The sequence below is a fragment of the Erinaceus europaeus genome, chromosome 23, assembly GCF_950295315.1.
Source record: "Erinaceus europaeus chromosome 23, mEriEur2.1, whole genome shotgun sequence".
In the NCBI taxonomy this organism is placed as follows: domain Eukaryota; kingdom Metazoa; phylum Chordata; class Mammalia; order Eulipotyphla; family Erinaceidae; genus Erinaceus; species Erinaceus europaeus.
Genome location: NC_080184.1, coordinates 168,283 through 289,150, shown reverse-complemented (window position 1 = coordinate 289,150; position 120,868 = coordinate 168,283). Strand labels below are relative to the sequence as shown.

The 120,868-nt window shown below is 62.3% G+C and overlaps 10 protein-coding genes across 17 annotated transcripts in view; 3 read left to right on the top strand and 7 right to left on the bottom strand.

The window, feature by feature from the left end:
- Window positions 1-13,329: 13,329 nt before the first annotated feature.
- MISP (mitotic spindle positioning) lies at window positions 13,330-22,803 on the bottom strand. Of its 3 annotated transcripts, XM_060181439.1 has the most exons (5): window positions 22,779-22,803; window positions 18,279-19,787; window positions 14,635-14,762; window positions 14,343-14,381; window positions 13,330-13,960 (listed from the first exon to the last, which is right to left on the bottom strand). In XM_060181439.1, exons 2-5 carry the CDS (start codon window positions 19,732-19,734, stop codon window positions 13,775-13,777), a joined length of 1,809 nt encoding a protein of 602 aa, XP_060037422.1. In that variant the 5' UTR covers window positions 19,735-19,787; window positions 22,779-22,803; the 3' UTR covers window positions 13,330-13,774. The 3 variants fall into 3 exon arrangements, with proteins under 3 accessions (XP_060037422.1, XP_060037423.1, XP_060037424.1); XM_060181440.1 differs by lacking the exon at window positions 22,779-22,803 and having other exon boundaries at window positions 13,330-13,864; window positions 18,279-19,786; XM_060181441.1 differs by lacking the exons at window positions 13,330-13,960; window positions 14,343-14,381; window positions 22,779-22,803 and having other exon boundaries at window positions 14,681-14,819; window positions 18,279-19,789.
- A 1,211-nt stretch (window positions 22,804-24,014) lies between these two features.
- PALM (paralemmin) lies at window positions 24,015-43,896 on the bottom strand. 2 transcript variants are annotated; one of them, XM_016188965.2, is made up of 9 exons: window positions 43,645-43,895; window positions 35,698-35,749; window positions 35,433-35,513; window positions 34,620-34,747; window positions 32,123-32,237; window positions 31,670-31,691; window positions 29,846-29,908; window positions 28,232-28,363; window positions 24,015-25,083 (listed from the first exon to the last, which is right to left on the bottom strand). In XM_016188965.2, exons 1-9 carry the CDS (start codon window positions 43,647-43,649, stop codon window positions 24,614-24,616), a joined length of 1,068 nt encoding a protein of 355 aa, XP_016044451.1. In that variant the 5' UTR covers window positions 43,650-43,895; the 3' UTR covers window positions 24,015-24,613. The 2 variants fall into 2 exon arrangements, with proteins under 2 accessions (XP_016044451.1, XP_060037417.1); XM_060181434.1 differs by lacking the exon at window positions 28,232-28,363 and having other exon boundaries at window positions 43,645-43,896.
- A 426-nt stretch (window positions 43,897-44,322) lies between these two features.
- Window positions 44,323-47,651, top strand: PRSS57 (serine protease 57). Its single transcript, XM_016188903.2, has 5 exons — window positions 44,323-44,878; window positions 45,091-45,244; window positions 45,679-45,823; window positions 46,204-46,464; window positions 47,347-47,651. Exons 1-5 carry the CDS (start codon window positions 44,602-44,604, stop codon window positions 47,539-47,541), a joined length of 1,032 nt encoding a protein of 343 aa, XP_016044389.2. The 5' UTR covers window positions 44,323-44,601; the 3' UTR covers window positions 47,542-47,651.
- Window positions 47,652-48,297: 646 nt separating this feature from the next.
- Window positions 48,298-57,878, bottom strand: FSTL3 (follistatin like 3). Its single transcript, XM_007524789.3, has 6 exons — window positions 57,710-57,878; window positions 56,152-56,337; window positions 49,863-50,078; window positions 49,155-49,382; window positions 49,023-49,068; window positions 48,298-48,739 (listed from the first exon to the last, which is right to left on the bottom strand). The coding sequence occupies exons 1-6, from the start codon at window positions 57,813-57,815 to the stop codon at window positions 48,610-48,612; spliced, it is 912 nt and encodes a 303-aa protein (XP_007524851.2). The 5' UTR covers window positions 57,816-57,878; the 3' UTR covers window positions 48,298-48,609.
- A 3,753-nt stretch (window positions 57,879-61,631) lies between these two features.
- Window positions 61,632-64,807, top strand: RNF126 (ring finger protein 126). 3 transcript variants are annotated; one of them, XM_060181436.1, is made up of 9 exons: window positions 61,632-61,793; window positions 62,666-62,724; window positions 62,809-62,875; window positions 62,956-63,200; window positions 63,453-63,521; window positions 63,612-63,681; window positions 63,798-63,887; window positions 64,037-64,152; window positions 64,223-64,807. In XM_060181436.1, the coding sequence occupies exons 1-9, from the start codon at window positions 61,719-61,721 to the stop codon at window positions 64,290-64,292; spliced, it is 861 nt and encodes a 286-aa protein (XP_060037419.1). In that variant the 5' UTR covers window positions 61,632-61,718; the 3' UTR covers window positions 64,293-64,807. The 3 variants fall into 3 exon arrangements, with proteins under 3 accessions (XP_060037419.1, XP_060037420.1, XP_060037418.1); XM_060181435.1 differs by having other exon boundaries at window positions 61,634-61,793; window positions 63,798-63,891; XM_060181437.1 differs by lacking the exon at window positions 63,612-63,681 and having other exon boundaries at window positions 61,633-61,793; window positions 63,798-63,891.
- Window positions 64,808-64,954: 147 nt separating this feature from the next.
- Window positions 64,955-67,807, bottom strand: FGF22 (fibroblast growth factor 22). The gene is made up of 3 exons (XM_007524786.3): window positions 67,607-67,807; window positions 65,700-65,803; window positions 64,955-65,581 (listed from the first exon to the last, which is right to left on the bottom strand). Exons 1-3 carry the CDS (start codon window positions 67,782-67,784, stop codon window positions 65,387-65,389), a joined length of 477 nt encoding a protein of 158 aa, XP_007524848.1. The 5' UTR covers window positions 67,785-67,807; the 3' UTR covers window positions 64,955-65,386.
- Window positions 67,808-72,090: 4,283 nt separating this feature from the next.
- Window positions 72,091-81,046, top strand: POLRMT (RNA polymerase mitochondrial). Its single transcript, XM_060181432.1, has 21 exons — window positions 72,091-72,233; window positions 72,566-72,664; window positions 75,229-75,746; window positions 75,867-75,997; window positions 76,202-76,394; window positions 76,942-77,091; window positions 77,183-77,347; window positions 77,426-77,596; window positions 77,687-77,911; window positions 77,989-78,777; window positions 78,929-79,051; window positions 79,127-79,249; window positions 79,339-79,518; window positions 79,631-79,717; window positions 79,848-79,961; window positions 80,031-80,083; window positions 80,172-80,270; window positions 80,406-80,478; window positions 80,548-80,639; window positions 80,753-80,826; window positions 80,919-81,046. The coding sequence occupies exons 1-21, from the start codon at window positions 72,146-72,148 to the stop codon at window positions 80,966-80,968; spliced, it is 3,597 nt and encodes a 1,198-aa protein (XP_060037415.1). The 5' UTR covers window positions 72,091-72,145; the 3' UTR covers window positions 80,969-81,046.
- Window positions 81,047-81,170: 124 nt separating this feature from the next.
- HCN2 (hyperpolarization activated cyclic nucleotide gated potassium and sodium channel 2) lies at window positions 81,171-95,382 on the bottom strand. The gene is made up of 8 exons (XM_060181433.1): window positions 94,511-95,382; window positions 88,077-88,500; window positions 86,990-87,151; window positions 84,858-85,076; window positions 83,792-83,938; window positions 82,362-82,602; window positions 82,025-82,189; window positions 81,171-81,920 (listed from the first exon to the last, which is right to left on the bottom strand). The coding sequence occupies exons 1-8, from the start codon at window positions 95,131-95,133 to the stop codon at window positions 81,307-81,309; spliced, it is 2,595 nt and encodes an 864-aa protein (XP_060037416.1). The 5' UTR covers window positions 95,134-95,382; the 3' UTR covers window positions 81,171-81,306.
- Window positions 95,383-102,289: 6,907 nt separating this feature from the next.
- Window positions 102,290-105,506, bottom strand: BSG (basigin (Ok blood group)). 2 transcript variants are annotated; one of them, XM_016188963.2, is made up of 8 exons: window positions 105,352-105,506; window positions 103,940-104,096; window positions 103,769-103,857; window positions 103,550-103,686; window positions 102,981-103,260; window positions 102,822-102,846; window positions 102,668-102,744; window positions 102,290-102,584 (listed from the first exon to the last, which is right to left on the bottom strand). In XM_016188963.2, exons 1-7 carry the CDS (start codon window positions 105,401-105,403, stop codon window positions 102,687-102,689), a joined length of 798 nt encoding a protein of 265 aa, XP_016044449.1. In that variant the 5' UTR covers window positions 105,404-105,506; the 3' UTR covers window positions 102,290-102,584; window positions 102,668-102,686. The 2 variants fall into 2 exon arrangements, 1 of the variants encoding a protein (XP_016044449.1); XR_009547298.1 differs by lacking the exon at window positions 102,822-102,846.
- A 12,324-nt stretch (window positions 105,507-117,830) lies between these two features.
- The window catches only part of CDC34 (cell division cycle 34, ubiqiutin conjugating enzyme), a 3,166-nt gene continuing 128 nt past the window's right edge, over window positions 117,831-120,868 (bottom strand). The window contains exons 1-5 of one of the 2 annotated variants that reach the window (XM_007524784.3): window positions 120,239-120,868; window positions 119,119-119,205; window positions 118,946-119,043; window positions 118,747-118,881; window positions 117,831-118,267 (exon numbers count right to left, since the gene is read on the bottom strand). The exon at window positions 120,239-120,868 is cut by the window's right edge and continues 119 nt beyond it. In XM_007524784.3, the coding sequence (XP_007524846.3) occupies window positions 118,060-118,267; window positions 118,747-118,881; window positions 118,946-119,043; window positions 119,119-119,205; window positions 120,239-120,415 (705 nt within the window). In that variant the 5' untranslated portion in view covers window positions 120,416-120,868 and the 3' untranslated portion in view covers window positions 117,831-118,059. The remainder of the gene's footprint in view (window positions 118,268-118,746; window positions 118,882-118,945; window positions 119,044-119,118; window positions 119,206-120,238) is intronic. The other variant, XM_060181431.1, reaches the window with a different exon arrangement.

The following is a 120,868-nucleotide window of genomic DNA, read 5'->3' as shown; positions in this document are numbered from 1 at the left end:
AAAATAAGGAGCTTTCTGTTTGCTGCCGCTAGGGCTGCAGGCCTGCGAGTGGCTCTGCTCCTCGGGCTTCTCAGTTTCTCCCAGAGGTAGGAGAGTGAGCAGAGTTGCTCGGGCTTGGCAAGCTCCCCCCCACCCCAGAGCCCAGTTGTCCACCCAGACCTACAGGGAAGCTTCTGGAAGGGGTGGTGGTTAGCTGTGGGTCTGCAGAAGGCCCAGCTCTCCGCCTCCTGGGGGCCTTCTGGCCCCACCAGCCACCTGCTCTGCTCTGCTCTGTGCCTGTCCCCTCAGAGGCCACCTGCCGCTCATGAAAGATACATGGACTCACCTGGCGGTGAAACTGATGCTGGGGGGGGGGGGCTGGGCCTGTCTCAGTGTCCTCTCTCGCCCCGTCCCAGGAAAGGCAGGGCCGCCCCCCTGGGAACAGTGGATTTCCAGTGCCGTCTGTGGCTTGGCTGACTCAGGCTGTGATCATAAATGGGGGCAGGACCCGCCCCGCAGGGTCTGTGTGGCCGAGGAGGGTGGAAGTGCCCCTGTGGGTGCCACCCTCTCCCCGGCAAGGCCTGCAAGCGACCTCCACCCACCCAGAACTGGGTCTGTCTCCCCAGCCCACCGCAGGGCCAGCCCCCACCCTGCCCCACCCTGCCCCACCGTGCCTCCCCAAGCTCCTGCTTTAACCCTTTCCTGGGGGATGAACCCCCCCTTCCTCCTCCTGCCTGTCCCCTCAAAGTGGGAGAGGGGCACGGGGTCCCTCCCCGGGAGCCCCAGAGGAGGAAGGACTCAGGGACCGCCCAGCCCCTTGCCAACGGGGAGGGTCAAGACCCCAGGGCTGGAACCACCAGGGGTGAGCTGGGGGTCTGTGCAGCCCACAGGGGCTCCCTGGGACCTCTCGGTCTCTCTCTGATGCAGCAAGAATGCTGAGGACCCCTGAGGCGGCTGTGGACTGGGAAGCCCTGCCGGCTGGGAGCAAACATCAGCCCCCCTCAGTCAGGCCCTGGCGGCCACTGTTTACCCAGAAACAATCCACAGGGCCAGCAGGCGTCTCCATGGCAGCCCTTCAGCCAGAGTCAAGCCAGGGCTTGGCCGCAGCCCAGAGCAGTCACCTGGGGGGGGGGGGGGAGGGGAGGCTCTGGAATACTACACAGCTGTGAAAAGGGCCCGCCGCACAGCAGCCGCCCACTCAGTGATGAAAGGGCTCCCAGAGTTCGGGTCCAGAGTAGCTTCACAAGCAGCACCTGGTACCACCCAGGCCGATCAGAATTGACCCCGGATTGGACCCGGCTTCACCCTGCACCAGGGCTGTGCTCATCTCCACTCCAAGATGAAAGCTAAAATATTGTAAATGCTGGGGGCCGGGGAGAGCGCTCAGCCTGTCAGCGCCCAGGACGTGCCTGGCCGAGGCCTCAGGGCCCCTGTACCCCCGAGCTGTGCAGGGCTCTGGGGCCTGAGTCTCTGTGTCTGTCTCTCTTAACTAAATAAATGTGTCTTTAAAGAGGTTTGGAGGTGGCATCCAGGTTCTGAAGTGGTCAGAGCACTGGGCTCTCCGGCCCCAACATCACAGGTGCCTGAGCAGTGGGACGTCCTGAATCCTTCTCTCTCTCCCCTTCTCTCTCTCCCCGTCTCTTTCAAACATTTTTTAAAAGATCTTATTTATTTATTAACGAGAAAGATCGAAGGAGAGAGAGAGAGAGAGAGAACCAGATGTCACTTTGGTCCATGTGCTGCCGGGGACTGAACTCAGGACCTCATGCTTGAGAGTCTAGTGCCTTAGCCACTGCGCCACCTCCCAGACCACTTCTTTTAAACATTTTTATTATCGTTATTTATCTACCTATTAAATAGGGACAGAAATCAAGAGGGAGAAGGGTAAATAGGGAGAGAGAGAGATGCCTGCAGCCCTGCGTCACCACTCATGAAGCTTCCCCCCACAGGTGGGGACCAGGGGCTTGAACCTGGGTCCTTGTGCCCTGTGATGTCTGCGCTTAACCAGGTGTCCCACCACCCACCCCCTCCATCTCTCTCCCTCTGTCCCTCTCTCTTTCTCCCTCTCCCTCTGCTTCTCCTCCCTCTATCTCTCTCTTTTTAATTGTACTCTCTTTTATTTATTTATTGGATAGAGACGGCCAGAAATTGAGAGGAGAGGGAGATAGAGAGGCAGAGAGACAGACAGCCGCAGTCCTGCTTCACCACTCGCAAAGCTTTCCCCCTGCAGGTGAGGACGGGGCTCAGACCCAAAGCCTTGCACATTGTACCGTGTGCTCAGCTGGCCCTGGGTCTCTCTTGCTTTCCTTCTTAATTTTGCTATCTTTCATTTATTTATTTATTAGATAGAGACGGCCAGAAATTGAGAGGAAGGGGGAGATAGAGAGGGTCTCTCTTCCTCTCTCCCTCTGTCATGAAACAAACATCAAATCAAGGGCCCCGATGCCAGTGGCCTTGGCTGGTCCGGTCCCCGTGGGGTCTCTGAGCGGCCCCCCAACTGGGTGCAGACAGGATGCCCCCCAGGGTGGGGTGAGGCCTGGCTGAGCCCTGAGGAGTGGAGTCGCCTGGGGTTCAGGTGTCACTCGCTCTATAAACTATTGATGGACTGTCAGTGTCCCCAGCGGGCTCATCTGCTCTCTCCTGGGAAACAGAGGATCCTTTCCTCTGTCTGACGCTGATGGGGGCGGGGGCGGGGGTGCAGAATCCGCCAGCGCCAGACTCCGGGCAGACTTGACTTTTTTTCATTTTTATTGCCACCAGGGTTACCCCTGGGGCTCCGTGCTGGACTCTAGGAATCCATCACCCCGGCAGACAGCCTGTTGGATAGAGACAGAGAGAAACTGAGAAGCGTGCGGGAGACAGACAACTGCTCCTGTGGCTTCCCCTCTGCCCATGGGGGCTGGCACTGGCAGCTGGATCCTTGTGCATGTAACATGCACTCTACTGGGTTCACCACTGCCAGGCCCCTGGCTTGCAGGCATTCTGATATCACAAGAATACATTTCCAGGGTGGGGAAGATAGCATAGTGGTTATGCAAACAGTCCTGCCCGAGGCTCCAGGTTTAATCCCCAGCATCACCGGCAGCCAGAGCTGAGCAGGGCTCTGGTCTCTATTTATATGTCTCTCATTAAGATAATTAAAAAATTTAAGGGGATTGGATGGTAGTGCAGTGGGTTAAGCGTACATAGCGTGAAGCACAAGGACCCGGCGTAAGGATCCCGGTTTGAGCCCCCAGCTTCCCACCTGCGGGGGAGTCACTTCACAGGCGGTGAAGCAGGTCTGCAGGTGTCTGTCTTTCTCTCCCCCTCCTCTCTCCATTTCTCTCTGTCCTAGCCAATGAAGATGACATCAATAACAACAACAATAAAACAAAGGCAACAAAAGGGGAAATAAATAATTAAAAATCATAAAAATAAAAATTTTAGAAAGAAACAAAAAGGGCTGAGGAGACTGTATAATGATTTTGCAAAAGCCTCTCCTGGCTGAGGCTCTGAGGCCCCTGGTTCAATTTCCAGCACCACCAGGGCTGAGCAGGACTCTGGGAAAAAGAAGAAAAAAAAATTCACATCTACCGAGAACTAGCACCTTCACAAGCATCTATTTGTATTTAATATGAACCAGAAACAGAGCGAGCTCAACAGGGTGCCCGGAGGCGGCAGGAGAGACGGCACAGCACGCTACAGCACTCCGGAAACTTATGGCCAGAGGCTCGAACTCGGGGCCTAGTGTGGAAAAGTGTGTGCACTGCCAGGGAGCCCTCTCCCACCCCCGGGTTGCCTCCTGCTGGGGTCTCCAGTGTGGCCTGGGGAGCCGGGAGCTGTCACCCATCCCCAACTGATATTGGGGGGTCCCTGGCCTTCATTTCAGAGTGTGTGTGAGTCTTTGGTGCACAGGGCACCTTTGGGATGTTTGGCTCTGACTCTGCCAGCAGCCGGGCCCCAGCCTCTCCCAGAAGACGGAGGCTGGGAGGGAGAGGCCTCCAGAGACACCCCGCCTGCACCCTCCCCGCCAACCCTGGCGATGGGTTTCAGGGCTCATGTTTCTTCGGTGCAGACATTTCCTGTCAGTCATCAATTTTGCAAAACTTGGAGCCAGGCTGGCCCAACAGACCCCCAGGCCCTGTCCCTCACCCCTCTACCCCGGCCCTGGATGCCCGGACTGGACAGGCCTGCAGTGGGGCTCCTCCCGCTATGTTGGGGTCCCTCCTTTCTCACAGTCAGTCACCTCCTGTTTTACCTCTCATGGGCAGCAGCTGCTGCTGTTATTATTATTATTATTATTACTATTATTATTATTATTGGAGGACACTGCTCAGCTCTGGCTTATGGTGGTGACCGGGACTTTAGGGCCTCAGGCATGAAAGTCTCTGCACAACCACTGTGCTGTCTACGTCCACACTCCAGGGCTTTTTCACTCTGAGAGAGACAGAGAGTGAGAGGACATCCCCCCCCAGAGCTTCCTCCAGCTCCCCAGGGCCTCCCAGGAGGTATTGGGGTTACAGGCAGATCCCCTACCTGGGAGGTCTCTGCAGCCCTCCATCACCTTTTTTTTTTTTTTTTTTTAAGATAGAGAGATAGAGGGCGTGGGGCAGGGGCTTAGATAGCACAGTGGTTCTGCAAAAGACTCTCCTACTTGAGGCTCTGAGGTTGTGGGTTCAGTCCCCAGCTCCACCATTGCCAAAGCTCAGCAGGGCTGTTGTGGGGGGGGAGAGGGGAGAGAGGAGGCTGGTTACGTAGTGTAGTGTAGTGAGCGGCTCTGCAGAAAGGCCAGAAAGTGCCAGAGACAACAGAGGTTCCGCTTCAAACCCACGTGAAAGAGACCCCAGCCTCGAACTCTCCAGTGCAGTGAGGGCCAGACTTGGACCCAGGCTAAAGACACGGCGAGGCCACACACCATCCTAAGGAGCTGTTTGGCCTGCCCTAGTTCTTTCTTTTTGAAATAGCTTATGTGCTTAAATGAAAGAGTCAGAGAGCCCAGAGCCCTGCTGAGCTCTGGCTGATGGTGGTGCTGGGGATGGAACCCTGGACCTCAGAGCCTCAGGCAGAGAGTCTTCCGCAGAACCACTGTGCCATCTCCCCAGCCCTCGTGTTTTATTTCTGGAAAGGGAGAGATGCCCCAGCCGGATCCACCAGCCATGGAGCTCCCTGGGTGGCAGCCACAGCACTCCCATGTGGTGCTTGGGCTCGTACCCGGGGCTCTGGCTCTGAGGGGCAGCCTTGTCCCCCAGTGAGCTCACAGTTCCTCAACTCAGCCAAAAAAAAAAAAAAAAAAAGGTTGTCCTTGGAGCAAACTGGCTCAACCCCGGAAGAACAAAAATAAAACGTGGGAAGTGCCCCTCCCGCCCTCCCAGAGCCGCTCCCAGGCTGCCAGCCGGGCTGCCACGCCCGCCTGCCTGAGGTGCTGCTGAGCTGGGGGGGACAGACAGACAGACAGACAGATGGAGCCCTGGGAGCTGGCCGTACTTCTCCCTCTTGTTCTTTCCTTCCTTGCTTCTCTCTCTCTCTCTCTCTCTCTCCATGTCTTCCCCCCATCTTGCCTTCTCCTTTCTCTTTACAGTCCTCCTCCTTTGTTCTTTTTTTAAATTTTTTTAAATTTTATTTATTGAATAGAGACAGAGAAATTGAGAGAGAGAGAAGGAGAGAGACGCCTGCAGCCCTGCCTCACCACTCCTGAAGCTTTCTCCCTGCAGGTGGGGACCAGGGGCTCGAACCCGGTCCTTGTGCACTGTGATGTGTGCGCTCAACCAGGTGCGTCATCACCCAGTCCTCAGGTCTTTGTTCCTCAAAGATCCCTTCCTTCCTTCCTTCTGGTGGTGCTGGGGCTTGAACCCGGCCCTCGGGGCTTCTGGCAGGCCAGCTCTTTGTGTAGTGGCGCTGCCGTCTTCCCTCCAGCGGCCTCTGCTACCCCACCAGGTTCTCTCTCGGTCTGAGGCTGTGGCTCCCGGCTCCCAGGAGACATTGTCCCCCTTTTCTTTTCTCTCTTTCTTTCTCCCTCCTCGTCCTTCTCCTTTTCCTCTTTGGATAGAGACAGAACAGAAGAAAGGGGTGTCAGCTCGGAGCCTTCAGTGCAGTGAGGGCTGGGCTTAAACCTGGGTCATCACACAACAAAGCCAAAGCCAGACAACGTCCAGGTGAGCTTAATGCTCCAGCCTTTCATCCTGCCTGCCTGCGTCCCTGCCTGCCTGCCTGCCTGCGTGCCTGCCTGCCTGCCTGCGTCCCTGCCTGCCTGCCTGCCTGCCTGCCTGCGTCCCTGCCTGCCTGCCTGCCTGCGTCCCTGCCTGCCTGCCTGCCTGCCTGCGTCCCTGCCTGCCTGCCTGCCTGCGTCCCTGCCTGCCTGCCTGCCTGCCTCCCTCCCTGCCTGCCTGCCTGCGTCCCTGCCTGCCTGCCTCCCTCCCTGCCTGCCTCCCTCCCTGCCTGCCTGCCTGCGTCCCTGCCTGCCTGCCTGCCTGCCTCCCTCCCTGCCTGCCTGCCGCTCTGCCTGCCTGCCGCCCTGCCTGCCTGCGTCCCTCCCTCCCTGCCTGCCTGCCTCCCTCCCTGCCTGCCTGCCTCCCTCCCTGCCTGCCTCCCTCCCTGCCTGCCTCCCTCCCTGCCTGCCTCCCTGCCTGCCTCCCTGCCTGCCTCCCTGCCTGCCTGCCTCCCTCCCTGCCTCCCTCCCTCCCTGCCTCCCTGCCTGCCTCCCTCCCTGCCTCCCTCCCTGCCTGCCTGCCTCCCTCCCTGCCTGCTTCCCTCCCTGCCTCCCTCCCTCCCTGCCTGCCTGCCTGCCTGCCTCCCTCCCTGCCTGCCTCCCTCCCTGCCTGCCTGCCTCCCTCCCTGCCTGCCTCCCTGCCTCCCTCCCTGCCTGCCTCCCTCCCTGCCTGCCTCCCTCCCTGCCTGCCTGCCTCCCTCCCTCCCTGCCTCCCTCCCTGCCTGCCTGCCTCCCTCCCTCCCTGCCTCCCTCCCTGCCTGCCTGCCTCCCTCCCTGCCTGCCTCCCTGCCTCCCTCCCTCCCTGCCTGCCTCCCTCCCTCCCTGCCTGCCTCCCTGCCTGCCTGCCTCCCTCCCTGCCTGCCTCCCTGCCTCCCTCCCTGCCTGCCTGCCTCTCTCCCTGCCTCCCTCCCTCCCTGCCTCCCTCCCTGCCTGCCTGCCTCCCTCCCTGCCTGCCTCCCTCCCTGCCTGCCTCCCTGCCTGCCTGCCTGCCTCCCTGCCTGCCTCCCTCCCTCCCTGCCTGCCTCCCTGCCTCCCTCCCTGCCTCCCTCCCTGCCTGCCTGCCTCTCTCCCTGCCTGCCTCCCTCCCTGCCTCCCTCCCTGCCTGCCTGCCTCCCTCCCTGCCTGCCTCCCTCCCTGCCTGCCTCCCTGCCTGCCTCCCTGCCTGCCTGCCTGCCTCCCTGCCTGCCTCCCTCCCTGCCTGCCTGCCTCCCTCCCTGCCTGCCTCCCTCCTTTTCTCCCTCACTTTTTTTATTTCTTTATATTGATTTATTGGATAGAGACAGCCAGAAATTGAGAGGGAAGGGGGAGATAGAGAGGGAGAGAGACAGAGACCCCTGCAGCCCTGCTTCACCACTTGGAAAGCTTTCCCCCTGCAGGTGGGGACCAGGGGCTTGAACCCGGGTCCTTGCGCCCTGTAGCGTGTGCTCTCAGCCCTTTTCTTTTCTCCTTTCTTTCTTGATGGAGGGAGAGAGGACAGACCTGTAGCTTAGGGACTGGGGGACTTGAGCCCTGCCTCAAACATGGTTTCTTGTTCTGTCTGCCAGTCCTCTTTCTCTCTATTTCTTTCTTCTTTTCCCACAGAGACACAGGTAGAGACCCGAGTGTGACCCGGTGCGCAGTGCTGGGAATCGAATGGGGCCGTTGTCTCTGAGGACCTTGTCCTGCCAGCGGGGGGGGGGGGGGGGGGGGGGGCCTCGCCCCTCTCCGAGCCTCCTCCTTCCCGGTCTGTCTGCCCTTTATTTCATTTTTCTCCTTTGGGTGCTGCCAGGGCCTCAAGCATGTCCCGCTTCTCTGCACCCAGTCAGGCTGCTTTTGCTCTCAGAGACAGAGACACCACAGCACGGAGCTTCCCCCAGTGCCGTGGGTGTCCCAGGTGGTGCTCAGGCTGGGATCCCGGTCGCCAGCCGGGGAGTGAGCTTGGGCCCCACGGTGCCTTTGCAGCTGTGTCCTCTGGCCACAGGCTCACACTCCCGGGAAGACCCCCCCTTCCCCATCCAGGAAGCCTCCCAGCTGGCACACGTGTGATTCCAGCAGCCCTGCAGACAGCCCGCCCAGGACACCCGCTCACCCTGCCTTGCCGGGTCTGAGGATGTGTTGCGGTGACTGGGGGAACTCCGGGCTGCAGTGCCTCTCCCTCTCTTTCCCAGAAAACTAAAAGGGGGCCAGGAAATGGCCCACCTGGCAAAGCGCACATGTCACCATGCTCGAGGATCCTAGTTCAAGGCCTCAACTGCCACATGTCCAGGGGGAGCATTACGGTCAAGTTCTGGCAGCAAAAAGAAAACAACAAACGCCCCAAACAAACATAAGCAGAAAAGAAAGAGAAAGAGGAAACAGAGCAGCGGGCCCCACCAGACAGACAGGCCGCCGGGGCACTGGGCTGCGCTCTGCTCCCTGGAACCTCCCGGTCACTTCCTGCAGGGCCCTGCACTGGGCTGTGCTCCGCTCCCTGGAACCTCCCGGTCACTTCCTGCAGGGCCCTGCACTGGGCTGCGCTCTGCTCCCTGGAACCTCCCGGTCACTTCCTGCAGGGCCCTGCACTGGGCTGTGCTCCGCTCCCTGGAACCTCCCGGTCACTTCCTGCAGGGCCCTGCACTGGGCTGTGCTCCGCTCCCTGGAACCTCCCGGTCACTTCCTGCAGGGCCCTGCACTGGGCTGTGCTCCGCTCCCTGGAACCTCCCGGTCACTTCCTGCAGGGCCCTGCACTGGGCTGTGCTCCGCTCCCTGGAACCTCCCGGTCACTTCCTGCAGGGCCCTGCACTGGGCTGTGCTCCGCTCCCTGGAACCTCCCGGTCACTTCCTGCAGGGCCCTGCACTGGGCTGTGCTCCGCTCCCTGGAACCTCCTGGTCACTTCCTGCAGGGCCCTGCACTGGGCTGTGCTCCGCTCCCTGGAACCTCCCGGTCACTTCCTGCAGGGCCCTGCAGTGTGCTCCGCTCCCTGGAACCTCCCGGTCACTTCCTGCAGGGCCCTGCACTGGGCTGTGCTCCGCTCCCTGGAACCTCCTGGTCAGTTCCTGCAGGGCCCTGCACTGGGCTGCGCTCCGCTCCCTGGAACCTCCCGGTCACTTCCTGCAGGGCTCTGCACTCTGTGGTCTCGTGATCACAAAGTGCCTGCCTGGTCTGCTGCTCCCACATGGTCCCGAGGCTCGAACCCTGAAACCCGTCCTTCCCAGGCTCCTCTCAGCCCCCACATCACCAGGGCTTCCCAGCTTGGGAGCGATTTTTCAGGTAGAGATAAACAGATAATGTGCCACAGCCCCCAAACCTCCTTATTCCAATATGACAGGAGCCGGGCTCGAACCTGGGTCCATGCACAGGGCAAAGCAGTGCACTTGCCAGACCATATTTTCTCTCTCTCTCTTTTTTTTTTTTTTGCCAGAGCACTTTTCAGCTCTGGCTTATGGTGGTGCAGGAGATTGAACCTGGGACTTAAGAGCCTCAGGCAGGAGAATCTCTTTGCATAACCATTATGCTATCTACCCCCTGCCTATTTCTCTTTAATATTTATTTACTTATTTTTTCCTCCAGAGCCCTACTTAGCTCTGACTGATGGTAGTGCTGGGGATGGAACCTGGGACCTGAGCCTCAGGCAGGATCACCTTTTGCAGAACCACTGTGCTATTTCCCCAGCCTTTTTTTTTTTTAAGTGTTACATTTGTTTTGATGAGATACAGAGCGAGCGAGCGAGCAACCGTGCTCAGCTCTGGTTGACAATGGTGCTGGGGATTGAAACAGGGACCTCGGGCTCAGGTAGGAGAGTCTCTTTGCATAACTACTAAGCTATCTTCTTTTCAAGATCTGATTATTGACGCTCGGGGCTGAAGGAGAGAGAAGCAGTGGATCAGGGACAAGGCTGGAGCCCAGCGCTCTCCCCTTTCCAGCCTCCTAGGCTGCAGGGCTCTGTTTTCTTGGAGGCTTTTGGTTCTGGGGCCTCATGTCTGTGGGTCCTCACCACTATGGCCGCATTTTGAGCAGCGAGAGGAGGAGGAGGAGAGGTCAGAATGCTAGAGCTTCCCCTGGTGCCGCCCAGTTCCCATGTGGTGCTGGGGCTCGAACCCAGACAGTGTCGAGTCAAGCAGGCCAAGTCATGCAGGGCTTCCTCCAGGCGGCCTAGACTCCTCTCATTTGGCAGGGACCTGGGGAAGCAGACAAGTCGGGGCAACTCCAGTGGGCGGTGGAACTCAGGCTTGAAAAACCCGCCAGTGCTGCTTGGAGCCCCGCTTCTGGCCGGAGTGCCCACCCTGGGTGTACACACTGAGCCGCCCCCCCCCCCCCCGCCTCTTTGCAGAACTTTCTCTTTTGTGCAGCCTTGGTCCTGTACTCCACCACTGTGGGCACCTGTTGATCCAAACACAGAGACCCCCAGGGTGTGGAGTTTCCCTTAGTGTCAGAGAGCCGCCCATGAGGTGCCAGGGCTCGAGGCTGGGGGCTGACCGTGGCCAGGCAGCTGCCCACCCAGCGGACCTATCTCACCAACCCTCTTGACTATCACTTCACAAAGAAATTTTTTTTTTAGAATTAAAAAAAAAAATTATTTAATTTTTAAAAATATCTATTCCCTTTTGTTGCCCTGGTTGTTTTATTGTTGTAGTTATTACTGATGTTATTTGTTATCATTGTTGGATAGGACGGAGAGAAATGGAGAGAGGAGGGGAAGACAGAGAGAGGGGGAGAGAAAGACACCTGCAGACCTGCTTCACCGCCTGTGAAGGGACTCCCCTGCAGGTGGGGAGCCGGGGGCTCGAACTGGGATCCTTACGCCGGTCCCTGCGCTCTGCACCACATGCGCTTAACCCGCTGTGCCACCGCCCGACTCCCCAAAGAGATTTCTTTTTCCCCCCGGGCAGGAAGGGACTGATGTACCAGAGTGAACAACGGGGACCTGGGTTCGAGCCCTCCCACCACCACATGGGGCACCTTGCAAAGCCCCCACCCCCCATGTTTGGTGCACCCAGGCATTGAAAAGCGCCCACCAGGTGTGCCCCAGCAGCTGTCAGCAGGACCCCCAAGCACCTCTCATCCGCCTGTGCAAAGGTGCTGTGCTGGGCACGACCCCGCGCGGGTGTGAGGCCCTGGGCCCTGCATGGGGCCCTGCTGTGTGCGAGCCGTGCTCAGCGCGCCCTCTGCTGGTGTCGGAGGGAGTGGACGGCAGCGGTGCCCTCCCAGGGTGCGGTGTCCGTGGGGACACCGCCGCAGGTGGCCACGCGGCTCAGCTCCGGGCTCCTTTGGCTCCCTCCCTTTCTTGCATGTCAAAGTTTCACATAAAATAAATAAAGTCAAATATATTTTTAAAGACAGGCTAATTATTTTTTAAATATATTTAATATTGGCTAGAAGACAGAAGTTGAGAGAGAGACGCACCTGCAGCCCTGTTCCACCACTCGTGAAGCTTGAACCCAGGTCCTTGCACATTGTAGTGTGCGCTTAACCAGGTGTGCCACCGCCTGACCCCCAGATTAAATCTTAAGGAAAAAAAATTAGGGGCCGGACGGTGGTGCAAGGACCTGCTCAAGTATCTGGGTTCAAGTCTCCACTCCCACCTGCAGGGGGAAGCTTCACAAGCAGTGAGGCAGGTCTGCAGGTGTCTGTCTCTCTCCTTCTCTGTCCTATACACTAAAACGGGAAAAATGGCCGCCAGGAGCAGTGGGTTCATGGTGCCGTCACAAGCCCCAGAGATAACCTTGGGGACAACAAATATATAAATAAAATTTATATTTTGCCTCCAGGGTGCCAGCACTGCTCCTAAAGGCTATTTTTCCCCTTTCTTGCCCTTGTTGTTTATCATTGTTATTATTGTTGTTATTGGATAGGATAGAGAGAAATGGAGAGAGGAGGGAAGACAGAGAGGGGGAGAGAGAGACAGACACCTGCAGACCTGCTTCACCTCTTGTGAAGCGACTCCCCTGCAGGTGTGGAGCTGGGGGCTCGAACCGGGGTCCTTGCGCCGGTCCTTGTGCTTTGTGCCATGTGTGCTTAATCCACTGCACTACCACCTGGCCCTCTATAAATTATATATATATATTTTTTTTCTTTTTTTACCAGAGCACTGCTTAGCCCTGGCTTATGATGGTGTGGGTGCCTGAACCTGGGACTTTGGGGCCTGAGGCACGAGAGTCTGTTTGCATAACCATTGTGCTATCTACCCTCCGCCCAATATTTTTTCAATATTTATCTATTTATCCCCTTTTGTTGCCCTTGTTGTTTTAGTATAATTATTGTTGTTATTTCTGTCATTGTTGCTGGATAGGACAGAGAAAAATGGAGAGAGGAGGGGAAGACAGAGGGGGAGAGAAAGAGACATCTGCAGACCTGCTTTACCACCTGTGAAGCGACTCTGTTGCAGGTGGGAAGCCGGGGGCTCAAACCAGGATCCTTCCACCAGTCCTTGTGCTTCGTGCTATGTGCGCTTAACCCGACTCCCTATAAATTATATATGTGTGTGTGTGTGTGTGTGTGTGATTTTTTAAAGATTTTATTTACTTATGAGAAATACAGGAGGAGAGAGAAAGAACCAGACATCACTCTGGCACATGTGCTGCCGGGGAGCAAACTCAGGACCTCAAGCTTGAGAGTCCAAAGCTTTACCACTGCACCACCTCCCGGACCACTATAAATAATATTTTTAAAAATATTCCTGCTCAGCCCTGGCTGATGGTGCTGGGGATTGAACCCAGAGCCTCAGAGCCTCAGGCAGAAGAGTCTTTTGCAGAACTCGTGCTGTCTCCCCAGCCCTCATTTTTTCTCACTGCTCAGCTCTGGCTTCTGGTGGTGTGGGAGGTTGAACCTGGGACTGTGGACCCTCAAGCATGAGAGTCTGTTTGCATAAACACTATGCTATTTACCCCTGGCCCCTCAATTCTTTTTTTTTTTTTTTAACAAACATTTAATTTATTTTAATGAAAGATGCAGAGAGAGGAAAGAGAGACCTGCTCAGCTCTGGTTTACGGTGGGGCTGGGGATTAAACCTGGGGCCTTGGAGCCTCAGGCATGAAAGTCTTTTTGCATAACCATTATGCTGTCTCCCAGCCCCTCCCTCAATTCCTTTTAAGAAAGCTTTATTTAATGTGGATGAAATGGCCTCTCAGCTGTGAGGTCCCATGTTCCACCCCATGTATTCTGCTTCTCTCTCTAGCAAACACATGCAAAGTATTTTTTTTATCCTCTGTGAACATGATATTCTCAATTTTATTTATCAATTTTATCTTGACAGGACAGAGAGAGGAAAGACAGACAGACTCCTGCAGCCCTGTTCCACTGCTCTTGAAGCTTCCCACCCTGCAGAAGGAACCGGGGGCTTCAGCCTGGGTCCTCCTGCATCGTGACATGTGCGTGCTCAGCCGGGTCCCCCAAATAAATGTTTGAGAAGTAAGCGGATATAGAGAATCTTCCAGAGTCAAGAGGACAGAAGCCAGGGCCCAGAGTGGTGACTGGGGGGCAGGAGGAAGCAGGACTAGGGGGCGAGCACCCCCCAGGCCCCAGCAGCCAGGTTCTGGGGGGGAGGAATCTCTTGGCCATGAACACAGGGGAGCCGCTCTGCCCGCAGGGGGCAGTCCGGGGCCTGCGTCCTGGTCCTGTGGGGTGGGGGGCACCCTGTCCTGTCCCGTCTCAGCTCAGTCCTCATCCTCGCTGGCGTAGAGCCGGGCCTCCCAGCGCTGGGCCAGGGCATTCTTGTGGCGGGTCACCCGGGTGGCCTCCAGGACCTGAGGGTGGGGGTGGAGGCAGCCAGAGCCCCTGACGTCTGTGTCCACTGCCAGCTGACCCCCTCCTCTCCTGACGCTGTGCTCCTTGTGACAGAACTAGTGGGTTGGCGGGGAGTCGGGCGGTAGGTAGTGAAGCGGGCTAAGCGCACGTGGCGCAAAGCGTAGCATCCGGTGTGAGGATCCCGGTTCTGAGTCCCCGGCTCCCCACCTGCAGGGGAGTCGCTTCACAGGCGGTGAAGCAGGTCTGCAGGTGTCTGTCTTTCTCTCCCCCTCTCTGTGTTCCCCTCCTCTCTCCATTTCTCTCTGTCCTATCCAACCACAACGACATCAATAACAACAAGAATAATAACTACAACAATAAAACAACAAGGGCAACAAAAGGGAATAAATAAATAAAATAAATATTAAACAAGAAAAGAACTCGTGGGTCGGTGTGCGCACAGGACTCCCCACAACACACACAGACGGAGGCTCTCACCTGAGAGTTGACGTGGTCCGAGGGGCTGATGCCGGCATACTGGGTGGGGGGAACATAGCTGTCAGTGACCCCAAACCCCCACCACCTCTTCCAGGCAGAACTCTGGGCTTGGCTCTGGGCACAGTCTGCTGCTGAGCTGTTCTGTGTCCTGGGGACACTGAGGCGGGTGGGGTAGAGGGCCTTCCCCCCATCAGCCACCCCCTGCCCCTGGACTGGGCCAGGCCCAGCTTGCCCCCTGCTCCTTCCCTCAGCCACCCCCTGCCCCCGGACTGCCCAGGCCCAGCCTGCTCACCCCCTGCTCCTTCCTCCTCTGCACAGGGGCAGCTCCATCTGGGGCATCCTCTCTCCACGCCAGGGCCGAGAGCTGCCGGGTGGGGCTGCAGGCGGGAGACTCCGTCACCCAGTAGCTGCCCAATGTGCCTGCAGAGGAGGTAGGAGCCCATCACACCCGGCCAGGGACACAGGACAGACAGTCAGCTGGGAAGGGATGGGACAGACAGATGGGGGTGGAAGGGGAACCAGAACGGAGGCACGAGGCACCGGCCTCTCATTGCACTCACTCACTCACTCAGTCACCAGGGCCTCCACTACTCCCAGCAGTCTATGCCTGTGAGAAGGGTGAGGGACAGACAAGGAGAGGCAGCATGGCCCCTCTTGTGAGGCCTCCCGGGGCAGTGCTCCCAAGGGATGGCTGTGGCCTTGAACCTGGGCTCACCCAGAAATCTGGTAACCTGTGCTCAGCAGTCTCTCTCCCTCCCCTTCTTGTTAATTAAGAAATACTGGGAGCCGGGCGGTAGCACAGCGGGTTAAGCGCACGTGGCGCAAAGCGCAAGGACTGGCGTAAGGATCCTGGTTCGAGCCCCCGGTTCCCCATCTACAGGGGAGTCACTTCACAAGCGGTGAAGCAAGTTGCAGGTGTCTGTCTGTCTGTCTTTCTCTCCTCCTCTCTTGACTTCTCTCTGTCCCATCCAACAATGACAGTAATAAGAACAAGGGCAACAAAAAGGGAAAAAAATGGCCTCCAGGAGCAGTGGATTCATAGTGTAGGCGCTGAGCCCCAGCAGAGACCCTGGAGGCAAAATAAATAAATAAAAATAAAGACACACTTTCTCCTTCCAGAGCCCTGCTGAGCTCTGGCTGATGGTGGTTCTGGGGCCTGAACCCGGGACCCCAGAGCCTCAGGCAGGAGAGTCTTTTTATAAAACCCTTGTGCTGTCTCCCTAGCCCCATTATTATTATCGTCATTTATTTTTTTCCCCAGAGCCCTCTGAGCTCTGGCTGATGGTAGTGCTAGGGGCTGATCCCAGGACCCCAGAGCCTCATTTGCAGAACCCTGTGCTGTAGCCCTAGCCTTGAATCAATACAGTCTTAGGAAGGAAGGAAGGAAGGGAGGGAGCCTGGGAGGTGGTACAATGGATCAAGTGGTGACTGAAGCCCGCAGCCCTTCCCAAGTTCAGTCTCCAGCACCCACTGTGCTATAGGAATGTGTTCTCCTCTCCCTCTGTCTCTGTCAATATGAATAAATGTAAACGAGAAAGGAAGAATGGAAAAGGGGGCACGGAGATAGAAGGGTGTAGGGCCATACACTTCATGCACAGCTGAGCCTCGGAGCAAGAACAGAGCAAAAGCACACAGGTAGGGCAGGGCCGAGAGCAACATCAAAGAGGCTGTCTGAGCCCCGAGGCCCCAGCTTCAGTCCCTGGCACCACAGCTGGCCAGAGCCAAGCATGACAAACAGAAAGAAAGAGGCAAAGAGAGGAGAGAAGAGAGGCGGGGGGGGGGGGGGGGGGGGAGGGGAGGGAAGAAAGAACTTTAGGGGCTGTAGGCTGGAGAGGCAGCAGGGCAGTTCTGCAAAAGACTATCATGTGTGAGGCTCTGAGGCCCTGGGTTCAATCCCCAGCACCTTTATAAGACAGTGCTGAGCAGGGCTCTGGGCTGGCTCTCTCTCTTTCCTATATATCTATCCATCCATCCATCCATCCATCCAGCATCTATCTCTCTCATTAAGTAAATAGTACATTACTAAGAAAGAGACTCTCCTGCCTGAGGCTCTGAGGTCCCAGGTTCAATCCCTAGCACTACCATCAGGCAGAGCTCAGCAGGATTCTGGTCTCTCTCTCTCTATCTATCTCTATCTCTCCCTCTCTCTCCTCTCTCATTTCTCTGCTCCCACTCTTGTCTCCTTCTCCATCTCTCTCTTTTTTTAAAAAATATTTATTTTATTTATTTATTCCCTTTTGTTGCCCTTGTTGTTTTATTGTTGTAGTTATTATTGTTGTCGTTGTTGGATGGGACAGAGAGAAATGGAGAGAGGAGGGGAAGACAGAGAGGGGGGAGAGAAAGACAGACACCTGCAGACCTGCTTCACCGCCTGGGAAGCGACTCCCCTGCAGGTGGGGAGCCGGGGTTCCAGCCGGGTCCCTGCGCTCTGCGCCACCTGCGCTTAACCCGACTCCCTCTCCATCTCTCTCTTGTCTCTCTCATCCCAGTCTCCTGTTTTTCCTCTTTCTTTCTCCCTGTCCCTGCCTCACCTCACCTCTCCTTATCTTTTTTTTTTACTTGCGGAGTTATTGTGGGGACTCAGTGCATGTATTATGAATGCACTGCTCCTGGAGGCTGTTTTCTCCCTTTTGTTACCCTTGTTTTTATCGTTGTTGTTGGATAGGACAGAGACAAGTGCAGAGAGGGGGAGAGAAAGATAGACACCTACAGACCTCGACCCCTGCAGGTGGGGAGCCAGGGGCCTGAACGATGGTCATGGGTTAACCCACTGCGCTACCACCTAGCTCCCTTTTAAAACTTTTTATTGTCTTTATTTATTTATTTATTAGATTATTATTTTTTTTATTAGGAAGATAGGAGGAGAGGGAGAGAGAAAGAACCAGACATGTGCTGCCAGGGACTGATCTCAGGACCTCATGCTTGAGATCGAGAGTCCAGTGCGCTAGCCACTGTGCAACCTCCCAGACCACTCTATCTGGAGGACAGAGACAGCCATGAATGGAAAGAGGGTGTGGGTAGAGAGGAAGGAAGAGAGACAGAGAGACACCTGCCGCCCTCCTTCACCAGTCGTGAAACGTCCCCCCTGCAGGAGGGGGGCCAGGGGCTTGAACCCAGGACCTTGTGCACTGGAACATATTCACTCAGCCAGGTGCATCGCCGTCCGTCCGGCCCCTCTCTCTCTCTCTCTCTCTCTCTCTCTCTCATCTTTCTCTTGCCTTCCCTCTCTCCCATCTCTCTCCCGGGTCTCCTGACTCCCCCTCCCCTCCCCTCCCCTCCCCTCCTCTCCTCCCTCCCCTCACCTCCCCTCCTCCCTCCATTCTCTCTGTAAAGCAGACCTCCCCCTCCCCTCCCCTCCCCTCCTCCCTCCCCTCCCCCCTCCATTCTCTCTCTGTAAAGCAGACCTCCCCTCCCCTCCCCTCCTCCCTCCCCTCCTCTCCTCCCTCCATTCTCTCTCTGTAAAGCAGACCTCCCCTCCCCTCCCCTCCTCCCTCCCCTCCATTCTCTCTCTGTAAAGCAGACCTCCCCTCCCCTCCCCCCTCCATTCTCTCTCTGTAAAGCAGACCTCCCCTCCCCTCCCCTCCCCTCCCCTCCCCTCCTCTCCTCCCTCCATTCTCTCTCTGTAAAGCAGACCTCCCCTCCCCTCCCCTCCCCTCCTCTCCCCCCTCCATTCTCTCTCTGTAAAGCAGACCTCCCCTCCCCTCCCCTCCCCTCCCCTCCCCTCCCCTCCTCTCCTCCCTCCATTCTCTCTCTGTAAAGCAGACCTCCCCTCCCCTCCCCTCCCCTCCTCTCCTCCCTCCATTCTCTCTCTGTAAAGCAGACCTCCCCTCCCCTCCTCCCTCCCCTCCTCTCCTCCCTCCATTCTCTCTCTGTAAAGCAGACAAGCCCGCCCAGGGGCTCGGGCGAGTGTGCAGGGAGGACGGGCCGCCCGCTCACCGGAGGCGCGGGAGGAGCAGCGGGAGGAGTCGCCGTCGTCGCCGCCGTCGCCGTCGCCGTCGTCGTCGGGGAAGAGCTCGGGGAAGAGCGCGCTGCGCCTCTCGGCCGCCACCTGGCGCTCCCGGCGCAGCACCTGCTCGACCTCGCGCTGCAGCAGGTCGGAGGAGCGTGTGCGCGGCAGCCGCCAGGCCGGGGGCTCGGCGGGCTCGGCGGGCTCGGGGGGCTCGGGGGGCTGGGCGGCGCCCTCCCGCACCCCGAAGCGCAGGGGCCGCAGCAGGAAGAGCGCGCGGCGCAGCAGGCCGCCCGGTGGGCTGTCCCGCGGGGGCTCCCAGCGCAGTCCGGGGGGCTTGGCGGAGGCGGCGGGCTCCGAGCGAGGCCGGGGGGGCTTGGCGGGCGCGGGTCCCGGGGGCTCCCAGCGCAGTCCGGGGGGCTTGGCGGAGGCGGCGGGCTCCGAGCGAGGCCGGGGGGGCTTGGCGGGCGCGGGTCCCGGGGGCTCCCAGCGCAGTCCGGGGGACTTGGCGGAGGCGGCGGGCTCCGAGCGAGGCCGGGGGGGCTTGGCGGGTGGCTCCGAGCGCGGCTCGGGGGCCTCCGCGGGCCCAGGGGCGGCCGGCCGGGGCGGGGTGCGGGGCTCGGGCCCCAGGAGGGCGTCGGAGCTGAGCGCCCGGCGCAGCCCATTCCCGCGCGGCCCGTCGGGGGAGGCGGCCCCGGCCCCGCGCCGCCGCCCCCGCGCCAGGTCCCGCTGCACGCACAGCGACGGGCGGGCGCGGCGCGGGGGTGCGGGCAGCCCGGGCCCGGCCAGCAGCGGCCTAGCGGGGATGCGCACCAGCTCCTGCCCGCGCGCCGCCCGCGCCAAACCCCGCTGGGCCCGCAGCGCCGCCTCCCGCTCCTGCGCCCGGCGGATCTCGCGCTCGATGGGCGTCTCCCCGGGGCGCTCGGGCTCTGGCCCCCACGCCGGCTCCGCCGCCTCCCGCTCGCCGGCCGGGCTCGGGTCGCCCTCCGTCTCGGGGGTCTCGGAGGGCCCGCGGGCCGGGGCAGGCGCCACCCTGGCCGGGGGGCTCCGCGGAAATCGCGGGCTCGCCTGCTCCAGGCTGAGGAATTGCCGCCGGGCCGCCAGGAAGTCGATCTGCTCCGTGTCCACCGCCTGGTCCGCGGGCGCGGCGGCGGGCAGCGGCCGGCTGGGGGCGCCGGGGTCTGCGGCCACCGTGTCGCTCCTTCTCACCGCCTGGCCCTGGATGAGCGCCCGGCGCTCCTGCTCCAGGCCCGGGGCCCCGCGGAGGGCCCACAGGGCCGCCCCCTGCTGCCCTGCCTCAGGGGCCGCCGCCCCGCTCCAAGCGTCGGCCTCGGGCCCCACGCCCACCAGCTCGAATCTGTAGGAGGCATCCCCCGCCAGGGCCAACCCGCTGAGCCGGGGCGGGTAGGACAGGCTGAGGATGGGGTAGCGCGTCACCCGGTCCATGTTCGGGGGTGTCTGCACGCTGCAGGTTCCGGGGTGCAGAAGGTCTGGGCCGGCTGGGAGGAGAACACAGACAACCCCGTCAGAGCGCTGGGGTAGGCCCCACCTGTCTCGCCCAGGCCTGGGACAGGGGCCCCGCTACCCTCCTGTCACCGGCTGCCTTGTTTGATTTTTTTGTTTTCTTTTTAACTTTTGACCACATCTCGGGATCGAACCCAGGACCTCCCGGCTGCAGGGCCTGTGCTCTACTGCTCGCCGGCGCTCCATCTCCTGGCCTCTGCCATTGGCTCTGCTCTGGGCAAGGTGCCCGGTCTCTCCAATCAGAACATTCCTCCCTCTTGACTGGGAAAGGAGCCCAGTTTCTCCAATCAGAACACTCCATCCCCTGACTGCTGTGATTGGTTCGGCTCTGGGAAAGGCGCCCAGTGCCCCCAATCAGAGCGTTTCATAACTAGTCTTGCTGATTGGCTCCGGACTGGGAAAAAGAGTCCAGCCTCTCCAATCAGAGCACTCCATCTCTTGCGGTGATTGGCTCAGGGATGAGCTTGTGACTCAGCTCGGCCAATGAGATGAAATCCTCAGATTTTACAATTCCTGCAAATCTGGACCCTTTTTCCTGGGCTTGTCGGGCTGGGGAGGAGGCGGCAGGAGCAGCTGGGACCTTCTTCTAGGGAGCTGCTGAGGGACAGGCTCCCCTGCAGGGCGGACACTGACAGCGCTTCCCCCTGCGCCCTGCACGCTGCTCCCTGCACCGAGCCTGCAAGAGGGGCCAGGACCACCTGACTGCTGAGACCATCACATGCCCAGGAATGCAGATGTGCGCACCTGGGGACGGTGGCTGGACTCAGTCTCCTCAGGGTCCCACTTTAGCAGCACCCATCTCTCTCTCTCTCCCCTAAAACGTGCATTTTCCTCTCTTCTCTATCCCTGCTCGTCTCCCTGAAACATGTCTATCTCCCGTGTGATTCTTCTTTTATTTATTTTTTTTATTTTCCCTTTCGTTGCCCTTGTTTTATTGTTGTAGTTATTGATGTCGTCGTTGTTGGATAGGACAGAGAGAAATGGAGAGAGGAGGGGAAGACAGACAGGGGGAGAGAAAGACAGACACCTGCAGACCTGCTTCACCGCCTGGGAAGCGACGTCCCTGCAGGCGGGGAGCCGGGGGCTCGAACCGGGATCCTCACGCCGGTCCTTGGGCTTCGCACCACGTGTGCTTAACCCGCTGCGCTACCGCCCGACTCCCCTTCTTTCAATTTAAAAATATATATATTTTTTAATTTACCAGGGCACTGCTCAGCTCTGGCTTTATGGTAGTCTGGGGGATTGAACCTGGGACTTTGGAGCCTCAAGCATAAAAGTCTCTCTGCATAACCATTATGCTATCTCCCCCATGTAGATGTCAGTCTAGAACCCGACTGGTGGAACTTAGAAGAGCACTTCGTAACCTTTGCCCTGTTCCCTCTAGCTGCCCCCGCCCAACATCTCTGTGCCCCCTCATGCAACAGGTCACCACCACCCCAGCACAGTGCCTTCACATTGAGTTCCTGGATCGAGCCCTTCCTGAGCTCCACGCCTCCCAAGACCTAGTGGATAGCTCGCCCCTGGTGCGCCTGACCCCTGCAGGACCTGCTCGCTTCATCCCGGACACTGTGCGGCCCCTGTGCTCTCTCTGACCTCTCCTCTGCACCCATCGCCCTATCCCACACGAGCCCAGCCCACCTGGACCGTGTCCCACTGCACCTGCCCGGTGACACCCTGACCCACTGCTCCCGGCGTCCCGGCCCATCCCAAGCGTCCGTTCCTGTAACGCTGGCACCAAGGCCCCTGCCACAAGTCTCTCCAAGACCCAGGCTCTGTGGCCTCTGCGCCCCTGAGCTCCGCAGGTGCCTCACACCACACATGCTCCTCCTGCTGCCCAGCCCTCTGTGCTTCCAGGACAATCATTTCTGCCTCTGCAGCCCCCAGGGCCCCTCCTCCAGGGAGCCAGCCCCAAGGTCACCTTCTGGGGGTGACCTCCCCAGCACCCACTCTGCTCCCACCTGGTGGGCCCAGCTCCCTGGAGTCTGGGTGTCCACTCAGAGCCGCCCTTTCCACCCGCACTCACCCTCATACCTGGGAGCAGGTGCGGCTGTGCGCAGGTGTATTTGTCACCTGAGCCTCAGACAAGGGTGAGGACCTGCTGGCTGCCTACAGGGTGACTCAGAGGCCGGCAGGGTGGGGTCCCTGCAGAGTGACTGCAGGGCCAGCTCTCCGCTCAGGGTTGCAGACCCACCTGGGGATGCCCGCAACTGTCATGCTGGTGCCACCCGCAGGGCAGGGGGGGGGGCCCTGAAGGTCTGCAGTGACAGTCCCAAAGCCTGGGGGGCTCACAGGGAGAAGCAGACCCAGAGAGCTAAGGAGGGCACTCACCTGGACTGAGCCCCGGAAGCTGCAACCCTGGCTGAGGCCACCTCCTCCAGGAAGCCGCCCTGGGTGGCTCCCCAGCCCCACCCCATGTCCTTATATCACAGTGAAACTTGGTTTATAGCCCCTGGGGCCACACACCTATTTCCTTGTCACCTCTCCAGACACCCCCCCAACCATTGGGGCAAAGGCCCTGTGGGGGGGCCAGCAAAGTGAACCCCTTTGAGAAGCGACCTGCACTATACACACTCACAGAGCACCCATGGCATCCTGCGTGCGGCCCTGGGCCCTGGGGTGCCACCTGCTTTGCCCGCCCCAGCACGGGCCCTCCAGCACAGCTCTACCCCCTCCCAGTTCTGCCTACCCCCACTGATTCGTAGCTCCCCAGCAGGGTCCTCAGATCCTAGGTCCTCTGCCTCGGGGTTAAAATCAGGCCCCTCTCAGGGAAGGCTGGGCTCCCCACATCCCAGCGGAAAGGAGGCTCTGCTCCCCTAGTTGGGGGACACCCTAAGCCTCACAGCCAGCCTGGGGGTGTGGAGATGGGGCTGAGTCCCCTCACAGTGGAGAAGGACCGGCTGCCGCCTCCCAGAGCAGACCCCTGGCACGAGCCCCCTCAGCCCAGCCCGCCCCTCGCCCGGCCTCACCTGTGGCTCCGTCCTCTCTGAGCTGTGGCCCTGGGCCAAGGCTGAGGCTCTGGCACCGCCCTGCCTGCTAGTTGCCAGGGGGACCCCCCCCCCGCAGGTGCTGGGCCCCACCTGGGCATGGGCAACAAAGTCCAGGAGGCGTGGAAACGGGACACCTGGAGCTGCAGGGCGCGGCCTCCTGGGAACTTGGCCCGCCCACTGGGGGTCGCCTCCAAACCTCCCGCAGGGCAGGCCTGACAACCACTCCCCGGAGCCCCCTATCTGGGACCAGCTGGCCCTGGGTATGAGCCTCCCGTGTGCCCTCCCCTGGAGGAATCAGGCTCCTCCGATGCCCAGCACCCAGGAGAATGGGCCCACCTTGGGGACGCGGGGCCCAGGTGCACGGGGCCACTCAGAATCTCAGCCTCCTCTGAATGCAGGGGCCTCCCCGCCCTCTGCTCCTGAGATGGGGAGACTGAGGCAGGGCAAGTTGGGGGACTAGCCACAGTTTGACCCCTCCCCCAACCCAGGAGTGGAAACTGAGGCCCAGGGATCAAAGACTGAGTCAGCCCATGGGGTGGGGGTCTGCCCCCAGGCTGGGTGAGGGCGCCCTGCAGCCAGGAAGCACATGGGGAACAGGTGAGCTCGAGGAGCTGAGCGGCTGGATGCCGTCCACTGCGTGAGCCACTGTGGAGACAGTGGGGTCAGGCCTGCGCCCCCCAGAGGTCTGGGCTCGAGCTGGGGGGCAGCTGGAGGTGGGCAGGGAGCTGGGTCTCCGTGCTTGGGGTGAGCGCTCATAGGTATGAATAAAGGGGAGCTTTGAAATATGCAAGGGGGTGGGTGGGGCAGCAGCTCTGCTCCCAGGCTCGGGGGCCCTGGAATCAGGATTATGTGTGGAAACTGAGGCAGAAGTGGGGGTCTGCCCCCCAGATTGGAAAGTGGAGGGGGTCAGATGGGGAAACTGAGGCAGAGGTGGGGGTCTGCTGCCAGGCTGGGGGCTTGGGGATGCTGGAGCCAGGAACAGAAGGAGAAACTGGGTCAGGACGGAGGTTTCTCCCAGAGTGCCCACCCAGCAACCCCTGGCCTAGCTCCGTCCCTGGCTGCTCGCCGCCCACGTTAGCCAGCAGAGTCTGGGGCGTCTCCGCCCCCCAGCCCGGGGCTGTGAGCAGCCCCTCACCGCACCCTCCCTGCCTAGGTGTGTGAGGGCAGCGGGCCCCTGCTGACTCCCCATTCATTCAGCTTCTCAACAACAGAAGGTGCGGTTCACACGTTTATTTGCTCCTCTGAGGACACGGAGGACAGGGCCTTGGTCACACTGCAAGCGGGGCCTCCCGTGGGGACCGGGGTACATGGGGCCGCCGCCCACACAGGGCAGGGGCACCTTTGCGGCTGGCCGGCCAGGTGGTGGGGAGGGGCGGCCAAAGAAGTGGGCGCCTGGAGGGTATAGCCCGAGGGACCCTCGCCCCCCCCCCAGACGGTGGTAGGCCATCTTTCCTGGGGGGGCTCCAACCCTGGGCCCACACTACCCGCCTTGAACCCGGGGGGGGGGGGTGGCTGTCTGTGGGTGTGGGGGCCGGGCCCTGGTCCGAGCAAAATGGGGGGTCCACGCAGCCCCCTCAGGGTCTCCGAATTAGCACCAGGAGGAAGTCCAGCCCCAGGGGTGGGGGGGGGTCTGAGCTCAGAAGACCCCACTACGGCCCCCGCCAGAAGCCAGAACTCAGGGCGGCCCCTCCCAGGCTCAGCCGAGGGTCAGAGGGGCCCCGCAGCGGGCGAGGTGGGGGCGCGCAGAGCAGACCCCTGGGGTGCCCGGGCCCTGCGTCTCCCCCCCCCCCCCCCCCCGCAGTCAGTGGCGGGGGTCACATGACGGAGCAGCACTTGCACGGCTGCTTCTTGGGGTCGCTGTCCGGGGCCTCGGTGGGCGCGGGGGGCTGCTCGTCGGGGGGCGCAGCGGCGGGGGGCTCGGCCGCGCTGCCGTTGGGGGGCGCGGGCGACTTGGGCGCATCCCCAATGACCACGAGCTCGGCGGTCACCGTGTCTTGCAGCCCCAGCACCTTCTTGGTCTCGGCCTCGTCCTCCACGCTCTGGTAGCCCATGAAGATCATGGTGACTGGGGGCTCCTGGCCGGCGTGGGCGTCTGGGGGCGCCTGGTCTGGCTCTGCGCACAGCCCGGTGATCTCCCTCCGGGCCGGTGGGGTCCTCGCCGTGGGTGCCGTCTCCTCCGCGGGCCTGGCCGCTGCCTCCTCCGCCTTGTGGATGAGCTCGGCCACCTCGGAGGAGCTGAGCGGCTGGACGCCGTTCTCGGCCGCACCATCCACTGCGTGAACCACTGCGGAGACAGAGGGGCCTTAAGAGGGGGACAGACCTGCGCCCCCCAGAGGTCTGGGCCAGAGCTGGGGGACAGCTGGAGGTGGGCAGAGAGCTGGGTCTCCCTGCTGGGGGTGAGCGCTCATAGGTATGAATAAAGGGGAGCTTTGAAATATGCACAAGGCCCCGGGGTTCAAGGCCCCGGTCTCCATCTGCAGGGAAGAATCCTCAGGAGCACTGGTGGGGCAGGGCTGCAGGGGTCCCTGTCTACCTCCCTTTGCTCTCTTACCTTGTCTCTATAATAAAACAAAGCCAAAAATGGCTTATTTTAAAGTTAAAAGTCTTGGGGCCAGGCGGTAGCACACCTGATTGAGTGCTCACATCACAGTGCACATGGACCCGGGTTCAAGCCCCCTGGTCCCCACCTGAGGACTGAAGCTTCACCAGCAGAGAAGCAGGGCTGCAGGTTTCTCCCCTTCCTCTCTATCCAGTATAGGATAAGTAAATTTTTTTAAAAAGAAGAGGATGGGGGTATATAGTATAGTGGTTATGCAAAGAGACTGCCATGCCCGAGGCTCCAAAGTCCCAGGTTCAATCCCCTGCACCACCATAAGCCAAAGCTGAGCAGTGCTCTGGTGTTTCTCTCTTTTTCTCTCTGCATCTCTTTCAAAAATAAAATAAATAAAATACCCTAAAAAAGGAAGAAGAAGAAAGGAAGTGAAGTCAGGACCTTTGAAGAAATGGACAAAAAAATTTTTTTTAAAGTCTTAATATCCAGTGGCCAAGGAGGGGCACAGTGCCAGGCTCTACAGCGTTAGGCTGAATTCCAGATCCTGCATTGCAAGTGACAGACTGTCTCTCTGCTTCTTTCTGATGAGTAAATTATATATATATATATATATATATATATATATATATATATTATATATAATATATATATAATATATATATTATATATATATTATATATATAATATAATATATATATAATATATATAATATATATTATATTTATATTATATATACATATATATATAATTTATATTATATATATACATATATATATAATTTCCCCAGAGCCCTGCTGGGGATTGAACCTGGCATCTCAGGGCCTCAGGCAGAGGAATCCTTTGCAGAACCACTGTGTTGTCTCCTCAGCCCACAGATCTTTCTGCTTACTTGCTTATTTATTTTGCCAGGGGCTAGGAGGTGGCTCACCTGGGAAAGTGCACAAGACCCTGGGTTCGAGCCTCCAGCCACCTTATGAGCACTATCTGCAGGCTGTGGTGTCTCTCCTGTCTGCCTGTCAGGGCAGGAGTCTTAAATACCTGAAGCCCCATAGGTCCTGGGTTCAAGCCTGGGCACCACCTTATGCTGAGCTGAGCAGGGCTCCAGTTTTTGAGTAGGGCAGGTGATCGCCCCTGATTTTGCTGCAGGGACTTCCCTTCCCGGTCTGTCACCGGCAGGCCTCTGGGGACAGGTCAGCAGACCCAGCCCTGCAGCTGGGAGTGGGGAGGGGATGGTGGCCCTGCCTCCCCAGGCTGAAGGTTGGGCTCCTGGGCAGCACCCGCTGGAGAAAGCAATCTCTTTCATTCTGTTTCCATAAGCCCAGGGGACAGGGCGGATGGGTTTCAAGGTGGGATGACTGGGGGGCAGGGAACCTGAGTCTCCCTGTTACCACGGAAACACTGCCTTCCCATGCAAGTGGCCCAGGTCCGGTCTGACAGGTCCTGGGTCCCAGGGGCGTTGGGGGAGGGTCCCCCACCTGGAGGGCCTGTCCTAGGCTGGGCAGCTGGGCCTGGCTTCACATGGGAGGAATCCCTGGTAGGCATGGCCACTGCATCCCAAAGGCTAAACATGGGACCTCCACAAGTCCCAAAACTCCCTCCTGGGTGTTTGTGCAAAAGGGGTGATGTCACATGCACACACACACTCTTGTCTCTCTCTCTCTTCTGTGCTGTCCATTTGATACACAGAGCGCAAGATTCAGCAGGCAGGGCACACATCTTGCTGTGTGTAAAGCCTTGGGTTTGAGCCCCGACACCACACGAGAGCTTTATGGATGGTGAAGTGGGGTCGGGGTGTCTCTGCCTCTCTGTCTCTCAAGACCTAAAGGGACCCCGTAGGCCACGGAGGCTGCCCAGTGGTGACATGTCACAGAAGACCCTGTGGGCACCGCCGGACACCCCGCCAAGGACAGAGACGGGAACCCTTCCACTTGGAGCCCGAGTGGCCATCCCGCCCCAATGATTTCACCCTTGTTTTTAGAGAGAGAAAGACAGCACAGCACCACCCCACCATCCAGGGAGCTTCCCTCGGTGCTGGCTACGGTGCTCCCCTGTGGCATCAGGGCTAGAACACAGGGCCTCAGGCCCAGCAAGTGGTGAGCACCACCGACTCTGGTTTTGAGAGTGGACTTTAGGACACTCCAGTAACAGCAGAGACCTTGGGGGTTTCTACCCTTAAGTCACCTGTGAGTCCCGGGGTCCCCTCCCCACTTTGGGGCACAGGCTAGTCCATTCCTCTCCTTGTGGCCAAAGGGGACCCCCAATACCAAGCCACAGCTCCACTCCTCCCCAAAATGTTCCCACCAACTCTTGCCCGCCACTGAGTCCTTTGCATGGCTGCACTGTCCCCTGCCACCTGCATCCAGGGGGCTGCCAGCTGGGGCCTCAGCCTTCCCCAGGACACCACCCCCTCCTGTCTCTGGGCACCAACTTTGTCAGAACAGAACAGAACGCAGTGAGTGGCCAGGAGTCAGCTGAGCCAAGCCTGGGCGCTCACCTGCAGGTGCAGGGGCGGGGCTTCTTAGAGGGCGGGGCTAGTTGTGGGTGTGGCTTGACCGACGCGGGACTTCCAATTGGGCTGGGTTTGGGTGGGGAGCTGGCGGTGGGCGTGGCTTTATGGGAGGAGCTTTCAGAGGGCGGGGCTCTCCGTGGGTCTGGGTGGGCGTGGCTTCACATCTGTACTTCATTGTGATGGACAAGACTTCACCCAATGGGCGGGGCTCTCACAGGAGGTGCCTCTGTGTGGGCGTGGCCTCGTCGAGGGCGTCCCTGTCTTTGTGTGGGCGCGGCTGCGCTGGGTGGGGACAGAGCCAGAACCGCGGAGACCAGCCCTGGGCGGGGTTCGGTGTTTCCCTGGACGGGACTGCAGGGCACTGGCGCCTACCTTTGGTCTCGTCCTCGTAGACCTTCACGCCCTGGGGGAGCGGCTGCTGGGGGCTCCGCGTGGAGCTGGACAGCACCCGCGTCTCCCCCGTGACCTTGTCCTTCTCCACGGTGATTTCCACCGAGTACATGGCTGCCACGACAGGCACCGGTTACCGGGGTCCCTGCCCGCCCCAGCCCCCAGGGCTGCAGCCAAGCAGAGCCAAGCGGGAGGAGGTGGCAGGCGCCTGGCAGCCCTTCCCTGCTCCACAGCCTCTGTAGCTCCCCGGTGCTCCCCGGCACCCCACCCGCAGCCCCACCCGCAGCCCCACCCGCAGCCTCTGTGTCCCGCGGGGTGGACGGTGGGACCAAGCAGAGAAGCCGCAGTCCTCTCTGTGTGCACCCCGGAACACTCCTGGCCCCCGTTCCTCGGCACGAGGCGACATCATTCTCCAGAACTCGACCACCAACCCCCTGCACCCCCGGAGCCTGCCTGCTCTCCAGACTCTACCTCCCTGCCTGCCCCCTACCCACCCCCGGTCTGGTCTCGCCGTCAGGACGGGGTGACTCACCCCTCTTTTTTTTTTTTTTGGAGCTTTTTTCCCCCCTCTTGTTTCCGTTGTTGTTTTATTGCTGTAATTATTATTGTTGTGGTTATTATTGCTGTCGTCGTTGTTGGACAGGACAGAGAGAAGTGGAGAGAGGAGGGGAAGACAGAGAGGGGGAGAGAAAGACAGACACCTGCAGACCTGCTTCACCGCCTGGGAAGCGACCCCCTGCAGGTGGGGAGCCGGGGGCTCGAACCGGGACCCTCACGCCGGTCCTGGCGCTTTGTGCCATGTGCGCTTAACCCGCTGCGCTACCGCCCGACCCCTGACTCGCCCCTCTTTACTATAGTACTAGATCCTCCCCCGCGCTGTGACCCCTCCAGGGCTCCCCCCCAGGTCCTGTTCGTCAGTCCTCTCTCCCCTTGGCTCCCTTGGTTCCAGTCCCAAGGTCCTCTGCTGTCTCTCCTGCCCAGGTGGAAGACCTGACCCCAGGGCCTTTGCACGGGCCATGCCCTCTGCCCGACAGCCCCTCCCCAGCTGCCCACCACCCTGTCATCACTTCCTGTGAGTCTTGCTAAAGTGTCACCTCTTGGCCAAGCTGTCCCCTGTGGTCCCCCAAGCTACAGGCTTCACAGCTCTCCTCTCCCCCAAAATGTGCCCCTTGTTTCCTGGCGTGCAGCCCACCTGGGAGCCCCTCCTTCCTGTGGGGATGGGGCACAGCCCCCACCTGGCTGTCTAGGTTTCTGCTTCCCACTTCAGTGAGACTCCCCCTCCTTCCACCCGGGTGACCAGCTGGGGCGCTGCTGACGACGGCTGGGGCGAGCGCTGACCCCGACGGCCCTTTCTGAAGCTCAGGGACTCGAGGGCCAGTGTGGTCACCCTGGGGGGCAACAGAGGATGGGCAGGGTGGCAGTGAGGCGAGCGGAGGCTGTGCTGTGCGGGGAGCCGCGCACACACACACACACACACACACACACACACACACACCCGCCCCGACTTCCGGGAGGCCAGCCTACGCCGGGGTGCCAAGCAGAGGGTGCCCGGCCCCCTCTCCACACACCCCTGCTGCCTAGGCCCCAACCACCCACCTGCTTTCATCCGGGTAGCCCCGTCTGTCATCCTCACCGGCGTGTTGGACACACGTGTCTCTGCTGGGGAGGGGACACAGACAGAGAGAGGGGTCAAGGCATGTGGGCCTGGACACACAGACCCCCACAGACACACCTGGCCCACACTCTGAGCAGTCTCTTCCCCCCCCCTTTTCCTCCATGTCTCTAGTACGACAAAACAAAATCAAAACACCAGAAGTGATGAAGCCAAGTACAGGCACTGAGTCCCACCCATTAACCCCATGGGGAAAAATTTAAAATGATGATGAGAGCAGCCCAGAAAGGGGCACAGTGGCAGGAAGGCTGGACTCCCAGGTGTGAGGTCCCGAGTTCTATCACAGGTACCACATATGCCAGAGGGATGCTCTACTTCTCTCTCATTAATAAAGTAAATACATCTTTTTAAAAAATATATTTCATTTTACTTTTAAGAGAGATGCAGAGAGGAAGAGACAGAGAAACACCAGAGCACTGCTCAGCTCTGGCTTATGGTGGTGTAGGGGATTGAACCTGGGACTTTGGAACCTCAGGCATGAGAGTCTCTTTGCATAACCATTATGCTATCTAGCCCTGCCCAATAAACACATCTTTAAAATAAAAAATAACAGGCAGTCGGGCGGTAGCACAGCGGGTTAAGAGCATGTGCCGCAAAGCACAAGGACCAGCGTTAAGGTTCCCGGTTTGAGCTCCAGGCTCCCCAACTGCAGGGGAGTCGCTTCACCAGTGGTGAAGCAGTTCTGCAGGTGTCTGTCTTTCTCTCCCCCTGTCTTCCCCTCCTCTCTCCATTTCTCTGTCCTACCCAACAACGATGACATCAATAAAAATAATAACTACAATAAAAAACAAGGGCAACAAAATGGAATAAATAAATATTTTTTAAATAAATAATAAACACACAGAGAGAGAGAGATCTACTGGGACCTGAGACGGGGACCTGAGAATCCTGCAGGGTTCAGCTTCCATGCAGTCCAGGCAAAGGAAGGAAGGAGGAAGGACGAGAGGAAGAGACATACACAGATATAAAGGGGGGCATGCCTGGTGCCCAAGTTGCTGGGACTTGCACGCCCCTACCCCATTTTGCAGACATGAATGCTAAGCTCAGCTGACAGGATGGGGTGGGGTGTCCTGGGCGCCCTGCGTGGAGCAGGGAGGGACCCTGCACAGACATGCCATCCCCCCAGCAGAGCCTCAATGTCCTCGTCTGTACAGGGTGGGGTGGGGTGGGGTGATAACTTCCTGGTCCTGCGGCCAGGTGGTGCTCACAGACACTACAGTGTTCAAGGTCCGGGGTTCAAGGCCCTGTCAAGGGGGGCTGTTCAAGGGGGGCTCATGAGTTGTGAAGCAGGGCTGCAGTTGTCTGTCTCCCTCTTCCTCACCCTCCTTTCTCAATTTCCTCTCTGTCTCTGTCTAATTAATTTTTTAATTTTTTATATGTATTTACTCTCTTTTGTTGCCCTAGTTGTTTTATTGTTGTAGATATTATTGGATAGGACAGAGAGAAATGGAAATGGAGAGAGGAGGGGAAGACAGAGAGGGGGAGAGAAAGACAGACACCTGCAGACCTGCTTCACCGCCTGGGAAGCGACTCCCCTGCAGGTGGGGAGCCGGGGGCTCGAACCGGGATCCTTGTGCCGGTCCTTGTGCTTTGCGCCAAGTTTAACCTGCTGCGCTACCGCCCGACTCCCCTTGTCTAATTAATTAAAACCTTACTGGGTTGCCAGAACCCCTCACAGCTCCTGCCCGCCGCTCCCCCTGTGGCCACCAGGGGGCGCCCTGGCCACGTGTTCCCTCCGGAAGCCTTACCTTTGGGGGTGCCCACTGGCGTCTGCAAGGAAGCAGGAGAGAATCAGGGGGGGGGCCCTCCTGACCAGCCCACTGCCCAGGAGGCAACAGCAGGGAGCCCCCACCTTGCCAGGCTCAGGTGCCTCCTGGGTCCACCCAGGCAGCCCCAAACCCTCCCAGGGGACCCCAGGTCAGTGAACCCTGGCCCCCCTTCCCCCTCCCACACCATCTCTGGAGGAGCCCTCTGCCTGGAAGGCACCCAGGGTTTCTCCTTGGCTAACCCACCTACCCCCACACCCCCGGGCCGACATCCCTGCTCCACTGCCCCCCCCCCCCCAAAAGCCTCTAGTCTGGGCCTCTGGTCTGAGTAGAACTCTTCTTCAACCTGTAAAGCCACCTCCTCCAGGCTGCCCATGGGGGGCCCAGAGGACTCCAGGTAGGCCCCGCCCCAGGGGCTGGGCGATGGGGACTCACCTGCTGGGAGTTGACCATCACCTCTGCCTTGGAGCCCTCCGGGGTTGGGCTGGGGACAGCTGCGGGGGCCAGAGACACATCTCCATTCTCCAGGGCTTCAATCTCCGTCTCCAGCCTGGGCAGGGGGCAGGCTGGCTTTATTGCGGTCGGGAGTGGGGGGACTCAGGCGCCGGACAGCTTCCCAGCACCTGCCTGCCATGCCCTCTGGTTTCTTTTTCTTGCTTTTAAAAAATGTCTTTTTTTTTTTTTTTTTTTTTAGAAAAAATGTTGAATTTATTTTGTTTTGTTTTCTTTCTCACAGCACTGCTGAGCCCTGGCTTGATGGTGGTGCTGGGGGTTGAACCTGGGGACTCGGAGCCTCAAGCCGGAGAATCTTTTGCAGACCTGTTATGCTATCACCCCAGTATTACTATTATTATCACTATTGATTTCTTATTTCCTCCAGAGCCCTGCTTTGCTCTGGCTGATAGTTTTGCTGGGCCCTGAACCTGGGGGGTCTCAGAGCCTTTGGCACAAAAGCCTTTTCACATCACCATGCCTATCTCCCCAGCCCTTAAAAGATTTATTAAAGGCGGAGGGCAGACAGCATCATGGTTATGCAAACAGACTCTCATGCCTGAGGCTCCAAAGTCCCAGGTTCAATCCCCCGTACCACCATAAGCCAGAGCTTATGGTGGTGCTCTGGTAAAAAAAAAAAAAAAAAAAAAAAAAAAAAGATTTATTACGGAAAGAGAGAGGGACTGCGTGGTGGTGCACCCAGTTGAGCGCACATCTTACAGTGTGCAAGGACCCGGGTTCAAGGCCCCCCTCCCTACCTGCAGGGGAAAAGCTTTGTGATTGGTGAAGAAGGGCTTCAGGTGTCTGTCTCTCTCCATCTCTATCTCCCCCTTGCTCGCAATTTCTAGCTCTTTCCTTCCAATAAATCAAAGAGTAAAAAGAAAAAAAAAAATGGGTGGTCTGGGAAGTGGCGCAGTGGTAAAGCTTTGGACTCTCAAGCATGAGGTCCCGAGTTTGATCCCCGGCAGCACAGGTGCTGGAGTGATGTCTGATTCTTTCTCTGTCCTCCTGTATTTCTCATAAGTAAATAAAATATTAAAAAATATATGTGCATTTAAAAACAAAAAGGAAAAAAAGAAGAGAGAAGCAGTGCCTCTCTCTGGTACATACGCCAGGGATGTAACTCAGGGCCTCACGCCTTAGTACCCAGTGCTCTAACCACTGCCCTAACCCCTTTGGCTACAAGAGTTTGTTTTCCAGGGGTGGGGGTGGGGTGGCAGGAGAGGCTAGGACACTGTCCCTAGATGGGAAAACATAATTAAATCCACAGTCAGGGGTGGGTGGGGTAATGGAAAAAGCATAATGGTGATACAAAGACTCTCCTTCCTGAGGCTCTGAGGGCCCAGGTCCAGTTCCCAGCACCACCATCAGCCGGAGCTCAGCAGGGCTCTGGGGGAAAAGCTGACAGTGTCCCAGAGCCACCGCTCAGCTGGGTGTGGGTGAGGCGGCAGGGTGGGGGGTGTTCAGCCCTGTGGGAGACGGCCCTAGGGATACTGAGGCCCCTCACTGAGGGGCCAGGATGGCAAGCTGCAGGCAACTAAAACACTCCCTACAGGGCTTCCTGGAGGAGGTGTGCTGGGGGAAGCACAAGCCCCCAAAGCACCCACAGGTGCCAGACACACAGGGTGGGGGGTGCAGAGGTGGGTCCCCTGCTGGTGCGGCCCCAGTGGTCACTGCACCCAGCAGGTGGGGGCTCAGCCTCTGAGGGACCTGCACCTTCCCCATACTTTCTTTAGATTAAAATTGTTTTTTTTTATTATTATTATTATTATTATTATTTAAGACTTTATTTATGAGAAAGATAGGAGGAGAGAGAAAGAACCGGACATCACTCTGGCACATGTGCTGCCAGGGATCGAACTCGGGACCTCATGCTTGTGAGTCCAAAGCTTTACCACTGCACCACCTCCCAGACCACCCTGTTTTATTATTTTTACTAACTGGATAGAGACTGAAGTTGAGGGGGAAGAGGGAGAGAGAAAGGGAGAGAGACAGACACCTGCAGCCCTGCTCCACCCCTGCAAAGCTTTTCCCCTGCAGGTGGGCCTGGGTGTTTGAACCCAAGTCCTTGTGCATTTTAATGTGTGTTCAGCCAGGTACGACAGCACCCGGACCTGCTTTTGCTGTTGGTGCTGTCGGTGTTGTTGCTGGGGATTCACCACTCTGGGCTGTCTTTTCCGGTCAGAGACAGACAGAGGCAGATAGGGAGAGACACACCAGCCCTGAAGCCCTCCCAGTGAGAGCAGCACAGGGCCCGGGGAGCGGGGAGCAGACTCCTGCCTCTCCGAGGGGGGCCGGCCCGGGGACACCCCTGCTCCCCACTGAGGGACCAGTCCTACTTCCTGGGGTCACTTTCCCCTGTGCCAGCCTTTTGTCCCGTGGGGTCACGTCCCAGGCAGGCAGGCCCCCCAGAGCCCGGAGAGACAGAGCGGCCACCCACCTGGCGATGGAGGCCTCCAGCAGCCGCGCCCTCTGCTTGTCCTCCTGCATCTGCTGCTGCAGGGCCTCATCCCCCTCGGTGGCCGGTGGAGTCCCCTCTAGCAGCCAGCGCTCCCTGAGCGCCTTGGACTGGACAGGGAAGGGTCAGCACACCTGCTCCCGCCCTGGACACCTCGTGTCCCCCTGTCCCTGCTCTGTCCCCGCTGTGCCCAACATGTCCCATCCCACAGCTGGGGACACAGACCCCCCGCTTATCCCCCATCCTATCCCCCACCCTGTCCCCCGTGCCCCGGCCTGTCCCTTTCCCTGTCCCATCCCCTGCCCTGTTCCTGTCCCTATCCCCCCACCCCGGCCCTGTTCCCCAGCCCTGTCCGCATCCCGACCCTGTCCCCCATCCTCCACCCTGTCCCTCTCCCCTGTCCCCCCATCCCCTGCCCTGTCCCTCTCCCCTGCCCCCCATCCCCTACCCTGTCCCTCTCCCCTGTCCCTTGCCCTGTCCCCCCCGCCCCGTCCCACATTCCCTACCCTGTCCCTGTCCCCTGCCCCACCTGTTTCCCATTCCCCACCCTGTCCCCAGCCTTGTCCCTGCCCCCTATCCCCCAAGCCCCGCTCCCCATCCCCCACCCTGTCCCCAGCCCCGTCCCTGTCCCCTGTCCCTGTCCCCAGCCCTGTCCCTGTCTCCTATCCCTGTCCCCATCCCTGTCCCTGTCCCCGTCCCTGTCCCCAGCCCTGTCCCTGTCCCCTGTCCCTGTCCCTGTCCCCAGCCCTGTCCCCTGTCCCTGTCCCCTGTCCCTGTGCCCCACCCTGTCACCACCTTCAGGTGCTGCAACTGCCTCCGGTCCTCTTCCAGCTGCCGCCTCTTGCCCTCAATCTCCTCCTGCCGCCTCCTCTTCTCCTGGGATGCAGGGACGTCAGCCTCACCCCAGACCAAGCGCCAAGGATAAGCCCCCCCACCTGCCCACACCAGGCACAAAGCTGTGGTGGTCTGTAGACCGCAGGAGGGAGGAGCGTGAGGGTCTGGGTGCCGTGTCTCTCCCGTCTCTCCCGTCTGCAGGGGTGTGGGGGGCGAGGGTACTCACCGAGATGGCCTGTAGCCGCTCCTGCTGGGCCGAGGTTTCTGCTGCCAGGACCCTGCAGTACGGGGTGGGGTGTCAGCCTGGGGTGCATGTTCCCCAACCTCAGCCATAACAGGGCTCCACCAGGATTGGCCCTGCTGCCGCTGGTGGGGGGGGGGGGTTGGGGGCACCGGGCCGGGCTCTGTCCTGACACCCAGGGAGGCTGAGGCCGGCAGGAGCCATGGAGGCTGGGCCAACGAGCAGAGTGGGCAGAAGAGGGGCTCAGGAAGGAGGGGCTCTTCACCCCACAGGGGCCCAGGCCAGCTCCTTCCTCAGCCCTGCCTGGGGGCCTCCTCCCTCTGGCCTGCACTGGACACTTCTGGGCGTCTGGAGGCCGAGAGGCTACCGGCTGCCCAAGAACACACAGCAAAGAGGCCCAAAGCCCCTGCTCACTGGCCCACGTCTGGGGGTGCAGCCCATAGAGGGCTGCTCAGTGCCAGAGGCCTCCAGAGTGACAGGGTTTGGATGTGGAGGAATGGGTGGGGGCAGCCATCCCTGACCCCAGCCCCAGCAGAGACCCCTTCCCTAACTGCCACCGGGCTGGTCCTGCTTCCCTACTCTGCTGCCCCCACCGCCAGCCAGGGCCCCAGACCCACTCCAAGACAGAGAGAGCAGCTTCCTTCTCACCCCCAGAAGCTGCTGGCCGCAGATGCTCAGTTAACACTGGGACCCAGGCAGCTGCCCCCTGCCCACCTCCCCAAGATTCAGGCTTTCCCGGGGTTGAGGTGGGGGGGGCAGATTCTCCACCCTGAATTCCTGCTGGAGGGAGGTGTCCTGAGCCAGGGAGCCCTTATCTCTCAGGGACTGAAATTATAGCTGAGCCTTTGGTCCTACTGCCCCTGTCCCCATTCCTGGCCCCCTCCAGTGTCAGCACCCAGAACCCTCAGGGTGGGGTCTCCAAAACATTTCGCCACCCCTCCTGCCTCAGTTTTCCCCTCTGAACAACCACTGGCGTGCATCCCCCAGCCCTGTGGTTCTGCAGGGAACAGAGGCCCCAGGTCAGGGGGTGCTGGCTACACCCCAAGTCACACCCCTGGCTCTGGCCCAGATCTGTCCTCAGGCTGGGCTGGGCCCATCCCCACACTCTCTTCTCAGGCCCGGTTTCCTGGCCTCTCTGAAGGTCGGGCTGGCAACCAGCCCCCAAGCCCTGCTGGATGACCCCACCACACCCCACCCCGCCACTGCTGTCCTTCCTGAGCTTCCCGGCATCACCAGCCCCACCCCCAGAGGCTGGGTTCTACTGGTGGAGTTCAGGAAAGGCTTGACCCAGGACTAGGTTGTGGAGACCCTTCTAGAAGGACCATTGGGACGGACACATAGGGTGTCTCACTGCCTCCCACTCCTTGCTCTCCAACTGCCGCACAGGGCTAGCCCTTCACTTTTTTTTTTAATATTTAAAAAAAATTCTTTATTTATTGGATGGCGACAGCCAGAAATTGAGAGGGGAGTGGGAGAGAACGGGACAGAAAGACAGAGAGACCCCTGCAGCCTTGTTCCACCACTCATGAAGTTTCCCCCAGCATGTAGGGACTGAGGGCTTGAACCCAGGTCCTTGTGCCTGGGAACAGGTGCACTCAACCAGGTGCACCACCACCCGGCCCCCTTTGCTGTCTCTCCTCTCTTTGAATCTCCTATTCCCCCATCCGTTCTCTCCCACTTTTCTCTCTTCCCTTTCTCCCTCCTGTCTCTCATCTCTCTCTCCTCTCTACTTTTTTCCCACCAGGGTTATTGCTGGGGCTTAGAGCTGGCTCTATGAATCCACTGTTCCTGGTGGCCTTTTTTTTTTTTTTTTAATTTTATTGGACAAGACAGAGAGAAATTGAGAGAAGAGGGGAGATAGAGAAGGAAAGATGGGGGTGAATGGTGGTGTACCTGGTTGAGCACACATTTTTTAAAAAGATTTTATTTATTAATTAATGAGAAAGATAAGAGGAGAAAGAAAAACAGACGACACTCTGGTACATGCACTGCCGGGGATAGAACTCAGAACCTCATGCTTGAGAGTCCAGAGCTTTATCCACTGTACCACCTCCCGGATGGCCAGCGCACATTACAAGGCACAAGGACCCAGGTTTGAGCCCTAGGTATCTACCTTCAGAGGCAAAGCTTTAAAGCTTTGCAAGTATTGAAGCAGAGCTGCAGTCGTCTTTCTGTCTCTCTCCCTCCTTCCCTCCCCCTCCTCTCTCGATTTCTATCTCTATCCAATAAATAAAGACAATACCAAATAGAGAGAGAGGGAAAGAGTAAGAGAGACTCCAGAAACCCTGCTCACGGCTTGCAAAGTTTCCCCCTTGAAGGTGGGAGCCAGAGCATTGTAAGGTGGGCCCTTGAGCATTGTAACATGAGCACTCAGCCAGGTGGAGCCACTAACTGCCCTTTATTATTTATTATTTTATTTCTTGACTTATTTTCCTCCAACCCTGCTCATCTCTGGTGACTGAACCTGGGACTCTCAGGTCATCTCCTCGCCGGGCTGCAACCGGGAAGAAGGCCGGGGACGGAGCGCCGGACTCCCAGTAACTAGGCCCCAAGTTGCAGCCCAGGCATCCATGTGCGGGAGGGATGTTCTGCTTCTCTCTCATAAATAAGTCTAATGATTGGGGACCCCTAGGGCCTGTCGCTGAAGTGGACTCCAGGGTCTAGGGCCCTCACTGAGGACCCACCAGCTGGCCCTCGGCCTCAGCGCCCCAGCCCTGCCCTCCTGGGGCTTGTGCATCTGCCATCCCAAGAGGCGGGCAGCCGGGTGGGTGCAGAGCCACAGGGGTTGCAGAGAGGGCTGCAGGCTGGGGTCACCCCTCACCCCGGGCCCGGGCTGGCGAGAGGCAGGCAAGGTCAGGGGCCGGGGCCAGGGTGCAGGGTGCAGAGCCGCGGGGTGCAGGGGCCCAGGGCCCCCGCGGGGGCGTCTCCCTCCCCACCCCTCCCCACTCAGGCGCCCGGGTGATGGATGGCGGGGCCCGCGGGAGGCGGTCGTCCTGGCAACCGCGCCGTCACCATAGCAACGCGGAGCCCGGCACGCGGGGGCGGGGCTGGCGCCGAGCATCTCCCGCCCCCATCCCCGCTCCTGGAGACAGGGGCTTCCCGGCCCGGGCCTCAGGGGCTGCAGGGAGGGGCACCTCAGAACCCGCCCTAGCGCGAGGCAGCTGAGGTCACTCCGGGAGAATGCGCAGCTCCGTGAATCCCCGAAAAACAAACCCCCAGGCGCAAGAGGGGGCGAACCCCCTTACTGACGGGACCCCAACAGCAGGTGTCCCAGGCCCGGGCGGAGGGGACCACGGAGCGGGGGGGTCCCCAAGGCTGGGGCAGGAGGCGCAGGTGGACCCCTGGACAGATCATGAAAGGTCTAACTAGCGAGGCTGAGAAGCTGAACTGGGCGCGCAGGCGCCGGCCGGGTGGAGGGGAGCGGGGCGGGGGGGGCATACCGACCCCTGGACACCCCCAGTCCCCCCCAGGGCCCCCCCTCTCCCGCCCCCGTCCAGGCGGCCGGCCGCTCGCGGTGCTCAGAGCCAAGTCGGCGGGCGCGGCGGGGAGGGCGGCGGCCGGGATGAGCTCACGGCGGGGACTGGGTTCAGAGAGGTTCAGAGAGGTTCGGCCGCGGGCCCAAGGTCATCCCGCGGGCGCCCGGCCGCCCGGAACATTCCAGCGCTGCCCAGACAGCTGACCACGACCTGGGGCGGGGCTCCCGGCCCCCAGCCCGCAGCACAGGCCCCCTGCACCCCCACGGGGCGCCCCCTCCCTGTCCCCTCCTGCTCGCCCCCCAGCCGGCCAGCCTCCCGACGGGGCTCGTCCCGCGCGCCCAGCCCGGCCCCCAGAAGGCTTTCTGGAAGGTTCGAGGCAGACAGGCGTGAACCCCCGCCCCTCTCCGGGACTAGAGGTCAGAGCAGGGCACCTGCAGCCAGCAGGCCTGTTGGCCATTAACCTGGGGGGAGGTGCTGGACCCTAGGGGAGGGAGGCTGCAGGACCCCCCCAGTCTGCCCCTCAGGGCCTCCTGACCCCCCCCCCTTTGGTGTGACAAGACATAGGGGTTCAGCAGGGTGAGTCCAGGTCATGGGGGCATGAGGCCCCGGGTCCGATTCTCAGCGCTGCCTGTGCCCGAGTGACATGGGTTGTGCGTTTTCTCTCTCTCTTACAAAGAAAACCTCTGTGCACAAGGGGATGCCGGGAAATTGACCCTGCCCCTGGGCCCCCCCCCCCCAAACACTCCATATGGGGAGAGACCCTCCCCTCAGGGTGGGCATCCCTGGTGGGAAACAACCAGAACTGCCCCCCCCCCCAGATGCGAGTGGAGCCACAGAGGGGCTGAGGAGCTGCCTGGCGGGGGCGGGGGGGGGGGGGGACAGAACGTTCTGGAACCAGGGAAGGCCGGTCCAGCCCCGCAGCCTGGCACCCACTGACCCATCCACATTCAGGGTTGCAGGCACAGCTGGGGTCATGTCTCCTGGAGGCCAGGGAGACCGCACAGAGAGGGCCTCTGGACATGTGGAGTCCCCAGGGTATGGGCTGCCACTCCCAGGCAGAGACTGCTAGTCAGAAGGCCTTGGGCATACTCCAGGGGGTCCCCAACTGCTGGCAGGTGCAGTGAGGAGGCCTCCAACTCCTGAGTTTTTTTTCTCCAGTCCTCTCTCCAGCTCTGGAACCTCCCCCCCCCCCAGGCTCTGCCCCCATCCCTGGGCCCCCACACCACCTCCAACTGGCCTCTTGTCCTCAGGGAGTGTATGCCCAGGCCTTCCCTGTTTCTGCCCTAAGCCCTCAGGCAAGACCCAGGTCAAGACCCCCCCCCCCAAACACACACACAGCATGTCTTTTTCTGGGGCTTAGGCCACCCTGTGGGTCCCCAGGACTCACCACTTTGGACCTCTGCACAGCCCCTCCCCTGATGGACTGGACCCCAGCTCCAGGCCATCCCCTTGTGTGCAACCCTCAACTCAGAGACTACAGCCTACCTGGAGGGAGGGGAGCCTGGCCCCCCAGAAAAGGGCGTACCACCATGGCCAGAGGTAGTCCACTGGGGAAGGCTCCCGCCTTGCAGTGTACACAGTTCAGGTCTCAGCCAGACTCCACCTGGGATGTGCCAGAGCACTATAGGAAGCTCAGGAGCAGTGCCCCCACCCCGTGTGTGTTGTGTGTGTGTGTGTGTTGTGTGTGTGTGTGTGTGTCTACACGGATGAAAAGTTGGAGAGCGTGGACCCACTTCCCAGCACCCAGAGTCCCAGGAGCCTTAACAGACACTCCCATTGTCCTGGGTGTGACCACCAGGCACGGCCCCTTCCCGAGAAGAGCCAAGGGCCGAGCCAAGGGTCGGGTGGAGGGGCCCCTGGGGCCCAAACCAGACAGGCCCCCTCCCAAGAGTCTCCTGGGCCCAGCAGGACACCCGAGAGCCTGCACAGCCCTGTGCTCAGAGCCAGCCCACACAGCTTCCTCCTCCCACAAGGCGCTAGGGCTTGAACCCGGGCCTCAGGCACAGTGCTTTTTGCCCACCGTGCCATCGCCTGTCCCAGGTCAGATATGAAGGGAGCCGCCACCCAGGGTGGATCGCCTGCGCTGGGTTCCAGCCCTAGCACCACCTGGCAGTGTCAGAGCACCAGAGGAAGCTGGGGGGTGGGGGTGGGGGTTCTGTGGTGTCTTTCCTTCTCTCCCTGAGTCAAAACAGAGCAAAGCTGTCAGCCCAGGGCATTGAAGCGGCATGGGCTCTGGAAAGAGCTGGAAAGGCAGAATCGCTGAGTGGAGTCAGCTGTGACGCCAACCACCACTGCCAGGCTCTGTCCCCTCTACCTGCTCCCCTGCCAGCGGGGGGCTGGACAGGGATGGGGAGAGAGGTCGGGGGAGGGGCCACACAGGCTGGGGGGGGGGGCGCTGTGGCCTGCCTGCTTCTCAGTAAACAAGTCAATTTTCCTTCTCTGGAAGGATCACACGGTCAGGGTCAGTTGTTGCCACAGGGCCGCTGCTTTTATTCAGAGACAGAAAACACTGGAGCTTTCCCTGGTACTGTGGAGCCTCTGTGGTGCCCAGGCTCAGACCTGGCCCACAAGCCCTACCCAGTGAATTCTTTTTTTTTTTTTTTTCATTTAATTTACTTATTTATTTATTTTTCCCTTTTGTTACCCTTGTTTATTGTTGTTGTTACCTAGTGAGTTCTTTCTGCAGTTTCTATACAGAGACCTTCAGGCTGGGGAGACAGATGATGGCTATGAATCATGCCAGAGGCTCCAAGGTCCCAGGTTCAATCCCCAGCACCACCATCAGCCAGAGCTGAGCAGAGCTCTGGTTTCTCTTCCGTTAAAACAAAACAAAACAAAAAACATAACTTTTTAAAAATCCCCTCACAAAAAACCACAAAAAACTGTCTTTGAAAGAGATGAGGGCCCTGCTTGGTCTTGGCTGATGGTAGTGCTGGGACTGAACCCAGGGCCTCACTCAGACCTGCACATCCTGAGCTCTGGTGGGCCTAACCCTTAACGCTTAGAAAACTGATAAAAAGTGACAATAATAACAAACAAAGTAGGGGAGACAACACTGGGGTTCTGCTGAGGCTCTGAAGTCTGGGGTTCAATCCCCAGCACCACCAACGTCCAGAGCTGAGCAGGGCTCTGTCTCTGTCTCTGCTGTTCTGTATCTCTCTCCTCTCATAAAAATAAATGACTTTAAAATATATATATATATATATATATATATATATATATAAATGAAATGTTATAGCATATCATTTTACTAGCCAGGTGCTGTGGTGCGGTCCTGGCCCAACCTCCGCGGGTCCCCTTCCTGTCCCCGCGTCCCCCCTACCCAGAGGAGCCCCCTCGGGGGAGGGGGGAGGGGCTGAGACCTATTTTCCAGAGAAACTTTCCAGGCCCGGGCGGGGCAGCGCTGCCCGTGGAGGCGGGTGGGGGACCCCGCCGCCTGGCGAGCGCGCTGGGTGGGGCCCTGGCTGAGCGCCCCGTGTCCCAGCCGGGGGAAAGGGGGTGCGGATGTCCCCTGCGCCCTGTGTGGCAGGCCCGGCGCACCCACCAGGATCCCTGGGGAGCAGCCCACCAAGGCGGAGAGGCGCTCAGGGCAGCCCCCGCACCCCCGGGCGGCAGCCGGCGGCCTTTGTCTGGGGGTGAGAGCGAGGAGAAGCGGGTGTCACCTTCCGCGGCGGGTGGCGGGTGGCGGGTGGCGGGTGGGGCGGGTCACGGGTGTGAATCCCGTCCCCGGAGAAAAGTTGCAGCCGGGAAAACAGGAAAGGCCGGCGGAGCCAGGCGGGGGCCCCTCCCGCAACTCCGGGCGCCCCCCGCCCCAGCCCCGTCCGTGCCTGTCGCGCAGCCCGCAGCGCCCACCTGTGGGAGTGGGGCTCGGGCCCCCCACCCCGGAACCCGCGGATCAAGCACTGAGCACCTGCGGCGTGCGCACGAGCCTTGTCCCCCATCCACAAACCGGCCACCCCCCAACCCCGGACAGCAACAAGCCAGAATCCGCCATGGGCCTTCCCACCCCTCCGCAGGAGCAGCTTTCCGGGAGGTCGGACCTCAGCCCGCCACCCCCCGCCCCCGGAGGTAGCGCGCCCGGGCCTGGGGTCCCCGCTCGGAGTCCCCCTCCCTGCGCGGAGCGGCGGAAGGGCTGCGGCGGGCGGAGCTCTGGCCGCCCAGCACGGGGGGGGGTGGGGTTCGGTCCCGGCGGGCGGGGGGTGCAAAGGCGGAGGCGCCACCCCCCCGCGCCCCTCGGTTTTCCTCCAGGGTCTCTGGTCCCCCGCGGTCCCCGGTCCCCCTCATGGTCCCTGGTTGCCCCTCGCGCTCCCGGTACCCCGCCATACCCCGATGCCCCACCTCGAAGTCCCGGTCCCCCCGACCCCCCAGTGGCCCCTCGTAGCCCCCGGTCCCGCCCGCACGTCCCCGAGTCCGCCAGGCCAGAGAGGCCGGGAGGCGCGCGGGGCCGCCTACTCACTCCATGCCCGGGCGTGCGGATCCGGATCCGAGGTCCTGGGTCCGAGGTCCCGGCTCCGGGTCCCGGTCGGGCGCGGGCGCGGGCGCGGGCGCGGGCGCTGCGGGCTAGGGGCTGGCGACGGGCGGGGGCGGCGGGGGCGGCGGCAGCGGCTCCGGCATCGCCCCGCGCTGTTTATTGTCCGCGCGGCGCGGGGGGTGGGCTGGGCGCGCGCGTCCCCGCCGCCGCCACCGCGTCCCCGCCGCCCCTCCCCGCGCGCTGCGCCTCCTGCCGGCCGCCCGCCCCGCGCCCCGCGGTCCCCGCTGCTTCAGCCCCGCCCGGGTCCGAGCCACTGTGGGTGGCGGCATGTGAGGCCAGCCTCCGGGGGAGCCCCCTCTTGTGGCCCAGTGCTGGGACCCCATCTCCAGTTTCCAGGAGGATCCCCCACATGGTCCAAGGCTAGGGAGGGGGGACTCCCAACAGACCCCACTTAGAGTCAGGGGGGCGGACCCCCCCCAGGCCAGACTAAAGGGATCCTCTCCACCGGTAGCCTGGTGCTAAGCTCCCAGGTCAGTCTGTGGAGACCCCTCACTTGTAGCAAGGTGCTGGGGAAACCCAGGCCTGTCTCCTGGGACCCTCCCCACTTATAGCCGGGTGCTGCCCCCCCCCCAAGGCCAGTCTCTGGGGACCCCGCGTGCGGGAGCCTCCCAGCCCAGTGTCTGGTGCCTCCCACACACACACTGTGTATCTGGGTGCTGGGGCCTCCAGCAGTCTCTGGGACCCTCACCCGAGTCTGTGGGGCCCCCCACTTGTAGGCAGGTGCTGAAGCCCTCAGCCCAGTGTTTGGGGATCCCCTTTTTATAGCCGGATTACCCAGTGGGCCTGCCACAGCCCCCTCAAAGCCCGCTCCTGGCTAGTGGCCATGGCAGGTGTGGGGCTGTGTCTGGGAGACCACAGGGTCAGGCCGGAGTGCCCCTGGCCATGACGGGGCCTGGGCGATGGGGGATCTGCAAGGACCTGCCAGGTAAACTGAGGCAGGGCCTTAGGCTAGGCTGCAGCAGCCGCTGTGACTTTCCGTTACCCTGGCTGACCGGCATCCTGCATCCGACCGCAGCCCCGCCCGCCCCCCACTTCCGGCCGGCGGTGGGGGCAGAGCTCGGGAAGACTGGGGTCACAGCTATGGGGCCCAGAGTGGGGGGCCGTGCTCATCTACTGCTGAGCGGCGCTGCTGCCGTGCTGCTGGCCCTGGGACCCCCAGGTAAGGGGCAGGAACCCCACCTGCTACCTCAGTGCCCCCCGCCGGGACCCCAGTTCGCACTCCGTGGGGACCCCCAGGTGCCCTGGGCACGGCCATGTGGTGCCTCTCCTGGGTGGTCGCCTCTGGGCTTCTCCAAGTCCTCCTCCCTTCTCTCTTCTGGTCTGTCTCCCTCCACCCTGCATACCCCTCACTCTTCATCCCTTCTCCCACAGGCTGCTGGGGGGCCCGGATCGTGGGGGGCCGTGAGGTGAACCCTCACTCACGCCCCTACATGGCATCTGTGCGCTTCCAGGGTGAGCACCACTGTGGGGGTTTCCTGCTGCGCCCCGGCTGGGTGGTCTCTGCCGCCCACTGCTTTGTGGACAGGTGAGTCTGGGGGCCCCACAGGCGGCCTAGGGCCAGCACCTCTGTTCCCGCACCTGCATAGGGGATCCACAGGGCCTGCATTCCCATATTCCCACACCCTGCCTGGGGGGCCCCATAGGGCCCGCACCCCCTTATTTCCACCCCCAACCCCTCCAGGGGCTGGTCCACCCTCAACACCCTCATCCCACTGAGGGCGCCCCACACTCCCCACAGTCATGGGGGGAGGCTGATTCTCAGAGCCCCCCTCCTTGCCTGCAGAAGGGGGGACACTGTGCTGGTCTGGTTTCTAGGTAGGCTGGAAAGGGGGGAAGGGGTACTGCGGAAGCTAGGTCACACGGAGAGGATGCAGGAGGGGCACCTGGGGGGGCTCACCCCATCCTGGCTGTGTCCTGTGACCCTGGAAGCTCATCTAGGACTCCGCACCCCCTCCACAGAGACCTTCGGGCCGGCCTGGTGGTGCTGGGGGCTCACTCCCTGCGCACCCCAGAGCCCACACAGCAGGTGTTTGCCATCCGTGCGCTGGTCAGGCATCCTGACTACGAGCCCGTGTCCCACGCGGGGGACCTGTGTCTGCTGCAGGTCCGGGCTGGGGTGGGCGTGCTGGGCGCGGGGTGTGGGGCTAGAGTGAGGGAGTTGGATGCGAGACTTGGGGTGCAGAGCTGGGGGTGCAGGGTGCAGGGCTGGGGTGTTGGGCAGGGTTTCGGGGCTGGTGTGCAGGGTACGGAGACCCGTGTGCAGGTGCAGGGCGCTAGACTGGTGTTGAGGGCCTGGGGCTGGGGTGCGCGGTTGGGGTGCAGGGAGGGAGACTGGAGGTGCGAGTGCAGGGGCGTTGGGGCGGAGGTTCGCGGTTGGGGTGCAGGGAGCGAGACTGGGGGTGCATGGCTGGGGTGCAGGGAGTGGGGGCTGCAGAGCAGGGCTGTGGGCTCCGGGTTCCAGCCCTTGGACCCTTCTCCTCGCAGCTGAATGGCTCTGCTGCGCTGGGCCCGGCGGTGGGACTGCTGGGGCTGCCGCGGAGGGGCGGCGGGCCTCCCCCCGGCACCCAGTGCCGCGTGGCCGGCTGGGGCTCGGTCTCTGACTTCGAGGAACCGCCTCCGGGACTGATGGAGGCCAACGTGCAGGTGCTGCGTCCGGACGCCTGCAACAGCTCCTGGGGGGGCCGGCTGCGTGCCGCCATGCTGTGCACCCGCAGCGGGGACCGGAGGCGGCGAGGCTTCTGCTCGGTGAGACCCGCTGCCCAGGACAGTGGTGCGGCAGACGCCTCCCCCGACACACACCCCGCACAGGGCTAATGCGGGCCTGAGACCCGGCACTCCCGTGGGGGGTAGCCCTGGAGGGAAGACCCTGTACTCTGTGGGACCAGCCTTGGGTGGGGGACTGGGAAGCTCTGTACCCCCGTAACGGCCAACCCTGGGTGGTGGAGGGGACTGGGAGACAGTGAACTCTCATGGGTGGGGGTGGTCCTGGGTGGGGGGAGTCTGGGAAACCCTGTAACCCGGGGGGGGGGGGCCAGGCCTCGGCGGGAGGCCCTCTACCCCAACGGAGGCCAGCCCTGGGGGGTGGTGGGGGCTGGGAGACCCTGAGCCTCCGGGTGGGCGGTGGCCCTTGGGTGGTGGTGGGGGCTGGTTGGATTTTTGGCTCCAGGCCAGGAGCGGGGGAGGGTGAGTACACACTGAGTTCCCACGAGTACCCAGGTTCGAGCCCCTGCATCAGAGGGAGCCTCACTAACAGACTTTCCACTTCAAACTCAGCTCCCCACATGCATGGGGGGAAGCTTTACAGGTGGTGAAGCAGGGATGCAGGTGTCTCTTTCTCTCTCCCTATCTTCCCCTTCCCTCTCCATTTTTCTCTGTCCGTCCAATAAAAGAGAAAGGGAAAAAATAGTTATATAAAAAAGAAAACATGGTCTAGCTCCGAAGACAATGAGGCGGTCCCGCATCGCTGGTCTGTCCCGGCAGTGTCCACGCGGGGGCAGCAGCGGCCGGTGCAGCCGGGATGGGGTGGAGCCAGAGCAGGCGGCGCTTGGGGTCCCAGGGCGGGGGCCGCGGCGGGGCAGCGGCGGGGCAGCGGGGCCCCGCGCCCTGAGCCGCCCTTGCCTCCTGCAGGCGGACTCCGGGGGGCCCCTGGTGTGCCAGAACCGCGCCCAGGGCGTCGTCTCCTTCTCGGGCATCTGGTGCGGGGACCCCAAGACGCCCGACGTGTACACACGGCTCTCGGCCTTCTCCTCGTGGATTCGGGGTGTGCTGCGCCGAGGGCCCCCGCCCGGGACTCACGGCCGGCCGGAGGGAGCCCGGGGCTGAGGAGTCGCCGCCCTCGGGCTCTAAGGCTGGGGGCATCTGTTCCAAACCAGCCGGCCCCAGGTCACCGGAATAAATCGCCTTCGCTTTGTCTTTGCCGGCACAGCACCTTGCAGGTGTTTCTGTTCTTTTTTTTTTTTTTTTCCTCCAGGGTTATTGCTGGGCTCGGTGCCTGCACCATGAATCCACCGCTCCTGGCGGCCATTTTCCCCCCTTTTTGTTGCCCTTGTTGTTGTAGCCTCGTTATGGTTATTATTATTACCATCATTGATGTTCGTTGTTGGATAGGACAGAGAGAAATGGAGAGAGGAGGGGAAGACAGAGGGGAGAGAAAGACAGACACCTGCAGACTTGCGAAGCGACTCCCCTGCAGGTGGGGAGCCGGGGGCTCGAACCGGGATCCTTACCACGGTCCTTGCGCTTTGCACCACGTGCGCTTAACCCACTGCGCCACCGCCTGACTCCGTTTCTGTTCATTTTAACTTCCCGTAGAAAGAAACAGAGAGATTGAGGCGAGAGATGCCACTCCATCGCCCAGGGACCTTCCCCCAGTGCTGTGGCACCTGCCAAGTGGTACTGGGGCTCAGCCTGGGGCCTCAAGCATGGGCTGCCCCATGGGCTGCCTCTCTGGCCCTTCTCTAACCACCTGAATTCCATAAACACATTTCTCCCTCTCAGAGACCCTGAGCCAGTCAGAACCCAGACTAGTGGCCCTCCCCTGACAAAGAGGGGCAGACAGTTGTGGACCCCTCCACAGAGCCCTTTCTTTATATTTTTTATTTCTTTGGCAACTCAGGGCCCCAAGGTAAGGCTGCCTTAGGGGTGGGGCTCTCAGAGGCACCCCCACTCAGGCACTGACAGATAAGGCACATTTTGGGGGTTGGGGTTGGCAGAGGGTGAGCAAAACTGCTCCAGCACTCCCTTACAAAAACTTGGGGTGCTGGTCTGTCTCGGACACAGGCAATGAAACAGAGCCTGAGCTGGGGGCCCCTCTAGTCCAGAGAGTCTGTTGGAAACTGGGGATGGACACCCAGCCAGGAAGTGCTTTGTGGGACAAGGGTCCTGGATGTGTCACCCATGGGTGTGGCAGTCAGCTTGGAGGTGACACCAGACACGGGGTCCAGAAGCAGGGGGGACTCCAAGTGGCCTGGGCACCTGGTCAGCAGTACAGAACAGCCCCTCCCCTCCAGAACCTGGGGACCTGAAAGCAGAAGGGACAGTCCTCTGGGTGTCGGGCCAGGAGATGGCAGTGGGCGCACACAGCAGGGTGGGGACCCCTCCTCAGCCGCAGGCCCAAGAGGCCTCTTCATGAATACCTGGGCCTCCACGGCCAGCTCCTCCCAGGAAAGCCCCCACCCACCAGGCGAGGCCCGAGTCCTTCCCTCCGAGAGTGCCCGCCCACGTGGCCAAGGTTGACTCCCAGAGTCCGCGACACTGGACACTACGGTGGCAATAAATAGGATGTGGGTCTGTGGCCGGCTCACACGAAGTTCTCCTCCTCTGACTCGGCTTCCGTGGGTTCCGGGGTGCCTGCGAGAGCGGAGGGATAGAAACGGGCGGGTGTGGGTGCAGGGAGGGGCGGAGGGAGGGGGCTCACGACCCCCCGGACCCAGCACCTGCGCAGCTGCCGGGATGGCGCACGCCGATGGAGCGGCCCAGGAAGCAGGTGGCCTGGCGCAGGTGGCAGGACGACAGGTAGGTGACGTTGTTGTTGCCGCAGAGCTCCTGGCCAGGCCCTGGGGGCTCTGGGCAGGGCGCCGCCCGGCACAACACGCAGTGCGCGCTGCCCGTCTGGTCCACCACGCACGACTGCGGCCGCGGGCACTGCACCTGCGCACAGGACTCTGGGGGGGGGGTGCGGGGTCAGGCCAGGGCACCTGCAGGCCCCGCCCTAGCCCACCAACCCAGGACACCCTCAAGTCTGCCCCCCATCAGCCTACTTTATCCCTCTCCATCTTCAGCTCGCCCCACCCCTCAGGCCCCGCCCATCCCGCCAAACCCCGCCCCACCGCCCAAGCCCCGCCCACTCCCAAAGCCCCGCCCGCCCACCTAAAACTCCACTTCTCCATCAACGCATCATCTACAAGCCCCGCCGCTCTAGGCGCACTAGCGCACATCTGTCCGCCTCATGTTCCCTCAAACACCACCTCGGGCCCCAGCCACCCTCGCCCTGCCTTCATCAAGTTCCCTTCTTGGTGCAAACCGCGCCCCCAGGCACCCTGACCCCGCCCCGACAAGCCACGCCCACTGCCGACAGGGCCCCGCCCCCACGTGCTACGGCAGCTTCGGTTGGCCCCGCCCCTTCAGGCCCCGCCCCCACGTACTGCGGCAGCGGCCCGGGTACATGACGCGCAGGTCCGGCTGGCCCCGGCAGCGCGCGGCGCGCAGTTCGCACTCGTCCCGGTAGGTGGCGCCGTCCGAGCCGCAGACCTGCAGGCGTGCGGACAGCCCAGCGCAGTCGGGGGCGCACTCACAGTGCGGGCGGCCTCCCCGCATGTGGCAGGCCTTGCCGGGCCCGCACGTCACGCCGTCGCAGGAGTCTGCGGACAGAGATAACGTGGGCGGGGGGCGCAGAGATGGGGCTCCCTGGAGGGGACAGAGGTGAGGCTCCCTGGAGGGGGCAGAGCTGGGGCTCCCTGGAGGGGACAGAGCTGGGGCTCCCTGGAGGGGGCAGAGCTGGGGCTCCCTGGAGGGGGCAGAGCTGGGGCTCCCTGGAGGGGGCAGAGCTGGGGCTCCCTGGAGGGGACAGAGCTGGGGCTCCCTGGAGGGGACAGAGGTGAGGCTCCCTGGAGGGGGCAGAGCTGGGGCTCCCTGGAGGGGACAGAGATGGGGCTCCCTGGAGGGGGCAGAGCTGGGGCTCCCTGGAGGGGGCAGAGATGGGGCTTCCTGGAGGGGACAGAGATGGGGCTCCCTGGAGGGGACAGAGGTGAGGCTCCCTGGAGGGGGCAGAGCTGGGGCTCCCTGGAGGGGACAGAGATGGGGCTCCCTGGAGGGGGCAGAGCTGGGGCTCCCTGGAGGGGACAGAGCTGGGGCTCCCTGGAGGGGGCAGAGCTGGGGCTCCCTGGAGGGGGCAGAGGTGAGGCTCCCTGGAGGGGGCAGAGCTGGGGCTCCCTGGAGGGGACAGAGCTGGGGCTCCCTGGAGGGGACAGAGCTGGGGCTCCCTGGAGGGGACAGAGGTGAGGCTCCCTGGAGGGGGCAGAGCTGGGGCTCCCTGGAGGGGACAGAGATGAGGCTCCCTGGAGGGGACAGAGCTGGGGCTCCCTGGAGGGGGCAGAGATGGGGCTCCCTGGAGGGGGCAGAGGTGAGGCTCCCTGGAGGGAGCAGAGCTGGGGCTCCCTGGAGGGGACAGAGCTGGGGCTCCCTGGAGGGGACAGAGGTGAGGCTCCCTGGAGGGGGCAGAGCTGGGGCTCCCTGGAGGGGACAGAGCTGGGGCTCCCTGGAGGGGGCAGAGCTGGGGCTCCCTGGAGGGGGCAGAGCTGGGGCTCCCTGGAGGGGGCAGAGCTGGGGCTCCCTGGAGGGGGCAGAGCTGGGGCTCCCTGGAGGGGGCAGAGATGGGGCTCCCTGGAGGGGACAGAGCTGGGGCTCCCTGGAGGGGACAGAGGTGAGGCTCCCTGGAGGGGGCAGAGCTGGGGCTCCCTGGAGGGGACAGAGCTGGGGCTCCCTGGAGGGGGCAGAGCTGGGGCTCCCTGGAGGGGGCAGAGCTGGGGCTCCCTGGAGGGGGCAGAGCTGGGGCTCCCTGGAGGGGACAGAGATGGGGCTCCCTGGAGGGGGCAGAGCTGGGGCTCCCTGGAGGGGACAGAGATGGGGCTCCCTGGAGGGGACAGAGCTGGGGCTCCCTGGAGGGGACAGAGGTGAGGCTCCCTGGAGGGGGCAGAGCTGGGGCTCCCTGGAGGGGGCAGAGCTGGGGCTCCCTGGAGGGGGCAGAGCTGGGGCTCCCTGGAGGGGGACAGAGATGGGGCTCCCTGGAGGGGGCAGAGCTGGGGCTCCCTGGAGGGGGCAGAGCTGGGGCTCCCTGGAGGGGACAGAGATGGGGCTCCCTGGAGGGGGCAGAGCTGGGGCTCCCTGGAGGGGACAGAGATGGGGCTCCCTGGAGGGGGCAGAGCTGGGGCTCCCTGGAGGGGGCAGAGATGGGGCTCCCTGGAGGGGACAGAGCTGGGGCTCCCTGGAGGGGGCAGAGATGGGGCTCCCTGGAGGGGACAGAGATGGGGCTCCCTGGAGGGGGCAGAGATGGGGCTCCCTGGAGGGGACAGAGATGGGGCTCCCTGGATGGGACAGAGCTGGGGCTCCCTGGAGGGGACAGAGATGGGGCTCCCTGGAGGGGGCAGAGATGGGGCTCCCTGGAGGGGACAGAGATGAGGCTCAATGGAGGGGACAGAGCTGGGGCTCCCTGGAGGGGACAGAGCTGGGGCTCCCTGGAGGGGGGCAGATATGGGGCTCCCTGGAGGGGACAGAGCTGGGGCTCCCTGGAGGGGACAGAGATGGGCTCCCTGGAGGGGGCAGAGATGGGGCTCCCTGGAGGGGGCAGAGGTGAGGCTCCCTGGAGGGGGCAGAGCTGGGGCTCCCTGGAGGGGACAGAGCTGGGGCTCCCTGGAGGGGACAGAGCTGGGGCTCCCTGGAGGGGGCAGAGGTGAGGCTCCCTGGAGGGGGCAGAGCTGGGGCTCCCTGGAGGGGACAGAGCTGGGGCTCCCTGGAAGGGGCAGAGATGGGGCTTCCTGGAGGGGACAGAGATGGGGCTCCCTGGAGGGGGCAGAGGTGAGGCTCCCTGGAGGGGGCAGAGCTGGGGCTCCCTGGAGGGGACAGAGATGAGGCTCAATGGAGGGGACAGAGCTGGGGCTCCCTGGAGGGGACAGAGCTGGGGCTCCCTGGAGGGGGCAGATATGGGGCTCCCTGGAGGGGACAGAGATGAGGCTCCCTGGTGGGGACAGAGATGGGCTCCCTGGAGGGGGCAGAGCTGGGGCTTCCTGGAGGGGACAGAGATGAGGCTCCCTGGAGGGGACAGAGCTGGGGCTCCCTGGAGGGGACAGAGATGGGGCTTCCTGGAGGGGACAGAGATGGGGCTTCCTGGAGGGGACAGAGATGGGCCTCCCTGGAGGGGGCAGAGGTGAGGCTCCCTGGAGGGGGCAGAGCTGGGGCTCCCTGGAGGGGACAGAGGTGAGGCTCCCTGGAGGGGGCAGAGCTGGGGCTCCCTGGAGGGGACAGAGCTGGGGCTCCCTGGAGGGGACAGAGCTGGGGCTCCCTGGAGGGGGCAGAGGTGAGGCTCCCTGGAGGGGGCAGAGCTGGGGCTCCCTGGAGGGGACAGAGCTGGGGCTCCCTGGAGGGGACAGAGGTGAGGCTCCCTGGAGGGGGCAGAGCTGGGGCTCCCTGGAGGGGACAGAGATGGGGCTTCCTGGAGGGGACAGAGATGGGGCTTCCTGGAGGGGACAGAGATGGGCCTCCCTGGAGGGGGGCAGAGGTGAGGCTCCCTGGAGGGGGCAGAGCTGGGGCTCCCTGGAGGGGACAGAGGTGAGGCTCCCTGGAGGGGGCAGAGCTGGGGCTCCCTGGAGGGGACAGAGATGGGGCTCCCTGGAGGGGGCAGAGCTGGGGCTCCCTGGAGGGGACAGAGCTGGGGCTCCCTGGAGGGGACAGAGGTGAGGCTCCCTGGAGGGGGCAGAGCTGGGGCTCCCTGGAGGGGACAGAGATGGGGCTCCCTGGAGGGGGCAGAGCTGGGGCTCCCTGGAGGGGACAGAGATGAGGCTCCCTGGAGGGGACAGAGCTGGGGCTCCCTGGAGGGGGCAGAGATGGGGCTCCCTGGAGGGGGCAGAGGTGAGGCTCCCTGGAGGGGGCAGAGCTGGGGCTCCCTGGAGGGGACAGAGCTGGGGCTCCCTGGAGGGGGCAGAGATGGGGCTCCCTGGAGGGGGCAGAGGTGAGGCTCCCTGGAGGGGGCAGAGCTGGGGCTCCCTGGAGGGGGCAGAGATGGGGCTTCCTGGAGGGGACAGAGATGGGGCTCCCTGGAGGGGGCAGAGGTGAGGCTCCCTGGAGGGCAGGGTGAGCGTAGATGGGGGAACAAATAGGGTTCTCATTAGGGTTAGAAGGGGGCTGAAGGGGGCTGTTATGGGGCTCTCAAGATGGGGGCAGAGATTGGGGTCCCCAGGGGCAGCAGGGGAGAGGAGAGAGGGACAGAGACGGTACACCCAGGAAGGCTGGATGTGGGGTTGTCCAGGTGGGGGGCAGAGATGGGACTGCCAAGAGAGCAGGAGGGGGGAGGACACAGGGGACCCAGAGATGGGGCTCCCTGGAGGGGACAGAGATGGGGCTCCCTGGAGGGGACAGAGCTGGGGCTCCCTGGAGGGGACAGAGCTGGGGCTCCCTGGAGGGGCAGAGATGAGGCTCCCTGGAGGGGGCAGAGCTGGGGCTCCCTGGAGGGGACAGAGATGGGGCTCCCTGGAGTGGGCAGAGCTGGGGCTCCCTGGAGGGGGCAGAGCTGGGGCTCCCTGGAGGGGGCAGAGATGGGGCTTCCTGGAGGGGACAGAGATGGGGCTTCCTGGAGGGGACAGAGATGGGGCTCCCTGGAGGGGACAGAGATGGGGCTCCCTGGAGGGGGCAGAGCTGGGGCTCCCTGGAGGGGGCAGAGCTGGGGCTCCCTGGAGGGGACAGAGATGGGGCTCCCTGGAGGGGGCAGAGCTGGGGCTCCCTGGAGGGGACAGAGCTGGGGCTCCCTGGAGGGGACAGAGGTGAGGCTCCCTGGAGGGGGCAGAGCTGGGGCTCCCTGGAGGGGACAGAGATGGGGCTTCCTGGAGGGGACAGAGATGGGGCTCCCTGGAGGGGGCAGAGGTGAGGCTCCCTGGAGGGGGCAGAGGTGAGGCTCCCTGGAGGGGGCAGAGCTGGGGCTCCCTGGAGGGGACAGAGATGGGGCTTCCTGGAGGGGACAGAGATGGGGCTTCCTGGAGTGGACAGAGATGGGGCTCCCTGGAGGGGGCAGAGGTGAGGCTCCCTGGAGGGGGCAGAGCTGGGGCTCCCTGGAGGGGACAGAGGTGAGGCTCCCTGGAGGGGGCAGAGCTGGGGCTCCCTGGAGGGGACAGAGATGGGGCTCCCTGGAGGGGGCAGAGCTGGGGCTCCCTGGAGGGGGCAGAGATGGGGCTTCCTGGAGGGGACAGAGATGGGGCTCCCTGGAGGGGGCAGAGGTGAGGCTCCCTGGAGGGCAGGGTGAGCGTAGATGGGGGAACAAATAGGGTTCTCATTAGGGTTAGAAGGGGGCTGAAGGGGGCTGTTATGGGGCTCTCAAGATGGGGGCAGAGATTGGGGTCCCCAGGGGCAGCAGGGGAGAGGAGAGAGGGACAGAGACGGTACACCCAGGAAGGCTGGATGTGGGGTTGTCCAGGTGGGGGGCAGAGATGGGACTGCCAAGAGAGCAGGAGGGGGGAGGACACAGGGGACCCAGAGATGGGGCTCCCTGGAGGTGTGGAGGGTCGCAGATGGGGGGTGGAGTGTCAGGGCCCCTGGGTGGTAGGAGGGCTCTACCCGGCAGGCTCTGGGGTCCTGGGGTCTCCGCTGGGCTTGGGAGGGCAGGGCTCAGTGTAGGGGTTGTCTGCATCCAGGTTCTGGGGTTCCAGGGCTTCACCAAGTTTGTAAGCTCAGGGAGGGTGGGTCTCTGCTTCTGTGATCGGGGGTCCTGCCCGACTGACCTACCCCCGGGGTGCTGACTTGGTGCTGACCTGGAAGGGGTCTGGGGTCTGGGGGCAGGTGGGGCCTGGGGGCGGGCAGGGGCTTCTGTTCACCCCTCGGAGGACCCCCGAGGAGGAGGCATGGAGGCAGTGCCCCAGACAGAGACTCTTGAAACTTGTTTTCTGGAGAGGGGTCTCCTGCATCTCACACCCTCTGAGGTTCCCAACCCCATTTCTCTGCTAGGATAGCAGGTCTGGCTGGGGACGTCTGTCTTGGGGTCCCCCGTCCCACGCAGGCCCATTGTACCCCCTGGCCACCCCCATCACACACAAATGCCCACAGGCCCCTCCCCTGGGGTGAGCCAGGGCTGCCCCCAGTTCTGCTGCTTGCGGGCGGACCCCCTCTTGAGCTAGCCCAGCTTTTTGTCCTGGTGCGGACGGTGCAGATGTGGGACCCTGAACATAAGGAGAGTGCCTCTTCCCCACTGCCACCCACGCTCCATGTCACATATGGAACCGCTTGCCGGGGCAGATAGGACAGCTCCCTCCCCAGAACGAGGGGGTGCACCCCTCAGGCCCGGCCGCTGGGAGCCCGCATAAGACCACCCAGTGCCCATCTGGACCCACGCCGTCCCTGCCAGCACCTCCCTGGTGCCTCCTGGGCCTGACATGTCCCAGAACCTCCTTCCTGTCCATCCTCACACCCTCCCCCTCCCCACCCTGCTCCAGCTGGAGGACTACAACACCCTGGATCCAGCACCCACCACCTTCCGCCCAGGTCCCTAGCCCCCCCCCCCCCCCCAGGAAGGGGTCAGTCTGGACACTTAAGAGTTGGGAGTAGCGTTTCTGCAGTCCCATCCCAGGGCAGGCCTGGGTGAGCAGGCAGCTGGGGCCTTGGAAGGAGAGGGGTCAGGAAAGGTGCCTGTGGTTCAGAGCGTCCCCTGGACCAGGGTGAGCTGGGGGTGTCCCTTACCTCGGCAGGGCAGGCAGCGGACCAGGCCCAGGAAGCCCAACAGGCTGAGCTTGTCCCCGGGGTGCGACAGGTTGGACCAGGCGGTGTCCAGGCGGCCGGAGGCACAGCAGTCGGCCTGGCTCACGTCCGTCCTCAGCACCAGAGTGCATGTGGCCTCCAGGCCCTGTTGCAGCCAGCACACCCCACCTGCAGGAGCATGGGATCCTAGGGGCCTGGCAGGGTGCTCCCGGGGGCCATGTCTGCCCCTGTCTGAGCCCCAAGCCTCTCCTTCCTGCATCACCAGCCACTGTGCTGTCCTCTCCCAGCCCCTTCTGTCCTCTCCATGTCTCTGTCCTCCCTCATCTGCTCCCATGAATGTCAGGAGTGGGGCATTAGGCAAGAGACCCAAGGTTGGGGGCCAGGGCCAGGTTTGGGGGCTGGGGGTGGAGGCTGGGGGTCAGAGTTGGCAGGGTTGGGGCATGGGGGGGGCCAGGGCTGAAGGTCAGGGCTGAGGACTAGGCTTGGAGTCTGGGATGGGGGGTCATGGCCAAGGGGGAGGGGGATAAGGCTAGGGGCCATGGCTAGGGATCAGGGCTTGAAGTCAGGACTAGCAGCTGGGAGCGGGGGGCATTGGTGGTGGGAGTTACAGCTGAGGAGGTCACTGAGGAGGGCCAGGCTAGGAGGGTTGGGCTGGGGGGCTAGGGCTGGGGATCTGAGCTTAAAGTCAGGCATGGGGGGTCAAAGCTTGAAGTCAGTGCTGGGCCATGCTTGGAGTCTAGGCTGGGGGTCATAGCTGAGAAAGGGCATGGCTGGTTGGGTTGGGCTGCGAGGGCCGGATGGCTGGGGGTCGGAGTTGGATCCTGAGGTCAGGGTCAGGACTGGTGGGTCAGGGCTTGGAGTCAGGACTGAAATCTGGACTGGTGGGTCAGGGCTTGGAGACTTGGCTGGGGGACTGGGGCCGGGAGTCAAAGCTGAGTGGGCCCCGGGCTGCCGGCAGGGCCAGGGGTCAGGGCCCAGACCCAGGGCCAGCCCCGGGTCGCCTCTGCCCGTCTAGACAACCCCTCGCCCCCCCGCCCCCCCCCCCCCCCCCGCGCTTACTCAGCCGTCTTGGGAACATTCCCTTGGGGTGAGCTCACCATCTCCCCAGGGACGGGCCTCGGGAAGGGGGCGCCGGGCGGCAGGGGCGGCAGGGCGGCAGGACACAGCCCCCTCCCTGGAGCCTGCCGCCCTCGCCCTGTCTTCCCAGAGGGGAAACTGAGGCCGGGGCAGGGATGCGGCAGGTGGCGGTGGCGGTGGCGGTGGCGGCGGGGACCCCAGATCCAGGCTCTGGCCCCTTCCCGCCCACTCTGCGCTGGGCCACACCCCTGCCTCAGTTTCCCCACATGGAAGCCGGCTGTCGGGCCAGGGAAGGAGCGAGGCTCCAGGCGCTCTGTCAGACGGGGGACCCCTCTAGGCCCCGGGGCTCGGGTCAGACGGCTCCAGCCCGCAGGGGCTCAACCTGCAGAGGCGCCCGCTTTCGCCCCCGCCGCATTCCAATCGCCCCATGTGGGTGGCCCGCCCCTCCCTGCGCCCCACTCACCGGGCGGAGGGTCCCCCGCGCCCCCCACGCTGCCCACAAAGCCCAAGGCCCAGGCCAGGGCTCCCCAGGGCAGCGGCCACTGCGGCGCGGGCCCCCGGGGTCGCATGGCGGCGGGAGGCGGTGGCCGGGTTGCAGGGCCCGAGCGGCGCGCCCTTTAAGGTCCCGCTGGCCTCGGGGCGGGGCGGGCAGGCGGGGCGGTGCTGCCGGCGGGGCGGGAGGGGTTTGGGCGGGGTCCCCATCCCCACGCCTTGGGCTTGCGTCCACTCTGGAGGGTCACCTGCAGGGCCCAGGGGGGCCTGGGCCTCCCGCATGCACCCCAGACTCCCTTGACCCACCCGGGACCCCCCACACCAGGCTGCAAGGCAAAGAGGTCACCCCTCAACTGGGCGCTGCTGTGGGGAGCCAGTGGGTCTACTGTGGGGGTCTCAGAACCTCAGATGAGAACTCAGCCCCCCCCCCAACTGACTGTTACCCTCTTCACCCATCCCCCCAGGCTCCTTATTTGGGGACGTGGGTCTCAGCCCTGACCCCCGGTTCCCACAATCCAGGACATTGTGGGGGACAGGAGTGGCCTCTTGCCCTTCCTGTGGGAGCCCGCCCCTCCCTGGGGGGGGTCATGGTGCCACCCGTGGCATCAGCCACAGTGACCCAGGCAATCCTGGCCTTGCTGGGACAGACACAGAGATGTACAAAGAGCTGAATGTCTGACTGGAAGGCAGGGGCTGGGAGCAGAGTGGCATCTGGGGCACAGAGGAGCCCCCATCCCTGTCCCGCCAGCCTAGCCGATGACCAGGGGTCACCCCTGCCACTCCCGGGCGTTGCCCTGGCCTTGGCCTCCAGCGTGTGAGGGGACACTCCAGGGCCTAGGGACGGAAGGGCCGGGTGTCCAATGGAGACATGCGGGGGCTGGACAGCTATGGCCAAGACCTGACCCTGCGGAGGCTGTGGGCACAATCAAAGAGTCATTGTCAGGTTGGCATGGGTTCGAGGCCTGGGCCGGCTGCCAGCAACCTCCTGCTCTCACAGGACTACCCCTGGGTGGGACCCTCTGCCCCTCTCTCTGTACCAAAACCCCTACTTCCTGCCCTGGTGCCCGTGGTCTCAGGGCCCCCAGCATGTCTCCCCAGACCTCACAGGTGAAGGAAGAGCTGTCACCCTGCGAGGGGGGTATCCACCTGGGGGAAGGGCACTGGCAGAGTTACAATGACAAAGAAAACAGGGCTGGGAGTGGGGGGCTCCGCTGGCTCAGTGTGGAAGCGCAGGACTTGTCCACCTGACCGTCCAGGCTCATGCCAGGAAAACAAATCCCTGGACAGTGCACTGCTTTGCAGTGTGTGAGAACTGGGTTTGAGCCCAGCCTTCACCGCACGGAGGAAGCTTTGGTGCCGTGGTTTGTCTCTCTCAGAATGGGAGGAAGAAGCAAAGGTGGCAACAGCAACCCAGGAGATGGCACAGTGGGCAAAGTACTGGACTCTCAGACATGAGGTCCTGACTTCAATCCCTGGGATCCTGCGTGCCTCTCCTCTCTGTCTCTCACCTTCGATCAAAAAGAGAGGAGAAATGAACAGCGGCAGCCTGCCTCGTCACAGAGCCAGCCCAGTTGGGCGGGAGCTGAGCCGTGCCTGGACAGAAGTCCCTTGGGGCCAGGCGTCAGACCCTCAGCCAGGAGTGGGTGTTGCACGCCCTGAGCTGGTGGCCGCTCCGCAGGTCTGGTTTCCATCTGTGTCCTGGCACAGGGCTCCCTGCGCTGCAGCTCGGCGCGCTTCTCGCGCCCTCTGCTGGTCAGAACAGAAGCTGCCTCTGATAGCCGATGAGCATGGGGAAACTGTCCCCCAGTCTGGGCCTTAAAACCCTCTGTGCTGCCTCTGAAGAACAAACACCTGCACAAACACAGGTGACTTTAAAAAATATATTTACTTATTTTCTCTTTTTGTTACCCTTGTTTTTTTCATTGTTGTACTTATTATTGTTGTTGTAATTGATGCCGCTGTTGTTGGATAGGACAGAGAAATAAAGAGAGGAGGGGAAGACAGAGAGGGGGAGAGACAGACAGACACCGCCTGGGAAGTGACCCCCTGCAGGTGGGGAGCCGGGGGGTTGAACCGGGATCTTTGCGCCGCGTGCGCTTAACCCCACAGGTGACTTTGATTTCTTTTCCGGAGCTGGGATCTTGATCAGGGACAGTCTCATGATTCCAGACTCCAGGAGCATTTTTACTCAGATGGAGAGACGGAGGGCCCCGCACCCCGGAACTTCTCCCAGGGCGCGGCATCTCCCGCAGTATCAGCGCTCGCGTGTCACTGGGTCTCAGTGCCTACATGGCGATTCCATTGGTCCCTTCGGCCTTTTTGTCCCCTTCCTCGCTTTCAGATAGACACAGAGAGAGAGAGAGGAACGAGAGGGAGAGGAGGGAGACATGCAGCACGGACCCACTGCCCATGAAGCTTCCCTCCTGTAGGTGGGGACCAGGAACTTGAGCCCGGGCCCTTGAATATGGCAGTGTGTACCCTCTATCAGGTGCACCACAGACCTGCCCCTCCCTTCCCCTTCAAGTTTTTGAACATTTATTTGTGAGGGAGATGGGACTGAAGCATCACTTTGGTACGTATGATGCTGGGGATTCAATTCAGAATCTCATGCCCCATCGTGGTCCTCTTTTTTCCTTATTTTTGAAAATATTTATTTATTAACTAAGGAGAGAGGGAGAGAGAAGTAGAGCACCACTGTGGCAGATGTGATGCTGTGTTGGAACTCGGGAACTCAAGCCTGAGAGTCCAACGCGCTGCACCCGCTCCCAGTGCAAAGTCTGTTTTTTTTTTTCTTTTAATATTTATTTATTCCCCCCCCCCATTTTTTTTTTGTCCTTGTTCTTTGATCGTTGTAGTTAGGTGTCGTCGTTGTTGGATAGGACAGAGAGAAATGGAGAGAGGAGGGGAAGACAGAGAGGGGGAGAGACAGACAGACACCCGCAGACCTGCTTCACCTGAGCCTGGGAAGCGACTCCCCTGCAGGTGGGGAGCCGGGGGCTCGAACCGGGATCCTCACGCGGGTTCTTGTGCTTGGCGCCACGTGCGCTTAACCCGCTGCGCCACCGCCCGACTCCCCCCATCTTTTATCTTTTTTCTTTCTCTACTTAGAACTTGAGGCGAGTTTACAGCCCAGGCCAGGAAGAGCTTAAGAGCCCGCTGCAGGAGGCCCTAGCAGAGTCCCGCACAACCGCAGGCCCCGCCCACCCTCACCGGAACAGCGGCGTGGCTCTGCCAATCACAGGCCACGCCCCGAGGTCCGCGCCCCGCAGAAACCTGTGTCAAACGGCTCCCGCCCACCGCTAGCCACGCCCCTTAGGACACGCCCCCGCGTCGATGGCTCCCGGGTGTGTGCCCACCCACTGCCGCGCGCCCCCAGCCCAGAATCCTACCCCCACAGCAGAACAGCCCCCGCCCCCGCTGTGGCTCCGCCTATCACCCGCCACACACCCCTCCGCCCTCCCCGAAGCGGCCCCCTCCACGGGTTCCTCTCTGAGCTGGCCCCGCCCCTCAGGGCCGGCCCTCCGCGTGGCCCCGCCCACAGCAGGCCCCGCCCAGGAGCGGTGCTCAGAGAGGCTCCGCCCACAGCAGGTCGCGCTCCTTCGAGGCCGCGCTTCTCGCAGTCCGCGCCCTGTTCCTTCAAAGCGTCCCTCCTCTGAGGCCTCGCCCTCCGCCACGCCCCCGATCCCGGCTGCGGGGGATACTCGGCTCCCCTTCTCTCCTCGTTCCCATCTAACAGGCGGACCGTCCCGCCTCCGCTCGCTGATCCCGGTTTGCCCCACCCGTGGCTCCGCCTCCCGAGGGTTCTGCGCCTGCGCCCTCCGTCCGTCCTGCCCTAGTTTGCCCCTCGGCGGCCCCCGTCGCGCGGCCGGCGCGTCGTGCGTGCGTGCGTGCGTGCGTCGTGCGTGCGTGCCGTGCGCGGGCGCGGCGGCGGCGAGGGGCAGAAACGGCCGCGGCGGCGCCCGGGCGGCGGGAGTGGGGCCATGGCCGAGGCGGCGCCGCAGCCCGGGCGCTTCTTCTGCCACTGCTGCTCGGCCGAGATCCAGCCGCGCCTGCCGGTGAGCGACCGGGGCCAGGGCGGGCGCGGGGAAACTGAGGCCGCGTGGCGCCGCCTCGGGTCGGGGCGGGCCGGTGACGCCGGGCCCCGCTCCCCCGGGGTCCCCACGTGCGCTCCGCGGCAGGCCCGCACCCCAGCTTCCTCCCGCCGCGTCTCTGTGGCTCCGTGTCACCCCTCTACCGCCGGGGCCCCCGCTTCCGGGCCCCCATTGAGCGCCCGGGTCCCCGACGCCGGCCTGCTGCCGCCTGGGCGACCGCGGGGGCGGGCGAGCGGTGGGGGTGCCCCTGGTCCCCCCGCCCTGCCGGGGGCCCCCACTCCCTGCGCCGCCCGCTTGTGGTAACACCGGGGGGGGGGGAGGGGGCGGGTTTGGCCGCGCGGTTCCCGGGGGTCCCCGGGTGGGAGCGGGGTGCGGGGCGCCGGGTCCGCGCTGCAGCCCACACCCCTGCCCGGGCCGGTGAGCTGGGGTCCCGAGGGCCCTGGCCACCCTCATCTGCCTGGGGGGGGGGGGCGGCCGTGGCCTTTGCCCCTGCGGCCCCTGCCCGCCGCGCCCGCCAGCCGCTCCTCCTGGCCGCAGTCTGGGGACAGCGGGTCCCTGCTGGGAGGGGTCTCCCCAGCGCCCGCCTCCGGCCGCAAAGGGCCCGCACCCCTCTGCTCCTGCTCCTGCTCCTGCTCCTGCTCTCCGCCTGCCTGCTGCAGCCCTGCTGCCTTCCAGGGCGGGGTGCAGGTGTGTCCCCCCACCCCCGTCTCGGGGACCCCGTGCGGCTCAGGGCTCGCGGCTGCCCTGGTCCCTGGCCGGGTGCCCCAGTCGAGGCCTCCACCTGCGGCCCCCAGGAGGGCGGGCGGGGGCCCTCACGACCTCTGCCTCCCTCCCAGGACTACATCTGCCCCAGATGCGAGTCGGGGTTCATCGAGGAGCTTCCGGAAGAGACCAGGTGACGGCCGGGGCGCGGGCTCCCGGGCTGCCCGCTGACTGACGGGGGGGGAGTCGGGGAGGCTGACAGGCTCGTGTCCCCCAGGAGCTCCGACGGCAGCGCCGCCCCGTCCGGTGCCCCCGCAGAGCAGCTCGGCCGGCCGCCCGTGGAGGTGAGTGGGGGCGGCCCGGCCCGGCGTCCGTCTCCCACCTGCCCCGTGGCCGCCCGCCTCTCACCCCCGCGTCTCTGCAGAACGCGGACCAGCACCTGTTTGCGCTGCCGCAGGGCTACGGCCAGTTTGCTTTCGGCATCTTTGACGACAGCTTCGAGCTCCCCGCCTTCCCACCCGGGGCCCCCCAGGCCGAGGACGGCCGCGACCCCGAGACCCGCCGCGAGCGCGACCCGCACTCCCGGCAGCGCTACGGGGCCCGGCAGCCCCGCGCTCGCCTCACCGCCAGGAGGGCCGGCCGGCACGAGGGCGTGCCCACGCTGGAGGGGTGAGGCCCCGGGAGGGAGGGACCGGGCGGCCACCGAGCGGGGCACCCTCAGTGCTTCCCCCCGGGGCCTTCCCTGAGGGCGGTCAGCACCTGGCGGCCGCTCGTTCGCCTCGGCCGGCCCTGCACACCGCACCCCTCCGCAGCCCTCCGCGCCTCCCTCCCGCCTGCACGTCCGCCATCCAGTCCTGGCCCCCTGCTGCTGTCTCGGCCCCTCCAGCCCACCGTGACCCCTCCTCCCCCCCCCCCCCACAGGATCATCCAGCAGCTGGTGAATGGCATCATCACCCCGGCCACCATCCCCAACCTGGGCCTGGGCCCCTGGTGAGTAGCTGGGCCGGGCGTGACCGCGGCCCCCCCCCCCCTTCCCCCCCCCCCGTCCCTGCGCCCCTTGACCTCAGTCTCTCTGCCCAGGGGGGTCCTGCACTCGAACCCGATGGACTATGCCTGGGGGGCCAACGGCTTGGATGCCATCATCACGCAGGTACGTGGACCCGCTGGCCGCCTGTGCCGGCCTTGCCCAGTCGGTCCCGCAGCGACTTTTGCGGTGACCCGGCTTTTGCGGGTGACCCGGCTCCGGCACTGCCTCCTGTCTTTCAGCTCCTCAACCAGTTTGAGAACACGGGGCCCCCGCCTGCAGACAAGGACCGGATCCAGGCCCTCCCCACCGTCCCCGTCACGGAGGAGCACGTGGGTGTGTCTCTGGTCACCCTTCTGCCCGGGGACGGGCTGGGGCTGGGGGCAGGGCAAGTCCTTAGTCTCCGAACAGGCTCCGGGCAGTCTGCGCTGGGGGTGGGTCGTCCTGGGGGCAGCGGCCTGACGCCCACGCGCTCCCCCAGGCTCCGGGCTCGAGTGTCCCGTGTGCAAGGACGACTATGGGCTGGGCGAGCAGGTCCGGCAGCTGCCCTGCAACCACCTCTTCCACGCGGGCTGCATCGTGCCCTGGCTGGAGCAGGTGAGCAGCGGCGGGCTGGGGTGTCCCCTGGCCCCGCCGGCCCCTCAACTTCCCCCCTCTCCCCTCCAAGCATGACAGCTGCCCCGTCTGTCGGAAGAGCCTCACTGGCCAGAACACGGCCACCAACCCCCCGGGCCTGACCAGCTTCCCCTCGTCCTCGTCCTCGTCCTCGTCCTCCTCTCCCGGCAACGAAAACCCCTCCGGCAGCTCCTGAGCCCCGCGCCCTCGCGGCCGCAGAGGCCGCCCTGCCGCCTGCCAGCGCCGGCCGCCACAGCCAGCTGTGCCCCGCACCCGGGCTCCCAGGCAGAGCCGAGCGGCCGCCCCCCCCCACACAGGGGTGCGGGCAGGCCCTCGCCTCAATGGGGCACCGAGGCCCGCTGCCTAACCTCTCCCTCCACGTTCAGCGGCGGAAAGGTTTTTATAATTTTAAATTATTCCCGCTTTGAAATAAAGGGACGTTGAGCTCACACGCTGCCACGCGTGATCTGTGGGTGCGGGGCCGGGGTCGCCCCCCACCCCTCAGCCTGGACAGCCCCTGAGGGCCGGCACCGGGGAGCCACCAGCCCACCAGGAACAAAACTGCGCCACAGACTTTTTTAAAGGAAGAAATGTGTGTATCTGAAAGCTATTTAAAATACAGCTACTGAGAACTCGATTCTGGTCATGTCTTCTTGTACACCCGCGCCTGGCGTGGCAGCGCGTGGTGGTCCCGCCAGCCTCTGTCACCGCGGGGGAGGATGTGGCCCGCAGGTAGGGCCACGCCACCCGGAGTCAGGTGCTGGAGGCCTCCTCCCCCAGGCTGCCTCGAGGCTTCACCAGTGATCTGTCCTGGGGCTGTCTCTGGGGGGACCCAGCTCTAGCTCAGGGCCAGGGCTCCCTCCCAGCACACCCACGTCTCTTGATCCCAGACTTTCCTCTCTGGTCAGCAGCCTGCAGAGGACAGGCAGTTTCCCTCTGCCTCCAGACTCCAGGCTGCCCACCCTGACGCCTAGACCCTCCTGCACGCCCCCCTCCGGTGCGATCCTGTGTTGCTCAGCTCTGGCCCTGCGGCCCTGAAGTCCCCAGCTCCGCAGCTGCCCTGCAGGCCTTCTCAGGTCTCTGAGGTCAGGCTGCCCTGGGGTTCTGCACAGTCCCCAGCCCACACACAGCCCTGGCTTGTGAGCGGACCTGAGCCCACGCCTCTGGCCGGCCTGGAGAGGACAGAAGCTCTATGCGACACTTCCGGGAAGCCGGCTCAGGATACCAGGACCGGCAGGAAGTGGGTGGACAGGTGGTGGCGGCGGGTCCGGCCCCCGCGCCTTGGAGCCCCCCGGCCGTCCAGTGCGAGGAACATGGGCCTGCCTTGGTGGCGCCAGAGCAGGGATGCGTAGGTGTTGAAGCCATTCTCCTCGATGCGCTCGCGGAACTCGCAGTGTGCGGTGTAGACAGGCTGCGGGGGCACAGGCAGGACACCAGGCGGTGGTGTCAGGGACCTGCCCGCCCAGCCAGCTGCCAGGGCCCGCCCACAGCGCCGTGGACACGCCCACCCGGTGCACCTGCGCACTCACCGACCCGAAGAGGCGGCCCCTGCGGTTCATGGCCAAGTAGAAGCCGCTGTGCACCGCCTTGAGGACCACGACGCCCACTTGGATGGAGCGGATCTCAATGATGCCTGGGGGGGAAGAGCGGGGCAGGGGCGGTCAAGCTGGGCTTCTCTGATCCAATGGCCCCTCCTCTCTTTTTAAAATATTTATTTATTTCATTTTGTTGCCCTTGTTGCTTTATTGTTGTTGTTGTTGTTGATGCCGTTGTTGGAGAGAAAGACCTGCTTCACCGCCTGTGAAGCGACTCCCCTGCAGGTGGGGAGCCGGGGACTCGAACCGGGATCCTTACGCCGGCCCTTCCACTTGGCGCCACGTGCGCTTAACCCGCTGCGCCTGACTCCCCTCTCTGTCATCTCCATCCTTCCTCCCGACTGTGCACCCACCCTGCATATAAGGTGGGGACTCTGGAAACCCCACAGACAGCCCCCACCCCTGCCCCAAGCTACTCTGGACCAAGAGGGAGGGAGGGAGGTGGTGGGGCTCAGCCTTTCCCCAGAGGGCGCTGGGGAGCCACAGCAAACTGGAGCAGAGGTGGGCAGGCCTAGAAAGCCCCACTCAGGAGGCTGGTGCTTGGTGGGCGGGGGGATGCTCAGCCTGCCTGAGCTATGCCCAGCCCTGTACCCACCCCCCCCCCCCAGCCCACACAACCGCCACAGATGGGAGATTTGACTGTACCCACTGCCCAGAGGGGGGAAACTGAGGCCTGGGAACTGGCAGAGCCAGCTTTGGGCCCATCCTTCCAGGGTGACCTTGGATGCGCCCCACCTCTCCGAGTCAGAGGGAAGCAAGGCCAACCTCCACCCACAACCTCAAGACCCCTCCCACCCAACCCCAGGCAGGTACCTGGGCTGAGTCTGGACATTCAACCCTGCCCCTGGGCTTCTGCACCTGCTGAATCCTCGGCTGGACACTAGCCTCCACTCCCAGCCTCCAGATAGTCAGCCAGGATCCATCCCATGCTGCCTCTCCCCCCACTGTTTGCTCCCTTGTTTGCGCTGTTCTCTGCAACCCGGGAGCGTCCTAGGCGGGACTGCTGTGTCCCCAATGCCAGAGTCTAGAAGAGAGCTCACCTGGGCAGCACGTACAGGATGGCAGAGTGGGACCACCCTGTGCCCCCCCCCACCCCCGTATTAACCGAGAGAGACATGCTCCTGGCCTCCCCCCCAGCCCAAGGCCACCCAGCTGGCCAGGCCAGTCCTGTCATTGTCCTCGGTGGGGCAGCAAGTCTAATGAGGGCTTTGGCAGCCCAGATGAAAGGCCCCGGGGCGGCAGGGCCACTCCCCACCCTAATGGGGCTGATTCAGGCAGTGACCAGCTGGAGCCCAGCCCCCCTGCCTGGACCTCGGAGCTGGGGGACAGATGCTGGCCCTGGCCCACCTCCCCGTCTTGGCTCTATGGCCACTGGCCTGAGGGGTCCTCCCCTATGCAGCGCAGGGACCTCCTCCAGCAGCTGTAGGACCCCCTGGATCAGAATGCCGCCTCCTGCCCCTCCCTGCCACCCCACTGCTCGGGCCCGCAGCCAGCTGTCCAGGGTGGGACAAAGTCAGGGCCAGGTGACAGTGGGTTCACTGTTAGGGCTCCCCCCTGCTCGGGCCTCTGTCCCTCAGACTTGGTGTACCTCCTCTCACCTTAGTCCTCCATGTTGCCCCCGCGCCTCTCACATCCAGTGTCCCCCAGCTCAGTCCCCCTTATAGCCCCTGCTGGGCCCCATCCCAGTCCCCTTATATTCCAAATCACCCCAGGCCCCAACCAACCCATCCCCATCGCCCAGGTGTCACCTCACTCCATGTTTCCTCATGTCCCTCAGGTTGTCACCCCATAACCCTCACCCCGTGCCCCCCACCCCCCCGCCCTCCCCCATCCCCACTCACTGTCAGGCCCGTGTCGCCAGCGGGTGCCGGCCACGCGTCCCCCCGCGTCTACGCGCAGGAAGAAGCGGGTGGCGGCGAAGAGGCGGCGCCAGCGCACGTCGCCCTCCAGGTGCGGGTACCCGGCACAGGCCGGCCGCCCCAGCAGCAGCCAGGCGAGCCCCAGCCACACGCCGCGCATGCCCACTGCGGCCCCCCCGCACCTGCTCCGCAGCCAGGCTGCTGCGGGGGCGGGGCCCGGCGCTGCGCTGCCAATCGCGGTAATCTGGGCGGGGCCGAAGTGCCCCGAGCGTCGGGAGGAGAAGCTGGGGTCGGCCAATGGGACGCCTCGGGGGCGGGGCGAGCCGGAGTGGGTGGGGCCGTGTCCATTGAGGAAAACAGACTGACTGCAGACTACACGCCGGATTGTTTGTCCTGGGGGGCGGGGGCGGGGGCGGGGGCGGGGCGGGCTGGAGAGTCACCCGGTATGTGCGGGCAGGAGTGTGTGGGGATGGGGAGAGACAGAGACACCAGGGGAGACACGGACATTAAAGGTCAGAGAAAGATAGTGGTCCGGAAGGCGGCGCAGCGGATAAAGCTTTGGATTCTCAACCAAGAGGTCCTGAGTTCAATCCCAGGCAGCACATGTACCAGAGCATGCATGTCTGGTTCTTTCTCTCTTCCTATCTTTCTAGTGAATAAATAAATAAATTATTTTTAAAAAATTAGAGAAAGATAAGAGAAACAGACACAGATCAGAGATAGGCCTAAGAGACAAGGACATGAGGCAAAGAAATAGAGATCAGAGTCAACCACAGACACAGAGACACAGAGACGGGAGACGGAGACACCAATAGAGGTCAGAGGTACGCAGGCATGAGTAGAGATAGACATCAGACACAGGTCAAGCATAGAGACAAATATTGAGAGACATGAAACAGTAAGAGAGACTGAGAACTGAGGATAGGAGGAACAGTGTGATTAGAGACAAAATAAGAAGACAGAGTCCAGGCTGGTGCACCTGATTAAGCACATACATTATAGTGTGCAAGGACCCAGATTCAAGGCTGAGATCCCCACCTGCAGGCGGGTAGCCTCTTGAGCAGTGAAGTAGGGCTGCAGGTCTATTCTTTTCTCCCTCTCTGCCTCCTCTTTCCCTCTCAATTTCTCTCTGTTTAAAACAGTAAAATAAGGGAGACGGCGGTAGCGCAGCGGGTTAAGTGCAGGTGGCGCAAAGCGCAAGGACTGGCTTAAGGGTCACGGTTTGAGCCCCCGGCTCCCCACCTGCAGGGGAGTCGCTTCCCAGGCGGTGAAGCAGGTCTGCGGGTGTCTGTCTTTCTCTCCCCCCTTCTGTCTTTCCCTCCTCTCTCCATTTCTCTCTGTCCTATCCAACAACGACGACATAAGTAAAAACAACAATAACAACTACAACAATAAAACAACAAGGGCAACAAAGGAAATAAATATTTTTTAAAAAGTAAGATAAATAATTATTGAGAGAAAAAAACTGGGGGGGGGCCCGCTGGGAGGTGGCACATCCGCTGTAGGAAAGCTTCCCTAGCAGTGGGCGATGCAGGGCTTCAGGTGTCTCTGTCTTCTTCTCTCCCTCCACATTCCCCTCCATCCCTTCCTCTCTCTTTTCCACCAGGGCCATCGCTGGGACTCAGTACCAACACTATGAATCCGCATTGTTGTAGTTATTACTGTTGTTGTGACTGATGTTCTCGTTGTTGGATAGGACAGAGAGAAATGGAGAGAGGAGGGGAAGACAGAGAGGGGGAGAGAAAGACAGACACCTGCAGACCTGCTTCACCGCCTGGGAAGCGACTCCCCTGCAGGTGGGGAGCCGGGGGCTCAAACTGGCATCTGTACGCCGGTCCTCAAGTTTTGTGCCATGTATGCTTAACCCGCTGCACTACAGCCCAACCCCCTATAAAGAAATTTTAAATATATTATTCTGGACTTACAAGCATGAGGTTTCAAGTTCGATCCCCAGTATCAAATGTCGCCAGAGTGATGCCCTGATTTTCTTGTCTCCATACTTGATAAATTATTTTTTATTTCTTGTTTTGTTTTATTTCACCTCATGAAATTTTCCACCTATATGTGGGGACAAAGGGCTTGAACCCGATCCTTGCACATAGTGCTTTGTGCACTCAACGAGGTACACCATCGCCCAGCCCTACTTTTTTTTTTTTTTTTTTTTTGCCAGAGCACTACTCAGCCCTGGCTTATGGTGGTGTGGAGGGTTGAGCCTGGGACCTGGGAGCCTCAGGCACGAGAGTCGGTCTGTAATACTCATTTTAATGTGAGAGTCTCACACACACACACACACACACACACACACACACACACACAGAACAGGGCAATACTGCACTCTGCCTAATGGGATGCCAGGATTGAACCTGAGACCTCTGTAACCTCCCTCATGCACACAGTCTGCTGCTATCTTTCAGGCCCTCGTGTGATATTTCAATAATCAAAGACTTCCTGAGTAAAAAACCACAAAGGGTAGGGGTTGATAGCATAATGGTTATTTAAGCAAAGAGACTCTCATGCCTGAGGCTTCAAAGTCCCAGGTTCAATTTCCTGCACCAGCATGAGCCAGAGCTGAGCAGTGCTCTGCTTAAAAGAAAACAAAGACACAAAGTGACTTGCGGTAGGAGGTAGGGGAAGAGTCTGGGTTGAGGTGGATTCTGGTGGCCTGTCCCCCAAGTTCACCAAGCAGCACCTTGAAATAGCATCCAGGGGAGTCAGGCAGTAGCACAGCGGGTTAAGCACATGTGGAACAAAGCGCAAGGACCGGAATAAGGATCCTGGTTCGAGCCCCCGGCTCCCCACCTGCAGGGGAGTCGCTTTACAGGTGGTGAAGCAGGTCTGCAGGTGTCTGTCTTTCTCTCCCCCTCTGTCTCCCCCTCCTCTCTCCATTTCCCTCTATCCTATCCAACAACGACGACATCAATAACTAAAAACAAAACAAACAAAAAAAACATGGGAAACAAAAGAGAATAAATAAATATTTAAAATATTAGAGAGAGAGAGAGCCAGAGAAACAGCATCCAGAGCCAGAGAGACAGCTCAGCCACTCATCCAAGAGTGGTGACTTTGTCATGCTTGAGAACCTGGGTTTAAGCCCCTGGCATCATATGAGAGCACCATGCACAGGGGAAGCTTCCTGAGTGGTGCAGCAGTGCTGTGGTGTCTTTCCTCTCTCCCAAACCAGAAAGCTAGTCCCTGCCTGCTCTTCCAGAAAACTAGGATGTCAGGGGCTGAGTCTAGGTCTGGGGATGGGTTCCAGCTGCCGGCCCTGTAGGAAGCCAGCCAGCCAGCCAGCCAGCCCCAGGGTGCGGCAGGGTGAGATCATGGCCCTCAGGGCGTCCCGGTGTGCTGGGGTTGCAGCCAGGGAGGCACCCTCTGTTGTGGGCATTCCCAGCCGCTGGCATCACGAATAGGCCTGCGTGGGCAGTGGCGTCTGGAATGTGATCTTGAACCAGGCCAGAGTCCTACCCTTCCAGGTCTGGTCCCATGGGGAAACTGAGTCCCAGCATGGGTGGAGTGGGGTGGTGGTGGTGGCTGCTATAGCAGAGGCCCCCAAGGCATCCAGTCTGTCCGCCACCCCGCCCCTGGCCTTCTCTCCCATCCCCACTGGGCTCACATGACCCCACCAGGCATCCTTCCAGGACCTTTCCAAGGGCCAGGCTCTCTTCGTCTTCCACTTCAGTTTCCCAGGAGGTTAGTAGGTAAACTGAGGCCACAGGAGTGTGCCAGGGACATGTCCCAGAGACCTGTGTCCAGTCCCCCAGGGATATGGCCCCGGCTCCCTATGTCCACGCTGTGTATTTCTGGGCCACTTGACTACCCTCTCTGACCCTCACTTCATCCCCGCAACACACCAGCCCCTGCCCATAGCTAACCTGCTCTCTCTAAAGGGCAGCAAGTTGCCAGAAAAAAAAAAAAAAAAAATTAAAATATTTTTTAAAAGGGCGGAGGGTAGATAGCGTAATGGTTATGCAAACAGACTCTCAAGCCTGAGGCTCCAGAGCCCCAGGTTCACTCCCCGCACCACCATAAGCCAGAGCCGAACAAAGCTCTGGTAAAAAAAAAAAAAAAAAAAACCAAAACAAAGCAAAACAAAACAGTGTTCCGGGAGGTGGCGCCCTGATAAGGCTTTGGACTCTCAAGCATGAGGTCCTGAGTTCGATCCCCAGCTGCACATGTGCCAGAGTGATGTCTGGTTTTTTTCTCTCTCCTCTTCTCTTTCTCATTAATATATATTTAAAAAAAAAAAAAGCAAGGTCCCGAGTCCAGGTTCCCGGCTTGCGCCCGCTGGAGTTCATTCATTCATTCGTCCATTCATCCGAGATGCGCGCGCCCTTTCGCGACAGGAGAGCCAATCAGAGTGCTCCGCCGGCGCGTGCCCTAGAGCCCTCTGGGAATCGTAGTTCTAGGCTCGCTTCCGGCCGCGCTGTCTCTTCTCGGCCGCCGTCGTTCTCCGCAGAACTACGACTCCCGGCGGGCGCAGCCGGCGCAGGCGGCGCAGGCGCAGTGGGGCCGGCGTGCAGCATGGCGGCGCTGCGCTGGGGTCTCGGGGCGGCGGGGCTCGGCCGAGCCCTGCGGCCTGGGGGCCGCCACGGGGTCTCCTCGGACGAAGGTAAGAGGGAGAGGCATAGATCTGGAGGTCCTCTCTGCCGAACCTCCGCCCTCTGACATGTGGGCCCGGGGGTCCGGCCACCCCTGGGCCTGTGCGTCCCCCGCCTGTGACGCCCCGCCGCGGCGCCGCCGGGCCCGCGGGCACTTTGACCCTTGACCTTTCCCCTGGGGTCCCCCCGAGGCCGGCGCGCAGTGCTGGAGCCGGGGGCCGCTTGCTCTCGGGCCGACGCCCCCTTTCCTCCTTGGCCCCTGACTGGTGTCGCGCCGGAGCACCGTGACCTCTGGCGCCTGGCGCCCCCCGACTCGGGCCCAGCTCCCACCCCCTTCACGCAGGGACCGTCCGCCGCCTGTGGAGACGCGGCGGCAGCTCGTCCGCCCGCGCCTGCGAGCAGGAGCCCCGCAAAGACTGGGGCCACGCGGAGCTGCTGGAGGGTGAGTCCCCGCGCAGTGCCCTGCCCGCCCCGGCCGCCCGCCGCGGCTGTCCGCTGGGGGCGGGGTCCTCCCGCCGCCGACCCCCGACGCGCTTCCGGATGCGGCAGGTCCTCCCTGTGCAGCCGCGCTCGCGCGCTCGCCCCGCTTACGGCCCCTTTTCCCTTCAGAGAAACGGCGCACAGCACCAGAGCTTCCCCCGGCTCCGCGGCGCCTCCATGTGGCGCCAGGGTCCGGACTGCCCAGAATTCTGGGGGCGGCGGGCGGGCCGCGAGCTCTCCGGGCGCTGTGAACATGCCCGGCAGCGCCTGCGGGCGGACGCCCCCACTGCAGGCGGCCCGCGAGCCAAGCCGGGACACAGACAGACAGGAGCGGGGACACCGCCGGGCTGGGGCATCCAACTTGGGACTTTATATTTGAGGGCTCATTGTTTTGCTTTTGCGCTCTCTCTCTCTCTCTCTCTCTCTCTCTCTCTCTCTTTCTTTTCTTTTTCTTTCTTAATTCCAGAGCACTGCTCAGCTCTGGCTTCTGGTTGTGGGGGGGGGGGGGATTGAACCTGGGCCTCTGGAGCCTCAGGCGTGAGCGTGTCTTTACGCTGTTCCCTCTGCCCGAGAATCCGGTGCCTGATCCTCTGTGCCTGTCACCTCCCAGGTGCGACGTTCTCCTGTTCCAGAGTTTCCCAGAGAAACTCCACTCACCCGCCGCTCGCTCAGTTTTCTTGGTTTTTTTTTTTTGCCTCCTGGGTTATCGCTGGGGCTCGGTGCTTGCACTGTGGCGCCACTGCCCCTGGTGCTCGTTTTCTCCATGGTGTGCCGGGTTTTCTGAGAGCGGAGACTGCGGCACCGTTACCCCCGGGGCAGGCCCTGAAACAAGGGTGCTGACTAGCACTCAAGCCCAGGCGTGCTGATGACAAAACCAAGCCACCACCTGTTCCCGCCCGTCAGTTGTTGTAAAGCACATCTCAGCCCAGCACCTGGCACCGCAGTCATGCAAAACCATGTTCATCCCTGAGGCTGCAGACTCACGCCTGGTGTCACCATAAGCCGGGCTGAGCGGAGCCATAATCAGAACAGACCAAGTAGGGAAGGTAGATGCTTAGACGCTCGTGCCTGAGTTCCAGCGTGGGCCTGTGCCCCGGTTCAGTCACCTCGCCAGCTACAGAAAGTCAGTAGATAAGTCAAAAATAAGCTAAAGCCCAGACAGGTGACAGCCAGGGGACAACAGACAGCCCTCGAATGCTGGATCTCCTGTCCCCAGCCAGCTCTCCCCAGGGCAGCTACCTCTGCCTGTCAGTCCCAGGTCCTGACGCCGGTGCTCGGCCTCCTCCCTCTGTGGTCACGTGGCGGCCTGTCTGGCGGCACACCCCACTCAAGCTGAGCACAGCGGCTTTTCCACGTCTCCTGCGGTGTGAGCCAGGGACCCCCGACCCATACTCCTTGCGCCTGCTGGCCTCTTCAGAGCCGGGCCTGCCTCCGCAGCTCAGTGTGCCCAGAGCCCCACTGTTCTGCGGTCTTCCTGCTCTAGCGGGGGTGGGGAGGAGCCCAGGGTCCTTGAGCGCACTCCTCGCAAACGTGTCTTCATTTCCCGAGAAAAAATTGCTCAGGACAGAGACAGAGCTTGAGGGGCCGGGGGGTGGTGCACCTGGTTGAGCGCATGTTCCAGTGCACAAGGACACAGGTTTACTTCACAAGTGGTGAGGCAGGGCTGCAGGTGTCTCTAAGTTCTCTCTCTTTCTCTATCACCCCCTTCCCTCTCGGTTTCTGGCTGTCTCTATCCAATAAATAAGTAAAGGCAATAAAAAAAAAAAATATTAAATTTTTTTTTTTTTTTAAAAAAAAGGACCCAGGTTTGAGCCCCCAGTCCCCATCTGCAGGGAGAAAGCTTTGCAAGTGGTGAAGCAAGGCTACAGGTGACTTTCTTTCTCTCCCTCTCTATCTCCCCCTTCTTCCCAGATTCTGGCTATCCATTAAAAATAAAGACTAGGGAGTCGGCGCTAGCGCTCTGGGTTAAGCGCAGGCGGCGCAAAGCGCGAGGACCGGCCTAAGGATCCCGGTTCGAGCCCCCGGCTCCCCACCTGCAGGGGAGTCGCTTCCCAGGCGGTGAAGCAGGTCTGCAGGTGTCTGTCTTTCTCTCCCCCTCTCTGTCTTCCCCTCCTCTCTCCATTTCTAAAGATTAAAAGAGACAGGACTTGAAAGGAAAAGGGGAAATGGGAATGGAGGAAGAGAGACACCTGCAGTACTGCTTCCCTGCTGGTGAGCACTGGGGCTTGAACCTGGGTCCCACTACTCAGTGATGTGTGCACTCAACCGGGTGTGCTGCCCACCCCCCCTTTTTCTTTTGTCTTAATTGCCACCAGGTATTCCCCCTTCAAGTGAGGGGCAGGGGTGTTCAAACCCGGGTCCTTGTGCACCATAACAGCATTTAGCCCAGCGTGCCACCGGTCGGCACCCCGTAGTTCCTTAATTAGAGAGCTGACAGACAGACAGAGCGGGAACCTGGCCTTGGGGAGGTGTGGTGCCGGCTGGCCCGCAGTCCCCAGTCCTGCTCAGCCCGGCTGTGCTCCCCAGTGCTGGAGGCCCGAGAGCGGCAGCTGCAGGAGCGGCACCCCGAGGGCCCCGAGGAGGATGTGGCGGTGCTCGGCGGGCGCTGGGCACAGAAGGTGGCGTCAGAGCGGCACCTCGTGCGGTGGCAGCAGCAGCAGCAGCAGGAGCAGGAGCCGGTGTGCCTGCTGTCCTCGGCTGCCCGGCTACGCCTCCGGCCACGGCTGCAGGACCAGGCGCTGTCGCAGGGGCTGGCGAGACTCGTGGAGGAGCCCGCTGGGCCCTGGGAGGAGCAGCTGGAGTACCTGCTGCGGAGGGCACCGCAGAGGCAGGCGGCGGGGGCGCAGGGGCCCGAGCGGGCCACACAGCGGCCGAAGGGGAATGCGCTGCAGCAGCGCCTGCTGGGCTTCCTGGAGTGCTGCCAGCTGTCAGGCCACCAGGCCCTGGCCCACCACGTCCTGGAGTCGCAACACAGCAGGTTCCGCCAGCCGCCCTTGATCACGCTGCCCATGTACAACATCGTTCTGCGCGGCTGGGCCCGCAAGGTGGGCGTGGCGGGAGGGGTCCCCTTGGTGAGGGCTGGGTGAAGGGGCCCTGTGGGTGGAGGCTCTGGAAGCCGCAGAGCGCTGACCCCGCCCGCCCGCCCGCCCGCCTGCCCGCCTCAGGGCTCCTTCAGGGAGCTGCTGTACGTCTTCTACATGCTCAGGGACTCGGGCCTCACTCCAGACCTGGCCTCCTACGCCGCCGTGCTGCAGTGCCTGGGGAGGCTGGACAGGGGCGCCGGCTCTGTGCGCAGGTGCGTGGCCAGGCGCGCCCCAGGGTGAGGAGTGAGGGGCTGGGAGGCGGAGTGCGTGCTCCTCCCCGGCCGCCTGAGGACTGGGTGGGAGCCTCGGCGACACCTGGGATTCCCCAGGGAAGCTTCCTGAGTGGGCAGCAGGGCCGGGTTCCCTGGCTTCGAGCGGTGAGGCCCCCCCCCCCCCCCCCCCCCCCGCCGCGGCAGGTGCCTGAAGCAGATGGAGCAGGATGGGTTGCAGCTGCAGGACCTCTTCTCCCAGCCGGCCCTAGAGGACAGGGAGCGGCAGGCCATCCTGAGCGCCGTGCGCAAGGCCCTCCCGGACTTCCGCCCCCTGCCCCCGCCCCAGGCCCCGCTGGGCCGCTGCAGTGCCCAGCTGCTAGCTGACTTCTATGCTGGGGTGAGTCCTCCCTGGGCAGAGCAGGCAGGGGCGAGGGCCCCGCTCCAGCACCGCCAGGGAGGGTGCAGTGCTCTGGTATCTCTCCCTTAACTGTCGAAAGGAAGACAGCCTGGGGGCACATGCCAAGCCCCAGCTCCACTTGGTGTCTTACCCCAAAATGTTCTGCCACCTCTGCTAAAGGAAGACCCCCACGTCTCCCATCAGCTCCCCCCACCCCCACCCCAGTCTAGGTCTATCCCTGAGCCTTAAGCTAGCAAGAGGGGCTCCCTGCACGCCACCTGGCGGGGGGGGGGGGGGGGCAGGGGTGGAGACAAGTCTGAGTGTGGGCTCAGTGCACTGGCTCTGGGCCCTGTGAGCTGAGACACCGCCTTGGAGGGCTCCCCAAGGGTGGCACCCACACACCTACCCACGTTTGGGGTCCGGGAGCACCAGCTACTTCGGGCGGCCCGTGTACCCGTCGCTGAGGTCTGGGCGGTCCCCTGGGGCCTGGGGCCTGCGTAGCCCCGCCGGGCCAGGGCCAGCAGCTCAGCCCGCGCGCCCTCCCCAGGACCAGCCCGCCCACTACCCGCGACTGCACCTGTCCCAGAATGCTCTGCACAAGCTGTTCCAGGAGCAGCTGCGGGTGGAGATGGCCACCATCGTGCAGGTGCCGTCGGTGGACAGGTCCCCGGAGGATACGCCCCAGCTTCACCGGGCGGTGCGTGGCGGGCAGCCCGAGGGTGTCCCGGGGACCCCGCCTCTCCCCTCGGCGCCCGCCGGTGACCCACCGGATCTCCCCCCACACACAGCGGAATATGCTGAATGCGCTGCGCCAGCAGTGGGAGGAGGCGCTGTTGCAGGGGCTGCGCGAGGCCAAGGTGGTGCAGGCGCAGATGGCGTCCGAGGGGAACCCCTCCGTGTACCCACACCTGTGTCTGCTGAGCGAGGACGAGCTGGTGCAGTTGCTGCTGCAGGTGAGGTGGGCGGGGGGGTGGGGCTGGGTTAGGTCAGCGCGGTTGGCCCCCACAGCCCTCACCACCCTCCGCCCTCAGAGGCTGCACGCACTGTCCCCCCACGGGGACTCGCTGCTGTCGGTGGCACAGGAGCTGGGCATGCGCGTGTTCACGCGGTTCACGGTGCAGCGCCAGCAGCTCAGCCGTCGGGTGCAGGAGCTGGAGCAGCGCTACCACAGCTACCTGCGCCTGCTGGCGGCCGATGGGAAGGTGAGGTGACTGGCGGCGGCGGAGGGATGGAGCGGGAGCGGGAGTGGGGGGCCCAGCCGCCTCAGGACCCCGCGCCCCCGCGTCCCGCAGGTGAAGCAGCCGCAGCTGCCTCGCCAGTTCTGGGAGTCGCTGGGCCCCTCGGAGCCGTGGCCGGAGCAGCCGTGGCCCGTGTCGGTGCTGGTGCAGTTGGGCAAGGTGCTGGCCGAAGTGCTGGTGCAGGCCGTGCACATGCCCCACCACCTCATCTCGCCCGGCGGGGCGGCGCGCAGCGTCCCGGTGCTGTACCACGCCTACGCCTTCCGCAGCTTCCGACAGGTGAGGGGGGCGCGGCCCGTGGGGCGGGCAGGGGGGCTGGCGGCCGGGCGCCCTGCCCACTGCGCCTTTGCCCCCAGATTGGCGTCCTGAAGCCGCACCCCGCCTTCGTCGAGCTGCTTGAAGTGGCGGCCGAGCGCACGCTGACCTTCGACGCCAACCAGGTACCCATGCGGTGCCCGCCCCTGCCCTGGCTGTCGCCGCACATGGGTGGCTACCTGCTGAGCACCACGAAGCTCATGCGCTCGGTGGAGACCACCACACAGCACCAGCACCTGCTGGCCGCCTGCGCCCCGGGCGAGCTGCACGGCGCGCTGGACACGCTCACCCAGCTGGGCAACTGCGCCTGGCGCGTCAACGGCCCCGTGCTCGACCTGGTGCTGGCGCTCTTCCAAGACCAAGGCTGCCCGAAGCTCGGCGTGCCCGCGCCCGTCCCCAGGGCACCGCACGCCTGCTTCCCGCGCCTGCCGCCCGGCACGCCACCCGCCCACAAAGCCAAGCTGCGGTCTGAGCTGGCGCGGGCGCTGAAGCTGGCCCGGGAGCAGCACGGCTTGCGGGCGGATGCGCTCTACCGCCTGTCGGTGGCGCAGCACCTGCGAGACCACACCTTCTGGCTCCCGCACAACATGGACTTCCGCGGCCGCACCTACCCCTGCCCGCCGCACTTCAACCACCTGGGCAGCGACCTGGCACGCGCACTGCTGCAGTTCGCCCAGGGCCGACCCCTGGGCGCCCGCGGGCTGGACTGGCTCAAGATCCACCTGGTCAACCTCACCGGGCTCAAGAAGCGCGAGTCGCTGCGCGGCCGGCTGGCCTTTGCTGACACCATCCTGGACCTGGTCCTGGACTCGGCTGACCGCCCCATGAAGGTGACCTCCCGCACCGAGGCCTCCCACCCTCGTCTGGGCCTGGGCCTGGGCCTGGGGACTCTCCCCACAGCCCCGCAGAGCGCACCCTTCCTGCCCCTTGGCGTCTGTCGGCCCAATGCCCAGCCAGGGCCCCCATCTTGCCCCCCACCAGGGCCAGAAGTGGTGGATGGAGGCCGAGGAGCCCTGGCAGACGCTGGCCTGCTGCATGGAGATTGCGAGTGCCCTGCGCTCCCCTGACCCCGCTGCCTATGTCTCCCACTTCCCCGTCCACCAGGTGAGGGGGCAGGTGCCGGGTGCGCAGGACGCCCCGTCTCCATGCGGCTGTGCCAACCCCGTGACCCGCCCCCAGGACGGCTCCTGTAATGGCCTGCAGCACTACGCCGCCCTGGGCCGGGACGCCGTGGGCGGGGCCGCCGTCAACCTGGTGCCCGCGGAGTTGCCTCAGGACGTGTACAGCGAGGTGGCGGCCCAGGTACATGGGGCTGGGGGTGAGCCCTGGGGGGCGGCGGGGGGGGGGGGGGGGGGCCGGGGGCAGGCCGCCTCCTCACCGCCCGCCCGAAGGTGGAGGTGTTGCGGAAGAGGGATGCGGAGCGGGGCCTGCAGGTGGCCCAGAAGCTCGAAGGCTTCATCAGCCGCAAGGTGGTCAAGCAGACGGTGATGACCGTGGTCTACGGAGTCACACGCTATGGCGGCCGTCTGCAGATCGAGAAGCGTCTGCGCGAGCTGGAGGCCTTCCCGCAGGTGCGAGGTGCCCCTCAACCCCACCCCAGGCCTGGGGACCTTCCCTCAGGAGCACGGCGCCCCCACTCCCCCACCCCAGGCCTGGGAGTCCCCAACTGAACCCCACCCACAGGAGTCTGTGTGGGAGGCCTCGCACTATCTGGCCTGCAAGGTGTTCAGCAGCCTCCAGGAGATGTTCTGCAGCTCCCGCGCCATCCAGGTACCTGCCCCGCCCCTGATGCCTCCCCTGCGCTCCCCTCCGGACCTCCCCTTCCCCAGCTTGTTCACGCCTCCTGCCGGTGGCACCTGGCGCCCCTTCCCCAGCACTGACCCCGCCTTGTCCTCCCCAGAACTGGCTCACCCAGGCCGCTACGCTCATCTCCAGGTCGGGCTCGCCCGTGCAGTGGGTCACCCCCCTGGGGGTACCGGTCATCCAGCCCTACCACGTGGACTCCAAGATCATGGTGTGTAGCGCTCAGTGCTCGGCGCCTGGGCTGCACCCAGCCTCTGCTCACGCCCGCCCTCGCCCGCAGGTCACCGGTGGCATGCAGACCCTCACCATCAGCAGCTCTGGAGACATGAGCCAGTGAGTGGGGTGGGGCCTCCGGCAGGGCCCCTGACTGGGGGCCACGTGGGAAGGGCCGACCTTAGCCCCATCCTGACCATCCCCCCAGGAAGCCCAACACGATGAAGCAGAAGAACGGCTTTCCCCCCAACTTCATCCACTCGCTGGACTCTTCCCACATGATGCTTACAGCCCTGCATTGCTACAGGTGTGGAGTCCGGGGCTGCTGGGGGGCGGGGGCGGGGGCGGCGCCCTGTGCCTGGGTGCTCCTGGGGGGGCGTGGGGGATGCGGTGGGCAGGGGAGGGCCTGATGGGGCGGGCCAGGCTCACACGCCGCCCCCAGGAAGGGCCTCAACTTCGTCTCTGTGCATGACTGCTTCTGGACACACGCGGCGGATGTGGAGGTCATGAATGAGGTACGTGGGCTAGGGCGCGCTGGGGCGGGTGACCACGATCGCCGCTGACCGCCCCCACCCGACCCGCAGGTGTGCCGCGAGCAGTTCGTCCGCCTGCACAGCCAGCCCATTCTGCGGGACCTGGCGGCCTTCCTGCAGCGACGCTTTTGTTCCGAGCCCTGGTGAGCCGTGCTGGGGGCGGGGTTCCCCAGGCTCCTCCCCAGGCCTAGTGAGCCGCACCCTTGGGGCCGGGCAGCCCCCGTGCACCCCACCCCAACCCTCCGCCTCTGCACAGGACCGACTGCAAACCCACCCAGATCGGTCAGCGCGCCAAGCTGCAGAGGATCCTGCAGGCCGTGCCCGAGACAGGTGCGTGGGCGGCCGGGGGGTGGGGGGGTGGGGGTGGGCAGCCCCGCCCTCCCCCCCCCCCCGCCCTCACCACCTGCCCCCCCCCCCCCCAGGTTCCCTGGACCTGGAGCAAGTGAAACGCTCCACCTACTTCTTCAGCTGAAGTCCCATGCCAATAAAGCCTTTGTCACCCGCTGTCACCCTTGGGAGCCGCACCTCCCACAGGGAGCGGGAGCGGGAATCAGAGGCCGCAGCCGCGGTGCGTGTCATTTATTGCGCGGGATGGGCGGGGGTGAGTGGGCGTCAGTACATTCATGGTGGCGGCCCGGCTCCCGCGCGCGGACCAGGACCGGGACCAGGACCGCAGGGGCGCCGGGCGGTTATTGCGTGGGCGGTGGGCGGAAGCCGCGGGCCTATTGCACTTGAACTCCGAGTTCGGCGGCGGGCGGCGGGCGGCGGGTCCCGCCTCTATGGCTTGGGGGGCCGCCCGCCGGCCCCGGGTCACAAGTTGGAGGAGAGGCGCGAGCGCGCGGGCGCCGAGTCCAGCGGGGAGTCCCTGCGCGGGTCGGGCCGCGCCTCCGGCCGGTCGGGACTGGGTGCGGCGCGCGCGGGCGCGGGCGCGGGCCCCAGGCGCGGCGTGGAGCTGCTGGCGGGGCGCGGCCCGGCGGGCGGCCCCGGGGCACCGTGAGGGAGCGAGGGCTGCGAGGCCGACAGCGGGCGGGACGCGCGGCTCAGGCGGCGGGCGGGCAGCGCGGCGGGGGCGGGCGGCGGGGCGCGGGGCGCGGCGGGGGAGCCGGGCGCGCAGGTCCGCGGGGCGCCCTGGGGACTGGCGGCGGGGAGCGGGGGCCGCGGGGAGCCGAGCGCCAGGGGCCCGACGAGCGGGCGCGCCGCCTGCGGGCAGAAGCTGAGCGCCACGGCCTGCTGCAGCGTGGCGATGGCGGAGGAGGCCGGCGGCGGCGGCGGCGGGAGCAGGCCCCGCGCGCCCAGCTCGGCCTGTTGCACCATCTCGCGGTCGTACTTGACGATCTCCTGGATGATGGCGTTCTCCTGGTTGTTGAAGACTCCGGAGCTCAGGTCGTGCTGCACCTTGTGCAGGAGGATGGAGTTTTTCTTGCCTGGGGAGGGCCGGGGAGGGGGGAGGCGGGGCAGCTGAGCACGGAGCCGGGGGTTCGGGTCCATCCCTGCCCGCCCAGCGCAGGGCCCCGCGGGCCGCCCTCACCGATGCGGTCCAGGCGGTCGATGGCCACCGTCTCGAAGGCGCGCCGCATCATGGGGTACTCTTCCAGCACCTCGTTGAAGTGGTCCACGCTCAGCGAGTACAGGCGGCAGTAGGTGTCTGCCCGGACGCTGGCCGTGCGCCGACCGCGGGTCAGCAGGCAGATCTCTAGGCGGGGGTGGGGGGAGTGGGCGGGGTGTGTGTCGGCAGTGGCCCCACACCCCTGCCCCCATCACCCCCCTCGCCCCTGAAGTAGGAGTCCTCCGCCAGCTCCATCTTGCTGCCCCTGGTCGGCACACCGACCCCACCCTGTCCCCGTCCCGTCCCTGCCCCCCCTCACCCCCGAAGTAGGAGCCGTCCGCCAGCTTCATCTCCTTGTTGCCCTTGGTCAGCACGCTGACCACCCCGTGCTGGATGAAGTACATCTTCTTGCCGATCGTGCCCTCGCGGATGATGAAGTCTCCCGGCTGGAAGACCTCGAACTTGAGCTTGGTCAGCATGGCCGTCACGAAGTTGGGGTCCGCGTTGGCGAACAGCGGCATGGACGCCACCAGCTTGCGGCAGTTGAAGTTGACGATCTCCTGGGGGGGGGGGGGGCGGGGGTAAAGGTGTCAGGGCAGCCCCGGGTTGGAGCCTGATGAGCTGGTTCTCTGCTAAGTACATCTTAGGATAACGGGCCTGCAGAAGCTTTGCAGCCTGAGTCAGAGCAAGTCTGGGGGGGGGGGGGGGACCGGGCTGAAGAGCGCCACACCCAATAAAGCACTTTACCCCTCACGACCTGGGTTTTAATCCCTGGTCCCCACCTGCAGGGGGAGCTGCAGTGATGATTCGGGGCTGCAGGTGGCTCCCCTCCCCCTCACAATGTCTGTCCTATCAAATTAGAAGGGTTGCTGGGACTGGTGGATTCTCTGTGCAGACAAGGAGCTCCAGTGGTGCACCTGGTTGAAGCACGTAATACTAAGCACAAGGGTCCCGAGTTGGAGCCCCCAGCTCCCTGCCTCCCCACCTGTAGGGGGGCCACTTCACAAGTAGGAGCACGTCTGCAGGTCTCTCTCCCTATCTCCCGCTCCAGTTCTCTATCAAATAAAGGAGAAAATGGCCATCAGGAGCAGTGGGGCCAGCAGCTGGACAAGTGCACACAGTGCCATACACAAGGACCCGGCTGTGAACCCTGCTCCCCACCTGTAGGGGTGAAGCTTAATGAGCAGGGCTGCAGGTGTCCCTCTCCATTTCTTTGTGCTAGCCACTAAAATAGAGGGCGGGGGAATGGAGAGGGTGGCTGTCGGGAGCCCCAGAGATAACCCTGGTGGAAAAAAAAAAAAAAAGCTACCAGGAATCAGTCATGGGGACAGGCTCTCACTGACACAGCTGGAGCCTGCTGGGCCGAGTGCCAGAGCAGAGATTGTCCTGGGGCGCCCAGCCTGGCGACAGGCCTCCCTGGGGGAGCTGGGGCACGCGGCCTGGGGACCTGCCCGGCAGCGCAGGTTGGAGAGCTGAGGGGGACTGTCCTGCCTCACGCCCACCTGGTGTCCTGTGCCCCGACCCCTTCCTGCCAGGGGCTTCACCCGCCTGTGTCCAAGCTCCAGGCTGTGGGGCTCCTGCCCTGGTTCCCGTCCCCCCCCCCCTCCCCACAGGCCTCTCCTTGCTCCGCCCACCCCCCTCCCTGCAGGCCTCTCCCCTCCCCCCTCCCCGCAGTCCTCTCCCGTCCCCCCTCCCCACAGTCCTCTCCCGCCCCCCCCCTCCCTGCAGGCCTCTCCCGTCCCCGCCCACCTCCCGCAGCGGCCCGCTGAGCTCGCCCAGGATGCTGTCCTCGTCGAACATCTTGCCCTGGTAGCGGTGCTCGTAGTAGTCGTGGATGCGCTGGCGGAAGTCGGCGGGCAGCTTGTGGAAGGACATGTACTGCTCCACCTGCTTGTACTGCGGGGGGAACGGCGGGGTCAGGGCGGGGTGCGGCGGGACCTCCCACCCTAGGCTTGGGGAAGGACAATGTGTGACTGCCCGTCTGGCCTGCAGACATGGGGTGGGAGGCAAGGAGGACCCCAGTGCGGGAGCTGTGTGGCACCCCGGCGCCTCCCCGTGGGGTGCCAGGCCCCGCAGTCAGGACCGTTTCCGCTGCCAGCTGCCCTGAGCTCAGCATCCCGTGACGCCGGGCGGGTGGCCGCACCAGCTCATGTCTGGGTGTGAGGCCTGCTGCTTCCGGGCGGCCTGGCACCGGGCGGGCTCGCAGCTGCCCAGCTGGCTACACTGGCTCCAGCTCAGGGAGGGAAGCTGAGGCACACTGTGCCAGCTCTCGGGAGCCCCAGTTAGACAGCCTGGCTCTCGGCTGGGTGTAGACAGCATCGTGCTTCTGCAGAGAGACCATCCTGCCTAAGGTTCCAAAGTCCCAGGTTCAGCACCCCACACCACCATCAGCCAGAGCTGAAAAGGGCTCTGGGGTAAAGAAAACCAAAAAATAAAATATTCTGGCCCCTCCCCCCCCCCCCCGTTTTTCAGGACTCCGGGGCTCACATGCCCCTCACTCCACCCCCAGCTCCCAGCATCTGTGGTGGGCGCTGTCCCTGTAATCAGTGTTTCCCCTTCTTGTATTGTCCTGGCCCCCAACTTCTGGTATCACCTTGACCCCTCCCTCCACCTTCTCCTGGCCCTGCCCCACCCTCCTCCCCTCACCTTCTGGTCCTCCCTCCTGCCTCACCCTCCTCCCCCCTTCTGGTCCTCCCTCCTGCCCCCACCCTCCTCCCCCCACCTTCTGGTCCTCCCTCCTGCCCCCTCTCTCCTGCCCCACCTTCTCCTGGTCCTGCCCCCACCCTCCTCCCCCCAGCTTCTGGTCCTCCCCCACCTTCTCCTGGTACTGGCGCCGGGACGAGTCCAGTGACTGGATGAGGGCGGTGGCGTGGCCGATGAACATGGCGTAGCAGGTGGCGCCCACGATCATGCTGAGCATGGTGAGCCAGATGTCCGTCATGCTCTCGGGCGCCTGGCGGCCGTAACCGATGCACAGCATGTGGCTCATGGCCTTGAAGAGCGCGAACGAGTACAGCTCGCTCCACGAGTGGTTCTGTGGGGGCGCGGGCGTGGGCGTGGGCGGATGATGACCCCCCAGAACTGGACCGTGGACTGTGGGGACCCCACCTGGACGTCTGGGACCCCTGTGTACACATCTGCCAGGCTTGGGCATGCCACTGCCAGGGAAAAGGAGGCCCAGTCTGGTCTGGGGGCACAGGAGGCCTCTTCCCTTTGTGCCCCTAAGCCTGGCCCCAGAGCTAGGAGCACAGGGCCCTGGCGGTCAGCTGGGGACACCGGAAGCGGACAGAGTGAGCTCAGGGCCCCTCTGGACCTTGGCTGACCCGGCTGGGGGAGGGGCAGGAAACAGGACAGCAGGCCCGGTGTCTGGGGACAAAGAGCAGCCTTGGCCGGCCAGCTGTGCCTGGCGCCTCCCCCCCCCACCCCACCCCCCCCCCCCCCCGCCTCCCAGGCGGCCAGCTGCTGTCAGCCCCCCACCGGCCCCCAATGCCACCCACAGCCAGACACCCACACCTCCCTCCCCCTGCCAGGCCTGGGCTTCGGGGGCTTCACTTCCAAGGCCTGTTGCTGTCTCTGTGTACAGCAAAGAGCCGCCCCACTGCCTTCTGAGTTGGAACAATGGTGCCAGAGGTTAGTGCCTTCGACTCAAGCTCAGAGTCCTCAGGTTCCATCAGTGGCACTGAGGGTGCTCTGGTTCTCTCTCCCATGAAAAAGTGAGTCACTTTTTCCCTGGTGCCCATGTGGTACTGGGGCTGGAACTTAAAGGCCATTGAAAAAAAAGGGGGTGGGGGAGAGCAGCAGTGTTTATGCCTGTGGCTCTGAGGACCCTCAGTTCAATCACCATCAGCTCGAGCTCAGCAGGAATCTGGTGTCTCTCTTTTCTCATTAAAAATAAAAATATCTTTAAAAATAAAGGGAGTAGGGAGTCGGGCGGTAGCGCAGCGGGTTAAGCGCAGGTGGCGCCAAGCACAAGGACCGGCGTGAGGATCCCGGTTCGAGCCCCCGGCTCCCCACCTGCAGGGGAGTCGCTTCACAGGAGGTGAAGCAGGTCTGCAGGTGTCTATCTTTCTCTCCCCCTCTCTGTCTTCCCCTCCTCTCTCCACTTCTCTCTGTCCTATCCAACAACAATGACATTGATAATAACTACAACAATAAAACAACAAGGGCAACAAAAGGGAATAAAAAATAAATAATAATAAAATAAAAATAAGAAAATTGAAAAAAAAAGTTAAAAATAAAATAAAGGGAGTAGGGTGGGGTTAGGTGGCATAATAGTTCTACAAAAATGCTCTCATGCCTGAGGCTCCAAAGTCCCAGTTTCAATCCCCGGCACCACCATAAACCAGATCTGAGCGGTGCACTGGTTGACAACAACGACGACGACAATAATAATAATGTGTCAGGAAATGGTTGGCCTGGTAGATCACACACCTCCAGGTGCTACGACCTGGGTGGGAGGCTCTGTGAGCAGTGGAGTGGAATGATGGGCTCCTCTCTCCCTGTCTCTCACCCTCGAAGAACATCCGAGATTCTGCTCAGGTCAAAGGGGTGGGGGAGTAGAGCTGTGGGTCAGAAGATTCCGCCACCCTGCTCGGGAAGGAGAGGAAGCGTTCCCCACAGTGTGTGTGGAGGACACAGGGCTGAGAGAGGGGCCCAGGAGATGTGCAGCCCTCACGGTCTCTCTGGGCTTCAGCTTCCCTGCTTCAGGTTGGGTGGCGGGAACCCCAAAGGGGGTTTGGTCTGAAGTGGGGGGTCAGCTCCCCAACTGCTGGGGCCTCCACACCATCTACCCCGGGGGCCTCTGCCTCCTGCAGCGGCCCCTCCGCCACCAAGTCCTGCCGCACGACCCCACCCCACGGTGCCCCTCACCACCATGCGGCCGGGCGACACCCAGCAGTCGGGCGGGAAGCCCTGGGCACGACCCCACCCCATCCCGGGCGCCCTCACCACCATGCGGTTGAGCGACACCCAGCAGTCGGGCGGGAAGTCCTGCAGCATGGGCACCAGGAACTGCAGGCAGCCGTCCCAGTGGCACAGCAGCAGCATCATGCTGATGAGGTTGCAGATGCGCATCACCGCGCTCGCCAGGTCGTAGGTCATGTGGAAGATCTGGGCGCGGGGGCGGGGGGTGGGGGTCAGGGGGTCAGGGGGCTCAGGCCTGAGTCACCCACTGGCCCCACCGGCTTGCAGCTTCATGGCCTCACTTCCTCATCTTCTCACATGGTTCTCCCTCCTCTCCCCTCCTTCCCTCCTCTCCCCTCATCTCCCCTCTCCCCTTCTCTCCCCTTACCTCCCTTCTTCCCCTCCTCTCCCCTCCCCACCCTCCTCCCCCTCCCATCCTCTTCCTCACCTCTTATTCACCCTCCCCTCCTCCTCCCTCACCACCTCCTCCTCCCTCCCATCCTCCTCTGTCACTCCTCCTTCCTTCTTTCTCTTTTTTTTTTTTTGATTAATTTTTTAAAAATCTTTATTCCCTTTTGTTGCACTTGTTGTTGTTGTTGATGTCATCGTTGTTGGAGAGGACAGAGAGGAATGGAGAGAGGAGGGGAAGACAGAGAGGGGGAGAGACAGACAGATACCTGCAGACCTGCTTCACCGCCTGGGAAGCGACTCCCCTGCAGGTGGGGAGCTGGGGCTCGAACCGGGATCCTTACGCCGGTCCTTGTGTTTTGCATCACTTGCACTTAACCACTGTGCTACCGCCGGATTCCCCTCCCTGATTGTTTCTTATCTTTATTTTATTTATTGGATTGACACAGCCAGAAACTGAGAGGGAAGGGGGAGACAGGGAGGGAGAGAGACCCCTGCAACCCTGCTTCACCACTTGTGAAGCTTTGCCCCTGCAGGTGGGGTCTAGGGGCTCGAACCTGGGTCCTTCTGCACTGTAATGTGAGCTCAGCCAGGTGCACCACCACCCGGCCCCCCTTCCCCTCTTTCTCTTCTCCTCCCCTCCCCATGCCCTCCTCCTTCCTCCCCTCCTCCCACTGGTGGATGTAGCGGATGAGGCGCGACCCTCCCGCCCGCCTCCCCTCACCTCCTCCCACTGGTGGATGTAGCGGATGAGGCGCGACAGTCGCAGCAGCCGCAGGAGGCTGAGGATCTTGGTGAAGCGCACGATGCGCAGGGCGCGGGCCGTCTTGTAGACCTCGGAGTCGATGCCCTTCTCCACGATGAGGAAGATGTAGTCCACGGGGATGGAGGACACGAAGTCCACCACGAACCAGGTGCGCAGGTACTTCTTCTTGATCTTCTCGGGGTCCAGGATGATCTCCGTGTTGTCCTCGATGACGATGCCCGTGCGGAAGTTGAGCACCAGGTCCAGCAGGAAGAAGGTGTCCGATACCACGTTGAACACGATCCACGGCGCCGTGGTCTCGTCCTTGAAGAAGGTGATGCCCACGGGTATGATGATGAGGTTGCCCACCATGAACAGCAGCATGGTGAAGTCCCAGTAGAACCTGGGGGGGGGGGGAAGGGTCAGCTCCTCCGCACCCTCCCGCACCCCATCCCTCTGATTGCGCCCAGTGGGTTCAGACCCCACCCACGTGCACCCCAACCCTCCACTAGTGCCCACCCTGCCTGCACCCCCTTGAGTCCTGCCCTGCCCGCATGGGACCCAACCTTAACACTTGCACCCCCTCCACCCCAACCAGTGTGTCCTGACCCTGCGCCGTGCACCCCACCCCTCCCATCTGCAGCCCCCTTGTCCCCCCATATGCCCCAACCCTAGACCTGAGCCCCCTGCAGCCCCATGTGTCCTGATCCCTCCTAGTGTGCCCCAACCCTCCACCTGCGCCCCCTTGCACCCCCGTGCGTCCTGCCCCTGCCCCATGTGCCCCAACCCTCCACCTGAGACCCCTTGCACCCGTTTGTCCTGACTCCACCCCGTGCGCCCCAACCCTCCACCTGCGCCCCTCTTGCACCTTAACCCTCTGCTGAACGCACCCTGACCACCCCTGTGCGTTCTGACTGCACCCAAGTGAACCATAACCATCTACCTGTGCCCTCACCACCCTCTGTGCATCCTGACAGCACCCCTGCTCACCCCAACCCTCTTTCTGTGGCCCCTGACCCACCCCTCCGTGTGTCCTGACTGCACTCCAAGCCTCTGCCTGTGCCCACCATGCATCCTGACTGTGCCCCCTTGCACCCCACCCCTTCACCTGCCCCCTCAGTGCGCCCTGACCACAGCGCAACCTTCTGCCTTTGCCCCCATGGACCCCTAGTCACGTGCACTTGTCCATGGTCCCCTGCACACTTGTCAGGCCACATGTCCCCTGCGCCCCCAGACTTGTGCTGTGGATGAACACTGTGCTGCAAGTCCCAGCCTCAGGCTTCATCCTGAGCCCTGACCTTGCCCCGCCTCATGCTCAGAGGGAACCCCCACCCTCAGCCAGTGCTCCTGCCCCCCCCCCTCCACTGGCGGCTCTGACCGTCCCTCCTTGACCAGGCACGAGACTTCTCTCAGCCCCAGAGGTCACACAAAAATAGATCCTGTCTCCCCAAAAATATCAGGGGCAGAGCTGGGAGGATGGAGTGAACATGATGCAGGGGTCCCCACCGCCCTGAGCCACTGGAGCTGTACTCCCACTCCAGGGAGCTTCCCCCCAACCCCCAGGCTGGAGCAGAGGCCCTGCAGCTGGAGGACGCCAAGCAGGGCAGTGCCACCAAGGCTCTGCTCCCAGCGACTCAGGCAGACTCCCAAATCCGCTCTCAAAGAAGATGCGCCCCTTCAAGGAATGTTGGCCGGTGACCTGGCATGGACAAGCATGCATGGGAAGCCACGCCCTGTCCAGCACCAGCTCCGGGGACCCTGGCAGGGAAGCCACCCCAGGAAAGAGTGCTGGTGGCCATGGAAAGTCAGTCTCCGTAGAGAGCTCTGGGCAAGGCCGGCTCCATCACCAGCAGAGCTGAGCAGGGCACTGGGAATAGTCGCACAGTGCCGGTCCTGTGGGGGAGGGGGGCACCGTCAAGGCACGACTGGACTCCAGCACAGAGGGGACAGTCCCCACCCTGACACTCCCCCAGGGGGAGGAAGGAGGACGTGGAGGCCCAGGTAGATACCACACTCAGAAGAGCCCCTGGGATCAGTCAGCGTCCAGAACAGGCCCCTGGGACACAGGAAGTGGGAGCTGGCCAGGGACTGCTGATGGGGGCAGGGCTGCTTTCAAGGAGACGGAAGTCTCCGGAAGTGACCAGTGGCAAGTTCTTAACTGCCACTCAGCTCACACGTTGAAATGAGCACATTCTGGGCCAGACAGTGCAGTGTACAGATTGCCCAAGTTCAAGCCCCGTCTCCACCTGCTGCTGAGCTGAGCAGGGCTAGTTCTCCCACCCCACCCCCACCCTCATACTGGGACGAGGGAACAGCCGCAGTAGCACACAAGAGGTGTTCTAGTTAAACAAACAGAGCGAAACAAAACAGACCAGGGACAAGGCCTGGAGACGGCACAGTGCTTTCCTGTCTGAGGCTCTGGGCCTCAGGTTCAAGCCCCAACACTACCAGCTGTCAGGGCTGAGCAGGCCTGCGTGTCTCTGCATCTTCCTTCCACTAAGGAAACACACCTAAACAAAATAAGTCAAAAATTGCTGACTTTGGATACGCACGAACCAGATTTGAGCCCGGCTCTCACTGCATTGAGAGAAGCTTCTGTGCTGAGTGCCTCTCTCTCTCTCCACTCTCCTTCTCTCCCCCCCCCCTCTCTCTCTCTCTCTCTCTCCCCCTCTCCTTCTCTCCCTCTCTCTCTCTCTTCTGTTGAAGCTGCAGGGCCTGAGTTTCTGAAGACCCTCCTGGGATGTGAATGTTGGGCTTCTGGCCTGGATGCCTTTTCTGTTTATTGTCTCCAGGGTTATTGCTGGGGCTCGGTGCCTGCACCACGAATCCACTCCCATTTCGGGAGGCCATTTTTCCCCTTTTGTTGCCCTGGTTGTTTTATTGTTGTTGTGGTTATTATCGTTGTTATTGATGTCATTGTTGTTGGATATGACAGAGAAATGGAGAGAGGAGGGGAAGACAGAGAGGGGGAGAGAAAGATAGACACCTGCAGACCTGCTTCACCGCCTGGGAAGTGACTCCCCTGCAGGTGGGGAGCCGGGGGCTCAAACCGGGATCTTTACACCGGTCCTTGCGCTTTGTACCACGTGTGCTTAACCCGCTGCACTACCGCCTGACGCACTGTCCAGATGCCTTTTAGCCAATAGGGTTTTTTCTTAAATTTTTTTTTCTCTTAAATTTTTTTTTAATATCTGTATTTATTGATTGGATAGAGACAGTCAGAAATTGGGAGGGAAGGGAGGAATAGAGAGGGAGAGAAACAGAGAGACACCTGCAGCACTGCTTCACCACTTGTGAAGCTTTCCTCTTGCAGGTGGGGACCGGGGGCTTGAACCCGGGTCCTTGCGCATTGTATCATGTGCACTCAGCCAGGTGCACCACCAACCGGCCCCTTAACCAATGGTTTACTCCTCTCCTTGTCTTTTTGAGTTTATAATGATTATTTTTGTTTCTTGGTTTCTGAATAAACCATGCTTCTGGGGACAAAATAGCGCCCCAGGCTTGGCCCCCCTCATGAGAGGCAAAGGAGTCCAAGTCCTGCCAAGGCAGCCTGGGCCCCTCTCACCCAGAGCCCATACCCTCCAGGCGGGCCCCCTGGCACCGGAAGGCTCTGAGACTCATGGGTCCTGCTCCCCACTACTGGTCACTCCTGGCTACATTAGGTGGGCGGCAGCCCTGAACTTGGGGACAGTGACCACGGCCCAGGGTAACCTGTGGGGAGGGAGGCCCAGGAAGCCACAAAGAACACAGAAAAACCAAACCGCAATTTCCTGCAGGAGGTGCAGGACAGCTGGGCCATGAGCCTGGCCCTGCTGGGACCTCGTTCTCCTCTGTCTCCGTGGGGCGCAGAGTCCAGCCCCTGGGAGGCTCACTTTCCCTGCATGCAGGGGGACCTGCATAAGTCCGGGGGTACATGGAAAGCCACTGGAAGCATGGAAACCATGGGAAGGGGGCTGAAACCATGGGTGGGGGGTTTGAAGTGATGGGGGGGGCAAGAAATAACCAGGGCCCCCTGAAACAAGGATGAGTCTCTGATGCCAGTGAGAGGGGTTTCTGAAACCATGGAAGGTCTTGAAACCATTGGGGCCAGGAAGTCACTGGGGGTCCTGGAAGCATCGGGGCCTGGAAAGTAGGCTACAGACTGGAGGGCTGGACCAGTGCTCAGTCTCCCTTCTGTCAGGGGGTTGTGCGGTTGTCACACTACCCACCTGAGCCCTATGGATAAGAGGCCCCTTCCTGCAGGAAAGCCCCTGCAGGGATCTCTGTACCCAGACCCATGTCCTGGGAGCTATGGCCCTGGCCAGGGATCCAGTGCCCCCCCCCCCCCCCATGGGTCCCAGAGCAGCAGGCTGGGCAGCCATCCAGGAATTAAGGGATTAGCCGTCAGTGATTAATAGGAGCCGGGCTCAGGGGTCTGAGCAGGAAATTAGGTGACAGATCCTAGATGTGTGTGTGTGTGTGGGGGGGGGGGGTCACAGTGTGGTAGCAGCAAAGGCCTGACACAGAGAAGAGAAGCAGGCTCTTAGCCAGCATGGAGAGTTTCTGGGAGGAGGCATCTGGGCAGATATGGACGGCACTGTGTCCTCAGCAGAAGGCCTCGTGTGCAAAGGGCCTCCTGAGACCCCTGCTGGCAGTGCATTTTAGGAAGAGGCAGTGCTGGTGACAGGGTGAAGGTGCAGCCTACATGAGCACAGCTCCCCAAGCACACCTGGGCTCCCCAAGTCAGCCCCAGACCTTGCAGTGTTGGACTTCCCAAAGCCATGGGTCCACATCCTGGCATGAACTGGGGCACTGCACCTTGCACCCCCTTAATGGGCAGCTGCCTCCTCCCAGCTGGCCAGGCCCTCATTCCCCCCACTCCATAACTTAGGGCTGTTCCCAGGAGCCAGTGTAGGGATTTGCAGAGTCCTGTCCTGATCAGCACTGATCCACTGAGCCCTCTGGTGCAAGGGTGAGGGGAGCTCTCCTGTCCACCCACCCTGAAATCTGAAACTGCCACAGACTTGTAGGGGGGGCCCTGGCTGTGACTGCTCCTCTGGGCTCGGGGAGTCTTGGAGGCTGGCCCCTTGGGGGATAGATGTAAAGTGGCAGAAGGAACTCAATGCAAGTTCAGATGTGGGGTACAGCATTTGCTCCCCCAGCTCCTAGGATCTGGGGTGGGGGGAGCCCCAGCTGGGCCCAGGCCACCACCCTGGGGACTAGGCATTCTCACGGGTGACACCAATTCCCTGAGGTGGCGGGAAAGAGCGATCAAAGCCTCTGAGTCCAACACGGGGGTCCCACAGACCACCCCGCAAACCCCATGCCCAAGCCAGGCTGGCTCCCAGAATTGAGCAGCTGTGGTCAGACAGAAGCTGGGCTTCAGTGTGTTGTGATTTGGGGTGAAGCTTGCACCCAAATCCCTCCCTCTCTCTCTCTCTCTCTCTCAGGCTCTTCTCCAGAGACATCTGTGTGAACTACAGCAGCACCTCAGAAAGCAGTGGCTCAGGGCCTGAGACGTTGGTGGCTGGTGGGGGACAGACCCTCAGGTCTCCAGAGTGGGGGGCATTGGGAGAAGGGCTGGAGGGGCAGGGCGGGCAGGGGAGCAAGGGCCTGGGGCAAGGGGGGCCGCGAGTTCTTCCAGAGCTCACTGGGATCCGTCTCCAAAATGGGGGTCGTTGAGCCCCACTGCCCCCCACCTTGGCAACATATCACCCCAAACCCAGGCCACTCATTGGCCAGAGCTATCTCACCTCCAGGGCGACCTGAGCCGCGGAGAGTGGAGGTGGAGGTGGAGCCAGACTTTCCCCAGCCTGACCGCAGTCACACGCCCAGAGCTGTCAGCCCCTGGGCCTCTTCCGCCCCCCCCCCCCCCCCTTGCCAAGTGCCTGGGCCGCGGAAGAAAGGGCGAGGGCGAGGGTGCAGCCCCGGCCCCAGTCCCCCCGCCGGCGGGAGACAACCGCCTTGGGCTGGGCCGCCGCTGTCCGCGGTGCTGAAACCGCGGGGACGGTTTGGTCGCCGGCCTGCGCGGGTGACTTGCAGCCCAGCCGGACGCCTGCCCTCCAAATTCACTCGCACCCCACTCTGGATGCCCGCCCCACGACTCACTCGCACCCCACTCTGGATGCCCGCACCCCGACTCACCCGCGTCCCAGCCTGGCTCCCGGCACACGCACCCCTCGACCTGCGCTGGGGGGCGCAGACACGCCCCTGGGGACACACCTCCCCCGCGGCCGCGCCCCGTGACCCCGGCCACAGCCACACGCGCCGCTGACACAGGCCGCGCCCCTCGCCCTCCGCGCCCCCTGCCCGCCACGCGAGCCCGGTGACCCCCGCGCACCCCGCGCACCCCGCGCAGCAGAGGTCGCAGAGGGGCGCCCGACCCTGGGGCCCCGCCCCCGCCCTCCCGCCCGTGGCCCCCGCGAACCCCGCACCTGAAGTCGCTGTAGGGGTGTATGATCCAGGCCCCCGCAGACTTGACGCGCTCCTGCTCGCGCTCCACAGCCTTCTGGCTGCCGAACATCCGCAGCGAGAACTTGTTGACGCCGGGCTGCAGCAGGGCCCCGAACTGGCGCTGCATGAAGCTGGCCTGGCTGCCGCGCGCCTCGCCCGCCGGGCCCTCCTCGCTGGCCGCCTCGTCCCCGGGCCCCGCCGCCGCCCCGCCGCGCGGGAACGACACCTTGGGGCCGCGCGCCGGGCCCTCGGGCGCCGCGGGGCTGCAGTGCGGCTCCCCGCGCCCGCACTCGCCGTTCGGGCTGTCCTTGGGCGCGCCCGGGGTGCCCGGGGTGCCCGGGGTGCCCGCGCGGCCGCCCGAGCTGTCGCGGCTGCGGAGCCGGGCCCGCGGGCCGCCTTCGCCCGGAGCCTCCGGGGCGGCCGGCTCGGCGCGGGGCTGCGGTGGCGGCGGCGGCGGCGGCGGCGGCGGCGGCGGCGCGGGGGCCGCGGGGAGCGCGGGGCCGGGCGGCGGCGCAGGGGGCGCGGGCGGCGGCGGCGGCGGCGGGGGCGCGGGGGTCGAGGCCGGGTTGTCCCCGGGCCGCCCGCCGCCCCCGCGCGCGTCCATGGCGAGGCGGCGCCGGGCAGTGCGGAGCGCAGCGGCCGCGGCCGCCGGCCGGAGCCCGAGGGAGGGGGAGCGGCGGGGCGGAGCCGGGGGGCGTGCCGGGGGCGGGCGTCCCGCCTCTGCCCGCGCCCCCCGCCCGCGCCCCGCCCCGGCCCGCGCCCCCTGCCGCCTGCCCGCCTGCCCGCCTGTCCCGCGGCAGCCCGGCCCGCGGAGACGGCCCAAGGTCACGCGGGGGGCGCTCCTGGCGGGGAAACTGAGGCGGCGGCGAGCGGGCAGCGCCCCAAGGTCACCTTGGCGAGGGGCCTGCTCTGCGCGCCGCTGGCCCAGGGCTCCCGGGGCGTCACGGCTGACGCGCCCGGCGCCCCCGCCCCGCCCCGCCCCCGCCCGAGTGCGCTCCCGCCCGCACGGGACGGAGGACCTGGCGACGGGCGCTGCGCCCTTCCCGCCCCCGGGTAAACGGAGGCCACCGCTGGGCGGCGGGACCCCCGGGACCCGGTGCGCGGGAGGGGTGGTGCGCGGTGCGCGCGGGGTTTGCATGGCACTGCGCATCCTCGGGTCACAGTGACCCTGCCGCCCCACAGCCAGTTTCCATCCGGCCCTGCTCGGCCCCCCCAGGCTTGTGCACACACTCTGCCCCCCGCACACACTGGGCCCCACACTCTGCCCCCGCAGACACACACTGCCTCACACACACTGCGCCCCACACTCTGCCCCCAACACACACTGCCCCCCACACTCTGCCCCCGCAGACACACTCTGCCCCCCCCCACACACACTGCCCCCACAGACACACTCTGCCCCCCCCCCCCGCACACACTGCCCCCCACACTCTGCCCCCGCAGACACACTCTGCCCCCCCCACACACTGCCCCCACACTCTGCCCCCGCAGACACACTCTGCCCCCCCCCCCGCACACACTGCCCCCACACTCTGCCCCCGCAGACACACTCTGCCCCCCCACACACACACTGCCCCCCACACTCTGCCCCCGCAGACACACTCTGCCCCCCCACACACACACTGCCCCCACACTCTGCCCCCAACACACTGCCCCCCACACTCTGCCCCCGCAGACACACTCTGCCCCCCACACACACACACACTGCCCCCACACTCTGCCCCCAACACACTGCCCCCAACACACACTGCCCCCCACACTCTGCCCCCGCAGACACACTCTGCCCCCCCCCCACACACACTGCCCCCACACTCTGCCCCCGCAGACACACTCTGCCCCCCGCACACACTGCCCCCACACTCTGCCCCCGCAGACACACTCTGCCCCCCCCCCCCCCCCCCCGCACACACTGCCCCCCACACTCTGCCCCCGCAGACACACTCTGCCCCCCACACACACACTGCCCCCACACTCTGCCCCCGCAGACACACTCTGCCCCCCCCCCCCCCCCCGCACACACTGCCCCCCACACTCTGCCCCCGCAGACACACTCTGCCTCACACACACTGCCCACGCCCCCACACTGCCCCCAACACACTGCCCCCAACACACACTGCCCCCCACACTCTGCCCCCGCAGACACACTCTGCCCCCCGCACACACTGCCCCTCACACTCTGCCCCCCGCACACACTGCGCCCCACACTCTGCCCCCGCAGACACACTCTGCCCCCCCGCACACACTGGGCCCCACACTCTGCCCCCGCAGACACACTCTGCCCCCCACACACACTGCCCCCACACTCTGCCCCCCACAGACACACTCTGCCCCCCGCACACACTGCGCCCGACACTCTGCCCCCGCAGACACACTCTGCCCCCCCGCACACACTGGGCCCCACACTCTGCCCCCGCAGACACACTCTGCCCCCCCGCACACACTGGGCCCCACACTCTGCCCCCGCAGACACACTCTGCCCCCCACACACACTGCCCCCACACTCTGCCCCCCACAGACACACTCTGCCCCCCGCACACACTGCGCCCGACACTCTGCCCCCGCAGACACACTCTGCCCCCCCGCACACACTGGGCCCCACACTCTGCCCCCGCAGACACACTCTGCCCCCCCGCACACACTGGGCCCCACACTCTGCCCCCGCAGACACACTCTGCCCCCCACACACACTGCCCCCACACTCTGCCCCCCACAGACACACTCTGCCCCCCGCACACACTGCACCCCACACTCTGCCCCCGCAGACACACTCTGCCCCCGCAGACACTGCCCCCCACACTCTGCTCCCCAGACACACTCTGCCCCAACACACACTGCCCACGCCCCCCACACTCTGCCCCCAACACACTGCCCACGCCTCCCACACTCTGCCTCCAACACACACTGCCCCCAGCAGACACACTCTGCCCCCCCCCCCCCCGCACACACTGCCCCCCACACTCTGCCCCCGAAGACACATTCTGCCTCACACACACTGCCCACGCCCCCGCACTGCCCCCAACACTCTGCCCCCAACACTCTGCCCCCAACACACTCTGCCCACCCCTCCACACTCTGCTCCCAACACTCTGCCCCCAACACACTCTGCCTCCAACACACACTGCCCACCCCACACTCACTCTGCCCACTCCCACACTCTGTGCCCACCCCCACACACACTGCCCACCCCCACACACACACTGCCCACCCCCACACTCACTCTGCCCACTCCCACACTCTGTGCCCACCCCCACACACACTGCCCACCCCCACACACACACTGCCCACCCCCACACTCACTCTGCCCACCCCCTCACCGCCCACCCCACACTCACTCTGCTCACCCCACACACACTGCCCACCCCCCACACTGCCCACCCCACACTCACTCTGCCCACCCCACACTCACTCTGCCCACCCCCCACACTGCCCACTCTACACTCACTCTGCCCACCCCGCACTCACTGCCCCTGGACTCTGCCTCACACTCTGCCCCTCCAACTCTGTCCCCCCAAAACACACTCTCTGCCCCCCACTCTTTGGGGAGACACGGGTCCCCACCCAGGAGGGCATTTAGTAGCTGACAGGACCCGAAGACCGCCTCCCCCTGTGCTATGGGCCTCACAGGCCCCTGGTAAGTGGCGCCTCTTCGCCCCTGCCCCCTGCGCCTCAACGTCCTGGCCACGCGGATGGGCAGCAGCGTGGGCAGTGCCAGGCCGAGGTCGCTCGGGCAGCTGTGTGCTCGGTGAAGGGCTCTTTGATGCTCACCCCGGAAGCCTGTTATCCAGAGGGAAGGGGTGTCTGGCAGAGAGGTCACAGGATCAGAAGGACCAGGGGTCCTGTCCCTCTGCTCTGCATACATTCATCCATCCATCCGTTCACCCATCTGTCCATTCAAGGGGGCCATATGCTCTACTGCATCAGAGCCCTGGGTTTGAGCTGAACAAAGAGTGGCTGGGCTGTGATGTCCCCCTTGAAACAGACATGGGAGAGTTGGCCCAGGGGCAGTGGATGGGCACACACAGGCAGCTTCAATAAGGCCCAGCTCCCCCTGTGCTCACTTTCTCTCTCACCCTCTCCCCCCGCCCCCGGGCCTGCCCTGCACCTGCACGTGGTCCAGGTCCCAACCTTGGGACCAGCTCCTGTGGTTGCAGCTATGCAATCACGTGTGTGTGAGGCTCTGGATCCACAGGAGTAAAATATAATGAGTGGCTGGGGAGAGAGCTCAGTGGCTGGAGTACAAGACTAGCAGGCCTGAGGCTCCCAGTTCCATCCCCAGCACACAGGTGCTGGAGTGGCCCCCAATGAAATAAGAGCAGACATTTTCCTTCCCAACAGAGGCAGAGAGTGAAAGCCCACACACACAACACCAGTGCAGGGAAGGTCAGGCTTGAACCCGGGGCTCACAGAGCAAAGCAGTGCACTGTCCTAGTGAGTTATTTTGCCACTAAAATATTGGCTTCTTTATTTATATTTTATTGCTAGCAGGGTTATGGCTGGGCCTCAACACTAGCACAATTCCACCTCTGTCAGCAACCATTCTATTCACTTAAACAATTTTTTTTTAACTTTTAAAAAAATATTTATTTCCCTGGTCCTCCCCTATAGGGGGAAAGCTTTGCAAGTGGTGAAGCAGGCCTGCCAGTGTCTCTCTGTCTCTCTCCTCTCTCCCCCACCTTCTCGATTTCTGACTATCTAATATAGATTTAAAAAATAATTTAAAAAATATTTTTTAAAAAAGAGAGAAAGGACGGAAGGAAGAAAAAAGGAAAGAAAAAGAAACTGACTGGGAGTCGGGTGGTTGCGCAGTGGGTTAAGCACATGTGGTCCGAAGCTCAAGGGTTGGCATAAGGATCCCGGTTCGAGCCCCCGGCTCCCCACCTGCAGGGGAGTCGCTTCCCAGGCGGTGAAGCAGGTCTGCAGGTGTCTGTCTGTCTTTCTCTGCCCCTCTGTCTTCCCTTCCTCTCCATTTCTCTCTGTCCTAGCCAACAGCGACGACAACAATAACAACAACAATAATAACTACAACAAGGGCCACAAAAGGGAATAAATATTTTTAAAAAATTAAAAAACAGAAACAGAAAATGACCAGGGCCAAGGTGACGCACCTGGCTGAGCGCACACGTCACAGCGCACAAGGACCCGGGTTCAAGCCCCCAGTCCCCACCTGCAGGGGGAAAGCTTTGCAAGTGGTGAAGCACTGTTGCAGGTGTCCCTGTCTCTCTCCCATCTCTACCACCCCATTCCCTCTCAATTTCTGGCTGTCTGTATAAATAAATAAAGATAATAAAATTAAAATATATTTATTTTTATTTTCCCTTTTGTTGCCCTTGTTGTTTTATTGTTATAGTTATTGAATAAAACACAGAGAAATGGAGAGAGGAGGGGAAGACAGAGAGGGGAGAGAAAGACAGACAGACACCTACAGACCTACTTCACCGCCTGGGAAGCGACTCCCCTGCAGGTGGGGAGCTGGGATCTCAAACTGGGATCCTTATGCCGGTCCTGTGCTTTGCGCCACCTGCCGACTCCCCCCCTTTTTTTCTTTAAAGATTTTTTTTATTATTATTTATGAGAAAGATAGGAGGAGAGAGAAAGAACCAGACATCACTATGGCACATGTGCTGCTGGGGATCAAACTCGGGACCTCATGCTTGAGAGTCCAAAGCTTACTGCTGGGCCACCTCCCGGACCACTCACTTAAACAATTTCTATTTTTTCTTTTAGTTGATAGAACAGAGATTGGGCCCGGGTGGTGGCACACCTGGTTGAGCGCTCCCACTACAGCACATAAGGACCCAGGTTCAAGCCTCTAGTCCCCACCTGCAGGGAGGAAGCTTCACGAGTAGTGAAGCAGGGCTTTCTCTTTCCCTCTCTATCTCCCCCTCACCTCTCATCTTCTGTCTTTAATAAATAAATATTCAAACAAACAAACAAGAACAGAGATTGGAAGGGGAAGGGGAAGGGGAGAGGCCTGCAGCACGGCTTCAAGCTCCTGAAACTCCCTCTGCAGTTGAGGAGCGGGGGTTTGAACCCAGGTCCCATAGAAGGTGACGTGTGTACTCAGCTGGGTGTGCCACTGACCGGCCTGAAGCTGAGCTGAGACCATGACGCACTCGAGCTGCAGTAACCAGCGCCCACTCATTCAGCCCGTCCTGTCCATTCACCCAGCCTGCTCCCTGGCTCGTCCTCAGCCAGAGAGGGTGGGGGGCTGGCATCCCCACAGGGGTCTGGGTGTGTCTCAGCCCCCCCCAGGAGGGCAGCAGTGACCCGATGAGCCCCACTCCTTTCCATTTCACCCTGTCGCTGCTGGACTCCCCAAATCACTTTGTTGCCAGTGAGATGTTGGGGTGCCTCATGTTAGAATGTGCAAGACCCAGGTTTGGGCCCCTGGCAGGACTGCAGGTATCTCTTCCTATCTCCCCCTTACCTCTTGAAATCTGGCTGCCTTTAATAAACAGAGATTTAAAAAAAAGTGGGAGTGCGTGAGGTGCACGGAGATGGCACAGCCGATAAAGCCCTGGACTCTCAAGCGTGAGGTCGCGAGTTCAGGACCTGCCAACGTGTGGCAGCTCAGTAGTTTGCTGCCGCTTCTCATTGTGGCTGGAGGCTCACGTGGACAGTGCTGCTCCACTGCGTTGGCCCAGGTGTGAGGCCCCGACTTCACCACACCATGCTTTAAAAAATCGGGGTGAGGAAGACAGCACAGTGGTTCTGCACTCTGCTGCCTGAGGCTCTGTGGTCCTGGGTTCACTCCCCAGCACCACCACCAGCCAGAGCTCAGCAGGGCTCTCTCTCCTTCCTCCCATCCATCCGTCATCTATCTATCTCTGTCATTAAGCGAGTAATTAATCCTTTACAAAGAGGCTCTTCTGCCTGAGGCTCTGTGGTCCTGGGTTCACTCCCCAGCACTTCCATCAGAGCTGAGCAGGGCTCTGGGGAAAAAAAAAATCCATTGAGAAGTGGAGGTGCTCCCACCCATGGCCTGTGCTGCACTGTCTTCATGGTGTGAGGGTTCAAGGGACCCCACGTGACTGGGACGGGGTGTCCCCAAGGGGCCCAGAACTTGCTCAGGCACAGGGCGGGCTGCCCACTGCTGCTGAAAGTGTTGGTGTGGCGACACCTGGCGGTGGCTAGAGGAAAGGGCTGGGCCCCGTTCAGGGCCCCTCTCCCTCACCCCCCAGGAGGGGTCTCAACAATGGTGGCAACAAGACCCAATGGCAACCCCCTCCCCCACCCTCAGGCGAGCTACTTTCCCCAGCCTCCATCTGAAGGGCACCTCAGCTTTCACCAAGACTGCCCTGCCCGGGGATGGGGACAGGTCCAGGTCCCCAGGCGGGAGGAAGCACAGATAGGAAGCAGACACCTTCTCGGCCCACTCCCCGGCCCCGGGTTCAGAAGCTGGAGCAGGACAGCTCGTGTTGGGGTCCCAGCACCCCTGTGGCCGGCCTGCCTTCGGTCAGCCTGGGCAGCCCCCACCCCCACGGAGGTCCCACCCCGCCCCTCCCAAGCTCTCTGTAGAGGGAACACATCACTGTGAGGACCCCTGGTTCAAGTCTCCTGTCCCCACCTACAGAGAAGTGGCGCTGCAGGTGCATGACACCCCGCCCCACTGTGCAGCTGCCCAAGTCACCCCGAGACCCACCTGTGGCTCCCACCCGCTCAGTCCCTCCCCGCCTCCCAGTCCACTCAGCCTCAGCCTCAAATACCAGTCCCCACACCAAGCGCTCCAGGAAGCCCCAGGCTCTGCACAGACAAGAGAGGAGGATGTGGTGTCACTTTATTGGGGGGCAGAGTGTGGAGACAGGGGGCACCGGTCTGCCTGAGGAGGGGTCTCTGCAGTCACCTGGACCCCCGAGGTCAGCTGTCCAGGCTGTAGTGACAGCCGGTCTCTAGACGGGTAGGGAGGGCAGGGAGGCGCCAGCAGGAGTGAGGGCCCCTGGGGACGCAGGCACGAGCAGGATCCAGTGTAGGGGGCTCCCCAGCAGATCTGCTTCTGGGGACCGTTCAGGGTGAAGTGGGGGCACGGCACGGGCACGGGCAGGCTCCTCAGGTGGCCTGCGGGGTACAGGAGGGCTCAGGCCACAGCCGGGCAGGGCCCCCTCACCGCACACCCCCGCCCCCCCCCCCCTGAACCGCACCTGCCAGGTGGACCCCGGCTCAGGTGTTCCTCTGGCGCACTTGCTGGTCTTTGTCGTTCATCTGCGCGCTGCTCTTCCTGGGGACACAAGGGCGTCAGTGTGGGGACAATCGGCATCCCCACCTGCCCGAGAGCCCTCCCCTGCTGGGACTCACAGCGGTGCCGAACCCAGGTCCTCATCTGCCAGGTGCAGCCGGGTGAGACAGGAAGACAGAGAGCGGTCAGTCCCCACACCCCAGGTCCAGGGCACAGCGGGGCCACTCAGCCGCTGGCCGCCGCTCCCAGGACGCCCCGCCATTCCGGCCCCCACTCACCGTCCGGGACCTCGTCGGGCTTCCGCCTCTTCTCGTAGACGAAGATGACGGTGACGAGCACCAGCACCTCGGCCACGATGCCCAGGAAGGGCCAGAGCGCGGCAAGGCGGTGGCGCACGCGCAGCGTCACCTGCTCGCTGACCTGGCCCTGTGCGTTCTCGGCCGTGCAGATGTACTGGCCTGCGTCCCGCTCCACCTCCGCCCGCAGGATGTGCAGCTCCGTGTGAGAGTCGTCCGATATCACCACATACTTGTCGGGCTGGGACTGGTTGGTGATGGGCTGCAGGATGGACAGCGTGGGCGGGGGCCTGCTGTGTGTGTGTGTGTGTGTGGGGGGTCCTGGTGGGGTGAGGGGCAGGGGCCTGCTGTGTGTGATGGGCTGCAGGATGGATAGCATGGGTGGGGGGGGTCTGCTGTGTGGGTCAGGTCAGGGGTCCTGTGGGGGTGGGGCTGGGGGCCTGCTGTGTGTGTGCTGAGGGTCCAGTGGGGGCAGGGCTGGGGGTCTGGTGGGCTGCATCTGTGGGGTCGGGGCCTCCGGCGTGTCGGGTCCTGTAGGTGGGGGCCCTCACCTGGTTCCCTGAAGCGTTGACCAGGGCCCACCGCCAGGTGAGCACCGGGAGGAAGGAGACGGCCTTGCAGACCAGCAGGGCCTTCTCGCCCTCAGCCACGCTCTCAGATTTCTTCACCAGCTTGATCTCGGGGAGCCCTGGGGGTGGGGACAGGAGCCTGAGTCATCAGCTCCCCCACCTCAGCCCGGCACCCGCTCACGCGTCGGGTCTCCGGCCCACCTGGCAGCTTGAAGTTGGCGCGGCCGATGTCCTCAGGCAGGAAGAAGCAGGAGTACTCGCCGTGAGGCTCGCCCTTGCCCTTCTCCACCCTGGGGACGACAGTCAGGCAGGGCAGGGCCGGGCCGGGCGGGCCGGGCGGGCAGGGGCGTGCCCCGGGGGTGGGGCACTCACTCATACTGGGTGTGCAGCGCCGGGAGCTTGTCCTCCACCAGCACCTTGTCCCCTTTCGTCCAGCGGTGGCCCTGGACGGCCACAGAGCTGTGGTTCAGGCTGCAGCTCAGCACCATCTTGGAGTCCAGCTCCTCCACGTCCGTCTGGATCCAGCTTTCTGCAGAGGGTGGTCTTATCTCAGCGGTGCAGACCCAGGGTCTCCCTCCTGGCCGCCAGCAGGGCAGGGGCAGGGCGGCAGGGCAGGGCAGAGGCGCAGTTTGGGGGCCCCGCTGCGCCCGCGCCCCACAGCCCACCCACCTGAACAGGGGGGGCCTCACAGCCGCCCGCAGCCCTAGCCGTCTCCTCCCACGACCCTTCAATCTGGCCTCCCAGGGGCAGCACCCCTCCTCCTCCTGATCCCCCCAACCTCCCCTCCCCTGACCGCAACCCCGTGTTCAGGGACCTGTTCCCCACCCTCCAGGCCCCCGAGACCCCGACCTTGCGCCCCCAGATCCCGTCCTCACTCCCCCAGGCCCCCGTGACCCTGTCCTCATGCCCCCCGGCACCCCAAACTCACATCTCCAGACCAAAGTGATCCCAAACTCATGACCGCAGACCCCGGTGACCACAGGCTTGTGCCCCCAGACCCGACCTCACACCCCCAGACGCCTGTGACCCCGTCTTCACGCCCCCAATCTTGTGACCCCGTCATCGAGCCCCCAGACTCCCGTGACCCCGTCATCGAGCCCCCAGACCCGTGACCCCGTCATCGAGCCCCCAGACTCCCGTGACCCCGTCTTCGCGCCCCCAGACCCCCGTGACCCCGTCTTCGCGCCCCCAGACCCCCGTGACCCCGTCTTCGCGCCCCCAGACCCCCGTGACCCCGTCTTCGCGCCCCCAGACCCCCGTGACCCCGTCTTCGCGCCCCCAGACCCCCGTGAACCTGTTCCTCGTGCCCCCAGACCCCCGTGACCCCGTCTTCGCGCCCCCAGACCCCGTGACCCCGTCTTCGCGCCCCCAGACCCCCGTGACCCCGTCTTCGCGCCCCCAGACCCCCGTGACCCCGTCTTCGCGCCCCCAGACCCCCGTGACCCCGTCTTCGCGCCCCCAGACCCCCGTGACCCCGTCTTCGCGCCCCCAGACCCCCGTGACCCCGTCTTCGCGCCCCCAGACCCCCGTGAACCTGTTCCTCGTGCCCCCAGACCCCCGTGACCCCGTCTTCGCGCCCCCAGACCCCGTGACCCCGTCTTCGCGCCCCCAGACCCCCGTGACCCTGTTCCTCGTGCCCCCAGACTCCCGTGACCCCGTCTTCGCGCCCCCAGACCCCCGTGACCCCGTCTTCGCGCCCCCAGACCCCCGTGACCCCGTCTTCGCGCCCCCAGACCCCCGTGACCCCGTTCCTCGTGCCCCCAGGCCCCAGGGTCCGTTCTCACCGGCCGCCAGGCCCGCGGGCACCAGCAGGACCAGCAACAGAGCGACCGCCATGTCTGTGTCCCCCGCGCTCGCCTCCGCGCTGCCTTAAGAGGCAGATCGGGCGCGCGCACGCCCTGCCCCCGCCTCTCCCGCGCGCGCGCACGCACGCACGTACTCTCCGCCCTGGGAAGTGACTGCACCACCTGACCGCAGACGGGTGTTGCTAGGCGACGGGCGGGCCCACGAGGGGCGGGGCCTATAGTGGGCGGGGCCTCCCTCGGCCAGGGCCGGCTGTCAGTCAGCTCCCGGGGTCAAGTGGGTTCAGCCAAAGTGGATCGCGTGGGGGGCGCCTCTGCGCGGCTGAGGTTCTCCACCTGGGCAGACAGACCCCGAAAAAGGCTAATCGGCCGCCGCTGGCCAGAGCACCGCCTTGCAGTCTCGTTACCTTGGGCTGACGTTCTGGGGACAGACAGCCAGGCCAGGACAGCCCCGGGCGCCCCCAGGAGCACAGCCACTGCTCCGGGCGGGTGACAAGGTCGCGAACGAGGCGCTGTGCTGTGAACGACAAAGACAGAGTAATAAGAGAGGGCCAGAGGCTCCCCCTGGCCCATGCAGTCGGGGTCGGGAGGAGAGGTGGGAAGGGGGTTCATACTTGAGAGTCTGGTGCTCTCTCTGCCCACTGAACGGCTTCCCGGGTTGCAAACGGGCAGATAGCGTAATGGTTATGCAAAGAGACTCTCATGCCTGAGGAGCAAGCGTCGGCTTTCAGTTCCCCCCGGCCCCCCAAAACTGCTCCAAAGTCGCCTGCACCACTATAAGCCAGGGCTGAGCAGTGCTTTGATTAAAAATAAATAAGTAAGGGAGTCGGGCTGTAGCGCAGCGGGTTAAGCGCACGTGGCGCTAAGCACAAGGACCCGCATAAAGATCCTGGTTCAAGCCCCCGGCTCCCCACCTGCAGGGGAGTCGCTTCACAAGCGGTGAAACAGGTCTGCAGGTGTCTGTCTTTCTCTCCCCCTCTCTGTCTTCCCCTCCTCTCTCCATTTCTCTCTGTCCTATCCAACAACAATGACAACAATAATAACTACAACAATAAAACAAGGGCAACAAAAGGGAATCAATCAATAAAAATAAATATAAAAATAAATGAATAAATAAATAAGTAAAAGAAACAAAAAAGGGGGCCGGGTGGTAACGCAGCGGGTTAAGCACACGTGGCACAAAGCGCAAGGACCTGCGTGAGGACCCCGGTTCGAGCCCCCGGCTCCCCACCCACCTGCAGGAGAGTCGCTTCCCAGGTGGTGAAGCAGGTCTGCAGGTCTGTCCTCTCCAACAACGACGACAGCAATCATATTAACAACAACCATAGACAGACGACAAGGGCAACAAAAAGGGAAAAATGGCCTCCAGGAGCACTGGATTCATAGTGCAGGCACTGAGCCCCAGCAATGATCTTGGAGGCAAAAATAAATAAATAAATAAACAAAAGAAAAGAAACGAAACAGAAGGAGAAGGAGAAGGAGAGACATGGGCAGGAGAGAGCTCGACAGATAGGGTGCTCGCCTCCCATGAAGAGCCCAGGCCTGCTGCTGCAGAACACAGGGCAAGCCGGAGCCTGGGTAGGAGGAGGGCACTGGGACGGCTACGTGAGGGCAGGCATGCGGCAGGAAGGCAGCCAACTGGCTTCAAAGGCCCTGGGGCTGGGGCGCAATTCCTGCTCCACTGGGCTGCTCTCCTGGAGATGCAGGGCGCCCGGAAGTCTTGCCTTTGTTTGCAAAGTAAAGTGGGGTGGGTCTCCTTTATTTCCAAAGTGAGGCTGAAGCTTGTCAGACAGCCAAGAGACCCCACACTCAATTAAGTCAGAATTTTATTCTGTTATCTTATTTATTAATGAGAGGGATAGGAGGAGAGAGAGAGAGAGAAAGGACCAGACCTCACTCTAGCACATGTGCTGCTTGGGGGTTGGGGATTGGATTTAGGGCTTCATCCTTGAGAGTCCAATGCTTTATCCACTATACCACCAACCAGACCACCAGAATTTCATTTTCTATGACTTTGTGTTTGGAGCTGGACTGTTTTCCAGCTGTTCCTGTAATGATTTCCCAGGCTGAGAGACAGAGCTGGAGAAGGGCTGGGGAGACAGGGTAATTAATGGTTTGGCAAAAGACTCTCCTGCCTGAGGTTCTGAGCTCCCAGGTTCAACTCTCAGTTCCACCATCAGCAAGAGCTGATCAGGGCTCTGGGAGAAAAACAAAAAAAACTGACGGCAGGCAGGAGAGACACCACAGCCACAGCACTGGAGACTGTCCTGGTGCCACGACCTCCCAGATAGTGCCAGGGCTACCACCTGGGCCCTACACAAGGAACTCTTTCTGGTTCCTAAGTTTGAATTTTGGGCTTTTATGAATAAAAACTTGTGTGCTTACTAACATGGGAGAGACAGAGAGAAGAGAGAGAGTAGCAGAGCATCCCTCTGGCACATTGAATACCTGCAATGGAATCCAGACCCCAGAGAGCCCAGAGCTCCGTCCCTGGCCCCAAATCCACAGACCCCAGTGCTGAGAGCCCAGAGCTCCATCCCCCCATCCACAGACCCCAGTCCTGAGAGCCCAGAGCTCCGTCCCTGCCCCCCAAATCCACAGACCCCAGTGCTGAGAGCCCAGAGCTCCGTCCCTGCCCCCCAAATCCACAGACCCCAGTGCTGAGAGCCCAGAGCTCCGTCCCTGCCCCCCAAATCCACAGACCCCAGTCCTGAGAGCCCAGAGCTCCATCCCCCCATCCACAGACCCCAGTCCTGAGAGCCCAGAGCTCTGTCCCTGCCCCCCAAATCCACAGACCCCAGTGCTGAGAGCCCAGAGCTCCGTCCCTGCCCCCCAAATCCACAGATCCCAGTGCTGAGAGCCCAGAGCTCCGTCCCTGCCCCCCAAATCCACAGATCCCAGTGCTGAGAGCCCAGAGCTCTGTCCCTCCCTGCCCCCCGACTCCCCCCCCACCCCCTTTTAAAGACTCTCTCTCTCTCTCTTTGTAATTATCTTTATTGGATAGAGACTGATGGATGAGGGAGAGAGACACCTGTAGCCCTGCTTCACCACTCGTGAAGCTTTCTCCCTGTAGGTTGGGGCCAGAGGCTCCAACCCTGGTTCTTGTGCACTGTAACATGTGTGCTCAACTAGGTGCGCCACCACCTGTCCCCAAGACAGTATTTTTTTTTTTTTTTTTTTTCAACCAGAGCACTGCTCAGCTCTGGCTTATGGTGGTGCGGGGGACTGAACTTGTGACTTGACGGAGCCTCAGGCATGAGAATCTGTTTGCATAACCATTATGCTATCTACTCCTGCCCAAGACAGTAATTCTTAAATGTATACTGTGCTCTTTTTGTTTAAAAAATGTGAGTGCTATTTTTTATAAAGTATGTATAGATAAAAGATGTAAGTGTGGATATTATAAGATGTGTAGGCAGATGAAGAGCCCACAGCTCTGGAACTTCCTCCGGTGCTGCGGGGGCCAGCCCAATGCACACCCTGGCTGGGCTGTCTGGCAGCCCTGGCCGTGCACATGCAGGGTGTACGTGGGGGTGAACCCAGGACCCCGTGCACGCACACTGCCACTGCCCAAGCCCATCATTTACTTGCAAGAGGAGAGACGCCTGAGCCCCGCTGTGCCCCTGGTAGGGGCTGGAACCCAGGGCCTCCCACCAGGAAGCCATAGGCTGAGCAGGTGAGCTACCTCGACACCCCAAGAGTGATTCCGAGTCAGATGCTCCTGTGATGGCACCTGGGCCTGGGGCCGTTGTCCCGCACTCACATTACACTGTGGCGCTCTGGGTGGGGGTTCAGTCTCCTGCCCTGTGAGGGGTGAGTCCCCCAGTGGTGGGTCCAGACCTTCTCTCCTCTCCACTGAGGCTACCCCCACCCCGTGGGGGCTGAGGCCTTTGTCTTCCTCCTTTGAGTGAAAGCCAGACACCCTCCTCCACAGTGCCCCCCCCCCCCCCCCCCCGGCAGCTTCCTGGCCCTCACTCCCCCCAAGCTCAGGCCTTGCAGAGGCCACGGAGCCAGGAAGGGCAGGGCCCTCAGAGGGTGACCCTTGGCCTCACAGTCCACTCTGTGACGTCACTGCTGGCCCCCAGTCTGCCTGTGCTCCTGTGACTCCCAGGAGTGAGAGCAATGACCCCCACCCCCCAGTGCCAAAAGCAGCAGGGGTGTCCCAGGGCTGGGCGGGGCTCTGGGCTCTCTCTGTATCATTTGCTCCGTATCTCTCTTTCATTAAATAAATACATTTTAGGGCAACAAAAGGGAATAAACTAATAAAATAAATATAAAAGAAAGAGAAAAGAGGTTTTAAAAATATAAATAGATAAATACATTTTAAATGATTTTTTGTTTATTTACTTTGGCTAGAGACAGAGAGATGGCTGGGGCAAAGGCAGCCACCAGGAGGTGGAGGAGGGCTCAGCAGGCCTGTGAAGGGTCAGGGTTCAAACCCTGGCACCACATGGGAACACCATGGATGCCCAGGGGGAGCTCCATGGGGAGCCGTGGGGGGTCTCTCACTGTCCTTCTTTCCCTTTATCTGAAAGAAAAGCCCAACAGAATAGCTCACTTGACCAGTGCACTGCTTTGCCTTGTGCTTGACCCAGGTTCAAGACTGGCTTCCACAGTACTGGAGGGAGCTTCTCTGCTGTGGTCGCTTTCACTCTCTCTTTGCTTCTAAACAAGAAGAAAAATAAAGACCACAACATGTAAATTCTTTGAGAAAAAAAAGAATGAGGGCTGGGCAGACAGCAGAAGGTTCTGCAAAAAGACGCTTGCCTGAGGCTCTGGGGCCCTGAGTCCAGTCCCTAGCACAGCACTGCCATCAGCCAGGGCTAAGCAGGGTTCTAGTTCTCCCTCTCTCTCCCTCTTTCTATGTCTTTCTGCATCTCTCATTAAAATGAATACAGAAAATATTTATTTCTCCTCTCCTTTTCAATTATTATTTTTTTATTTATAAAAAGGAAAGACCAACAAGACCATAGGATAAGAGGGGTACAACTCCACACAGTTCCCACCACCAGAACCCCGTATCCCATCCCCTCCCCTGACAGCTTTCCTGTTCTCTATCCCTCTGGGAGTATGGACCCAGGGTCACTGTGGGATGCAGAAGGTGGAAGGTCTGGCTTCTGTAATTGCTTCCCCACTGAACATGGGTGTTGACTGGTCGGTCCACACTCCCAGCCTGTCTCTCTCTCTCCCTGGTGGGGCAGGGCTCTGGGGAAGCAGGGCTCCAGGACACATTGGTGGGGTTGTCTGTCCAGGGAAGTCTGTTTGCATCATGGTAGCATCTGGAACCTGGTGGCTGAAAAAGAGAGTTAGCATATAAAGCCAAACACATTGTTGACTAATCATGAACCTAAAGGCTGGAACAGTGCCGATGAAGAGTTGGGGTCTCCGTTTTGTAGACAGCTAGTAGGCATATTTTAGTTATTTTCCAAGGGGCCCATGACTCTGCCTCTGTCCAATAATAAAAATATTTTTTAAAGGGGCGAGGTGGTGGCGCACCTGGTTGAGTGCTCACATCACAGTGCACAAGAACCCAGGTTCAAGCCCCTGGTCCCCCCCTGCAAGGGGAAAGCTTCATGAGTGGCGAAGCAGGGCTGCAGGCGTCTCTCTCTTCTCCCTCCGCCTTCCCTCTCAATTTTTCTCTGTCTCTATTAAATAAAAACAAACAATGACATCAACAACGAAAATGAGACAAACTGAGAGGGGGGAGAAGAGAGGGAGAGAGACAGAGAGACACCTGCAGACCTGCTTCACTAGACCCGGGCCTTGAACCTCGGTCCTTATGCATAGTAATGTGTGCAGTCAATCTGGTCTTCTATTGCCTGGCCCAATACAAAAGGTCCCCCCCTTTCCTCTCCCTCTTCTCTCCCAAAGAAAGAGAAAAAAAGAAGACTGATCATCACTGGCAAGAGTCGATTGCCAAAGCGACACCTAGAGCTGGCTTCACACTTGTTTGGTTTCTTAACAAGAGAAGGATGCCTCAGGAGGTGATGCGGGGAGCACTCGGTTCTCAGGCGCTTGTTTTGTTGTTAATGAGAGAAGGATGCCCCAGGAGGTGATGCAGGGAGTAGAGCACTCGGCTCTCAGGCCTGAGGTCCTGAGTTCCGTCCCTGGCATCTCACGTGCCAGAGTGATGTTCTTCTCTCTCCTCTCTCAGTAATAAGCAAACAAGATTTGGGAGTCAGGCGGTAGTGCAGAGGGTTAAGCGCACATGGCGCGAAGTGCAAGGACCTGCGTAAGGATCCCGGTTCGAGCCCTTGGCACCCCATCTGCAGGGGAATCGCTTCCCAGGCGGTGAAGCAGGTCTGCAGGTGTCTGTCTTTCTCTCCCCCTCTGTCTTCCCCTCCTCTCTCCACTTCTCTCTGTCTTATCCAATGACAATGACATCAAAAATAACAACATTAATAACTACAACAATAAAACAACCAGGGCAACAAAATGGAATAAATAAATAAATGAATATTTTTTAAAAAGAAAGAAAAGGAAAGAAAAGAAAAATGAAATAGTGGGCATAGAAGCAGTGAAGTCCCTCACACACATAGCCCAAGCAGCAAACTGAAAACCAATAAAACATTCTAAAAAGTAAATTCTGCTGGTCAGGGAGTTGGTGCAGTGCATAAAGCATTGGATCCTCAAGCATGAGGTCTTGAGTTCAATCCCCAGCTGATTGAATCCCCACTGATGTACCAGACTGATGTCTGATTATTTCTCTCCAATCTTTATTAATAATAAAATCTGTAAGAAAAAAAAAGTAAATTCTGATTAGTGAATTCACTAAAATCACTAAAGTCCCCACAAAAAAAGGAGTAAGGAGAGAATCTGGGTCCTGGGTCACAGCCTGTCCTGGCCCCTGGCTCCCCTTGGTCCTTGCTCCCCCTACTCCAGCTGCCACTACAATGTCACCTGCCCCAGCTGTCCGTCCCCCAGCTGCCACTACAATGTCACCTGCCCCAGCTGTCCGTCCCCCAGCTGCCACTACAATGTCATCTGCCCCAGCTGTCCGTCCCCCAGCTGCCACTACAATGTCATCTGCCTCCCCGTCTGTCCCCCAGCTGCCACTACAATGTCATCTGGCCCCGTCCATCCCCCAGCTGCCCCTGTGTCCCCCAACTGCCCCTATGACATGGACCATCTGACCTATCAGCACTGAGATGCTTTCTCTTGCTCCCGCCTCCTGGCAGTGATTGGCAGCTCTGACAACCTATGGGAGTAATTGGAGCCCTCTCACTGGCATCTTTCAATGGACACTGCAGGGGGAACAGCCTCTGGGGTGATGCACAGACCTGTGTCAATGGCACCTCCCAATGGACACTGAGGGCATTGAGACTGGGAATGATGCAGATGTGGTTTTCGCCCTCAGGTGTCCACAACACTGGAAGTAATAGAGACATGTTTTGGCGCCCTCTTGTGGACAGGGTGGATACCACAGTGGAAGTAATGCAGAGCCATGGTTCTTTGGCGTCTTCAGGTGGCCATGTCTGGTATGACAGATTGTTGGATTAATGCTGAGATGTAGTTCTTTGGTGTCTTCAAGTGGCCACAGCCAGGATAGCGAGGGTTATGTAGAGACATAGTTTTTCTTTTTAATATTATTTTTAACTTTTTATTATCTTTATTGTATAGACACAGCCAGAAATCAAGAGGGTAGGAGGAGATAGAGAGGGAGACAGTGACACCTGCAATACTGCTTCACCACTTGCAAAGCTTTTTCCCTGCAGGTGGGGACTGGGGGCTTAAGCCTAGTTCCTTGTGCACTGTAACATGTGCGCTCAGCCAGGTGTGGCATCACTGGGTGTCCTCAGGTGGACTGGGTGGGCATGATAGACAGTGAGGGTAATGTATTAACATAGCTCTGGTGCCCTCACGTGGCCATGGCAGGTATGACAGTCTGAGTTATTAGTGCTGAGACATAGCTCTTTAGTGTCCTCCAGTGGCCACATCAGGTATTACAGTCACTGAGGTTAATACAGAGATGTCATCTCTGGGGTCCATCCTGAGTACCTGGGAGCACAGCCTGGTGCTCCTGCCCCTGGTGGCTTCTCGTGGCCTTGCTGAGGTTCCTTTGACCCCCTCCAGCTGTCCCCTTCAGCAGCTCTCGCTTCCTCGGTTCCCCCTCCCACCCCTCTGCAACGTTGTCTGCAAAATCCTAACTCCCTGTGGCTTGATCTGCCGTCCGCCCCCTTGGTAGAAGAAGGACTCAGTGTGAAAACTCCCATCTGATAGCATTTATTGTCCCCAGGGTGGGGCTGCACCCAGTGGGGCTCCTCATGGTTGGGTGGGAGCCCAGTGAACCAGGGTCTTCCGGATTCAGGACAGGTAGGGCCCACGGCAGTGGCCACAGGAGGCTTGAGGGAATCAGTGCAGGTCCTGGAGCGGAAGGACAGGATCTCGACCACCTGTGCCTGGCTGCACATCACCCCCCCACCTGAGTCCCCCTGCAGGAGACATACAGATCATCACAGTGCCCAGCCATGGCCCGACCACTCAAGGAAGAGACCCCCCTTGACCTGTGGAGCTCAAGATGCCCTCCTCCCTGGCTTCTCCCACCAGGCCTGGCCCAGGATCACTGGTCACCTGAGCTAGGGAAGTCCTGATCTATGGCCTCTCTGCAGAGGAGTCTGGAAAAAGTTGCCCATCTTTTTTTTTTTTTTTTTTTTGCCTCCAGGGTTATCGCTGGGGCTCAGTGCCTGCACTATGAATCCACTGCTCCTGGAGGCCATTTTTTTCCTTTTGTTGCCGTGTTGTCTATCATTGTTGTTAATATTATTGTTGTCATTGTTGTTGGATAGGACAGAGAGAAATGGAGAGAGGAACAGAAGACAGAGGGGGAGAGAAACATAGACACCTGCAGACCTGCTTCACCACCTGTGAAGCGACCCCCTGCAGGTGGGGAGCTGATGGTTCGAACCGGGGTCCTTACTCTGGTCCTTGCGCTTTGTGCCACATGCGCTTAACCCGCTTGCGCCACCGCCCGGCCCCCATTTGCCCACCTGCAGAGTCCTATCCCCTGCCCCCCACCTAGCAGGACTCCCATCCCATCTCATCCATCTGGCAGGACCCACTCATGCCCCATGCCCCACCTTGCAGGGTGCCTGGTCCCCCTCGGCCCCTGGGAACAGCACCCCGGGTGTCAGCATTTGTTGTTGCTGTTGTTGCTATCTGAATATCCATCATCTGAATGCCCAGGTCCCGCAGCACTTTGGCCAGCGCCCCCCGCCCCAGCCAGGTCTGCCCCCAGCCAGTCAAGCTGCAGCATGTGCCTGCGGCCACCGTGGTCCACACTGTCTTTCTGGCCTTCACCTGGGTCCCCAGCTGGGAGTCAGCAGAGGGGAAGAGATCAGTGTGGAGCGGGGTCAGCGGGGCGGGGAGGGGTGTGAGGAAGCATGAGGAGTGTTAGACTGGGGTGAGGCCCTGGGGTGGGGAGGACACAGGGGTGGGGGAGCCTTGATAGGAGGACTCTGGGGTGGCTCTGGGGTGGGGGCTGTGGGGTGCGTTCCCTGGGGAGGCCCTAGGCCAAGAACTTGGGGAGGGGAGCCCTGGGGTGGCCTGGTTGGCTGCTCCAAGCCCATCCTGCCCCTCCAGCAGCACCAGGTCATTCTACAGCAAGGGTGCAGGCTTGCGGTCAGGGTGCCACACAGCCTCCTGGACGCAGATGGGATGCAGATGGTGAATGCGGGTGCTCCAGCAAATGCCTCCCCAGAGCCACCCTCAGCAGGTGCACCCTGCAGGGAGCAACGTGAGCCTGAGATTCTGTCCTCCTTCGGGGTCCCCAGGCACCAGCAGTGGATGGGGTGGGGCTGCCTGAGGACTGAGCCCAGTCTGGGAGTTCAGCTCAAAGCAGACACAGTCCTCCCCCACTTGGGGGGCTGTCCTGGGGGTCCTCTCCTTTTGGAGCTGGGCCCTGTGTGTGGGATTTATTCACTCCAGGCTGCCCACTGCCCTCCCCCAATTTCTGCTGTTTTCACTGGAGCTTCTCTGCCCTGGCCCAGCTTTTTAGACAGAAGGAGACAGAGACAGAGGAGGGCCACAGACACCGGAGCCCTGAAACTTCCCCCAGCGTGCCCAGCCAGGCTCGGACCTGAGTCACACGGATGGCACAGCAGGGCCTCTCCAGTAAGCTGTCCTGTCAGCCCTGGGCAGAGACAGCAAAAGGGGAGGCCAAAAGGAGAGACAGTGCCCAGGTCCCCCAGGAGCCAGAGCAACTCCCTTATGGTGTGGAGGCTTGAACCCAGGGCCTTGCACATGTAAGCCTGGCTTCTGGGGCGTCTGCTGAGGGACGAAGGGCCCCCTCCCAGGGCTCTGCGACGGGGTGAGGGGCACTCACGGCTGCTTGAGGCAGTGGGCGGCAGTCGGCACCCAGCGGGGCTCCATGAGGGCCCCACACACACTGGTGTTTTCCTGCTCTCTGCAGGAACAGCATGCACAGGTGGGGGTGGGGGCAGCCCCTTGGCCCCGGTGATGCAGGTCTCAGAATGCCGCCCGCTGGGGAGGGAACATCAAGGGCCATGTGAGGGGCATGCCCCCCCCCCCGCCACCCTGCCCCCACCTACACGTGGCTTCACCCTGGGAGCCCGGGAGGAGGGAAACCGCTCACACACACGGTACTCAGAGACCCAAATCCCTTGCGCAGGTCAGAGAATCTCCAGAACAGGTCCCCTGCAGATGGACGTGGCGTCAGTGATGGGAAGGGGGCACTGCTGATGGGGACAGAGATTGCCTTGTGGGGGATGGAATTATCTGGAACTAGATGGAGGTGGTGGTTGCCTACCTTATGAACTTTTAAAAAAATGTTTATTTATTCCCTTCTGTTGCCCTTGTTGTTTTATTGTTGTAGTTATTACTGTTATTACTGATGTCATTGTTGTTGGATAGGACAGAGAGAAATGGAGAGAGGAGGGGAAAACAGAGAGGGGGGGAGAGAAAGACAGACACCTGCAGACCTGCTTCACTGCCTGTGAAGCAACTCCCCTGCAGGTGGGGAGCCGGGGGCTCGAACCAGGATCCTTACGCCGGTCCTTGTGTTTTGCGTGACGTGCGACGTGCGCTTAACCCACTGTGCTACCGCCTGACTCCCCATGAACTTTTTTAAAAATATATTTATTCCCTTTTGTTGGTCTTGTTTCTTTTTTATTTATTTTTCTTGCCTCCAGGGTTATTCCTGGGGCTCGGTGCCTGCACTACGAATCCACTGCTCCTGGAGGCTATTTTTCCCATTTTGTTGCCCTTGTTGTTGTGCTTGTTGTAGTTGTTATTGTTGTCATAGTTGTTGTTGGATAGGACAGAAATGGAGACAGGAGGGGAAGACAGAGAGGGGGAGAGAAAGATATAGACACCTGCAGACCTGCTTCACCGCTTGCAAAGTAATATGTATATACATATATGTTAATATATGAAGGTAATATAGTAATATATTAAACATACAATATATTATAATGTGTAAATACATATTGTATTAAAGCAATATTAATATATTAAAGTAATATATATTAGTATGCATTAATATATATATTAGTAACTGGCCTTAAAGAGAGAAGAAAAATGAGACGTGGGAGGCCTGGAGCCCTGCTCAGCCCCAAGATAAGGTGGCGACACGCACTGATCTGTGGGCTCTGTGCTCTCCGACTGAACCAGCACCCCAGCCCTGATGGCTAACTTTAAATAAACTGTGGTGAATTCTCTATCAACATAAGGTGTTTTTTTTTTTTTTTTTTTGCCATAGCCAGGGCTTTTTTACTACAGGTTGAGTTTGTTCAAATAAAGGCAGAGAAAAGAGAGACCCCACAGCATTTAATCATTTTAAAAATATATTTTATTTCCCTTGTTTTTTTATTGTTAGTCATTGCTGTCGTTGTTGGCTAGGACAGAGAGAAATGGAGAGAGGAGGGGAAGACAGAGGGGGGGGAGAGAAAGACAGACACCTGCAGACCTGCTTCACCGCCTGGGAAGCGACCCCCCTGCAGGTGGGGAGCCGGGGTTCGAACCGGGATCCTTGCCTGTGTCCTTGCACTTTCCGCCACCTGCGTTTAACCTGCTGCGCCACCGCCCCGCTCCCCGTTTCTGGTGTCCCAGTCGTGTCGTGCAACCTTCTCCTCTCCTGACCGCAGCTTGTCCCTCAGCAGCCCCTCCCCAGCCCAGTCTGTGCGAGGGCCCCTGGAGCGCCCTGGGCTTGACCTGCCTGGTGCCCCTATGGGGCAGGTCAGGGGCCTGCATGCAGTTCTGACTCTGGTCACCTCCAGGGCTTTGCTGCTCTGGGAGGGTGGGCAGTGACTCAGGGCTCACACCTGGCAGCCAGCCACGCCCGCCCGGGACCCAGGAAGCAGGGCAGCCGCAGCGCTGCAGGCGGGTGCAGAGTCTGGGTGGCAGGACCGGGAGAGCTTGGTCGCCGCTGTCCCCGCAGGCCACCCTGAGTCTGGTCACCCATCTTCGTCCAGAGAGGCCGCGGCCGGGCAAGGAGAGGCGGCAGCTTGCTCCCTCGAGCCCTTTATTAGGTTCAGACACGGGGCGGCAGACACGGGGTGCGCTATCTGCCCAGCCATAGCTCCGTCCCCTGCGGGAGCCGGGCCAGGGGCACCCGAGGTCGTCTGGGGCTCGCAGGGCAGGGGCCACCTAGGGGCCTGAGGTAGCGGGGCTGGGCGGGGCCCACGGGGCAGGGCGGGCAGAGCGGCTGGCAAGGTAAAATCTGTTTATTGGGACTCAGGGCTCCTCGGGGCCAGACTCGTCATCCTCGTCCCCGAAGCAGCTGCTGGCCTCGGCGTCCGCGTCCTCGTAGTAGTCGTCATAGAAGAGGTCTGCCGCCTCGTCCACGGCCGGGGCCTTGGTCTGCACGCAGTACTCGGCCAGCGTGGTGGGCACCTTCACGCCATCCCTCTCCGCATCCACCTTGGTCCCCAGCACCTGCTTCCTGGGGGCCGACGGGGCCGGCATCAGGCTGTGGCCCCGCCCCAGAGCGGGGGAGGTGGGTGAGGACGGGGCTGGGGGGAGGTGGGCCCGGGGCAGGGATGCAGGGGGCCGGTGGGGGCCCGAGGGCGCAGGGCTGCGTGAGTGCCGCGCCTGGAGGTGTCGGTGTGGTTTGGGGGGGCAGGAAGAACCCTGGCAACTTGAGCCATGCGGCCCTGCTCCCGCCCACCTTGCGACCTCCCGCGACCTCCCGTGTGACAGGAGGGGAGGAGGGAGTCTCAGCCAGGCGGCCCCCCCCAGCCGCCCGCTCCCCGGACTGCTGGGGGCTCCCGGGACTGCTGGGGGCGGCGGAGTCCGGAGTCCGGGAGGGAGGGAGGGACACGCCGAGCGGCTCACAGGGGTCACAAGTGGCAGGACAGGGGAGGGAAGTGTCCTCCCGTGATGGTGATGCCGTGACCGACCGTGACCGGCTTCTGCCCTCACCGGATGATGTCGGTGTACTCCTGGTCGCGGCCCTGGCTCTCCTTCCACTTGCGGTACATGACGGAGGCGTCCACGTTGGCCGGGGAGAAGGTGTTGGGCTCGTTGAGGAGGGAGATGACGCTCAGGAGGATGGTCCTGCGGGAGGCGGGTCAGGGCGCTCTCGGGGGCAGGCCCCACAGGCGCCCGGGGTGCAGCCTACCTGACGTTCTGGGTGGGGTTCCACCGCTCCGAGGGCAGCTCCCCGCTCTGGGGGTCATCGACCGGGGGGTGCAGGATGGAGATGCAGACGTCCCCTGTCTGCGGGGAGGGGGTCAGCACGGGCCGCCGGCCCGCCCCTCCCTGCCGCAGCCCGTGCGGGCGGGCGCCGCTCACCTCGTAGATGTTGGGGTGCCACATCTTGGTGAGGAAGCGGAAGGCCGGGGGGGAGTAGGGGTAGTCGATGGGGAACTTGAGGCGTGCCTGGGGGAGAGGCGGGCGGGCTCAGCGGCACCAGCTCTCTGGGCTCCCCTCTGACCTGGGGCAGCTGTGCGGGAACCCGAGATGCCCAGCCCTGGCCCTTGGGTGAGTGAGGGCGTGGGGGCCGGGCGCCGGGCAGAGCAGGCCCAGGCCCGCGTTCTTGCAGGGGGGGCGGGAGTCAGGGAGGGGAGTCAGGGAGGGGTGTCAGGGAGGGAGGGCAGGCCCTGGGGGGGCAGAGCAGGACCTTGCAGGACGAGGCCAAGGTCCCAGGCAGGGATGGCCAGTGGTCAGGATTCTAGGGGGGTTCCGGGGTCTGTCCTAGGCTGGGGGGACAAAGGAAGGCGCAGGGCCAGGGGTCAGCCCCAGCTGGGTCCACAAAGGATGCGGGTTACTTTCCGGGTACAGTCGGTCCGTGGGCTGAGTGCCTTTACTGGCACCAGGGATCCTTCCTGTGGGGGTGCTGCCCCCCAGGATCACAGTCCACCTACAGGATTCCCCTGGGCCAGGGTCCCCAGGGTCAGGGCTGCGTGGACAGGACCCCCAGGGGCCGAGCTGCGCTGCCACTAGGATGCTCTCAGGGCTCCAGGGGACCAGGAGTCAGAGGCCGGCACCAGGTGCGGCATGTCTGCACAGGTGAGGGGCCAGCGGTCGGTAGCTCGGGACCCCGAGTCACGGTCACGGTTGCCTGGAGGGGCTCCCAGGGGAGTGGGCAGGGTCAGCGCTGCCTGGACCGCATTCCTAGGGGTCAGTGCTCCCAGGGGCAGGGATGCAGGACCAAGCTCCTGGGGGTCAGGGGTCAGCGCTGCCTGGTCCCGGGCTCCCAGGGGTCAGGGGTCAGCGCTGCCTGGTCCGGGCTCCCAGGGGTCAGGGGTCAGCGCTGCCTGGTCCCGGGCTCCCAGGGGTCAGCGCTGCCTGGTCCGGGCTCCCAGGGGTCAGCGCTGCCTGGTCCCGGGCTCCCAGGGGTCAGGGGTCGGCGCTGCCTGGTCCGGGCTCCCAGGGGTCAGGGGTCGGCGCTGCCTGGTCCGGCCCGGCGCACCTTGAAGTAGCCGCCCTCGTAGTAGGTGTTGGGCGGCCCGAAGATGGCCACCTCCCAATTGTAGAGGTCGCCCTCGTCCACCAACGTGACCCGGAAACCCTCCACCGGCTCCTCCTGCAGCCCCTTCAGCTCCAGCAGCAGCGCCTTCTGCGAGCTGGCCACCGGCGGCCGGGCCATGGCGGCGGCGGGCCCGGGGGGCGCCGTGGGGGCGCGGGACGGGCCGGGGCGCGGGGCCGGGGCCGAGGGGCCCCCTTCCTCCTCTGCGCCGCCGCCGCCGCCGCCGCCGCCGCCGCCACCGCCACCCGAGGCCCCCGCGCGCTCCACCCGCCCGGCGCCGTCCGCCGCACAGTGCGCCTGCGCGCCCGCTGGGAGGCAGCCTCGCCCCGGGCCTACGAGCGCGCAGGCGCACTGCGTTTCCCCGGAGGCCAACGAGAGCGATTGCGCAGGCGCCCCGCGCTTCCCGGAGAGAGCCGAGCGCGCAGGCGCCCTGCGCTTCCGCCCGGAGGAGGCAGCGAGGGCCGTGCGCGCAGGCGCCTTGAGCTTCCGCCCGGGAGGCCGCGGCCGTCCCGCTCGGACGAGCTCCGCCGACGCCTGTGTGCGGGACGCCCTGGGCTGCGCGGCGCCGCCCGC

Excerpts from the sequence above, each read along its gene's own strand:
- MISP (XM_060181439.1), bottom strand. The coding sequence starts at position 19,734 with ATGGACCGGGTGACGCGCTACCCCATCCTCAGCCTGTCCTACCCGCCC. Across the intron at positions 14,382-14,634 it reads AGAGGAGGAAGGAGCAGGGG|TATGCCGGCATCAGCCCCTC; the intron begins GTGAGCAGGCTG and ends CCCCCCACCCAG. Across the intron at positions 13,961-14,342 it reads CGGACCACGTCAACTCTCAG|TTCTGTCACAAGGAGCACAG; the intron begins GTGAGAGCCTCC and ends CCAACCCACTAG.
- PALM (XM_016188965.2), bottom strand. Across the intron at positions 34,748-35,432 it reads GGCAGTTGCAGCACCTGAAG|TCCAAGGCGCTCAGGGAGCG; the intron begins GTGGTGACAGGG and ends TTCCCTGTCCAG. Across the intron at positions 31,692-32,122 it reads TGATGGTCAACTCCCAGCAG|ACGCCAGTGGGCACCCCCAA; the intron begins GTGAGTCCCCAT and ends GCTTCCTTGCAG.
- PRSS57 (XM_016188903.2), top strand. The coding sequence starts at position 44,602 with ATGACGGGGCCTGGGCGATGGGGGATCTGCAAGGACCTGCCAGGTAAA. Across the intron at positions 45,824-46,203 it reads GGGACCTGTGTCTGCTGCAG|CTGAATGGCTCTGCTGCGCT; the intron begins GTCCGGGCTGGG and ends TTCTCCTCGCAG. Across the intron at positions 46,465-47,346 it reads GGCGGCGAGGCTTCTGCTCG|GCGGACTCCGGGGGGCCCCT; the intron begins GTGAGACCCGCT and ends TGCCTCCTGCAG.
- FSTL3 (XM_007524789.3), bottom strand. The coding sequence starts at position 57,815 with ATGCGACCCCGGGGGCCCGCGCCGCAGTGGCCGCTGCCCTGGGGAGCC. Across the intron at positions 50,079-56,151 it reads CCGCTGCCTGCCCTGCCGAG|ACTCCTGCGACGGCGTGACG; the intron begins GTAAGGGACACC and ends CTCTGTCCGCAG. Across the intron at positions 49,383-49,862 it reads GTACCCGGGCCGCTGCCGCA|AGTCCTGTGCGCAGGTGCAG; the intron begins GTACGTGGGGGC and ends CCCCCCCCCCAG.
- RNF126 (XM_060181435.1), top strand. The coding sequence starts at position 61,719 with ATGGCCGAGGCGGCGCCGCAGCCCGGGCGCTTCTTCTGCCACTGCTGC. Across the intron at positions 63,892-64,036 it reads CGTCACGGAGGAGCACGTGG|GCTCCGGGCTCGAGTGTCCC; the intron begins GTGTGTCTCTGG and ends GCGCTCCCCCAG. Across the intron at positions 64,153-64,222 it reads TCGTGCCCTGGCTGGAGCAG|CATGACAGCTGCCCCGTCTG; the intron begins GTGAGCAGCGGC and ends CTCCCCTCCAAG.
- FGF22 (XM_007524786.3), bottom strand. The coding sequence starts at position 67,784 with ATGCGCGGCGTGTGGCTGGGGCTCGCCTGGCTGCTGCTGGGGCGGCCG. Across the intron at positions 65,804-67,606 it reads CTGGCGACACGGGCCTGACA|GCATCATTGAGATCCGCTCC; the intron begins GTGAGTGGGGAT and ends CTTCCCCCCCAG. Across the intron at positions 65,582-65,699 it reads GGGGCCGCCTCTTCGGGTCG|CCTGTCTACACCGCACACTG; the intron begins GTGAGTGCGCAG and ends GTGCCCCCGCAG.
- POLRMT (XM_060181432.1), top strand. The coding sequence starts at position 72,146 with ATGGCGGCGCTGCGCTGGGGTCTCGGGGCGGCGGGGCTCGGCCGAGCC. Across the intron at positions 80,271-80,405 it reads ACAGCCCTGCATTGCTACAG|GAAGGGCCTCAACTTCGTCT; the intron begins GTGTGGAGTCCG and ends CGCCGCCCCCAG. Across the intron at positions 80,479-80,547 it reads ATGTGGAGGTCATGAATGAG|GTGTGCCGCGAGCAGTTCGT; the intron begins GTACGTGGGCTA and ends CCCGACCCGCAG.
- HCN2 (XM_060181433.1), bottom strand. The coding sequence starts at position 95,133 with ATGGACGCGCGCGGGGGCGGCGGGCGGCCCGGGGACAACCCGGCCTCG. Across the intron at positions 83,939-84,857 it reads GGCGCCAGTACCAGGAGAAG|TACAAGCAGGTGGAGCAGTA; the intron begins GTGGGGGAGGAC and ends TTCCCCCCGCAG. Across the intron at positions 82,603-83,791 it reads TCAGCGGGCCGCTGCGGGAG|GAGATCGTCAACTTCAACTG; the intron begins GTGGGCGGGGAC and ends CCCCCCCCCCAG.
- BSG (XM_016188963.2), bottom strand. The coding sequence starts at position 105,403 with ATGGCGGTCGCTCTGTTGCTGGTCCTGCTGGTGCCCGCGGGCCTGGCG. Across the intron at positions 103,858-103,939 it reads GCGCTGCACACCCAGTATGA|GGTGGAGAAGGGCAAGGGCG; the intron begins GTGAGTGCCCCA and ends TGTCGTCCCCAG. Across the intron at positions 103,687-103,768 it reads CGCCAACTTCAAGCTGCCAG|GGCTCCCCGAGATCAAGCTG; the intron begins GTGGGCCGGAGA and ends CCCCACCCCCAG.